Consider the following 144,179-nt stretch of genomic DNA (forward strand, 5'->3'; position numbering starts at 1 on the left):
TATCTAAGGTGCTTCCCTCACTATTGGTGAGCTCCTTCTCTCTAATTCTTCCCTGCGCTACTTCCTTCCCTTCTGGGACTCCATGATCTTTTCTCCTTTACTATAGTTTATGTGATGGGATCACACCATGACACTCTGCATCCTAAAGTCTAAATTATCTTCCTAAGTCGTCTTTCCCCAAAGTCACTTACACTTGCCCCAGACACCTAAATTATTAGTATTTAGTGTTAAAAGGCTCAGTGTTTCCCATTCAGAGTTTTGAGGACAGTGATAAAAGAGTCCTGACAGATGATGTATCTGAATGGCACAGTTCTAAGTCTCTGCCTGGGAAGAGAGAGTGCCCCTGGGCACTGTGAACAGAGTCAGAGCCAGAACATCCAAGTGGAGTGTGAGTGGGTTTATAACAACCTCTATTAACAGACAGCTCATTGACTCCCAAGGCAGCCCTTTTCGCAATTGGAAAACTAGAATTGTTAGGAAGAACTCCCTAATACTGAGCTGAAATTTTCTAGCCTAAAGTTCCTTCTACCCCTCACCCCCACCTCCAGTTGTCCTAATTCTGTTTTCTAGGGCCAACCAGGACAAATCTATCTCTGTTTCTCATGAGCTGTGATATTTCTATTTTCCTACTTTCGACCACAGAAAAGTTCTGCTATAAAGTCAGTCATAATAACACTTGATTAAATAGTATCTTTCATCTGAGGAATACAAAGCAGTTTGTAAACCCATTAATCTTCACCTTTAAGCCTCACCACAGTCCTAGAGGCAAAACAGGGAGGTAGTATTATTAACCTGATTTATGAGGCTATAATTTATTTGAATGCAATACAATTTTGTACTGTGTGACATTCTGTGGGTAAACTATTTCCCAGGATGTCTCCTGTGGTAAGAGGAAGTAACAGCAAGAGGAAAGAAGCAGGGGTTTAGATGGAGAAGAAAAGGAACTAATTTTTCAAAAGAGACAGTCCAAGGTGGAGAGAAAAGATGCCATGGAAGACAGGAATTTTTTTTTTTTCTTGCTTGCTTCATGTTTTAGAAAGAAAGGCTACTCCATCAAAACAGTCACAAAAGTGTGACTAAAGAGCATCAAAATGTGGAAGCTGGAAGAAACTTATGGGTGGGTGATTGCTAAAGGTACGACCTTTAAAAAAGGTTACCGATTTTATTTAATAATTCATTCAGAATCACAGAATCTCAGAGTTTAACAGGCATCTAATTCCTACTCCTACTAAAGAGAAATATTCTCAATGATTCCTAAAAATGGGTAGTCCAGCTTCTGATTGAAGATCTCCATTTAGGAGAAGTCTTTCTGACTTGGAGCTACACAATCCATTTTCAGATAGCTCTTATTTTTAGGATACTTTTTCTTACATAAAACCTGTATCCACTTATTCACAGCTTTCCTCCTTGCTCTTGATAAGTAAGTAAAACAAAATGTATTTATTATGTCAGGCTAGAGAAGGATTCTTTCTTACTTTTATCTAGGAATTCAGGATTACCACTAAGTGAACTGGAGCTTCCTTTTCTTCCAGGTGTACTCACTATTTGCCAGAGTGTTTCATCTCCTTAACGCTGTTCAAAGACAAGGCCCTCCCAACAATACCATCCCTTGGTTGCTCAAGTCCTCTCTGGAAGGAGTTACCAGGGTGGGGGTGGGTGGAGCAGTAAATCTACCAATTGAGGGAGACCTGAACTGTTTTCTCAGGATATTTAACTGAAGAGGATCTATGTCTTTCTGGAGCTTAAATGTAAGAAATCTTTGGAATGAAGAGCTCTGCCCCTTCCTAGAATGGAACTGATTATAGGAGGTGGTCCTAATCCAAGCTACCAGAGACATAATAATAAAATTGGGATTCTCAAGGACAAACCTTTTGTCCTGAACCAGGAAAAATGATATTCCTCAGGAGCCAGGGTGGTGGCTTTTTGAGCTGGCTAGCATAGGAGGAAGTGTGTTGGGGCTGAGATTAGAGATTCCAGTCTCTGGCAATTAGTAATCTATTCATGAAGGGCACTCACACTAGAGGTGAATACAATTCTGAATACTAGATGTCATTTCTATTTAACAGTGGAAGCCTCCTTATTAGAGGCTTTTTATCTTACCTAACCCATTATAGGAAACTTTGGAGGAATGATACTATGCAATCCTAGCAACTAGGATTCTGTAATGAGCAAACAATTTCTTTTCAGAAGTAGTATAGCAAGTGGTCACTTTGAGGAGATTTTAGCTCCAGAACTCTAATGATCACTTGGTCTGCCCAAATCTTGATGCCCAAGAAAGGTTTCACTCAGGTTGGTCTTTGTGGACAGAAACTTCTAAAAACATAGGCCCCGTTTTGTAATGAGTTTAGGGGCAGAGATGTCTAGATGGCCTGCTTTAGTTCTTTCAATGTTCTAACATATTCTGGGCCTCACTTGAAAGAAGTAGACTTATACAAGGCCAGTCTGGTAAATAGAGGTCAATGAGTTACTCAGGTAGGTCATATCCAAAACCTGAAGAGACAATAAGTTTCTGGGCTTCCTTTTTAGATTGTGGGAAAGCAAGTAGCTTTCAGACTGTGTCTGAAATCATCTGAGTTTTCTCCACATACCATATTCCCTAAAACTTGGCTGCGTTGGCTAGATGTTAGATTATTTTAGAGGCAGTTTTCCATCCCTTCCCCTCAAATGGATCACCATCCAATCTAGAACCTCTGTTGCCTAATCTGGCTTAATCAGTATTCTGTAATCATTGTAGTGTTGACGTATATCAGAAGTGTCAAATCCAAGCTGTGATATTCCAGAGTAGCCTGAACTAGATTAAAATGTAATTTGGAATTTAATGAAATAAAAAAATAGAGCATAGATGATGTTGATATGAAATTTTCTGAGTCAATATGCAGCTGGATTTGTATGGTTTAGTGGCCCAATTCTATTTTACACCACTAATAAACAATGCCTTAAAGAATGGAGGTCTGTTTCAGGTCTTTGCTCATCAGACTTTAGCAGTATGAAAGAATATTCATCACAGGGGAAAATGATGAAAGAAAGCTAGACTCCTGCCAAGGTGAAAGTGAATTGTTTCTGACTAGTGAGTATAAGTCACAATTCTAAAGAAAAAAGTACTAGTGAGGGAGATAACTCCATACATTCACACTGGGACTAGACTGTCTGGTTTACCAAAATGAAGAGGTCAGAAATAGTTGAAACTATTTTGCTCAGCTCCATTGGCTCCTATGAATTGTGAGATGCCATTTGCCATCATCATGGGCCACACAGAGTTCATAATACTAGAATTCTTAACCATTTTTGTATAGCATACATCTTTGGAGTCTGAGTAAGTCTATAAACCCTTCTCAGAATTATTTTTTAGGTGAATAAAATATACAAGATTACAAAGAAAACCAGATATATGGAAAAAATAGCTACCAATATATTTTTTAAAATATATTCATGGACTCCATATTAAGAATTTCTGTTGTAGGAGAACTGTTCGGTTCTGCAAATATGTATTGTATCTAGGATATACTGCAACATATTTAACATATATAGGACTGCTTGCCATCTTGGGGGGAGGGAGTGGGGGGGGAGTAGAAAAAACGAAACATAAGCGAGTGCAAGGGATAATGTTGTAAAAAAAATTACCCTGGCATGGATTCTGTCAATACAAAGTTATTATTAAATAAAATAAAATTTAAATTAAAAAAAAAGAATTTCTGTTTAAGGGGAGTTAGCATAATGAGGAACTCTAGATTTTTTTAGTTTTATATCTTTTATTTCTCAGGGGACCCCATATTATTTGGCATTAACATGTAATTAACATTAATATAATAATTTGTAATGATTTGGGCAACCCCAAGGGTTTCTATTTGACTGTACTCATGATAATTTGCATAGAGTTTAGTGAAAAAGCCATATAGCACTTCTCTCAAGATCTCATTAGGCTTCTTTTCCCAGTGATTTGCTCTCTAAACTCTTGGGGAAACGAGTATCAAACAGGTCTGTTGGGAGTCCCCACAGTATGGTAATAGTCCTGCTGTCCAAGAACACCTTATATTTAAATGGGACAAAATGATTTAGGAGAGATCTTAATCTTTTTTAGAGCTGAAGGACCCTTATTGATCAAACTTCTTAAGTCTTTCAAAGGTATTTTGTTTTATGGTGAAGTTATTGTATAAATTATTGTATTTATCATTTCATAAATTATTGTATATTATAAAAATTACTTTCCTGTTCACTTCACTTTATTACACTCTAATTACTCTTCTGTTCACTCTGAATCAATTTATATGTTTCAGTTTTTTCTGTCTTATAATAATATTCGATTACATTCATATACCAAAATTTATACAATGAATGGGCATCCTCTTAGTTTTCATTTCTTTCCTATAACAAAATTTACTTCTTTCAATATATGTGTATTTCTGAGTCCTTTTTTTTTTACCCCTTTGATTCTTTTGAGGGTATAGGCCCAGATCTGGTCTTGTTGGATCAAAAAGTATGCAAAATTTAAAGACTTTTGTCCAAACTGCTATCTGGAATGGCTAGACTAATTCATAACTTCACCAACAGTGCTTACTGTACATGTCATCATCTCTAATGATTATCATTTTCCATTTTGGTCATCTTTGCCAATCTGATGTATATAAGATAAGAGTCCCAGGCAAGGTCACTTCTGAAGCATAATGAGACATGGGAATAGAGTAAAAGGTTTGGGGAAGGCACTAAAGCATTTATTAAATCCTGATTTTTATTGTTCTCTAGTTGCTCCAGAAACAGTGAGGTAGTGCATTGCATAGAGTACCTAGTCTGGAATCAGGAAGACCTGAGTTCAAGTTCAGCCTCAGAACCTCAGTAGTTCAGCCTTACTAGCTGTATGATCTTGGGCAAGTCACTTAAATCTATTAGCCTCAGTTTCTTTATTTGTAAAATGAGTTGGAGAAGCAAATGGTGAATCATTCTTTGCCAAGAAAACCCCAAAACCCTGTCATGATGAAAGGTTAGATATTGTTGAGTTTGGGGAGGGGAATCCAAAAAGTCCCAGACTAGTGTTGCAAGGTGTCGCAAAAGAATTTGCAGGCTTGAACCCATCTCCTTCCTAGTCAAGGGACAAAGTTTATTAAAAGCAATGTGATGCTATTACTGAATGGACTGAATTCTAAGTAGAATCCAGTAAAGAAGCTACATCAAGTATACTTATACAACTTTCAATCATGGATATGTTAATTCTATTGATGACTAGGAAGTCATCTCCAAATGATCTCCTTTGCTTTTCTGGGCCCTATTTCTTCTGTAAAATGAAAGTTGGAATAGATCTTGGCTAGGTTTTGTTCAGCTCTAACATTTAGATGTAAAAAATTTTTTTCTCAGTTTTCTGCTTCCCTTTTAATTTTGTCAGACAGAATTTTTAACCCAAGTAAAACCAGTTGTGGGGGAAGGGAGCTACTTGGAAAGATGTAAATGCGAGCCTTTTGTGAGAGCTACAGAGCTTAGTTTTTAATACACAAGACAAAGTGGGAAATTATTTAAGTTTGTAATATAAAAGTGATTTATATGGATTTGTGATTTTTGAATATGAAAAATTTGAAGTTATACCTGGAATAATATGTATGAGAGTTACATCTTTGAACCAATTTGGTATCAGCAGTTTAAAAGTTTTTTTAAAAATCTGTTTTAGTTAAAAAATTTTATTTTTTTCTATTTTAGGAAATATGCAAGAGTAAGACAGTTTTTTCATATTATATATATTCACTATGTATAAAACTCCAGAATATGAATAGTTTCTTGATTTCATAAATGATTTTTACATAAAGATATGTTTAAACTAAAAAAGAAAAGTCAAATCATGAATGAATGCCTTTGGAAAGACCTTGTGTATATTTACCAAGGGCTGCAAAAACGTTCTATTTATTGAAACTTAAAATTGCAAAATGAAAAATAACTACATTCTGTTCTAAACCAGGCTTAAACCTGCTGTGTGAGATGGACTATTTTGGGGCTATAATATAATTTGATGTGAATTCATGCATAATTCTTTGCTTGTTAAACTGATACTCTACCATTCAAGGGAAATGACAAGAGCTGCTCAGAGATTGTTGAGAAGGTGATCTTTCAAAGGTACAGGTAAAATTTTAGCTCAATTTCTTTACTATGCTATTTCCATTCTGAATAGGAAAGCTTGTGATAATCTGGGGATACTGTGGAACTCTTGTTATGATTAGCTATTCCAAAGAAGGTATCTATATTTTATACATGATGTTAGCCATAGTCAAAGGACTTTTTTCATGATATAGTATACCAATATGAATTGTCTTGACTTGATGTTTTACAAACATATCCCTTATCCTCTTCTTTTTTTATTTTTATTTTTTTATTTATTTACTTTTTTTTATACAGCTTTTTATTTACAAGATATATGCATGGGTAATTTTTCAGCATTGACAATTGCAAAACCTTTTGTTCCAATTTTTCCCTCCTTCCCCTCACTCTCTCCCCCAGATGGTAGGTTGACCACTACATGTTAAAGTATATGTATATGTATAAGTTAAAGTACATGTTAAATACAATCTATGTATACATGTTCATACAGTTATTTTGCTGTACAAAAAGAATCAGACTTTGAAATAGTGTACAATTAATCTGTGAAGGAAATAAAAAATGCAGGTGGACAAAAATAGAGGGATTGGGAATTCTATGTAGTGGTTCATACTCATTTCCCAGAGTTCTTTCACTGGGTATAGCTGGTTCAATTCATTACTGCTCCATTGGAACTGATTTGGTTCATCTCATTGTTGAAGAGGATCACGCCCATCAGAATTGATCATCATATAGTATTGTTGTTGAATATATAATATCCTCCTCTTCTAATGAAATGCAAATATAGGGGATTTAATTGTTTTGATTTTTATTGTTCTGAATATCTGACCATTATTTGTTTCAAATTCCTAATTCAGGCAATTAAGGAAAACCAGTTCTTTTTTTAAAAATTACTAATTATATATATTTTTTTGTCTTAGTCATGTCCAAATGGCATAGCTCATTTAATGCTTTTCCATATGTTATCTCAATTTTTTTTTGCTTAATAATATTTTATTTTTTCCAATTACATATGATAGTTTTCAACATTCACCTTTGTAAGATTTTGAGCTCCAAATTTCTCGTTATGTCACAGTTCTCTTTTATTGTCCTGAGTCAATTTCCCTAATTATCCCGACCCAGTCCTGCCTCAGTTTCCCTAATTGTTCTGCTTCACTTTATAATTGTCTGCTCAGTCCTGGGAAACCACACCTCCCTCTTTATCAGACTATTTGTAAGAATAAAAGATCTTATGTTTTAGAATATCAGAATGCCTCTCCCCATCGCCAGGGTTCCTCCCCCCATTAGGTCATCCCATCGCCTATGTTATTCCATCTCTGGTGGCTCATCCCACCCTGTCAGAGTCCCATTCCAGCTCTCAGCACTCTCACTCTGTCCCTGCCTCAGTCTATCCCCTGATATATACGTCATTGGGAACTCACATTGTTTGCTGATTCTTGGAGACAATAGTCTCATTCAGCCCTGGGCCCAAACCATGGATCCATTTGGTTCCAGTAAATCTCTCCCTTTTAAAAAATTATTAAATACTCTCTAATCTCTATCTTGCCTCAGTTTCTCTGACATTACACACTCTCTCTTTCCTTTTTCATCATTCCCAAGACAGAAAGCAATTTGATATAGTTTATACGTGTACAATCATATTAAATAAACATAAGCAAAACTAGTTGTTAGGCTTGCCATCTCTTTGCTTCTTGGTTTAATTAGCTAAATATTCATGTATTAAGATTATGTGTAAGTATTACATCTTTCCTGAATGATAAGAATGAAATATATTTTTAAAAAGGAGAACAGAATAAAGATGTAAAAGTTTCAATTTTAATGGATTAGCAAACAAATTTGAAAAAAACTTTATATTTGTGTAAAGTTTATATATATGATTGACTACCAAATGTTTTCATTGGGTTAAAGAATATACTTAGATTCTTGGTAATCATGATTATATTAGAAGCCTTGAAAATGTTGCTATATAATAACAATGCAATAATAACAGACTAAATAAAAATAATGGTCCTAAATGAGATATTTTAAATTTGATTGTAAAGGTAATGGAGATTATAGTTGGAAATAGAAGAGCAAAGTAGGGAGTTTCCTTCAGGTTCATTTGAATATCCAGATAATCAGCTATACAAATGATTAAATACACTTTGAATGTGATTTAAATTGTCTATAAGGTCTCAGGTTGGATTAAGGCTCTTATCTATAGAATTGTTTTAATTAATTACACAAAAACCTTTTAAATCATGATTTTTTTTTTCCTGTTTGACAGAGAAAACCTTATTTTATTGCAGGTACTCAAATATTACAGATTTTTTTTTTTTGGATACTTCTAACTTATAGATAGCATTATCCATGCAAATAATAGGATTCAAACAAAAATAGAAAGTATAAATCACACATGAAAACTGAAACTTTTCAATTCCAGGTATATTATATATATTATATATTGCAGATATATTGTAGGTAGCTTAATTTGATATTCATCCTATAACCCTGATGTTTACTATTTACTAAAGGCTGATGTGATTAGATTTTATAATACCCTATTAAATTATTATAACAGATTTAAGCAATGTTATTTAGGAAATCTCCAAAGTGGATTGAACTTAGAACATCAATCTATTGGAACAAAAACCTATGGAAAATCTGCAGAAGCAAGGTAGAAGGCTCATTCCAGGTTTTGTTGCCAACTGACACCCTGTTAAAGACACTGAGATGCTGATTCAGCTCTGAGTTTGAGTGAACTAAGCAAGCCAATTTGTGGCTAGTAGTCTAGGACAGATCCATTTGACACAGAATTTTCAAGGGAAAAGCTTTCCCAGAAGTAGAGGACTAATAACAGTAGACTATTAAGTTTTGTTCTTAATTTATTATGTCAAATTTATTTTGTATACAAATTTTTGTATACAAATAATTGTCTCATGGTATTGTAAAGCTTTAGATGGCCTAGTGATTTAACATTTTTATTTTTTACTTTAGGATCAAAGGGAGAATTGTTGAAAGTGGATTTTTGGGAGTGGCCTAATTTCATTTTGTGCCATATTTGCTGTTATTGTATAAATGTACTGAATGTTTCCTTCAGAACCTTCTTTCCTCTAATCATTTAACGGCACAAAAGAAAATTCAAAGCACTTTGAATAGCTTCAAGAATTCACCTATTTTTCTATGTTATTAAGGCAAATAGTAGAAATTTAACAAATGGGATTGGTATAAATGGCTACAGGCTTTGGGAAAGTTGGACATTTATTCTTTTCTTTAAAAATATACTTTTTCCTGTCTAAATATCCTGGCAATCTTATCCAAAACTGCTTTGTAAGCTTGTCTAAGTGACCTATTTGATTTTACCCAAACTTTGGAGTCATGTGTTTCAGTAGAAGAGTGTGGCATTTAAAAAGCTTGAGACAATTTCTGGGTGATTAGTCATTTTATTAATAATGACAGCATTTTAATAAAAGCATTTAATAAAATAAAAAATTTTAATTTAAAAAATGTGGGAGACGTAAAAAGACCTTTGTCCAAAAATGACTACTCAGAGATAGTAGTTTCATTCATCATTGATCAGAACTGTTAAATTAGTTGAAGCCTTATGGCCTCAATTTCAGCTTCTCCAGAGTCTCGAGATTTTAGATAAGGCTTGGACTACATTCTATTGTCCAAATAAAGGGATTATAAAGGGATTTAGATCAATGATGAATATTAAAAGGAGCTGAACCTATTCTAATAACCTTTGATTATGTCATTTACTTCTAAGTTACCCCAAGTCTCCAGCAATCTGTTCAAAGAATTTATTCCCCACCATAACCTGAGCAAAAGGGAGTTTCATCTTAGATTAGAAGTTTGATCTAGTTGGGTGCAGAAGCAATACTGCTGAATGATAGTAGTTTCCATGAGTGCATGGAAAACAGAACTAATTTATTAGAATCAGGAGAAGGGGACCACCCTGTTCTGTGAGACGAAGCTCACAGCAGGAGGGCCACTCCCTTGAGAGTGGTCACAGTTTTTATACATTTTAGACAAAGAACCTCCAAAATCCCTCCCTCTATATGCTGTGATTGGTTACATAAGTCTCTATTCCCCTATTTGGTCAGTGGAATACAGTAGATAAGGTGTTGTATAGCTTCTTCTGCCACTATACTTTTTTAATCCCTTTATTTGGACAATGGAATGTAGTCCAGGCCTTATCTAAAATCACGAGACTCTGGAGAAGCTGAAATTGAGGCCATAAGGCTTCAACTAAATTAACAATTCTGATCAATATGTGCTTGATCTGTAAGTTCTTCACCTTTTCCACACAGAGGTCTGTGGTATCTTGAATGCCAAAGATAATTGTGGCTGTGGGTTCACAATTTATATGTCTTTGGGAAAGGGGTATTCTTCTTCTTTTTTTTTTTTAATTATTTCTTCTTTTTTTATTTACAAAATATATGCATAGATAATTTTCAACATTCACCCTTGCAAAACTTTATGTTCCAAATATTTTCCCTCCCTTTCCCCCACTTCCTCCCCTAGATGGCAAGTGATCCAATATTTATTAAACATGTGCATTTCTTCTATACATATTTCCAAAAATATCATGCAGTATGAGAACAATCAGATCAAAAAGAAAAAAATGAGAAAGAAAAAAAAAATGCAAGTAAACAACAAAAAAGAGTAAAAATGCTATATTGTGATCTACACTCAGTTCCTGCAGTCCTTTCTCTGAGCGTAGATGGGTCTTTTCATCACAAGACCACTGGAACGGTCCCAAATCATCTCATTGTTGAAGAGAACCATGTCCATCAAAATTGATCATCATAGAATCTTGCTGTTGCTGTGTATAATGATCTCCTGGTTCTATTCACTTCACTTAGGATCAGTTCATGTAAGTCCCTCCAGACCTCTCTATAATTGTGCTAATCAATTTTTATAGAACAATAATATTCCATAACATTTATATACCATAATTTATTCAGCCATTCTTCAACTGATGGGTACCCACTCAATTTCTAATTTCTTGTCATTATAAAAAGGGCTGCCACAAACATTTTTGCACATGTGGGTCCCGGGAAGGGGAATTCTGAGAGTGGAAATCAACTGATTGGCTAACAATTACTGAGATGATGAATATTAAAAGGAGGAGCTGAACCTATTCTAATAACCTTTGATTATGTCATTTACTTCTAAGTTACCCCAAGTCTCCAGCAATCTGTTCAAAGAATTTATTCCACCATAACCTGAGCAAAAGGGAGTTTCATCTTAGATTAGAAGTTTGATCTAGTTGGGTGTAGAAGCAATACTGCTGAATGAGAGTTATTTTATGTTCCATCAGACCTGTCCTTGAGAGACTGGATAGGGAAATAAGACAGAAAAAAAAAAGGCTTGGGTCTCCTTAATTTTAATAACTAAGAGAGAAATAATAATTTCTCTCAAGAGACTACATATATGTAATCTGTGGAACTGTGAGACATATATCTTTATCACCTACTGATAATTTATGTCACTTCCGGTGGATAAATCAGTGGGCAGTGGTATCATTGGTATCAACTATAATCCAAATCCCTCAGAAAGACATTTAATTCCACTGTTCTGCAACCTCATTTCAACCTCTTTTTGCAGGGTTAGCTACTACTATCTCTCAGACACATCTTGAATATGCATTTCTCTGCCTTAATTCAGATAGTCTCCCCACTTCTTGGCTTGCCCTACCTTCAGGGCCTAGCTCCCCCAGAGCTAATTCTCAGGAATCTTCCAAAATCTTCCAGTTCTAGTGCTCTCTTTCACCTGTGAAGTAAAGAACCTCAGGCATGGAAGTGAGTTCCTGGGATACCTATTCCATCTGATCTTCTCCTCTTTAATATCATTGATAAAATTCTCTGCTTAAACCTCTCCAAAGACATGTAAATAAGCATCTCTTGAGGCAGCTCACTACAGAGCTGGACAGCTCTCCTCCTTAAGATATTTATCCAATTTAGTTCTTCTCAGTGGGTCAGATATATAAAGCAATCCCAATAAACTTTGGACAGAAAATGCCACATGCATACAGTAAAAGATCTAAGGAGAGTGAATGTAAATCAACACATACTATGTTCATTTCTTTCTTTCTTTTAATCTCTCTTGTGGTTTTTCCCCTTTTGCTCTGATTTTTCTCTCCCAACATGATTCATAAAGTAATATGTATTAAAAATAAATAAATTTACCAGGAAAAAAAAAGATATTTTTCCTTAAATCAAGTGATTAACTTCCCCACTGTCCCTAGTTCAGGCCTCTGGGCCAAAAATAACCAATTGAATTCTTCCTCTATTTTGATAGCACTTAAAAAATAGGACATTGATTCTGAACCCAAGTCTTTTCTCCATCAAGTTAACTAATTCCAGTTCTCTCCAGTGAGCCTTCTCTGGCTTTTTCTGTATTCATCTTTGTCTCTTCCTTATGAATGTGCTTTAGTTTATGTGTTCTTTCTGAAATATGCAATCTAGAAGTAAACCCAAAACTCAGAAGTGTTTTAATCAGAGCAAAGAACAACAGAACTGTCTCTCATTTTCCTCATTCTAGAGTTTTAATAACAACCTAAAATGGAGTTGGCTCAATTTTAACTCAAGTTAAGTTTACAGTTTATTAAAACTTTAACTCTTTTTTTTGGGGGGGGGGATGTGGGCTGTTGTATAAATTCCATATCCAAATGTTTCCCCATTTGGCACTTAGCCTAGACTTTTGTTGCTGAATTGTTACTGACACTTGGTGACCCATTAGGGTTTTCTTGGCAAAGACAATGGAGTGATTTGCCATTTCTTTCTTCAATTCATATGACAGATAAGGAAACTGAGGCAAATGGATTAAATGACAAGTTCAGGGTCACATAGTTAAGATGTGGCTGAAGCCACAATTGAACTCAGATGTTCCAGAGTTCTGAGTCTCTCATGCAAATGAAGAGAGAAGGTGCTCTACCCAAGCCATCTAGCTCTCCTAGCCTAAACTATCAGATGTTTATTTATTAAATTACATTTTGTGTCATTCCCATGAGAAAAAAAGCAATTTTATAGCAGTGACCATGCTTTACAATTTCTGTGTATTTATTCTATTACCATAAATCTGTTAATGCTTTCTTATGCAAGACTCACAATTTATTAGACCTGTTGGAGAAAACAAATTGTAGATACTCAGTGTAGGTCAGTTTAAAGGCTGGAAGGCTTGCTGCTGGCTCCATAAGCAAAGTGGATCTAAGACTTGGGAAGAGAGGACTAAAATAGTTGATGTCTAGCAATGATTTTACCTCACTTATTGTTGCTATATAAGACTTTTGCAAAGTCCAAGTTGCCTGGAATATAGTAGGTAACTAATAAGTGCTTGTTGACTTATTGCTTTTTCTACTTGAATTTATTTGCATGAGAGACCCAGAGAATCTTGAAATGAGGGAAAACTGAAATGCCTCAGAAGCACACAATTCTAGTAGGTTTGAGAGTGTAGATGGTGGGATACAGTGTAAAGGGTCACAGTCAGTAGGGAAACTCTGGATAAGATATAAGATCCTTCAGTGCAGAGGGAACCTGCTAACAACGTCTGGTTCAGTTCTTCATCTTCTCCTAAGGGCTCTCCTTAGAAGGGCCTAAGGGCCTTCCTGAGAAGTCAGGGGGAGGTGGCCACCTGTGTTGTAATTGAAACAGAGTGATACCAGGTGGCAAACTACTACAATAGCAAGTTGTTAATGTGGTCCCACATGCACAGTGTTGTTTTTGTTACTTTATATAAAGGGGAAAGTCCTTGAAATAAACAGACTCCATTTTTCCATCATCTTCAGGAGTCCCACCTCATCACTTCTTCCCTAGGATGGAATATTTTAATCACCCCAACTTGGGGGCTCTAGAAAGCAGGACACAACAATATAGTATAACATCTGCAATGGATCTGATGACAAGTGATCTCCATTATGGGTTACAAGAGAATTATTGCCAATTTTTAACCCAAAGGGTATAGACCATGGGCCACACCTAGTCCATAAACTAATCATGGCCACAGACTTAGAACTGAGTCACAATTTCAGTTTAGCAATAGTGGATCAAAGACCAATTAAATACTTTGTGGCTCTACTTATCTAGCTAGCAGTATTTAGCTTCCAGGCCTTGGCCCCAGGGGCAAAGAATTTCCTCAGGGAGAAAAAGGTCACACCCAGTTAAACCTCAGGGAACTGGCCAAATACTTTTTTTTTTTTTTTAAAGCTTTTTATTTTTAAAACATATGCACAGATAATTTTTTAACACTGACCCTTGCATAGCCTTGAGTTTCAGATTTTCCCTCCTTCTCCAACCCCCTCCCCTAGATGGCAAGCAATATGTTATACGTGTTAAAATATATGTTAAATGCAATATGTGTAAACATATTTATACAATTCTCTTGTTGCACAAGAAAATCAGATCAAAAAGGAAAGAAAACAAAATACAAGTGAACAACATCAAAAAGAGTGAGAATGTTATGTTGTGATCCACATACAGTTCCCACATTCCTCTCTCTGGGTGTAGATGACTTTCTTCATTACAAGATCATTGAACTGGCCTCAATTATCTAATTGCTGGAAAGAATCGTGTCCATCAGAATTATTTGTCATACGATATTGATGTTGGCAGAGTACTTTTTACTACTTTTACTACTACTAACTAAAAAAGATCTGCAGCTCATGTGCTTTGGCTAAAAGTAAATGGTCACTCTTTTGAAAAGAGGTCTATATTTGAAAACAGCTGAAAGGCAGAGCTTTGTACAACCAGTGGGTCAAAAAGCACTTATGAAGTGCCTAGTCGGAGCCAGGCACTGTGCTCCACATACTTGGTAGAACAATGCTTAGCAGAACTAAAAGATTATATACTGTGCACAGAAGCTGCCAGGCTCTGAGACTAATGCAAACAGCATTGTCTAACCAGACAGCATTAGAAGCTTTGCAAGTGGCTTCTGCAAGTCAGGTACACCTTCCCACCGCTGTGGGTTATGAATAACAGTAGCATCTACATAACTCTTTAAGGTTTGCAATTAACTAATGCCCACAATCACTCAGTCCCCAAGCACTGATTGGGCTTCAGGCCCTGGCGCCAGTTACACAGTCTCAGGAAAGCAATTTTGTATAAACAAGATAGAAACAGTAGAAGTTGAAGATGATGTTCTGAGAGAAGGCATCCAGGTGTTATTATTTCTATTTTGGAGATAAGAAAACTGAGGCTATTTGACACAGTTACTCATTAGGTCACATTTTATTGTGTCTCTTTCAATTACACTATTTGTGTGATCTTAGGCATTACTTACTCTCTATGAGCCTTAGTTTCCTCACCCGAAAAATGAGGATATTGGACCTTTAAAAAATTTTCTGGCTCAAAATCTCTGATTCTATTTGAATAAATGCCTTTCCTTTCAACTATGCGTATGTTTCCCTCGATTTTTATTTTATTTATTTATTTTTTTAAAAGGGGAGCTCAAGAGCTATGGCTTTGAACGGAGCATAGTTTCTCGGTGTGAACAATGTCCTTAACTGCAGCCTGGCTCGGTGCTCAGATGGCTGGGCTTTGCAGGGAGAGGTCAGGAAGACTCGAGCGCCAGCCCCTTCGCGCATGCGCCAACCTGGTGGGTAAATGCTCCTAGGCAACTCTTCAGGGGACCATAACAAGCCAAGAAGGCACAGATTTGCAAGAGTGCGGGTAGTTTCTTATGCCAATGAAATCAGAGCTTCTGTCAAAAAAACAAAACGAAACCCTATATCGCACTACTTAAATCAGCATGCTAGGCTACCCAAATAAGAGGCAGGCTCTTTAGCTATAATGCCTTCAGGGAACCTCTATTTTGCTTGAAATCCTGACTCTATTTGGCACAATGCCCTACATAAACTACAAGCCCCACAGATCATTGAGACCGGCCAGCTCGCACCTTCCTCACCTGGCCCTAGGGATTGGCCCATGGCCTGCTGGGACTTGTAGTCTTTTGTTTTGGCCAGCCGAACGTGAGCTTCCCGCCTTACCTGGCACGAGGCCGGGGTCGGTAGCGAGACTGGCTGGGCCAATGGGAGCAGCTGGGTGGGGTGAGAGGGCGGGGGGTGCTGGCGTGTCCTTGCCCCACCCCTCCCCGCGCCCTACGTTGGTCGCTGCCGGGACATGGCGACTGCCGGCGCCGGATCCTCGAGCTGAGCGGCAGCCGCCAACCGCCCCGAGCCAACGGCTAACGTTCCACGGCTGCCGCCGTCGCCGGCGTGCGTGCGTACGTGGTGCGTGCGACGTGCGGGCCGCGAGCCTGCGAGGCCGGGCTGGGCCGGGCCGGGCCGCCGCGGAGGAGCCGGGAGGAGCCAGGAAACCCGCGACGGAGCGCAACGAGTCAGTGCCGGGCACATGGCGTCCATCTTACTGAGGAATTGCTGCGGACGTGGGGCCGTCCGCCTCGCCCAGCCCCATGCCGTCCCCGCCACCGCCACTGCTATCCCGAGGGGTAAGCGCCGGCCCGGCCGTCTGGGCCTGCCCTGTCGCCGAGGTCACCCGAGGGGAGTGACCTGAGGAGGCCTGTGACTACACGGGCGGCCTTCGAGATGCGGGCCGGGAATGGGGTGACCTTTGTGCCTGTGCCCCTGCCCTGCCTGGGAAGCCATCCCCTCCCTCGTCCCCCTATTCCTTCTAGTGCCCGGCCCCGGCGAGCCTCCTTCCATCCTCCCCCGGGCCCTCCTTCGTTGCCTCGTACATTCCCTTCTTTTTACTCCTCCAACCACTTCCTTTCCTTGTCTGCTCCCTCCCTTTCTTTCCCCCCCCCCTCTGTGTTCTTGCCCCTTTTCTCTCCCCTTATTCCCATGCTCCCCCTGTCTACCCTTTCCCTACTCTCCAGCCTCCTCTCTCTGTCCTTCCTATACTGCCCAGAATGAGAGGCTAACCATTACTCTTCCTCCTCATCCCCCCCATTGCCTTCTTTAAGTAGACTCTCCATTTTCTGCTACTTCCCTTTGGAAAAGCCTCCCTCTTGTCTGTTTCCTCTTGAGAATACTTTGTCTTCCCCCCATCCCATTCCAGGCCCATAGCTGTCATGAGTCCCGAGGTGGATGCTTGGCAGCACTTTATAACCATTAACTACTACTTGTCCTCTGCCCTCATTACTCTGCAGCCCGCTGCCTCTTGCTATGCCACACACGGTGCCACTTGTTCTGACTCTTGTTCCTGCCATCTGTTTGATTCCCTTTCCTCACTTTTCTTGCCTCACCTACAGGAAGTTTGATTTTGTCCCAACTTCTCCGGAGTCTCCTCCTTTTCCCTCAGTCACATCTTCAGTTGGAGACATTTTCATTTTTTTCCCCCTTTTATTTCACTGAAGTCAGAGGGTTGGTTTATTGACACTTTTATTGAATGGATCCTGAGATCTTTTGAAGTGAGGGGATTGTGAGATTTTTCTGTAGGCATTATTTCTTGGTGGTGTCTCAAAAGCATCAGAAGCCTAAATGTAGAACAGAAAGGGATTTTAGAGTTCATCCAACCCAACTTCCTCATGTTACAGGTGAGGAAATCTAGATACTGAGACGTGAAATGATTTCCCAAAGTCAAAAGTGGTTTCAAAGTCAAAAGTGAGTGGCAGAGCTCAGGTGGACTCCCAACCCTGGACTCTTTCCTCTTTGGAAAAGATGAGTCTTGTAAAGACATTCTTAATGTTAGTTTTCTGAATTTCAAAAGTAGTATCATTTCTCTCCATTTGCTGGTTATTAGATGTATAAAAAATTAGCAACATTTTAATAAAGATATATGTTGTCCAGAGTGTGCAACTCATTGTGGCTCTGTTTAGGATTTTCTTGGCAAAGATCCTGAAGCGGTTTGTTATTTCCTTCTCTAGTTTATTTTACAGATAAAGAAACTGAGGCAAACAAGGTTAAGTGACCTGCCCAAGATCACACAGTTGGGAAGTACCTGAGATAAGATGAATCTTCCTAATTCTAGGCCCAGCTCCTAATCCACTCTGATACCTAACTGCCTAAAGAGGGAAGTAAGAACAAAGAATATATAATAAAACTTCTTCCTTATACGTTTCTTAGAATGTTTTATCTGGCTCTTACCTTTCCTCCCATCATTTATAAAAGCACATTCTCCCACTAGATTGTAAGCTTGAGAAATGTAGCAGGCTGTAATTTTTTAACTCTTCATATTTCAGTGCTCAATAACTTTTTAAAAGATAGACAAAGTCAAGGAAGGAAAAATGGATGTCATATATATAACTCATTTTATAAACACTAAAATTTGACAATTAAATTTACAAAAGAGGTATAACAGAAACATAGCCCAAAACAAAACGAAATATATGTAACAAAAGAAAGACATAATAATAATAGGAGATAGCTACTCTCTATTATCTTGACTATGAAAATCTAATAAAAATGATTAACAGTGAATATTACTAAATATGCAGATCTTAATTGCATATTTAGTAAGTTAGAATTAATTGATATTGAAAATAAAAACTGCTCGTTAATTTAACACAGAAACATATGTAGTATGCTCCTTATAAATGTTTGTTAAAATGAAATTGTAATATTATCTGTATTCTCGTAAGAATAAGGGTGTAATATCCCCCTGTTAGGTTTGTTGTGAAGGTCAAATGAGAATGGGTGCTACATAAAAGTCAACTTGTTTTTCTCTTATATTTCAGAAATTGATATTTAGGGAGTTGTTATTGGGTTCACCAACTTCCTTGTTGATAATAGGAGAGTGTGATCTAACTCCTTTTATCCTTTATTACTCGTTGATAGAGGAAAGAACCCTGCACTTGCTTTTCAGAAGACCTGGGTTTTACACCTAGTGCTATCCTGTTAGTTGTATGATGGAAAGAACACTGAATTTGGAATCAGAAGACTTGGCATTACACCTAACTCTGTCACTTCACAGAATCATAGTAGTCTGTGTTTTCAGCTTTGTGATCTCAGGCAAGTCATTTGACTTCTCAGATCATCAACTTAACTGTCTGTGCAAATTAGAAATGTAATACTTGCATGAGAAAGGAATTTGTTAAGCCTAAAGTATTAGGAAACTGTGATTTATTTTTATATTGCATTTGATTTGATACAGGTTTGTTAAAACTGACTCAGCCACTTTGACTATCTTTCACATTATTCTGTTCCCTATCTTCAGTGCTGACCAAGGCAGATCACTGAATCCTGGGCAATCATTAGGCTAGTTTCAGCAGCCTTGTGTGAACTCAAACCTTCCTCCCCTCAGACCTGGTTGTTTCTGCCTGAATATGTTACAGCAATATGTGGTTGAGTAGTAGGTCTTCCAGATTCCCAAATCCCACAGTTGACAGGTCCACTGTGCCACCATTTTGTCTTAGTAACAGTGAATACCAGGAGATAGAATCTAGACCTAACTACATAGATATATAGCAAGGATGATATATGCAGATTCACATCGGGATCCTTTTTTAAGTACTGGTGTTAGATAAAGACTTTTATGGCCTTCTGTTTTGTTTTGTTTTGTTTTTGTTTTTGGGGTATGTGAGGCAATTGGGGGTTAAGTGACTTGACTAGAGTCACATAACTAGTAAGTGTTGTGTCTGAAGCTAGATTTGAATTCAGGTTCTCCTGATTCCAGGACTGTTGTTCTATTCACTGTAACATCTAGCTGCTCAGTGTTTTGTTTTTTTAATAAGGCTTTTACTATTTGACTATATTTTGAGGGAAATGATTGATTTGGGGGCTCTGTCAAAATCTGTAATTACAAATCATGCTATACCCAAATTGTGGAGTGATGTTCATATCTTGAACGTAGAGCCTCCTCTGATACACATTCTCTCAGGTTCTAGAGTTAACTGGGTTTATTAAAGACAGTACCCGTGGAGTGTGGCATGGGACTGGGCTTGCAGAGCTGCAGCAGTTGCTAATATGGATATGATTCTCTCTCTGTAGTTCATTGTCAGCCTAGCTGAATGCAGACAGACTCTTCACTGGATTGATTGCCTGCAGGAGTATGGATTTTTTTTTTTTTGGCCACAGTAATTTTCAAAAAACTTATCTATTAAGGCATAGAAAGATTCTGGTCTATATTAATGATTGAAGAATCCAAAGGGACAAAATTACAATCCCTTGATTACAATTTTTTTTCTATTAAGTAGTCACGAACAAAAATAAAAATGAACTCAGTTTTGTACAATCACAGAGTAAGGCCACTGAATTGACAAGCAAAAAATATGCATAAATGATTTTATTCTGCCTTCCTTTCCAGGTCTGTTTTTTTTAATAGTCGAAAATAATGTCTTTCTAGTTCTGGTTCTACTGATTGCACTTTCTGAAACTTTATCTAGGTTTTTCCAGAGCTTCTTGTATGTTTCATCTTTTTTTTTTTTTTTTTTAAATGTACTGAATTACTTCATAATGATAATATACCATAGTTGGACATATGTTATTAACAACTGTTTTTACTATTACAAATTGACTAACTAGATATTTTCAAATAAGTAGTTTGTTCTTTCTTTTTTTTTTATGTTGCTTTAGCACAAAGCCCTCACAAAAATCACTTGAGTTGAGAGGTTTGAAGATTGAATGCATTTTGTATACATAAAAGTGGGTGATTATTTTCCTGGTGAGACCATCATATAAATTTGAACCTTTGAACACAAAAAGAATCTTTTTTCTTATATACTCCATGGACATGATGTGCCCCCGTTAGAATGTAAGCTCCCTCAGAGCAGGGACTATCTCATTTTTGTCTTTGGATACTATAACAATATCTGATACTGAGTATGCATTTGATAATTTTTTGTTGATTGATAACAGCAAGGGCAAGGCTTCCTGCATGTTAAGTTTTTTTTTTTTTTAACATTTGCAGTTAAACTAAAGATACTTGATGTTTATGTAACACTTAATACGTGGTCTCATGTGAATCTCACAATCCTATGAGGAAAGTACCACTGAGAGCATTATTTTTGCTTTATATTAGGAAATTTAACTCAGAAGGATAGGATTCGAACCCAGATCTGTGCTGATCCCAAAGCAGTCAATATTCTTTTTACTATCTCATGCTGTTGGTTTAACTTTTAACATTGTCCATTCATTGTATGCACTTATATTTTATATTCAAGCCATACCTATTGGATTATGTAAATATTGATATGAGACTGATATGTATTTGTGGAGAATTTATCAACCCATTTAGATTTTTAAAAGACACATACTTTTTACACTTGATCTTAGCCAAAAGGCCGAGAAGCGACAAGACACATACTTTTTAAAAGCAGTAGTAGGCAATAGAAGATGAATCAAAAGTGTGATATGGTCCCTCACGAATAGTGTCAGGAATGTCAAATTGCTGTTCCTTCAAGGAGGGGAGATGGAGAGAATTTGGAAAAAAACTTTTAAAAACTAAAAAAATTGTTTTTTTACATGTAATTGGGAAAAAATAAATTCAGGAATGCTAAAGTTTGGGATGAGATGAGGTTGGTGAAGACAGTAAAGGTTTACAAATATGTTAAAAGGTAATAGATTATAATATTTAAAGGTCAAATTTTTACAAGCCATATAATAGACAAAGAGAAATTCTTGATTTTTAAAAACCATTAAAAAAAATATTTTGCAAACTATAGATTAGTGAGCTTCATTTTGATGCTTGGCAAAATTCTCAAATTTATTATTAAGGATCTGGTTAGTGAACATTTCAAAGGAATAGGTGATAACAGTGCCTTTTCAACACCATTAGTAAGCTGGCTTTAGATGTTGTTTCTGTATAGCTTATGACTTAGGAACTAATTGAATAGGTTGGACCCAAAGAAGAGTTATGAGTAGTTTAATGTTATTTTGGAAGAAAGTTTTCAGTTAAAGTCCTTAGTCATTTGTGTTTGGATCTGGGCTGCTTAATATTTTCATGACTTGCATAAAGGTAAAAATGGTTATTAAATTTGTAGATGACACAAAGCTAAGGAGAGATAGCTAATACCACTGGATGGCAAAGGCAGGATTCAGAAAGATTGTGATTACTAATTTTGTTAATTTATTTTTCTAATACATTTGTTAATTTTTAAAAATAATATTTTTTTCAGTTACATGTAAAAATAATTTTTAACTATGTTGGTTAATTTTACAAATTTTTTCTTTTTTTCACATTGCAATAGTATTTTATTTTTTCAAAAACATGTAAATACAGTTTTCAACATTCATTTTTTAGAACTTTGTGTTCTGAATTTTTCTCCGTCCCTTCCTTACTACTCCCTCCCCAAGACAGCAAACAATCTTATATAGATTAAATTACTTATGTAAATTAAATTAAATGCACATATTTAATCTATATATGTTCAATTCCTTTAAACATATTTCCAAGTTTGTCATGTTGTAAAGAAAATCCAAAATGGGGGGGAGGGGGGCAACAAGAAAGGGAAAAACAAAACCAGACATAGAAAAAGGTGAAAATACTGTGCTTTGCTACACATTCAGGTCTTCATAATTCTGTCTGGATGGCACTGAATCAAAACATTGTTGTGAAGAGCCAAGTCCAACACAGCTGATGATCACATAATCTGTGACAAGTAATTTTAAGTCAAGTCTAGTAAGACGAAATGTAATGGTGGTAAATGTGAAGTTTTGCATCTTAGTGTAGAAAAACAGCCTAGGTGAGGATATGGGAGATGAGATTAGAGAACAGTTTGAAAAAAATATGGAGTTAAATAGTGTGAAAAATATGATTTTTAATACTAAAAGATATAGAGTGTAGGGCATGTGATATTCTCACTGTACGTGCCCTTAATCATAGAATCATAAGACCTTAGCTTGAACACTTGTATCAGTTTCCAAGTATTAAGTTCCTTTTCAGTGCCAAGCCCTTTGCTAGTTGCTAGGAATACAGATCATGTTTTAAAAGAAGGCCAATGACATCAGGGGTGATGTCTTAACTTGCTCATGAATTCGATTTAAGTGAGACAGTTGCACAGTTATCAGCTTTGTTCTCTCTTCCTGAGTCATGAAGTCCAATGGGAGGACAAGAGTCAAGATGACTGATGTTGCGGTGATTTTGGTGTCTTCTATTTCTGACAACTCTATGTGTTCCACAGTGCCTGTTTCATCTGCCTTCATAGCTTTTAGAACCAATTGTTCCATTCTGCTGTGAGAAGTCTTCACATGCTTGATGACTTTGGGGCCTCTTGGTTATCCTCAGCCTGGCTTAACTTTGCTGAGATGGTTTACTGGGGTGTGGCCACTGCGCATGCTACAGTGTCTTAGAGCCACAAGTGGGAATTGAGTGAATAGATGGACAACTAATATGGATGAATAGCCCTGAGAAGGGCTTGCAAACCCTCACACTAGTGGTATTAGTTCTCCTCATCACCCCATATATCTCTTGGAAATAGCCCTTATTAGAAATTTGATGATCATTTAGTTCATCAGTTTACAGAGAAGGAAAGTGAAAACCTTTGCTCAGAAATGACCAAGTCATAGACAAAGAACTAGAGATTGGATTTGAACCAAGGTCCTAGCTTGTTAAATCCTGGATTCTTCACATAGCATAGTGAGAAATAGGATGCTGTGCTAATTTATTAGAATTGTTTAATGTCTATTTTGTAGATTTCAAATTCTTTGATGTGAAAAGTCTTGTATTCATTACTAGTAAAGATATTGTTTATTAACTTCATTGTGTCATAAATAATACATGAATTGTATTTTTTTTTTTGATTTGACTTCCTCTGACTTCACAGCCAGTATGTATAGTATCAGCAGTTCAACAAAAATCTGACTCAGATTATTAGTAATGTCAAGTAAGAAAGACCAGCTCATTAATTTATAATAGTTATGATTTTGGGAAAAGGTTAGGAATAGATGTGATCCAGTATAGTGATTTCATCCTAGCTGATATACAAATTGGCAGTTGATATCTAGTCTTAGAAAGTTGCATGAGGTAGAAAAGCTTCAGTTTCTCACCTGGTGATATCGGAAGTGGTTATTTGGCAGAGATAGTACTAGAATTCAGGAATTTTTGACTCTTAAGGCTTGCCCAACTTACAGGCAACATTTTTTCAAGTTTAGTGATACTGTTTCCCTTTGTCTTAGCTCAAGCTGGCAATATCTTTCTTGCTACTGTTTAACATAATGAAAGCAGTTTTTAAAAAAAATTTTTTTATCAAACCCTGTTACTTGTTTCCTGACATAACTATTAGAAATAGCTCATAGCAGATATATTTTCTCCTGTGACTTAAAAACCTCTTAGTTCTTTCATATTTGGGTATTTTTAAGGAATTCCTATGTACTCCTCTATACTCAGAAATATATTGACTTATTGATATTGGATCCCATTTAATTCCTTGGAATATGGCAGATAATTTTAGACACATTCTCTATTAAAATAGCTTTCATAGGTTGTCGATTAGTATTTATTTGTTAACTGTCTGCTACATATGAGGTGGTATACTCTGTGCTGGAGAGAAAGGTAAAAATAAAACAAAACCAAATAGTCCCTGCCCTCACGGAGCTCCTAGTCTAATGGGGAAGACTACAGGCAAATAGCAAGGTGGATCCAGGCTACACTGAAAGTCATCATCAAAAAGATGGAAAGGCTTTTTCTAGAAGGAAGGACTGGAGATGAGATTGAGGGAAGCTGGAAGGCAGAAATGCGGAGGCCTACAGGGACAGCCAGTGAGTATGTACCAAATTGGGAGTGGATTGTCAGATTTGGGGAGCAGCCTAAGAGTTCACTTTTACTGGATTATAGAAGCTCTAAGGAGGAGGCAAATGGAAAAGGAGGAAGGGAGAAAGCCATAAAGGTCTTGGAGAGCTATAGACAATCAGTAAATATTTATTAAGTATCTATTAAGTACTAGGCATTGTGTGCTGAACATTGGGAATATAAAAAGAGGCAAAAGACAGATTCTGTCTTAAAGAGCTTACAATCTAATGAGGGGAATATCATGCAAAAGCATATAAAAAGTATACTGCATGGAAATAATTGGAAGAGGTTAGGCATTGCAATTAAAAGGGATTAGAGAATACTTCCTGTAGAAAATGGGACTTTAGCTGGAACCAAAAAGAATCTAGGGAGGTCATGTAGTCTGAGCTGAGGAAAGAAAACATTTTTGGAGTGGGAGACAGCCAGAGCAAATAATTTTTTTTAGTTAGACCCTGGAGGTGATTAGGGAGCCATTGGAGTTGAATAAATAGAGGATGACAATCAGACCTTCCCTTTAGGAAAAACAGTACATAGAGAAAAAGAAACAGTATCATTAAAGACTTTAAGAAGGATGGGTGTTTTAATTTTGATTATGTGATGCCAATATTTTCTGTTGTATTTGATCAGAGTTTTGTTGCCTTTCAAGATAGTCTTTATTAGAGTCATTTTTTTTTTAAAGAACTTGTTAAATATCAGCAAAAAAGAAGGTTTCATTATCTTAATGAATAGAAAGAAAGTTGAACATGAAATTGTGAATTTCTGCTATCTGGTAGGTTAAGTGAATATTGATGAGAGGATGATTAGAACTTCACCCAGAGGATTGGGTAGTTTTACCATCACTTTCCTAGCAGCATATCTTTAATAGCTAACAGTGACTTCAAGGCTATACAAGGAATTCTAGCAAATTACTGAAGGGGAACTTTTTGAGTATCCCATGAATGGGACTGCCAAAAAAAAGTAGCTGTTGTTACTTCTTGACACATATGTTCTATAAACTATAAAGTCTACTTTTCCCTGAACTCTGAATATACTTGTGATAAAGTATGTCATAGACTTGTGGGGGCATGGTTTATACCAGCTATACTATATAATAAATATTATAAAAGCTAAACAAGGCTCATTGACTAATTGATGTCAACTATTGGGAGGAAGAGAATGGGAGGAGTGTACACAAGTGGGGAATCATAAACTCTAAATCATGTTTCTAAATCTATCCTAAAGAGAGGCAGAACATGGGACAGGTAGATGGCGCAGTGGATAGAGCGGTGATCCTGAAGTCAGGAGGACCTGAGTTCAAATTTGCCTCAGACAACACTTCATAGTTGTGTGACTCTGCAAGTCACTTAACCCCAATAACATCAGCAAGAAAAAAAACAAATAAATAAATAAAAGAGAGAAAGAGGAAGGGAGGGAAAAAGAGAGAGGGAGAAGGAGAGAGGGGCAGAACAGCCAAGCTCTGGGGACCTAACTCATCAATGTGAGTTTGGAGATTAAAAACCCTCAAAGTCTGTGTGCTGCTTATATGTATATAATTATTTACATATTGTTTCCTCTATTAGACTAACAGCTCCTTGAGGGCAAAGTGTTTTTACTTATATTTCTTAAGTGCTTAGCACAATAGCTGGTATATAGCAAGTGCTTAATAATTGCTTATTGACTGACTGAGGTATGATCTCAGGATTGTTTTAATTTTCATTTCATATGTTGTAATGGGCTGAAACTGAGCAGATGCACTGAAGTTCGAGTACTTAAGGCTAATTACCAATTGGACAGTGCTCCATTACTATATGCTTGGAGAAAGAATGGCCCTGCCCACTACTCTGTGCAAGTTTGATCTGTTGTATAGGTGATTGGATGGAGGATTTCGGGGGTGGAGTGAGAGAGCCAGAGGCATATTTGTGTTGTCATTGCTCTCACCCTTTCCGTTCACATCCACAAAGAATAAAAATCAAGGACTTTTGCTGATCCTGACTCCAGCTGACTCTAAAGTATCCTAGGTGATAATGTGGTCATCACAATAAGTGATTTGTAAATAATTTGTAAAAAATAAGTTATCTCGTGACAATTTGAATTTTTCTTTTGAAAACAAATTAGTATTCTTTAACCACTTGTCTTCTGAAGAATCAATAGCTCTTAGGAAGCATCTCTTATAAATATCTAATATGGAAAATTTCTAAGACTGTGCATTGTTTCCCTATACATAAGTGGTCAAAGAATATGTGCAAATTATATAAGTAGAAATTGAAACTATATCAACAATCAAATAAAAACATCCTAAATCACTAATAAAAGAAATACACATTAAGACAATACTGAAGTAACACTTCATATCCACCAAATTAAGCACATTTTTCTTTTAATGGAAAAACTTTTTTTTAGTCAATATGGGAAACTCTAAGTGAGGAACTCCTGCCCAGTGCCAGTCTGGCCCTTAGAACCTCAGAGAATTTACCTGGGATGAGGTCACATGGCCAATGGGTGATCAAAGCAGGACTTCAATGCAGATCTTCCTGACTTGGGCCATTTCTCTATCTGTTCTGCCATGCTGCTTTAGTCAGCATGATAAAAGATATCTAATTGGAGATGTGATGGAAGGACAGGCATAATGGCAGGTAGGATAGAGGAGGACAGTGGCAGGTAGGATAAAGGAGAGAATTTAACTCAAAATACAGAGGCCAGTATTGGCTCACAGGGGTGATATCCCAGAGTGTTGTCCTTGCTGTGAAGAAAGGAGAAGGAGGTGTATCACATCCCAGATCCAATGAAAGAGCTCTATGCTTAATTGGTTACTTCTTTGTTTTGTGGGAAGAAACCACATAACAAAATCAGTTTATAGGGAAGTGACTATCAGTTTTAAAAAATCAAGGGCTGGGATTCAAAGAAAGGTAAAAATAGCCCCAGCTTTCCAGGAGTTCATCTTGTTAATGAAAGTCTTTTCCTACTCATGGGGTGCTCAAGAAGTTCCGCTTAAGTATGGTATAGTTTCTTTTGGTTTCTTGAGAAATCTTGAAATCACTCCCCTTCCTTCCCCATTAAGGTTCCTTATACAGAGGCAGAGATGTTGATAGGACTAAGAAGGGGATCAGGGAAATCCAGATCCTTCGATCCTGTGTAAAGTTCAGGTCATTCTTTTGCCAAGGGAGAATAAAGGAATAAAGAGACTAAAATCAAAGTTCCTCCCCCCCAAAAAAAAAATTCTTCAGGGTGTTTAGCCAGAAAGCTTTCCTTTCTCTTTGGTTAGCAAATCTGATCTTATTAGCTTGATGGTTTTATAAATTCTATGGCGATATGATGGAATTTCTTGTCCAAACAGAACATACTAAGCCTTGCTCAAACTTTTTAAAAAATTTTACTGAAGCAATTGGGGTTAAGTGACTTGCCCAGGGTAACTCAGCTAGGAAGTGTTAAGTGTCTGAGATCTGATTTGAACTCAGGTCCTCCTGACTTCAGGGCCGGTGCTGTATCTACTGCGCCATGCAGCTGTCCCCCTTGTTCAAACTTAATTAAAAATTCAAATGTGTTTTCACCTGATATCTGTATTTGATTAAAGAACATTGGTGATTTTGATCTATTTTACATGCAGAGTGGAAGGGGAAAGGAAATAGCACCTTGAAGGGAGGAATGAGAAAGGTCTTATGCTCATCAAGTTAACTAAGATAGTAAAATTCATTGTGGCTGGTGCTCTATGAAGAATTTCACTGCTGGAAGAACTGCGAAAATAGTTCATCATTCAGTAAATCAATTAGACAACAAGCATTTATTACTACTTGTTAAATCCCTGCCCCAAGAAGCTCATATTCTAATGTAGCCAAATTTGTATGTGCAAATGCAGCATGTAGGTAGGTCCTAGAGTCAGGATGCTCCATCTTCCCCTTAGAGTTGTCTATTCTCTACTGGTCTTGATCATCCATCAGCTTATATCCTTTTCCTACACTTACTGTCATTGTTAGAAGCCAGTTACTAGCACCCCAGGAAGCTTTTTCAAAGGTATGCTTCCTTCACAGCTACAACATTTACACAGTACAGAATTTCTTCTAGTGCAATTACAGCTCCAGTCTCTGACTCTCATTGTTAACCTTTCATCTATATCTTCTGTTGCTTGACTCCCAAACAAGAATTCGACCTTCACTGAATTTTTTAATCTTATGTCCTTGGGTCTAGCCATTGGATAGGTTTTAATTTGCCTTTTAATTTAATTTAATTTAATCCATTTGTGAAAGATGGAGTTATTTCATTAGTACAAGGAATTTCCTCTATTATTGAAGGTCACCAAGCTTCTGTAATACTCTTGCATTACCTTAATCTCGCAGAGGTAAAATCTCCCATATTTGTTGTATATGGTCACCTAACTATTAGGCTGTCAAAAGCAGGCTGTTGACACTCAGAGGCCAATATTCTGTACCATTGATCCAAGTTGCCTTCTTAATATTTGTTGGATTGGATTAATAAAAAAAGTGAATTTTATGACATTTTAATGCTTTATTAAACTTTTTTGATCCTCATAATAGCCCTTTGAAGTAGGTATTATAGGAATTATTGCCATTTTACAAATGAGGAAAAAAACTCAGGGAACTTCAGTGATTGAGGCAATAACAAGCAGACTTTTGTAAGAGATTCAGTGGATCACATCTTTTTCTTCATAGTTGATTGAAGGATGTAGGGGATATAACAACCATTTATGCTTATTGTTTGTTTGCTGTTACAAGCATTAGAATAAAATGCAGTACTAAAATTTCTCTTCCAATTAAAAGTCTTAAACGTGCATGTATTAAAATCATAAAAAGTTTCTAATCACTACAAACAGATATTTAGATTATTGTCAGTTGAGGCAAATAAGGGAAATGTGTACTTGCCAAGGGTGTTCAGTACTGTCATGCAAAACAGTCTGTTCAAGTTGAAGGGTTCCTTAAAGATGATGAGGTCCTCTAGCTGGCTCTCATTTGTTGATAATGTGTTCTTTTGATTGCATCAATCCCTGAATATTAATAAGATGTCCAGATTTACTTAAAAAGAGGTTGGCTTAATAATCCACATAGGAGGGGCAGTTAGATAGTACAGTGGATAGAGCACCAGCCCTGAAGTCAGGAGGGCCTGAGTTCAAATCTGGTCTCAGACACTTAACACTTCCCAGCTGTGTGACGCTGGGCAAGTCACTTAACCCCAATTGCCTAAGCAAAAATAATAATAATAATCCACATAGGAAAAAATAAGTTAGGTGAAGAAGAGAGTAGTGAGTGTAATTTAGTCTATCAATGATCTAGTTTGGAAAATGGCACATCTATTGAATTAATACATCACCATATACATGTATATTGAAGGACATTGAAGTGGATCTCAATTTAAATGGGAAAAAGAGAATATATTAGCTTACATTTGGGAAATTGAAGAGTTTAACAACCCTAAAGAGCTCCCTTGATATGGAATACATTTTTAAAAATATAATAATAGCTTTTTATTTTTCAAAATACATATAAAAATAGTTTTCAACCCTTGCAAAACCTTATGTACCAAATTTTCCTCTCTCCCTTCTCACTTTGTGCCCCCCAGACAGCAAGTAATCCAATATGTTAAGCATGTACAATTCTTCTAAACATATTTCTACATTTCTCATGTTACACAAGAAAAATCAGATCTAAAATGGGAAAAAAAAATGAGAAAAAACACAAGCATGCAAACGACCACAACAAAAATAATGAAAATATTGTGTTGTGATCCACATTTAGTCCCCACAGTACTCTTTCTGGGTGCAGATGGCTCTTTCCATCACAAATCTATTGGAATTGGGCTGAATCACCTCATTGTTGAAAAGAGCCAAGTCCCTCAGAGTTGATCATCACATAATCTTGTTATTGCTATGCACAATGTTCTCTTAGTTCTACTCACTTCACTTAGTGTTATGGAATACATTTTTAAATAAATGTTTTCTCATTGTTGCTTTATGGTTGTAAATCTTGGAAGAATACAGTTTTGTTAGCTCAAAATTATAAGTGACAATGTAGAGAAGCATGGTGGACTAGGTGTGCAAATAGACTGTAATATATTTTTATCTGTAATCTGTGCAAGCGGTGTAAAGGAAAACAACTAGGAAACTGCAATTGGGATTAAGCTAAACAGAATAATTATTTTCAACATATAGTGATTTCTTTATAATAATTCGCTAAATATTTCTTTTAAAATTTTAAATTACTCTTTTTACAGGAAAACAAATTTGGAGTGGTTGGGATTTAATTTTTTTTGTTTGTTTTTGGTTTTAGGTAGTCTGGGAGACCGTGCTTGTCTAAGTTGTACATCTCTGAGTTTGATAAACCATACGTAAGTAAAAGTTAAACATGAAATCAAATTTTTTCATAATTCAGTTCCTGACAATTTAAGAAAAGTGTGAGAGAGGTTTCATTTTTTTCTTCATGGCTTTTAGAGAAATTTGGGGGAATTATTTCTTCCATTTAAAAAACAACAATAAACATTGTTTTTGTTTAACCTTTATTTTTTTCTTAATATCTGGAGATGTCATTACATGTTTTCTTGTCTTGCTGAGAATGTTATCAAATATTTATTTGGGTTTTCTCATTGTTGTGTATTTTCTTTTTTGCTGTATGTTTGTAAATTACTCATCATGGATAGTATATTTGTGACCAAATGAGCAAAGCCAGAACTGTGACCATTTCTAATGGATAATATCCTGGGAAGATGATAATAGTGGCTTGATGACAACATAATTTCTTAATGGTTTTTATTTGCCCAAATACATATATAAGGATAGTTTTTAACAGGTACCCTTGCAAAATTTTGCGTTCCAAATTTTTCTCTCTCTCTTCCTCAACCCCTTCCCATAGATAGGCAGCAATCCAATATAGGTTAAATGTGCATTTCTTCTATATTTGCAAGCTGCACAGATCAAAAGGTGAAAGAAAAAAAAACTCAAGCAAATCAACAACAACAACAGAAACTGAAAATACTATGTTTTAGCCCACATTGAGTCTCCAGAGTTCTCTGTCTGGGTGTGGATGTCTATTTCCATAACAAGTCTATTGGAATTGCTTGAATCACCTTATTTTTGAAAAGAGCCAAATCTCTCACAGTTGATCATCACATATTGTTGTGTTGTTGTGTACATTGTTCTCTTGGTTTTACTCACTTTACTTAAAATCAGTTCATGTAAGTCTTTCCTGGCTTCTCTGAAATCAGTTTGCTCATCATCTGATAGAACAACAATTATGCATTACATTCATCTACCATAACTTTCATTCAGGCATTCCCCAACTGATGGGTATCCATTCAGTTTCTAGTTCCTTGCCTCTTATCAAAAAGAGCTGCTGCAAATATTTTTTCACACGGGGGTCCCTTTCTCTTTTTTATGATCTCTTCAGGATACAGACTCCGCTGGATCAAGTGGTATACAGTTTGGTAGCCCTTAGGGCATAGTTCCAATTGCTCTTCAGAATGGTTGGATCAATTTATAATTCCATAAACAATGCATTAGTGTCACAGTTTTCCCACATTCCCTCCAACATTCATCATTATATTTTCCTGTCATCTTAGTCAATCTGAGAGATATGAAGTGGTACCTCAGAGTTGTCTTAATTTGCATTTCTCTAATTAGTAGTTATTTAGAGCATTTTTCTTTTAAAATTTTTATAAAGCTTTTTATTTTTAAAATACAGGCATAGTTTTTAGTATTCACCTTTGCAGAACCTTGTGTTCCAAATGTTTTTTCTCCTTCCTTTTCCTCACCCCCTGTCCCACACGGCAAGTAATCCAATATATGTTAAACATGTACAATTCTTTTATACATATTTTCATAATTATCATGTCAAAAAGGAAACAAAATTAGAAAGAAAACAAAATGCAAGCAAACAACAACAAAAAAGTAAAAATACAATGTTGTAATCCACATTCAGTCCCCACAGTCCTCTCTTTGGGTGCAAATGGCTCTCTTCATCACAAGACCATTAGAACTGGACTGAATCACCTCACTGTTGAAAAGAGCCATGTTCATCGCAGTTGGATCAAGACATAATCTTGTTATTGCTATGTACAATGTTCTCTTGGTTCTACTCACTTAGCATCAGCTCATGTAAATCTGTCTGGGCCTCTTTGAAATTATTCTGCTGATTGTTTCTTATAGAACAGTAATATTCCATAACATTCTTTTACCATATACATATACCATAAATAGTACCTTAGAGGTATATTAATTTGCATTTCCGTAATCAGTAGATTTAAAGAATTTTTTCAAATGATTAGAAATGATTTTAATTTCTTTCTTTCTCTCTCTCTCTCTCTCTCTCCCCCTTCCCCTCCACTCTCCTCTCCCTCTCTTTCCCTCCCTCTCCTTTCCCTCCTTTCCCCTCTCCTCTCCCTCCCTTCCCCTCCCCTCTTCTCTCTTTCTCTTCCCCTCCCTCTCCTCTCTCCCTCCTTTCCCCTCTCCTCTCCTCCCTTCCCCTCCCCTCCCTTCTCCTCCCTTCCTTTCTCCTCCCCTCCCTTTCCCTCTCCTCTCCCCTCTCCTCTCCCCTCTCCCTCTCCTCCCTGGCCCTCCTCCTCCCCCCCCAAGGCAATTGAGGTTTAGTGACTTGTCCAAGGTCACATAGCTAGGAAGTGTTAACTGAATGAGGTGGGATTTGAACTCAGATCCTCCTGACATCAGGGCTGGTGCCCTATCCACTGGGCTATTAAGCTGCTCCTGATTTAAATTTCTTCATGTGAAAATTGTCTATTCATATTCTTTGGTCATTTCTCAACTAGGGAATAGCTTATATTCTTATAAATTTGAGTGAATACTCTATATTTTAGAAATGAGGCCTTTAACACAAACATTGGCTGTAAAAATTTCTTCCCAGTTTTCTGCTTTCCTTCTAATCTTGGCTGTATTAGTTTTGTTTGCATAAAACCTTTTTAATTTAATATAATCAAAATTACTTATTTTGAATTTCACAATGTTCTCTGTTTCTTTGGTCATAAATTACTTCCTTCTCCAGAGATTTGAGAAGTAGACTGTAATGGGCCAGACCACTGGAGAAATATACTTGAGGCAAGGATTCTTACTACAAGCTGTTAACTTAGTGGAATTGATAAGACAATGGTTATGTACTTTGGCAGAGTGATTAATAGTTTTCTAGTTAAGTATGATTGATTTAATCTTACTACAAATAATGGTTCCCTAGTGATATAATGATTGGCTTATACTCACTATGATGAATTGATTTAATTATAAGAGAGTTTATACACTGGGGACAAACTCAGCCATGAGAGAAGACTTGACCAGCGTCATGGTGGTTCTCCTGCCTTCATCACTTCTCCACTAAGACCAAGGACTCGGGCTGATCCCGAGATCCTCCAGAGAGCTAATCTGGACACTATATTTTAATCCACCCCAGTGTGGGAGCTCTAAAAAGCAATGGTATGTTTTGTCACCCCAACTTGGGAGCTCTAGAAAGCAGGACCTTACATTTGGATGTGCATACTACTGACTGGCTGACTAGATAGGGACAGAGACTGATTGAGGCTGCTGGTGCAGACGGGGAGACAGAAGGAGACAATAAAGACTTTGGACTTTATCCCTGACTATTCTGGTGGTGATTATTCCTCTGAGACAAAGGCTGGTCCCAAAGCCCTCCAGAAAGCTAGTCAGAACGTTACAGTAGGCTATCCCTTATCTTCCTCATTTGCTTATAGTATCAATCTTTATGTCTAAATCTTGAACCCATTTCGACTTGATCTTGGTATATCTAGGGTATTAGGTGTTGGTCAATGCCTAGTTTCTAACATAATATTTTCTAGTTTTCCCAGCAATTTTTGTCAAATAGGGAATTCTTATCAAACATTAGATTACCATAGTCTTTGTTGTAAACCTAACCTATTTCATTGATCCACTACTATTTTTTAGGCAGTACCAAATGGTTTTGTTGACTGCTGCTTTATAATATAATTTTAGATCTGGTACAGCTAGACCACCTTCCTTTGCATTTTTTTTTCATTAATTCCCTTGAAATTCTTGATCTTTTGTTCTTGCAGATATTTGTTACTTTTTCTAATACTATAAAGTAATTTCTTGGTAGTTTGATTGGTATGGCACTGAATAAGTAGATCAAGTTAGGTAGAATTGTCATTTTTATTATATTAGCTCAGCCTACCCATGAGCACTTGATATTCTTCCAGTTGTTTAGATCCAACTTTATTTGTATGAAAAGTATTTTGTAATTGTGTATATATGGTTTCTGGCTTTGTCTTGGTGAGAAGACTTTCAAATATTTTACATTATCTGTAATTATTTTAAATGGAACTTCTCTTTCTATTTTGTTGCTGGACTTTACTGGTAACTTATAGAAATACCAGTGATTGATGTAGGCTTATTTTAATATCTTGCCACTTTGCTAAAGTTACTGTTTTTAGTAGTTTTTTAGTAGATTCTCTAAGTATGCCATCATATCAATGAATAATGTGTAACCCATGGCAAGTCACTTAACCCCAAAACAAACCTCAGCAAAACAAACCAAAAAAAAAAAAAAAACAAACAAAAAACCAATGAGGTGATTCTAGGTAATTCTAATAGACTTGTGATGGAAAGAGCCATCTACACCCAGAGAGAGGGCATGTGCAACATGATAAATGAACAATGAAAGATAATTTTGATTCCTCATTACCTACACTAATTCCTTCAATTTATTTTTCTTCCCTTATTGATAAAGCTAACATTTCTAGTACATATTGAGTAATAGTGCTGATAATGGACAATCTTGTTTTCTCTTTCATCTTTTTGGGAATGCTTCTGGTTTACTCCTGTTACATATACTACTTGCTGATAGTTTTAGGTAGATGCTACTTATCACTTTAAGGAAAATGCTTTCTGGTGTTCTTAATAGGAATGGATGTTTTATTTTGTCAAAACCTTTTTCTCTATCAATTAAGATAATCATATGATTCTGTTAGTGATCAATTATGCTCATTGTTTTTCTGTTATTGAACCAGCTTCGCATTCCTGGTATAAATCCTACTTGGTCATATCCTGGAGATAAATTGCTGTAATCTCTTTGCTAATATTTTATTTAAGATTTTTGCATAATATTCATTAGAGAAATTAATCTATAATTTTCTTTCTCTGTTTTGGCCCTTTTTGGTTTAGGTATCGGCACCATGTCTGTGTCATAAAAGGAATGTGGTAGAACTTCTTCTTCCTCTCCTTTTCCAGATAATTTATATAGTATTGGAATTAATTGTTCTTTAAATATTTGGTAGAATTCACTTCTAAATCCATTTGGCCCTGGATTTTTCTTAGGGAGTTGATTAATGGATTGTTCAATTTCTTTTTTCTAAAATGGGACTATTTTAATTTATTTATTTCCTCATCTTCTAATTTGGTCTATATATGTAATTTAAATAATAGCTTTTTATTTTCAAGATATATGGAAAGATAGTTTTCATCATTCATCCTTGCAAAACCTTATGTTTCAAATTTTCTCTTTCTCTTCTCCTCACCTTCCTCCCTTAGATGGCAAGTAATCCAATATATTAAATGTGCAATTCTCCTCTGCATGTTTCCACATTTATCATGATGCACATGCCCTCTCTCTGGGTGTAGATGGCTCTTTCCATCACAAGTCTATTGGAATTAACCTAGAATCACCTCATTGTTTTTTTTTTTTTTTTTTGGTTTGTTTTGCTGAGGCAATTGGGGTTAAATAACTTGCTCAGGGTTACACAACTAGGAAGTATTAAGTGTCTGAGGTCAGATTTGAATTCAGGTTCTCCTGACTTCAGGGCTGGTGCTCTATCCCCTGCGCCACTTAGCTGCCCCAAATCACCTAATTGTTGAAAAGAGTCAAGTCCATCAGTGTTAATCATCACATAATCTTGTTGCCAGTGTGTACAATGTTCTCTTGTTCTACTTAGCATCAATTTAGGTCTCTCCAGGCCTCTCTAAAATCATCCTGCTGATCATTTCTTATACAGCAACAATATTACATAACTTTCATATACCATAACATATTTAGCCATTTGCCATTCCCCAGCTGATGGGCATCCACTATTTCTAGTTCTATAGCACTTACAAAAAGAGCTGCTACAAACAGGCAGTGTATATTTTTATAAATGTTCATCCATTTCATTTAGATTATCAGATTTATTAGCATACGGTTTGGTAAAATAACTTCTAATTATTGCTTTAATTTCCTTTTCATTGGTGGCAAGTTCATCCTTTTCATTTTTGCTACTGGTTGCTTGGTTTTCTTCTTTTCCTTTTTCTAGTCAAATTACCCAAAAGTTTATCTATTTTGTTAGTTTTTTAAAATAAAACCAACTCTTATAGTTTTATATGTTAGTTCAATAGTTTTCATACTTTTTCAATTTTATTAATCTCTCCTTTGATTTCCCAACTTCGAACTTGGTATTTAATTGGGGTTTTAAATTTTTTTCCCTAGCTTTTTTAGTTTCATGCCCAATTCATTGATCGTTTCTGTTTTATTCATGTAAACAATTAGTGATATAAAATTTCTCCTAAGAATTATGTTGGCTGCCTCCATAAGTTTGGGTATGTTATCTCATTGTTGTCATTCTCTTGCATGAAATTATCATTTGTTTCTATGATTTGTTGTTTGACCCACTCATTCTTTAGGAATAGATTATTTAGTTTCCAGTTACTTTTTGGCCTATTTTTCCATGGTCTTTTATTACATGTAATTTTTATTGAGTCATGTTTTGAAAAGGATGCATTTACTATTTCTGCTTTTCTGCATGTAATTGTGATGTAAATGGTCAATTTTTGTTTATGTTCTGTGTACTGTTTGAGAAACAGATATATTCCTTTCTATCCCCATTCAGTTTTCTCCAAAGGTCTATCATATCTAACTTCTCTAAAATTCTATTCATCACCTTAATTTCTTTCTTCTTTATTTTCTAGTTAGAAGAGGGAGGTTAAGATCCCTCACTAGTGTAGTTTTGCTGTCTATTTCTTGTAACTCACAAGTTCTCCATATGTTTAGTTATTAATAGTTCCTCATTATCTACGGTACCCTTTAGCAAGATAATCCTTCATCACTTTTAATTAGATATATTTTTATTTTTGCTTGATCTGAGATCAGGATTGCTACCCCTGATTTTTTTATTTCAACTGGAAGCATAATATTTTCTATTCCAGCCTTTTACCTTTACTCTGTATGTATCTCTGCTTCAAATGTGTTTCTTGTAAACAGCATATTATAGGATTCTAGCTTTTTAATCCATTTGCTATCTGCTTCTGTTTTATAGAGAGTTCATCCTATTCGCATTCATAGTTAAGATTACTAATTCTGTAATTCCTGCCATCATATTTTTCCCCAAGTTATACTTTTCTCTCTCTTTTTATCCTTTCCCTCCTTGACAGTGTATTGCTTACGACAACAACTTCCCTCAATTTGTCTTCCCTTTTTTCAATCTCAATCCCTTTTCCCTTTTACTTCTGCACCCTTTTGTATTAATTTCCCCCTTACCTTTCCTCTTTCTCCTTTTACTACCCTCTAGGATGAGACAAATTTCTCTACCAAACTAAATGCACATGTTATCCCCTCTATGAGCCAAATCTGATGAGATTCAGGTTCAAATAATGCTCATTCCCTTTCCTTTTTTCCCTCAAGTATAATATCTTTTGTGCCTCTACATGTGGCTTATTTACCCAATCTTACCTCCAATATCCTCTTAGTAAAATCTCGTCTACCCCTATTTTCTTTTTTATATCATCACATTAAAATCAACTTATTTAAGTATTAATTATACCTCTTCTAACTATCCTACAAAGATACAGTTCTCAAGAGTTACACATTTCTTCTGGGTGTAAACATTTTAACCTTAAAAAAAATTTTTTTTCATTTACCTTTTTTCTTCTCTTTAGTCTTGTATTTGGAAATCAAATTTTCTGTTCCGCTCTGGTATTTTCATTAAAATCATTAAAAATATCCTATTTCCTTGAATGTCCATATTTCCCCCTGAAATATATAATACTTAATTTTGCTGGGTAGTTGATTTTTGGTTGTAGTCCAAGCTTCTTTGCCTTCCAGAATATCATATTCCAGATCTTCTGATCCTTTAATGTGGAAATAGCTAGGTTTTGGGTAATCTTGATTGTGGTTCCTTGGTAATTGAATTGTTTCTTTCTGTCTGCTTGCAGTATTTTCTCCTTAATTTGATAATCTTAGAATTTAGCTGCAATATTCCTTAGGATCTCTTTCAGGAGATGATTAGTAGATTCTTTCAGTGACTATTTTACCCCCTGAGTCTAAGATATCAGGGCAGTTTTCCTTGATGATTTCTTCAAAGATATTGTCTATGTTCTTTTTTTCGTCCTCGTTTTCAGATAGTCCGGTCATTCTTAGATTGTGTTTCTTGGATCTGTTTTCCAGCTTAGGTGTTGTACGTTTTCTTCTATTTTTTCAGTTTTTTGATTTTGTTTGTTTATTTCTTATTGAGTCATTCATTTCCATTTGTCCAATTCTGATTTTTAGTGAATTATTTTCTTCAGTTAGCTTTTTTACCTTTTTTTGTATTTGGCTAATTGTACTTTTAAAGGACTTGTTTTGTATAATGGATGCTTTTTTCCATTTTGCCAATTCCATTTTTTAAGGAGTTGTTTTCTTCATTATATTTTTTCTATTACATCAAACTAATTTTTAAATGAGCTGCTTTCTGCAGTCAATTTCTGTATTTCCTTTTCTAAAGTATTGGTTTTTCTTTCCCAGTTTTCAAATTCTCCTGCAATGCTCTCATTTCTTTTCCCCATTTTTCTTCTTTCTCTCTTTTTAGATCCTTCTTGAACTCTTCCAAGAAGGCCTTTTGAATTGGAGATTAGTTCCTATCTTCCTTTGAGGCTTCATCTGTAGGCATTTTGCATTTTTTGTCCTGGGCTGTGTTTGTGTTCTGGTCTTCCCTGATATTTCTCCATAGTAACTTTTTGTGGTCAGAACTCTATTTTTAAAGGTTGAAGTCTGCTCTTAGGGCACAGAAAAGATTGTCTTGATCTTCCTCTACAGGGCACCAGGGGTTTCTCACTCACAGTACTGGTGCTGCAGGCTTCCTTACTGCCCCAGTGGGCTGCCCAAGTCCTACCTATTATGTTGGAGTACAGAGGTTCACAATTTGCTTTCTGTAGGTGCATTGTAGGTCTCACAGCTATTCTGCTGATCTGGCCTTCTGAACTAGGACAGAGAAACCAATGCTGCTGTAGTTGGCTAAGAGCCTCTTGCTAAATTCCCTGTGCTAGGCCTCTGTGTACTGGGCTTGCCCACTCTGCACTTCCCTGTACCATGCCTTCTATGGACTGCATTCCCCCCTGCCCAGTTGAAACACTTTTTTTTAACCTGAAAAATTATTACACTCTGAATGTTTGTAGGTTCTGTCACTCTTAAATCTGTTCAGTGGCTTGGTCTAGTGTTGATAGAAAAATCAGAAAGATCTCAGGCAATATCTTGTTTATTCTTTGCCATCTTGGCTCTTCCCATTGACAAAACAAAATTCCAAGAGAGAAAATTTATTTAAAAAAGTATTTTTGACATGCTTTAAAAATATGTGTGTGTGTGTGTATGTGTGTGTGAAGTCATACCAAATGTATTTCCCATATTAGCCATATCACAAACAAAAGAAAAAAAAAGAAAATAAGACAATTATACTAAAGTTGGCACTTACGAGTTCATTGTTTTTCTCTAGAGATCTCTTTAATTTCTTTGGGATTACACCTGGAAGTATTGCTGGATAAAAGGATATGCAGTTTTTTAGTTCTTTGCATATAGTTCCAGATTATTCTCTAGAAGTTGGACCAGTTCACTGCTCTACCAACAGTTCATTAATGCATCTTATTTTTCCTCATCCCTCCATTATTTGTCATTTTTGATATGTATAAGGTCTGTTTTTTTGTTGTGATTGTTGAGGCAATTGGGGTTAAGTGATTTGCCCAGGGTCACACAGTCAGGAAATGTTAAGTGTCTGAGACCAGATTTGAACTCGGGTCCTCCTGACTTAAAGGGTGGTGCTCTATCCACTGTGCCACCTAACTACCCCAAGATGTTTTTTTTTTTTTTTTAATTAGACTCCATCCCCTATATGTTCTTAGTGTAGGAATTCTTTCCACCAATTCATGAGATAGAGATCTTGCTTAGAAGTCAGGAGGACGGTTCAGGCACCACCTCTCTGACCTTTGGGCAAGTCACTTACATTTGCTGGGACTCGGGCTGCTTCATGTAGAATGATGGGGCTGGATTGGGTGACAACAGGAGTCTAAAGATTCTGGAGAACTGCCAGTGGTCACAGACACAGTAAGTGTCAAAGGCCTCATCATTTGAACTCAGGGCTTTCTGATGCCAAGCACTTAATAGTCTGTGTGCCTGCTCAGTGTCTGGTTTAGTATTAATGTATTTCTCTGCTTATGGGAAACTCTAAAGAATGTCAGTTGTGTATGCTTACTTACTAGGAACAATAAATGAACAAGACCTAGAAATTTTAAGGCTGTTGATCTCTGCTGACAACAGATAGGATGTAATTTTCACTTCTATGAAAGATGTAAGAGCCTTGACCTACCTTGCACATACCTGAGGTATTTCTAATATCTTATAAAAAACCAGGGTGAGACAGAAGAGTTAGTGTGCATTTTGAACTAATTCCTCTGTTACACGCTCTGATTCTCTGAAGGCTATGATGGGAAAACAGTATCTGTCACACAGTTTCAGATTGATTTTCCTACCTAGGTCTGGGATGGCCTGCTAAGGTGTTTATGCTGTAGTTGCAGTAATTAAGGAATTCATGAGACTGGGCCATGTTTTATTTTTACTTAGTAAAATTTTTTAATAGTATGATAATTTTATAGGCATTTAAAAATATTCCAAAGAATACATTTTTAAATTACCTGTGAACATAAAATTGGCAATTATCCTATGCATTCCTTAAAGAAGGGCTGTTAAAGATTTCCCTTCATTTATTTTTAATATTTTTTAAAATATATTCACTAGACTGAATAAAACAATTCTTTTAAAAAGTCACTTATTTAGAATGACCTTTGTTATAATTAGATTGAATTAGTAAAACTTTGACTGCAACTTCTCAGGCTTTCTTTCTTCAACAAAAATGCTTTTGCTGTTCTTTATCTTTCCTAGTTGAATAATTAATAGATGTTTTCTAAAATCAAAGCTCTTTGATTAAAATATTGATACTGTGATCAGTTATTATGAAACTTTTAATGAAACTTCAGTGATAAGAATTCTAATAATGATTTGTTATAAAGGGACATTTAGTTTTCCCCAACCTCAAGTATCTTAAAAAATAAAATTTTTAAAGAGATATATAATGAGACTTGATTGTTAACTTTTAATATAGTTGGTTGCTCAGTTCCCTGTGTGACCCTAATAGATGTATTATCAGGTTATCGTAGAGAAGATGAAGTCTAAATTTATTTTTCTTTAGATTTCACTTTTAGTTTAAAAAAATTATCTGAAGTAGCCTTTGATATTTTTAAATTTATTTCCTCTTATCTCCTTCAAGTTAGTATTATGGTAGGTAGCATAAAATGTGACCATTAAAATGAGTGAAAAATGACTATAATCATGATTCTTGCAAAATACATTAAATTGAATCTTTTTGCAGGCCTTCATCTACAGTACTTCATGATCCATGTTGCATAGCAGTCTCATTTTTTGATTGAACAATTTACATTGAAATGCTGAATTCTGAATCTGTGGCTTAGAGATAAGATTAATTAAAAATTAATTTCATTTTAAGGTTTCTGTTGCATTGTAGGGCAGTGGCAGGGAACAAATTTTAATATTACTTAATCATTATAAAGCCTAAGGTTCTCTAAATGTTCTCAACTTTTTAAAGAAATTCATAGCATCTGATGAAAAAAGTACCACATTCTTTGAAATTTAAATATTTTACTCTTATAAAAACCAATTTATAGTGTTTTAAATAGAAATTTTAATAAAAATATAAGAAAAAATTATGGCTAGCTTATTATTTTTTTAACAGGTAATAGAGATTCAGCAAATATTGAGTATACACATTCAAATAGGTACCCTGAATAACAAAAATCATGACAGTCACTTGACAATCACTAGTTAAATTTATGTGAAGTTTATAAAAGCTGTTCCTCAGATCAATCCCTGAATTAGTGGAAGCCGATATTTCAAAGAAGTAAAAAGGAAAAAAGGCCTCTTGTGTTTCAAAATAATTTTATCAGCATTTTTGTAGTAAGAAAAAAGAAAAACAAAATGGGCATCCATTAATGCATATCCATTTATGCATATATACATTCATATACATACACACATCCCTGTTCCTGATGTGAATAGGTTTTTAGAACTTTGAGCCCTCTCCTGTCTAAATCCCTCTGTGTCTATTCTTCCTCTGTACGTCATTTGTATGATGTAATTACTATTTTTAATTTAACTCTGCCTCAGTCTTTCTTTTGTTGATGTCAACCTTAAATATGTATTTCATTGTGTGCATTTTGTTAAAAAAACAAAACAAAACAAAACAATTTGTCCATATTGAGTTCCTTGAAATTAGTCTTTGGTATTGATATATTGATATACGTTAAATTTTCTACTAAATTCAGGTTTAGTAAAAAGTTCTGAAAATCTGCAAGTTAATTGAATGTCATTTCTTCTTGTTTAATATTATAGATAATTTTGCTGAATATGATATTTTTGGCTGCAGGCCTAGTTCTTTTGATTGTTGGTAGATATAATTCCAAGATCTGTGGTATATTATTGTGCCTGCTGATAAGTTCTGTGGAATTCTAATTGTAGCTCCAATGTATTTGAATTGTTTCTTGCAAAATTTTCTCTTTGATCTGGGGATTTTGAAATTTGGCAATATTTCTAGGTGTTTTCCACAAAGGATCTTGTTGAGGTGCTGATCAGTAGTTTTTTTTCATTCCTACTTTTCCCTCATGTTCTAGAACTCCAAGACAATTTTCTTGGATTATTTCTTGCATTATTGTTTTTTGGTTATAACTTTCAGGCAATCCAATTATTCTTATAATTTTCTCTTCTTGATCTGTTCTCGAGATATGTCATTTTTTATGTTTCACATTCTGTTCTGTTTTCTCATTCTTTAGAATCTGTTTTGTTATTTTGTGGTCTTATAGCTTCATTGGCCTCCCCTACTCTATTCTAATTTTCAGAGTTATTTTCATCTTTGAGACTCTGTATTTCCTTTTCTTAATTGATTAACTTCTTTTTTCATAATCCTGTTTTTCTTGGATGGTTTTTATTTTTATCTTTTATTTTTTCTTGAATGTGTCTCATTTGATTTTTAAATTCTTTTTTTGAATTCCATAAACTCTCTCTGGACAAGGACCCATTTCAGGTTATTCTTTCGGGTGGAAGTTTTTTTTTTTTTTTTTTAATTTGTCTTCTGAAGATGAACCCTGGTCTTCCTTGTTCCCATAGTAACTTTCTATGGTTGGGTTCTTTTTTTTTTTTTTTTTTTTTTTTTTAAATAAAGAGATATTAGTGTAAGCAACTCTGATGGGGGGAGGGAGAGGAAGAGAAAGGGGACCTCAAGCTTTTCTCCAGCTCTCCACTCTGATCAGGAATCCCAAACGAAGAGCTTCACTCTTCTGCAAGTGCCCACAGCTAGCAGCATCTCTGCCCCATGGCTTCTACACTCACTAGCTGCTGGTTCCTTCTCACTCAGTATGTTCCCAATCAGCTGAGGTTCACTCAGTTTTCCTGGACTCTGTTCTACAGACAATACCCGGGAGGTGAATATCTCTTTGATTTCTGCTGAGGCTCCACTCACATCTTGCCTCAGGGCTCCCCATGAGACTTTTCTGAGGAACGGGCCTGGAGATGTTTGCATTTTATTCAGGTTAATTCTGGGCCTGAGGTCTTCCTGTTCTGCCCCAAATCTTGTGGATTTTTCACCAGTTCTTTGTTCACCTGAGGTGCAGATTTGTTCTATTTGTGTGTAAAATCTGGAGAGCTTGAAATTTACCAACCTATTCCACCATCTTCCCAGAATCCTCTGATGAGGAAAAGACTTAAAGCATTGTAAATGTTAATATGCTATAGATGTGAAACTTATGGGTGTGTGTGTATGTATTTTAAACACGTTTTTGGTCTTTTATTCTTTGCTTTTGAACATAATTTTTCCATTTTTATTTATCAATAACTTGTGACAAATTTTGCATGGAGGTCAGGTATCAAAGTACTAATTGATTTTACTTGAAAGGTTTAGAAAGTGTGGTAAGATCTGTAGGCAATGTATTTGGATGTGTCAAAAACTGCCACAGTTAGCAGGTAAGAGAGCCTGGATTGATGAGAGTGGGATGGAGTTGGGAAGTGGTGGTTTATGATACTAACTGATGAGAAGTTGAGGAACATGAGACTGAACCATTTATACTTAACTGATTTATGCTTAACAAAGTATACTATACTTTGAATATAATTCCTATCTGTTCTCAGCAGAGATCAACAGCCTTAAAATTTCTGGGTCTTGTTCATTTATGGGCTTATCAGTTGTGTATGCTGATATTCTTTAGAGTTTCCCATAAGCAGACAAATACATTAATACTAAACCAGACACTGAGCAGGCACACAGACTATTAAGTGCTTGGCATCAGAAAGCCCTGAGTTCAAATGATGAGGCCTTTGACACTTACTGTGTCTGTGACCACTGGCAGTTCTCCAGAATCTTTAGGCTCCTGTTGTCACCCAATCTAGCCCCATCATTCTACATGATTCTACATCATTCTACCTGAAGCAGCCTGAGTCCCAGCAAATGTAAATATGGAATTTCAAACAGGAATTTTATCTTTTTTTCCAAATTATGGAAGGAAAAGTCTCCCCTCAACTCCCCCCACCCCCCCTTTTTTTTTTTTTTTTTAAGAATTGAGTTAGGAAGATATTTTGGAGGCTAAAAGGTTCATAAGAATCAGACATTTAGTCTTTACTTAATTGACTGTAAAATTTGTACTTTTGGGGGTTGAAGTTTAGGAGAAAGAGGAAAATCTCTTATTTAAATGTAGCTCAATCCCACAATCCTGTCTTCCTTGGTATCTTATCTTAACCAGCCAACCAGACCACTTCTGTCTATTTTCTTCTAGCTTTGTAGAACTAGCAATTAAAATATTTATAAACAGGTCACCTTGGAGGATAAACACTATAAAATATCTTTTTAATATTATTGATAGAGTTTTATGGTAATAGAAAATGATTTATTTCTTGATTCAAGAAGGGATTTTCAGTTTAACTTGAAATATTTAGTATTTAGTTAGTTGTTTTCTTAAACTGATTTTTTAACATTATTTGTTTAGAGCCACTTTATGTAGGTATTTTTTTTAAGAAAAATATCAGAAAACATTTTGCTTACATATCAAAAACTGATGAAAGAAAATTCAAATATTTCCCAATTATAAAACATCCACATTAATTGGACACCAAGTAGCGAATTTAAAGAATCCAGTCTTAGGTGGCATCTAGGTAGTGTAGTGGATAGAGCACCAACCCTGAAGTCAGGAGGACCTGAGTTCAAATGTGGCCTTGGACACTTAATATTTCCTATCTGTGTGACCCTGGGCAAGTCACTTAACTCTAAATACTTTAACATAAAGCAACTCCCCAAGGAAACAACACAATATGAAATGGATTTACAAGTGAATTCTTATCAAACATTGAAAGAATGAATCTTTCCAGTATCACAAACTGTTATAATAAGAAGAAATATAATAAGAGAAAGAAGAGAGCCTACTAAGATAATTTGTGTGTTGAGTAAGTTTCCCAGTGCTTGTCAGGGAGAGAAAAAACAGGAAAAGAAAACTAGTTCACTACCTTTAAAGAATATCAGTAAATCTGGGGACAGCTAGGTGATACAGTGGATAGAGCACCAGCCCTCAACTCAGGAGGACCTGAGTTCAAATTTGGCCTCAGACACTTAACACTCCTAGCTGTGTGACTCTGGGCAAGTCAGTTAATCCCGATTGCCTCAGTTTAAAAAAAAAAAAAAAAAAACTATCAATAAATCTGAAGAAATGTGTGGGTTATACTAGATAACCTTTAGGTTTCTAGCTCTAAATCTTATATGGTTGTTGTATAAATCTTTTTTTAGGCTATAATATGTCATGGTATAGAGACATATTTTAACCAAGTAATGGTGAAATACATTTCAATTCATAGAACGTAGTTAGTTTTTAGATCATAAATTAAATTCCTTGATTGCTCACTGTTTTCTTTCTCTCTTTTTTAAAGGAATATTAAGTTTGGTTGTTGCACTCATGTCCACCCTGTTTACATTTCCTTCAAAAGTAATCACTTAAGTTGTTGGACTAAAAGACCTGAACAGGCATATATGGTAATAAGATCTTCTGAATCATGGACGCCTCTTTCCAGTTTGCACTCTCTGGAACCTCCACACATTTCTGTGCGGTGCTTGCATTCTTCTTGTCCCCTTCAAGATGACTCGGTAGTGGAAAAGTCCCTGAAGACTATTAAGGATAAAAATAAGAAGCTCGAAGAAGGTGGACCAGTCTACAGTCCCACTGTAGAGGTGCCTGTGAAGAAATCAATTGTTCAAAAGGTTGTGGATGAGTTGAAGCACTATTATCATGGCTTTCGGTTGTTGTGGATTGATACAAAGATTGCTGCACGGACACTTTGGCGAATTCTCCATGGTAGCACCTTATCTCGGAGGGAGCGGAGACAGGTAACAGGGAGTGAAGATCTTTGATTACCCCTTCTTTGGTTTTGCTTGATTTTTTTGCTTTAAACATTTTTAAATTTGTGAATTAGGAACAGAGAAGTTATCATCCCTTATGAGGACTAATTTATGGTTTTCTTTGCATGGAAAAAATTTCCTACTCTCCTGTTCTCTTCCCCTCTTTCTTTTTAAGTATAAAGTTTTTTTTTTTTTTTTTGGCTGAGGCAGTTGGAGTTAAGTGACTTGCCCAAAGTCACACAGCTAGGCAGTGTCAGTGTCTGAGAATCAGATTTGAACTCAAATCCTCCTGACTTCAGGATTGTTGATCTATCTACTGTGCCACCTACCTGCCTGTTAAGTATAAAGATTAACCTTTTGAGAGTTAATTCAAGGTAATTAGTAGGCTAGGGACCTTTCTAGATTATTGGGCTAGATGGTGGAAGATAGATCTCTTGCTTGAGTATCTTGGAACTAAAAGTTCCATTGCTCTCTTCTCCACTTGAAGAAAATACGTTTATTTTCTCAGCCTATTTATTGTGCAGGAATGTTTAAGGAGATTTGCTGAATGTATTTTGTTAATGCTCTTGAAATTGTACAAAATATATGTAGAATTGTGAATAGTTATCATTGTTAGTACTTACAAAGAGAGCAAAATTAAGACACATTTAATGTCCCTAAGTTTAATTTTAGATATATTTTAAACTAATGATATATAATAATGATAGTAATAGTTACATGTTTAATACTCTAGACAAAAGCATTAATAGAATATGCTATATTGTCATAACATTTTCATTGAATGCTATAAAAGGATTTATCTGACAAATATATTGGATTTTTACCAATAGTTTTTATATCTTATTAAACTTTTATATTAAATTTTATATTAAAATTTTATATCTTATTATTTCTTCTACAAATAATTTTCTGATCTGTGAGAACTACTTAGATTGTGATCTTGTTCTTGAAAATAATGTAACAGTAGGAGACATAGGACAGATGAACTTTGTGTACTCCCAAAATAATAGAGTTGAGACTTTTGTGCAGAAGAGGCAGGATATGCAGATTTGTACTTTATTACATATAAGTCTTGGACTACTCAGTTCTAAGAGTATTTGTTAATTTGTTGATTACTTGAAATCTAATGAAACATTATCTTCATTTGGGTATTTGGAATAAAAAAGAAAAGCTTTATGAATTCCAAATTCTTTCTATAACTGTATGTGCACAAGCACAATTTTTGAAAAGAAAATAATAGAATGCTTTGTTCAAATAACATGTTTAAAATATTTAATGGACATTGTTCGTTATAAGTTTTACATTTTTTATTATGCCTTGTTAAAAAAAGAGTAGAGCATTTGCTTATTGTGTATAAAAATGTGACTTCTAATTTTGCTTTTCAGATTTTAATAGGTTTTTTTATTTGTATGATTTTTTTTTTCAAACAGCTTTTATGGAAGATCAATGCAAACTATCCAAATGACAGATTTTAGGTAGAAAATTTAGTTTTGAATGATTTAATAGTAGGCCTTTTTTTTTTTTTTAGGTATAATTCATACCATTGAATAGTTGGGCATATCAGAATTATAATATTGAGCATTTATTTTTGTCACTATAGGTTTTTTTTAGCATCAGTACTGGAAATTATATTTGTATTTCATAATTGCTGACTGGAATAACATATAAGACTAGTCAATCTCAATAGATGCCTGCTTTATTGAAGAATTCAAAATTGATATTTTAATGTTGGGTGCATAAATGAAAACTTTTAAGAATATATAGTGTATTTTTTACTATTTTTCTACTTTGATTACTTTAAAAAAAAAGTCTAGAAATATGATGTTTTTCTTGAAGTATTTCAGTTGGAAACTTTTAAATAGTAAAGATCAAAGTAGTGGCATCCTTAGGACAATTCAAAGTAGCAGCAGGAAACTCTGACACAATGAACTCTTAGAATTTAAGAATCTGGAGAGTCAGACAGATTGACAGCAAATTAGTGTGTAATGTCTCCAGGGTTTTTTTTTTTTTGTTTTTGTTTTTTAGATCAATGAAGTAACTAATTAGTCTTAGCATTTAGAGTATTCCAGTTCACTTAATTCACGTCTGAATAAATGAATTTTTTCATTTATTTCTGTGCAAGTGTAGTCAATAGCATAGGCTTTGAGAATGGTGAGGAGCTGCTGCCTGGAATTTTTCTCCTCACTTTAAGATTGTATATTCATTGTAAGTCGAGATTGGATGCATGATCAGAAATCACCTCTGAAGGGAAAATGTATCTAGAAAAGAGTAACATTAAAATAATTGTAATTGTGCATTGCAGACCATATGGTGTTTCTTGTCTTTTTTCTGGGAAGTAACTGGCAGCTCATTATATTGTCAGCCAGCCTTTTGTCTCCATTTTCAGAGGCGTTCCTCTGCTAATGGGAAGTGTCCTAATGATGGTCCTGGCTGGAGTGAAAGTGGGAAAATGTTGTTAATATATGTTAGATACTTAATATCAAATGATAAATTCATAATTCAGAAAATAATGGCAAAGAATTTTTTGTGAGTCTTGACATTAAAAATATTTTTATCACTGTAAGAAATTTTATTTTCTAAATGGAGAGTCTCTCAGAACCCAAGTTTTAAGAAAGGAGACATTGTTAGAAATCTATTTTTTTAAATTAAGTATTCTTTTCAGAAGACCATAAATAATTGTCAGTGTATATGGAAAACTTTAGAATTAAAATAAATCTGAGAGACAATAGTGCAAGTTTTTTTCTTCCAGTTTTATATATGAAATAACAGAGACTCCAGAGAGATGAAATGATTTGCCCATAGTTACTTCTTTGAGGATCTTTGATTCTACCTCTGCTTCTTAAGGTGTACTTGTAGCTCAAAAAGAATCATGAATTGACCACAAGATGACTTGGGAAATTCCATTGTTTTGTTCTCTTCTGCTTGAGATAGAAAACGATGGTAGCATAGAAGATGAGAAAGTAAAAACCTGGATAACATATCTGTCCTGGAGCCATTGTCTGCTAACTAGGTTTTTTTTCTTAGGTAAGGAAGCGAATGCAGCGTGTATGAAACCCATCTGCCATCTGTTGTTAAGTGACAGACATTTTGGAATGTAACTGTCTCAACAGTTTGAATAATATCTAATGGTTTGGCATAGTGATATGGATACTATAAAAAGTAAGAAAAGAGTTTGAACAAAATGTCAATAATTGTAATACTTGTAGAAAAAGTTATCTTTCAGTGTCTTATTGTGGTGCAGTGCAAAATCCTTGGCAGGTTTTGTAAAACTGAAAAGGCTTTCAAGTAGGTCAAGTGATAGATTATACTTATGGATTATATTATCTGAAGACCAGTCTGGCTAAATTTGAACAAATGCATTAAATGCAGGACCATAGAGTAGTGTAGTAATTTAATGTTTGTAGTATGATGGTTGCTTTCAGCCATGGCACCTGATGAAAATTATCAATTAAGGTCAGAGAAAACTTTCAGTCTTTGTAGAGATAATATCTATCCTGATGAAATCGGAGGTGCTTAAAAGAACAAAATTAAGAGAAAAATCATGTAAAAATTATTATGTGCTAAAGTTCATATGATGAAAAGCAGGTTTTTTTTTTTCTTGTGCTTCATGATGAAAAGATTTTTTTTTTTGAGTAATAGCTTTTTATTTTCAAAATTCATGCAAAAATAGTTTTCAGCATTTACCCTTGTAAAACCTTACATTCCAAATTATTCTCCCTCCCTACCCTCTGCTTCTTCCCCTTAGATAGCAAGTAATCCAATGTATATTAAACATGTGCAATTCTTCTTCTTCTTCTTCTTCTTCTTCTTCTTTTTTAAACAATTATAACTTTTTATTGACAGAACCCATGCCTGGGTAATTTTATACAACATTATCCTTGCACTCACTTCTTTTCCGACTTTTCCCCTCCCTTCCTTCACTCCCTCCCCAGATGGCAAGCAGTCAAGACATGTTAAATATGTCACAGTGTGTCCTAGATACAATATATGTGTGCAGAACTGAACAGTTCTCTTGTTGCACAGGAAGAATTGGATTCAGAAGGTAAAAATAACCTGGAAAGAAAAACAAAAATGCAAACAGTTTACATTTATTTCCCAGTGTTCTTTCTTTGGGTGTAGCTCCTTCTGTCCATCATTGATCAATTGTAACTAAGTTAGGTCTTCTCTTTGTCAAAGAAAACCACTTCCATCAGAATACATCCTCAAACAGTATCGTTGTCGAAGTGTATATTGATCTCCTGGTTCTGCTCATTTCACTTAGCATCAGTTCATGTAAGTCTCTCCAGGCTTCTCTGAAATCATCCTGCTGGTCATTTCTTACAGAACAATAATATTCCATAACATTCATATACCACAATTTACCCACCCATTCATATACCTTAACTTAATAAGTCATTCTCCAACGGATAGGATCCACAAAACTGAGATTTATTTAAAGAAGTCCCACAGAAGAATGCTGCCAAATGACATCTTAAATATAAATTGCTTGGATAATCTGAAAGCATTATATAAATATAATTATATATTATACAGATAAGCCTAAATGTTATATAAATACAATTATATATAACTATTGTTACTTAGAATGTTAATATGACCATTATTTTAAAAAAAAGGCTGTGGAAATTTTATTTGTATTGAGCATAATAAGAAAGAGGTAAGTATTATTTTTGCAGTTATATATACATAGAATGAGGCTTTTCTGGAAAGTTCTTAAAATTTCTTTTCCTTTTGACTTCTCTAAAACATTTCTGGGCTTAATCTGGAGAATAATAAAGTTTCACTTAAAGAATAAGGCAAGAAATTGTTTTTAATGAATTTTGGAAAATCAAAAGTAGTTCTTAACATGTCACAAAGTAATATTGAAACTGATACACAACAGTTGTAGTCAGTATGGGAAGTATTATTATAGACAGAAATAGCAGTAGTTAACCTTAATGGCTTCCTGATTTAACTTTGTCTCTGTATTGCTGCAGTGGTCAGTACTTCTAATTTTTACCTACAGATCTCTAGGATCTGTTTTCTCCCATCCTTGTTTTTGATTGTTATTTTCCATACATCTTTGATTTTGTAACCTTGAGATCTGTTTCTTGGTATTTTTGGTGAGATTAAATGCCAATCCCTGATTATTGGATAATTATAATTATTATTATTATGTCCTAGTTCACATCAAGCAGGAGATGTGTACTGGAAGAGAGAGGCTTTGTTACCTTACTGGCTTCCTGAGATCTCAGTTATGATCTTTTATTTTTTTCTTAAGATAAAATATTTTCAGTTGTGCTGGGGAACATCCTGAATTCTATCTTCATCTTAATTTCTTTGGCCTCTTATTTTTTCTTAGATTTTAGCTATTGAAGAGAGTTTTATTCCTCAGCTAGAGCTTTAGCTGTTTTAAACAAAGACTTAAATTAGATTTGACTAAAGATAATATTTGTCATGACAGACGTGAGATTCTTGTCAGCTTTGGCAATTTCCTTGAATTTTAGACATTCATTTCTTCTTATTTTAATAGTATTTTATTTTTCCAAATATACACAAAGATAGTTTTCAACATTCACCTTTGCAAAGCCTTGTGTTCCACAATTTTCTCATTCCTTCTCTCTTTTCTGTCTCTCGAAGACAGCAAGCAATCTGATCTAAGTTAAACCTGTGCAATTCTTCTAGAGGTGAAAATACTAGCTTTGATTTGTATCCTGTCTTCATAGTTCTCTCACTGGTTGTGGATGACACTTTTTGTATGATGGGTTTTAATGAAAAGGAAAATATTTTGCATATTGGCTTGTTTTATTTCAAGGGATAACAGAATAGTAATCTGCTTGACTTGGTGGTTTTTTGAGTGAACTCTAGATATTCATTCAACTGATACCTACTATGTGCCTGCTAGCTATTGTTTTAAACACTAAGACGCACAGAGACAAAAATGAAATAGTCCTTAGCTTACGTTTCATTGGCTATTCCAGTGTGACACACATTTCTTGTTTTTAGTTGTTTGGAAAAGGACAACATAGATTTGCAAAGCCTTGGTTAGTTCCTTAAAGTTAAAAATTTTCTGTTTTAGTTTCTTTCTGAGTAGCTTGTATGTTGGGAACTAGTGTTGCTTTAAAGACTTCCATAGGTAAAATTAAAATTTTAAATGTGGATTAATATATGGTTTTAAGTATTAAGTTTTTCTGTCTTTTGAAATTTGTTTAACTTAAAATATAGCTAACTATAATTTTAGTTTGTAGCAAATGATCACAGATTACCTAATCATTCATAAGATGCTTATTATGTAAAAAAAAAAAAAAGATAATGTGATCAAACTGATTTTTCTCTTCTGATGTAGACTAATACACCGTCAAATGACAAAATAAATATTTATAAACTAATATTTTGTGTCTGGAAGTTAATTACATTGTTAAATTGTTCTCATCTGAAAATTACTTGTGACAAAGTATATGGTCTCTTTTCAGTTCTGAGGCACTTTAAACTTCCATTAATAAACCAAACCCTCAGGTTTCTGGAATGGGTAGAAAAGGAGCCTAGTCTTTGGCTACAAACAGCTCTTTATGATCCAGCAACAAAGGAATTTGTTAGAGCAGAGCTGAAGCTCACACCTGTTAATACTGTGCTGGAAGTTTTGCTCTGTAGAATAAAAGCACTTTCTGTGTGATAATGATGTGAAAGAAATGCTGGAGTCTTTTGGGATAAGCAATAAGGTTTAAAAGAGCTAAGAAAAAAGAGACAAATAAATGGGGGTGAGCAGGAACACCTGGAGGAGCTTTGACATTGGAAGAGGAGGAAGATAGACCCTTATAAAATAGTAGAGACAAAGCTTCGTGGGGTGAAATAGCCACCTGTGCTACCCCTCAAAGGACTTTGAAGGAATAAGATATCTCTTCCTGCCTTTGATAAAAGCCCTGTGACTGCTGTGAAAGACATGAAATATTTCCCTGTGTGACTGGAAGTGATACTAGAAATCATCTATCCTGTGCCTCTTTGACCCCCAGAAGGTGTTGATGTACATGATTTCATCAGTGTGAGAGGGAGTACCGTGTGCAAATGTCTTGAGTATGGTGACAGTCCTGGAAACTACAAAATGCTTGGTAGATTTGTGTAGTTGGGAAGACACCCCATAAATACAAATAGCTCAACAGAAACTCCCTAGACTTGACTCTTCTATGTATCTTTCTGTGTTCATTCATTCTTTTTTCCTTCCCTTTCATTCCATAGGATATGGTCCTCTGTCTCTTAGCTCCTTCCTCTGGCCTATAAAATATATTCATGTCTTCCCTATCTCCCCAATCCCAACCCCAAATATCTCTGAACTCTGTTCCCAGTTCAAGGGATCATCCTACCTCTCTCCACCAAATTTCTAAAAAAGAGTTGTTTCTACTTTCTGTTTATACTTTATCTCCCAATTCTTCAGCTCCTGGAAAAAGGTAAGTTGGAGCTAAGTGACAAAGAAATTCAAAAACTAAGCAGAGGAGCTTATACTTGATTTTGGAGTCAATAGGAAGCCACTAGAGTTTATTGTTTATGGTTAGGACACTGCTGTTTATAAGGTTAACTTTGGAAGCCATATGGAGCATATATTGGAACATAATAGCAGAGAAATTAGTCTTGGAGAATTTCAGATGAGAAGTGATAAAGGTTTGTAGTAAGGTGGTAGCCATGTGAATAGAGAGGAGATGGATATGAGAAAGGAGAAAAGTTGTGGAGGATAGAAATATTTAGGAAATGATTGGCTCTAAGAAGAACGAGGAGTCAAGGATAACATTGAGGTTAGAAGTGTTGCTTGTACTCTCAGTAGAAATAGGCAAATTCTGAAGAAATAGACAAATCAATAAACTTGATGGGAAAATAATATGGCTGTTTTGTACATGCTGAGCTTTAGTTACCTATGAGACATCATTTTGAAGTTATCATTAGGGAGTTGGAGATTTGAGACAAACTTAGGAGACAAGCAGCCGATAGGGCTGGGCATATATGGATCTAGGAGTTATCTGAATAGAAATGATCATCAAGCATATCAAGCACTGCTAGCTGATGAAGTCACAAAGTGAGAAAGTGTAGAGGGCCCCAGGATGTGTCCCTGAAGTAGATCCTCAGTTAAGGGGCATTATATTGTTGTATAATGTAGTCAGGAGTAGAACCAAGGGAAAAAGCAAGGCCAGGAAAACTTTAAGAGGAGAGAATATCCAGGAAGTACTGGTTGACAATATTGAAAATTGGAGCAGTTGAGAAGGATGAGGATTGAAAAAAGGCCACTAGATTTAACATTTAAGAGTTATGTGTAACTTTGGTGTTTGTTGAGTGCTTAGGTTAGAAGCCAGATTACAAAAAGTTGAAAAGTGAAAAGAGAGGAAATGGAAAAAATGAGTAAATTGGTAATTGTCCCTCCAAGGAATTGTCTATGAAGAGAGTGTATGTGTGTGTATGTGTGTGTGAAAGAGAGAGAAGAGAAAAAAAGAAGAGAAGAGAAGAGAATATAGAGAGAGAAAAAGAAAGAAAGGAGGTGCTAGAACATTAACGATGACAATTAAAATTTTTTTTATTTAATATTTTATTTTTGCCTAGTTAGATATAAAACAATTTTTTGCATGTTTTTAAAACTTTGAGCTCCAGATTCTCTCTCTTAACTTTTAACCTCCCCCCATTGAGAAAGCATATGTGAAGTTATGTAAAACATTTATGTAAAAGTCAAGTTGTAAAAGAGAACATAGATTCCTCCCCCCTAAACCTCCCCCAAACCCAAGAAAAATAAAGTTTTAAAAAATATGCTTCAACTTGTATCCAGACACATTCAATTCTTTATTTTATTTTATTTTTTATAATAACTTTTTATTGACAGAACCCATGCCAGGGTAATTTTTTTTACATTATCCCTTGCACTTGCTTCTGTTCCGCTTTTTCCCCTCCCTCCCTCTACCCCCTCCCCAGATGGCAAGCAGTCCTTTACATGTTAAATAGGCTGCAGTATATCCTAGATATAATATATGTGTGCAGAACCGAACAGTTCTCTTGTTGCACAGGGAGAATTGGATTCAGAAGGTAAAAATAACCTGGGAAGAAAAACAAAAATGCAAATAGTTTACATTCATTTCCCAGTGTTCTTTCTTTGGGTGTAGCTGCTTCTGTCCATCATTTATCAATTGAAAAGGAGTTAGGTCTCTTTGTCAAAGAAATCCACTTCCATCAGAATACATCCTCAAACAATATTGTTGTCGAAGTGTATAATGATCTCCTGGTTCTGCTCATTTCACTCAGCATCAGTTCATGTAAGTCTCTCCAAGCTTCTTGTATTCATCCTGCTGGTCATTTCTTACAGAACAATAATATTCCATAACGTTCATATACCACAATTTACCCAGCCATTCTCCAATTGATGGGCATCCATTCATTTTCCAGTTTCTAGCCACTACAAACAGGGCTGCCACAAACATTTTGGCACATACAGGTCCCTTTCCCTTTTTAGTACCTCTTTGGGATATAAACTTAGTAGGTAACACTGCTGGATCAAAGGGTATGCACAGTTTGATAACTTTTTGGGCATAATTCCAGATTGCTCTCCAGAATGGTTGGATTTGTTCACGACTCCACCAACAATATATCAGTGTCCCTGTTTTCCCGCATCCCCTCTAACATTCATCATTATTTTTTCCTGTCATCTTAGCCGATCTGACAGGTGTGTAGTGGTATCTCAGAGTTGTCTTAATCTGCATTTCTCTGATCAATAGTGATTTGGAACACTCTTTCATGTGAGTGGTAATAGTTTCAATTTCATCATCTGAAAATTGTTCATATCCTTTGACCATTTATCAATTGGAGAATGGCTTGATTTCTTATAAATATATATTATAAATATATTCTTATAAGTATATAATATAACAAATATATTATACATATAATATATAATAAATACATAAATATATAATAAATATATTCTTATAAATATTAATCTTGCAGTTAATATCCAGTTAATATTATAATGAACAATAGAAAGCTATCTTTATTCCAGATATCATATTTCTATGTTTGGAAAATTTCTTAATTTTTTCTTTTTCTTTAACATTAATTTTTACTTTTTTTTTTTTCAGTTATCAGGGAGTTATTACTGTTCAAAGAATTTATAAAATATTTTGCTTACCTAAAAAAAGATATACTTTTGGAAACCCCCCCCCCCCCCAAGTCCAACAGCTGTCACCTGAGTTTTAACACTGTTTTAGGTTGTGAATTCTTTATTTCATAATGGATACTGGGGAAAAGACGACAAATGTATTTAAAGACATGGTCATATTCCCAAAGTAAAATAAGTAGTAATTTCATTCTTCAAGGAGAACTTCATCTCAGAAAGTCATATCCTTATTTTCTCAGGACTTTTCTTCCTCTTGAATTTCTGAGATTCTGCTTGGATTTAAGAATTTCATTGACAATATTTAAATTTTGATATATTGACTCTGGAAAGCAAATTATTTTTTGAACTGCATGCATTGTTCATGGCAGGCTAGAAATTTTGTAAGACAATTGTTCTGTTTGATTACCATCAGATTGGCACTTTTACCAGATTGCAGAGGCTTGTTGCAAGCTTAGCCTGTGGTATATTTATTTCCTTCTTCAAGTTTTGTAAGTTTAATTTGCTGCCATCATAGTCTACTCAGGCGTAAACTCAAGATTCTAGTCTACATGTACCATTAATTCGGGGTTCTCATAGATGCTTTCTGTTTATCATTTATACTTCTAATACCTACTCAAGTATTCTCATTTCTGCCTGTATTTCAGAGAGGTTGAATCTCATTAATCTTTCTTCTTGGCTTAGAATTTTCTTCTTAAAATGTTTCATAGCTTATTGCAGAAACTGAAAATACTTATTTCTCAAGGATTCCCCTTGAGTAACAAATTCTTTGTCGTGTTTATTTGAGAAATAACAGAAACACTTGAATCAAGATCATTTAATGTTGCAACAAGAAACTTAATGTCTCAGAGTTCTAATGATGTGAGGAAAAGAAAGATAAGCTCTGTGTGATAGCAACCTCTGGAAGCATGTGTACATAGTAGGTAGTAAACCTCACTTCAGTCAATCAACCATGTTCCAAGTCTCCAGCACCAGTTGAGTTTTAGAAATCAAATCTAGAAATGGAAATTGTGGAATCTAGATCATATTTTACAACTTTAGGTGTTGGGTAATTATCTTCAAGGCCTATTCTTTCGTTCTTTCCTTTTCCCTTCCTTCCCTTCATAACTTGACTTGAGACAATTGGAGATAAAGGTCATGCATTAAGTGTCTGAAACTGGATTTCAACTGGGTCTTCCTGATTCCAGGGCCTGTTCCTCTATCTTCTGCATCATCTAACTGCCCCAAGGGTCTTGGTTTTCAAAAACCCTTGAAAAGAAAATGGATTAGTCTTATTTAGATCTTTAGGATTGTCTACCTTATTGGTGAGTTCTGAGAGGCTGGTGTAAGATATCCCCTCCTAGCCTCATATCTACTGTGCACATAATTGGATCTCTATTACCTAGGCAGCCAGACTATTTAAATAGCTCACCTTCACTCAACTCACTTGGGATTGGGCCCCCTTTCCTTCTAAAATGGGAAGTGTGAGCTGCCTACTTTAGATAATTTTGTAAGAAGGTTAAACTTTCTGTGCTTTGTCATCCATAATACATAGCCATGAATATAAGATGAGAATATGTTAGAATGAATATACTATATGATTAACATGGCTTAAAGAAAGGTTTTATGTAGTTTAGTTTTACTTTTAAAAATTATATCAAAATTTATAGATTATATATTAAAACTCATAGATTCAGAATCTTAGATTTTAAAGGAATTCAATATAGAACTAGCTGGAATCCCCCCAGTCTAACCCTTATTTGAAGCTAGAAACCTTGTACATCTGTGGCAAGTGGTGATCCAGTCCTGCTTCAAGATCTGTGGGATAGAAAGACTTGATACTTGCCAGCTCTTCTTTGTAATATATTGTAGTTGTTAATGATTTTTACGCAGGAAAAAAAATCTTCCTTTGTAAAAATAATTCTTTTTAGTTATCCACTAATATTTTTCTTTTCCCTAGTTTCTTCGGATATGTGCTGATCTCTTTCGCCTGGTCCCTTTCTTAGTCTTTATTGTGGTTCCATTTATGGAGTTCCTGCTTCCAATTGCTGTTAAGCTCTTCCCAAATATGTTACCATCAACATTTGAGACACAATCCATAAAGGTAACAGTAAATGTGGGTCAAAATGAACTAACTTATGAATGATTTTTGATTTTGCTTAACATAGTTTTGCACTTCATTGCCAAATTTTAGATGTTAGCCATAGTTGTCAGTTTGGAAACTTTGTGTTAACATTATATTGCAGTACTGTAATTTTTAGCAGACCTACAGATTTCCTGATTATGCTATTTTATTTTAAGTAAAATAACACTTTTTTTTGGTCTTCCGTATTCCAAAGTGAAATAATAGGGAAGCTGTTTTGTTCCTGTGGCTGAGTCAGTCAGCCATAACAAAGTAGTCCATTTCTGCTGCTGAGATGGCAGTTCCCCTGTTTCTACAGAATCAAAATGGCCATCCTCCAGGGAGGACACATGAATGTGATAGTTACTCTTGAGTGAGGTATAGGAGGGCAAGTTTCAGAATTAATACATATTTCTGGGAGAGGACTGTGAGCCAAAGCTTCCTTTTTTTTTTTTAAACCCTTTTTATAGGAAGAGAGACTGAAGAAAGAATTGAGAGTAAAACTTGAAGTGGCTAAGTTTCTTCAAGACACAATTGAGGAAATGGCCTTAAAAAATAAAGCTGCTAAAGGAAATGCTACGGAAGACTTCTCGAAATTTTTCCAAAAGGTGAATATGTTTTCTCACGTATTTAACTTGTTTTGTTTTAGAATATTTGTCTGACTTGCATTTGAAACTGTTTACATAAGGAATTTAACAGTTGTGAATTTTGAGATTGTTATCCAAAAATCTATCGTTTTGATAGGACTACTTGATAGTAAGAGAAGAGGCATAAAAATGACAGCGTGTTCACAGAATAGAAGTCAGTCTACCATAATAACTATTAAATAAAAACATATAATTTTAGAGCTTAATGGGACTCATTTTCCAGATATGAATATAAATGTCCAGAAAAAATGAAGTCATTTGTTGAAATTCAGAAAGCTAGCTGGTAATAAAGTTGGAACCAGAATCCCAGGTTGTTTTCCCAGTTATGTGCAAGGTACGGTGCTAGAGGTTGGAGACTTCACACCCTGTGCAAAGGAATTGGACCTGGGAGAAGGAATTCCAAGTGTGGGTATGAGAAGTCAGATGTAAATGAACCATAATGTGTGAAGAGGAACAATAGAGTCACTGAGGAAGAGATATGGAGCAAGGGAATAACATGATCAGATATGGTTATTGGTGCTCATTCATAATGATCTTGTGTTGTCAAGGAATGGTTAGATTCATTATACTGTTTACTAAAACGGAAGCAAGTGCCATATAATTTGACACTTGTTTTTCTTCAGGATAAATTCAGAATAAGTAATGAATGTGAATATTCAGTGCACTCGTGTTCATTGATCCATTGTTAGATTTGCTTTAGAAGTGTTTGCCTGAGTTTTGATGCCAGATAATCAACTTGTAATTCATAAAAAAATAAAAAGGTCTTTTAAAGATAGGTAACTTGAGAGGGTTTGAACTTTGAAGTGCTATTCTTGTCAAATATTTGAAGGGTGGTTTTATGGAATAATGATTCGACTCTGTTATTTTGGTCCCAGAGAACAACAGTAGGAGTTAGGAAGGAAAAAATGGAAGGATGTTAGAGAGAGATGTTTTTGGTCTAATAAGAGAAATAAATAACATGTAGGTTAGTTAAAAATGGAATAGTTTGGAGATAAAAGAGTAAGGGTGGTTCCCATTCAGATTTTGGTTGAATGAGATGCCTTGAGACTTCTTTCTTGGAGATGCTTTGTCCTGCCTGCCCGTTCTGTACCATGAGGCTTCAGGTCTTAGAATTGAGGGAGTAATGGGGTTCCTCTTGTGTCTTGAGGCCTATTGCTGATTTGTCTGAAACCCATTGGAGAGTCTTTGTTTCCTGTTTGATTTGCAGATCCGAGAGACAGGAGAGAGACCCACTAATGAGGAAATCTTACGCTTTTCCAAACTGTTTGAAGATGAACTGACTCTGGATAACCTGACTAGACCCCAGCTGGTGGCCCTCTGTAGACTGCTGGAGCTGCAGTCAATAGGGACAAACAACTTTTTGCGTTTTCAGTTGATCATGAGACTGCGGTCAATGAAAGCAGATGACAAGGTAGGTGGACATGAGAGCAGAGTGAGCAGCTAGTAAACTAACAGAGGCACTCTCTGAAATTTTCAGGGGCATTATTAGCAGAGTTTTTGGTTAGAATTCTTGCACTTCTCTGCTGATTTATAAAAGGGGAAAGAGGGAGGGAGTTCTGGGGGTGTGAATTTTCTTCTTTTTCAAGAAAAAAGTTGAAACATACAGGATTTTCCAAAAGTCTTTGTGCAATTTTGAACTTTAGTAATTTCAGAAATAATGCATGATAAAGCATTACCCCAAAATACTTAAAAATTTTAAGTATTCAGATTTAGTTTATATTTATTAATTTTGTGAACTCTGAGTAGCAAATTTTTAATTTTAATGAAGGAACATACTTTATCATTACATGTTCCATGTGTGAATTTCTGGATGATACTTTCTCAGACTAGGAGATTATTTGAGTAAGTTCACTTCCTTTGTCATCTCAGTCATCTGATATATCTCCATTACTCTTTTCCTTATGGAATTACATCACAACTGAAAACATGTCAGTTGTGCATTAAAACTACATTCTTTGAAAAAATATTATGACTAAAATTAGAAATGCATTTCCTTTTTGCACTGAGCCACAGTTCCTGAAGGCTTTTTTTTTTTTTTTTTTTTTTTTTTTTTGCTGAGGCAATTGGGATTAAGTGACTTTCCCAGGGTCACACACCAGGAGGTGTTAAGTGTCTGAGGTCAAATTTGAACTCAGCTCCTCCTGACTTCAGGTCTGGTGCACTATCCACTCACCATCTAGCTGACCTCCTGAAGGTTTTTTTTTTTTTTAAACAAAATTTGAAAATTAAATATTTGAAAATTTGATTTTTTTTTTTTTTGAGAATTGATAGATATACAGCACAAGATGATGGTGATTTTGAATTTTAGCAAAATGTATCAATAGTTAACATTTTTAATAATTAGCCTTTTAAATGTTGTTTTTTGTAAGTTTGTGGTACTTAATACTTCAGAAGTTGCTTATGCTTAAAACCATACTGAGATTTTTGGAACACCCTATATTTTGTTTCTGGAATCTACCAAAGTATCTTTTCTCTAATTTTTCATATCTGCACTTATAAATTAAAACTAATATATTTAGAAATGAGATTGAGTAGCTCTGTTGCTCAGATTATTTCAAAAGGCTTAGGACTGAAATAGCCATTTGCAAGTCAGAAGCAGAAGGCACTCATATAACCTTTTTCAGAACTGCTGTGACATCTGCTTGTTAAGTATGTCTTCTCACCCAAACACTGCTCATTTTCTGTTCTGTCTGCCTCAGTGCAGACTTCATTGTTTCTTGAATGTAGGTAGAATATCGTGAGTTTTCTAAATCTAAAAATCTTTGTTTTGGAAATGGAGCTCCTAAAAGAGAGTCATGAGGAAAGATATTTTTATATGATCAATTAAGAAAATTGCTGGTTTCTACTATTGTTTCCATATTAATAGTTCTCTGTATCGGAGATTCTTAACCTAGGACTGTTGAATTTTTTTTTAATATCTTGATAACTGTATCAATTAAATGAGTTTCCTTTGTAATTCTCTGTATCTTATTTATGCCCTTACTCTGAGAAGGTGTCTCTAGATTATACTAGATTGGCACTGGCCCTAGGTTCTGAGCCTGGGTGCTGCTTTTGTGGCCTTTTTCCAAGTCCTTTCACTTCTTATTACCTTGTGTTCATTTTCAGATGATATTTAAGGACCCTTCTACCCAAGATCTTGTGACTTGCCTTAAAATGCTGGAGCTTGGCCTATTGGACTCATCATATGTTTCATTAAACCTTCTTGAAATGTAGAAAATGAACATGCCTAAAACCTCCCCTGCCCTTTTATAAATTAGCAGAAAAGTGTTAACTACCAAAAAGGTTACAATTTCCCAATAGTCCTGTTATGTCACAGTATTGAAAGACTTGTTCTAATGGATTCTTAAAACTTTCCTCTATTGTGGCTATTGAACTTACAGTTCAGTAAGTGTGAAGAACTAGAATGCTAGACTTAGGATTAGGGGACACTCACTTAGATTCTGCTTTTAGGGCTTGCCCCTATTATGACGACTGTGGATAATTATTCAACCTCCCTCAGGTTCTATTTCCTCATTTGTAAAAAACAGGGGTATTGATACCTGTACTTCCCACCTTACAGGACTTTTATCAGGATCATTTGAGACAATGTAAAGTGCTTTGCACAGTGAAATGCACTATATAAATGTTCATTATTCATAGGTGTTTAATTCATATTGTGTCACTATGGGGAGTTGGTCTAGATCAAAGCTGTCAAACAGATTAGAATGTAATTGGGAAATAATGTTAACATGTGCTTTTCTAAAGTTCAATATGTTCCTTACATACTTGTCAGGGATCTTTCAGTGGTCTTACTTTATTGGGCTACATTGTTTTTGCAGTTTTACTATTTTTGTTTATTTGCTATTTTGAAAGGGAAATCCTTCTACTGCAGCTTTCTTCTGTGCCTGTTATGTTTATGGAAGCAAGCTAGGCCTATGCAAGGCCTAGCCAGGTCCTACCAATAGAAGAAGGCTTAAGTGGATGAATTGTGTCCATGTACTCGTGGATACTCACATGTGCACCCACACCCAACTTTTTAACTATAAATTCAGTCTGTAAGTTAAATTTTTCATGCATTTTTATAAATCTTTTTTCCAGACAGTAAATATTTTGACATGATAGCAGCCCCTAGTGGCTATTATTTAAATAAAGGAAAATAGGAAAGCTAGAACTTTTAGCCACTGTTGGTTTTTTGTTGTTGATACTTTATTCTAAAAGGCAATACATATAAAAAAAATTTATATGGACTTCCTTCCCAGTGGGCTGCTGCTACTAATATTTGTTTACATTTTTGTAATGCTTTGCAATATATTCTTCTTAGAACAACTCTAGGTTGTGCCATGATTTGGGGAAGAAAGTTAGCCTTCTAAGTAGTATAGAATATTTGAGATCCATTCAATTTAGAGTGGATCTCATTAGAATTTAAATTTTTTCCTGTTCATTTTTTCAAGGTTTTTGCTCATTTTTTCAAGGTCTTGTCTCATTCCTAAAATCTATGGGTTTGTATCTCTTTGGCTTCCATAGCAAAGTAGTGCACTTGCCTTGTCTGCTTACTTTTCTGGTAATTCCTCTCTATCAGCCAACTTCGCTTCTTCCTTGTGTCTCCTGTAGCTTTCATCACCTTTCTCAGTGATCAGTCCTGGGCCCTGTATTCTCTGTATTTTTCCCTTTGCTTATTTTATTCTTTTATTTTCTCTATTCCCCACCTCCTGAAGATTATGGATACTTTTTACTAAACATGTTAAAAAATGTAGAACTATATTTTGCAGCTGTCTCTTAAAAAGTTTGGACAAACCTTGATATGAGAGAACTAGTTTATAAACTAGAGCTTATTAATCTGTTGTTTTAATCATGACTTCACAAAACCTTTAGTGGTTAAAAAAAACCCCACGTTTTTGAGATGATTATATTTTATTTAATTCTTAAAGTTTTAAAATTTATTTTAAACTTAAAAATAAGAAAAGGGAAAAAAACCCCCAAAACATTGTCATGTACACAGCAGATCCTAAGACAGGATTCAATATAAAACAAATTTCCATTTCCTTTTTTTTTTCCTTCCTTGTAGGTTTTCTTTTGTTCTTTGCTTTGTACTTTTTACTATATTCCTCTTTTCCCCAAAAAGCTATCTTTAAGCATGGATACATACACACATAATCTATACATGGATATCTATGAACATACATGTATATTTTATACATGCATACTATGTATATGTGTGTGTGTACCTATATACACACATATATATGACTATATTAGTAATCTATTGATGTAATTCTGAATGATTGTTTATGAAATTTTCCCCCCCAATTTTCTGCATTTCTTTTATTCTTGGTTGTATAGGTTTTATTTATATAGGAAAATTTAATTTTCTTGTAATTACCTTATACTTTATAAAGTCTGATACTATTAAATCTGTTCCCATTAGAACTTTTTTCCCTTGTATTTTCTGTCCTTTTGTTCTTCCAAATGCACTATAACAATTATAATTTTTAAATAATTTAATTGGGATGGCATTATATAAATAATTAGGTAAAATTGTTATTAAAATTTTTATGTTGATTTTACCTACTCATGAGCAAGTCTTCAATTATTTAGATATAACTTTATTTGGGTGAAAATATATATGTTTATGTTTTTATAGTTTCTGTATCTGTTTTGGCAGGTATGCTCTTAAGTATTTTATACTGTCTAGTTATTTTAAATGGTCTAAAACAGTATTTAATAATATGGCTGACAAATTTCATTTTATTTTACAGCTCATTGCTGAGGAAGGAGTAGATACTCTGAATGTCAAGGAATTACAGGCTGCTTGTAGGGCACGAGGTATGAGGGCATTGGGAGTTACAGAGGAACGTCTCAGGGAACAACTTCAACAGGTAAATAACAGAATGAGGAATTGCTAAATTTTATGCAAATAAAATTGTGGATGTAGTAGATAATGTGTGGGCTATTCTTGAGAGTCACAAAGTGACTGAAAAATCACAAATGCATTTTGACTTGATAGCTGTTCTCAGCCTTGTGATTTTTTACAGATCTATCAGTTATGCCTGGTGCAGAGTGGATTGGGATAATTACTGTTTTGAGATGCTCCTTTAAAACGCACTGTTTTAGTGATGCATTTTCATTGTCCCTTTTAGCACTTCTCAAACTAATTTTGGAACTCATAATTGGTTCTCAGAATTCTGAGGGTATGTAGTAAAGGAGGGGAATAAAGGAAAATTTAGACTGTAAAACAGTTTTTTCTAAGTTATCCTGAAAAATTCACTTGTGAAAACTATTTTTGTTTTATATTTTATATTTTAAAGGGAATAATGTTGTTAGCTAATTTCCCCTGAAATTTTCTTTTGTCATCATATGACTTAAGATTCTTTGGAATACAATTTCAGCATGATGAAAATTCTATTCTTTAGGCCAGAAGAAACAAAAATGAACCAAATCAGTAGAAAATTTCTGAACCTCAAATTGGCCTTACTATATGACTTCCTTGGTAATAAATAAAATGAAATTGTTTTCATCATGGGCCTTCTAAATGAGTACTAATAAGCAGAAGCAAAGTATCTATGTATTTCAAAGATACTATAATAAACTGCCAAGTAATCAGGAATTGATTTTATTTTTCCTGGAAAGGAGTGAAGTAATCTTTTGACTTAGACTAGAAGCTTTATCCCTGTTCTATAAGTCCAGAAATAGGGATTGGGACATTTTCTTTAATGGGGTTATTTGCAGGTAATGAATTGTGTGATTTTCTTAACATGCTGATTTTTCCTTGAGTAATTCTATGTTCTGAGTCCATGTTAGTATTCCTTAGATCATAACTGCAAATATCAGTAAAAGACCTGCATACTTGGGTTTTAGAAACTAACCAAAGGAGTTCAGGTAACTTCTGCGACTGACTAATTCAGAATCAGAAGGGACTCAAAAAATTTGGTTCAATCTTTTGTTCAGATGGCTTTGATAGATCACTTAGCTTACCTGACTGTTGTTTTTTACGTACACTACCATAATCATTTAGCTAATATGGACCAGGACATTATCAAGAATCTGAGATATAAATTATGAAATTATCAATGGTGAGAAGTTGGGAATTGAACTACAATGTCAAACAATTTGTATAAATATACAAATGTCAAACAGTGTCAAAGAAAAAAAGTGTGAGTTTAGGACAGAGATGATTACTTGTTGCAGAAAGGCTGGTAAGTTGGGACAATTGGCATGAGGAAAAAACAGTGCATCCTGAGCTCAACAAGTCAGCATTGAAGAATTCCTCATTCTGTTTCCCTGATGTTTTAGCTATATAAATACACCCAAGGGAAGGAGATGGAGTAATGTTGAAAGCACCTTGAAATCCCTAGAAACATCATCGTTTGGAGAAAGAAAATTAGAAACGTTGGTTTCCTTATCATCACCTAAGTAAATCAGTTACAGGTTATATAGGATCAAATTGAAATGGGGGCCTCTCTTTCTTTGAACTCTAAATGAATGAGGAAATACAAAGCCTTATTTGTTAGAGAGAGAGAGAGAGAGAGAGAGAGAGTGTGGGTGGGTGTGGGTGGGTGTAGGCCAGCCATCCTTACAACTGATAAGAAACTTATCATTTTGGTTCAACCCCAATGTGGGCTGTCTAGGCTTTGGTAACAGCTTGGTCCCTGCCGCATATTATTTAATAAATGTAAAAACACTGCTGGTCCAAGGGAATGCACATTTTGATAGCCCTTTGATAATTCCAAATTGCTCTCCAGAATGGTTGGATCAGTTCACAAGTCCACCAACAATGTACCAGTGTCCCAGTTTTCCCACATTCCCTCTAACATTCATCATTATCTTTTCCTGTCATCCTAGCCAATCTGAGAGGTGTGTCTTAATTTGCATTTCTCTAAACAGTAGTGATTTAGAACATCTTATCATATGGCTAGAAATGGTTTCAATTTCTTTATTTGAAAATTGTCAGTTCATATCCTTTGACCGTTTATCAATTGAAGAGTGTCTTGAATTCTTACAAGTTTGAGTCAATTTTCTATTTATTTTAGAAATAAGGCCTTTATCAGAACTCTTGAATGGAAAATTTTTTCCCAGTGTATTGCTTCCCTTCTAATCTTGTCTGCACTGGTTTTGTTTGTACAAAAAGTTTTTAACTTGATATAATCAAAATTACCTATTTTATGTTCAGTAATGAACTCCAGTTCTTCTTTGGCCACAAATTCCTTCCTTCTCCACAGATTTGAGAGGTAAATTATCTTTTTTTCTTCTAATTTGCTTAAAATGTCACTCTTTATGTCTAAATCATGAATTCATTTGGACCTTATCTTGGTATATAGTGTTAGGTATGGGTCAATGCCTAGTTTCTGCCATATTTATTTCCAATTTTCCCAGCAGTTTTTGTTTAATAGGGAGGTCTTATCCCAGAAACTGGGATTTTGGGGGCTTATCAAACTCTAGATTTCTATAGTCATTGACTTTTGTTTCTTGTGAACCTAACCTATTCTACTGATCAACTACTCTATTTCTTAGCCAGTACCAAATGGTGTGATGACTGCTGCTTTATAACTTAGTTTTAGGTCTGGGCTTATATCATAAAGGAGGGAAAAGGACACACATGTGCAAAAATGTTTGTGGCAGTCCTTTTTGTAGTGGCAAAAAACTGGAAACTGAGTGGATGCCCATCAATTGGAGAGTGGCTGGATAAGTTATAGTATATGAATGTTATGGAATGTTATTGTTCTATAAGACACAATCAGCAGGATGATTTCAGAGAGGCCTAGAGAAACAATATTATACGATGATCAATTCTGATGGATGTGGCTCTCTTCAGCAATGAGATAGATCAGGCCAGTTCCAATGCTCTTGTGTTGAAGAGAGCCATCTACACTCAGAGAGAGGACTGTGGGAACTGAGTGTGAATCACAACATAGCATTTTCATTTTTTTCCTTTTTGATCTGGTTTTTTTCTTGTGTAGCAAGATAATTATATAAATATGTATACATATATTGCATTTAACATTTATTTTTAACATGTTTAACATATATAGGATTAGTTACCATCTAGGGGAGGGAGTGGGGGAAATTTGAAATGCAAGGTTCTGCAAGGATCAATGTTGAAAATGTATCCATGCATATGTTTTGAAAATAAAGAAGCTTAATTTAAAATAAATAAATAGACATCTTATTCCAATACCCATTCCTATTAAAAAACTAGAGCGCATAGGAGTAAATGAAGCTTTCCTTAAAATAAGTAGCATCTATCTAAAACCATCAGCCAAGCACTATATGTAATTGTGATAAACTAGAACTATCCCCACTAACATCAGGGGGGAAACAATGTTGCCCACTATCAACATCACTACTCAGTATTGTACTAGAAATGTTAGATTTAGCAATAACAAAAAGAAATTGAAGGAATTAGAGTAGGTAATGAGGAAACAAAATTATCACTCTTTGCAGTTATATGATGGTATACTTAGAGAATCACCTAAAAACTACTAGAAATAATGTCAACAATGTTTAGGATGTAAAATAAACCCACATAAATAATTGGCATTTCTGTATGTTACCAACAAAGTCCAGTAGTAAAAGATAAAGAAATCCCATTTAAAATAACTACAGATAATATAAAATATTTGGGAGTCTACTTGCCAAGACAAAATCGGGAATTATGTGAACACAGTTACAAAACACTTTTCACACAAATAAAGTTGGACATAAACAATTGGAAGAATTCCAAGTGCTCATGGGGAGGCTGAGCTAATATAAAAACAACAATTCTATCTAAATTAATAACAAACTTCACCTTCAAGAACAAAATGTCAAGAATGTCAAGGGAATTAATAAAAAAAAAATGCAAAGGAAAATGGCCTATCTGAATCAGACCTAAAACTATATTATAAAGCAGCAGTCATAACCATTTGGTACTTACTAAAAAATAGAGTAATGGATCAGCGGGATAGATTAGGTTCACAAGACACAATAGTTAATGAGTGTACTAATCTAGTGTTTGATAAACCCAAAAGACCCCAGTTTCTAGGATAAAACCTCCCTATTTGACAAAAAATGCTAGGAAAACTGGAAAATATTATGGCAGATATTAGGCAGTGATCAGCACCTAACACCCTATACCAACATAAGGTTGAAATAGGCTCATGTTTTATACATAAAGGGTGATACTATAAGCAAATTAGGAGAACAAGAGAAAGACTATCCCTCTGATCGGTGGAGAAGGAAGTAATTTATGGCCAAAGAAACATAAGTGAACATTATGAAATTCAAAATAGATAATTTTGATTATATTAAATTAAAAAGGTTTTGTACAAACAAAACCATTGCAATAAATGTCTTGTTGCCCATTGAGGAACAGAGACCAAATATAAACCAATTAAAATCTACAGTAATCACTGGGGAAAAAATTAGAAAATAGATATTCTCCTTCCATTTAATTGGAGCAATGTATAGTGTTCTGGGTCTAACATCAGAAAGATCCTTCCCCCCTCCCCACCGTCCACCCCCTCTTTTTCTATTCCTTTCCTCCTCCCCTGTCTTCCTCTATAAATGAAGGACAGCAAAACGTTAATCATCACATTTTAGAATGCTATTACTCTATCTAATAGTCTGTAGAATTTCTAGCTGCTGTACTAATTAGCTTAAGCCTTTATTTATTTGCAACTTAAATGTTTATGTCTATGTATGTATGTATTCTGTATATGTAGAAGTCTAATATAGTTTAAGATGTACATGTATATATTTGAATTGGCCACAAATGGAACCCAGTTCAAGCCTCAGCCGTTGTTTGGATTGTGATGACTGAGAGTGAGTATACAAGGCAATTGTTTCTATTTTGACCAGAAACCCTGAGGGTCTTTACCTCTCAGATTGATTTTATTTTATTTTTTTGACTAGAGGAGATGGAAGGATCTAATGAAGATAGTTTTAAGAATGTAAGAGACTTGGGCAGCAGGAGAGGAACAGAGAAGGAAAACCAGAAAAATTACCAGAAGGCTGAGAGGAGAGGGGAAGGTGATGACTAAGCAGGCAATCTGCTGGAGAAAATGGGAAATGAACTACATACACAGAACTGTTAAATATCAATACAGATCTGTAACTGCTCTGTGAATTTAGTTTTAGTGAGCTGCTTAGGACATCAGAAGAAGATGACTTGCTCAGTCTATGTTTATAAGAGGTGCACATATTGACTTCTAGACTAGCTTTCCATCTCTCCTGTATTCTTTTGCCGGTCATGGATGTGGAAGTTTGTGCATGTGTCTGCATTCACAGATACACTAAGAATAGTATCAAGTAACACAATGTAACAACTCAAAGAGATTGTCCCAAGGCTACTAAAGGAATAAGTTTGGATCTGGACTCAAGACTCTTTAATTTCAAATCTAATATTTTTTTTCCCTTTCATCTCTCATGGAGACTTCTGGCTTCTAGACTGATGTTTCTCATTGGCAGCTCTTCAGCTTAGGAGCAGAAATCCCAAACCCATCCAAGCTCAAGTTCTTGACTGTTACAACCTTCTTTTTCTATTCCCTACTAATGAACGCAAGACTTCAGAGAAATGTAGAGTAGCCTCTTAAAAAAAAGTTTGGGGAACTTTCTTTCTCAAAGATATAGAGTAAGGAAGATGATGTGATAACTTCTCTGCTCTTCTACAGTGATCAGATCTCATCTAGAATATTAAGTCCATTTCTGGATTCTACGTTTAAGAAAAGACATTGATAACTACAATTTGCCTAGAGTAGAGTAGCAGAAGAGGTGAGAACTTGAAACTGTCATAAAACCTTCTTTTGAAAGAATTTGGGGCTGTGCTTATTTTGCCAACAGAAGACTTTTGTGGAAGGAGGACATTATTGCTCTCTCCAAGTATTTGTTGTATTTAAAGATATAAGGGTCCTTAGAGATCATTTAATCCAACTCCCTCCTTTTAAGTAGATGAGGAAACATGACTCAGAAAGGTTTAAATGATTTGCCTTACATAGAGAGTAATTGATGGGTTTGAATCTGATTCCAAAATCCAGCACCTTGCCTAGTACATAACACTGCATCTTCAAAAAAGTATCTGAGAGATCTGTAAAAAATTAAAAAAAAAAAAAAAAACAACTTGAGAAAGTTATTTCATCTGATCCTGAATCTGATGGGGTCTTACTAGAGTATCTTTGTATATTATGTATACGAGTAAATTGAAAAACAAAACATATTTTATAAAATCTGTTATCTCTTTTGAATTGTAGTGGTTAGACCTACATCTGAACCAAGAAATTCCTACTTCATTACTTCTCTTATCCAGAGCTATGTATCTTCCTGACACCCTTTCTCCAGCTGATCAACTCAAAACAACATTACAAACTCTTCCAGAGAGTGCAGTAAGTATGGCATATTTAAATGCATTTTTCTTTTCATACAGAGAATACATTTTAATTTTAGTCTTTTTTTCCTGAGTCTATAAATAGAAATTTCTATAAATCATTGCATCATTATGATGACATCTTTTAGATTGCCACCCTAATACAAATAATAACTTGTTCCTCAACAGTACCCTCTCCTTATTAATAGCAGTAGGCATTTGGGAGCTTCACTTTTCTGGGAAAACCATGAGGCCAAAGGAAGCAGAAAGGTCTAAATCAAATCCTGTTTCAAAGGACTTACTATCTGACTGATAAGATAATATTACTAGGAGAAATGCTTAATGAAGTTGCAAGATAGAATATGTGAAAATAAAATGGTACTAGCAGCAAAGAGCTTTCTTGGAGGGTTGCTGATCAAAGAAGGACCATCTAAGGAAGGGATACCTGGGCTAGGCCTTGGGCAGAGCTCTCATGGAGAGAAACACAGGAGTAATTACTTCCCATAATATTATTATTTCTGTAGCATTCCAGAATTTACAAGTGCTGTCCTCATGATAATCCTGTGAAGAAGAATGCAACTCTTTTTATCCCCATTTTATAGATGAAGAAACTGAGATATAGAAGTGTTATAGTTTGCCTTAAGAACCTTTAATAAATGTTGGGAAGCTGGGACTTGATTGGGTCTTCAACCTCCAGTACTGATTGGTAATTTTCCCATTACACCAGTCAGAAATGTTAGAGATGAAGATGGCAAAAGATCTCTACCACTGGAGAGATAAGGAAAATGACTTAATATTGTACTTTCATGATCTCTATTTTGAAGATCTTCGTGTAACCACAGGAACAGGATAAAAATGGGATATCTCTCTCAGTGCTAAAACACTGGAAAATATATATGTCATTCATTCACTGGCTAGTTAAGTTATTTCTTCTTTTTTGGACTAGATCTCAGGTTGGTAGACCCCAACCTCACATACCCGAACAATTAGTAACATAGATGTAGTTATTCCACAGTGGCCATTGCTACTACTATATTACTTGTAGTCCTGGGCAAGATCTGTAGAATTTAATCATTTATTGAGGGTGAAAAATAGGATTTCGTGGTTGACCACAAAGTTTTGGCACTGTGAATCCTACACGTTCCTCTACTAGTTTTCTGGAGTAGGCCTTGCGTGCGTGTCATCTTCCTATGGTCATTTTTGTCTTTTTTTCCCCCAATACCAAGGCCAATTTTTTTTTTGGGGGCCGAAAAAACAGATGCCAAATCAGATTTAAGTAATTCAGGCGGCTCGATTTTGTCAGTATAATTCCGGCTACCATAAGCAAAGGTCCTGTACCTTTGTTATTGTAATTTCTCAAAATAACTTAAAAAATGTAATGCTTGCATCCCTAGTCCATAAAATCAACCAATTTTGTTGCCCTTAGCTTCCCTTGATAGTCTCTCCCAACACTCCTTAATACTTCAGGATGTGTTCTTATATTTATCCTTCGTTACTAGCCTGACTTTTCTCTTTTGTACATTTCTTTTTAAAATTCAATGTGGTTGGTTGTGTGTATCTTATTGGCCGTTTTTACAAATCTCATATTTTCTTTCTCATTGAAACTATTTCCCTTCATGTCTTTAGAATTTTGTTTTCAGTGCTATTCCTCTTGGGCTGATTTCCCTTGTAGAATCAGTCGATCAGATTCTTTTTTCTGAAGTTTTGGAAAAAATTTCCCTCCCAAGTGTTTGGTGTTTTTTAGAGTATATTCGAAGTTCTTCTTTTCTGTCACAAATTTTTGGAGGGATTAGGTTCCTCTCTCCTATCCCCTGATAGGAATCCTAATATTTCAATTCCTTAAACACCCTTATTAATGAGAATCAGATACAAAATAGATTTTTTTCCTTATTGGTGCTTCTAAATATTGGGCATCATTGCCAGACACTTTTCTGCCCCTCTGCAATCCTGTTTTTTTTTTTTTTTTTTTAACTGAGGCAATTGGGATTAAGTGACTTGCCCAGGGTCACACAGCTAGGAAGTGTTAAGTGTCTGAGACCAGATTTGAATTCAGGTCCCCCTGAATTCAGAGCTGGTGCTCTATCCATTGCGCCACCTAGCTGCCTCTGTGTAATCCTTATGTATAGAAAGGCTTGAAATAATATCAAATGTTCTATGATATTGCCTTGCAAGGTTTTGACTCTTTAGAATTCATACACCTGGATTTTTATATTTCCTTTGCATAGCTGCAGAAGGAAAGAAAATGTAGCAATTTTAAACATTAGCATGTGGTGTTGCAGGGTAGGTTTCCTCCAATTTAAATAGTTACAAATATCCTTTTTAGACTATTCAGAAGTGCCACCACTTCCTTTAGGACATAGATTACAGTGTTGGATTTTTTTTTTTTAATAGGCCAAAGAAGCCAAAGTCAAAGCTGCTGAGGTTGAAGGTGAGAAAGTAGACAATAAAGCTAAGCTGGAAGCCACTCTGATGGAAGAAGCAGCCATTAGACAGGAAAATAAAGAGAAGGAAGAGCAGGAGAGGCTGACTGAAGCTGCTGAGAAGGCCCGAGAAGTTCTGCAGGAGGAAGCAGCTGGAAAGGTAGTTTTCTCTATGCAATTATGATGGGAATGGTTATGTTTTCTTGGGTGTTTAGATCTTTAACTTGTGTCTATTTATTTAAACTGGAGATTCTTTGTTCTAAATATATAAATAAATTCTCTGCATTCATATATATTTGGAAAATATGAATGGAAATGGTGGTATTTGGGGATAAATAAAACCAAATTTTCAGCAATTTTTATAAGTTCCATTATTTTCCTTTCTCACTCTCAAATCTTCCCACAACATTTGTTCAAAAAGCTATTTTGTTTTTACTTTATCTTAATTTTTGTCCCTTAATTGTGACCTATCTGACATCTTGATCATTTGCTTTTCTTCATCGTCTTTGCTGTGACTTTATTTGTCTATGTAGCCATTCATGAACTCATAAACTTTAACGATTCATTAGTCCCATCACCCTACTAGAATCTCTTAACTTGTGACCTCTGTGTTATTTCCATCCCCCTAATCTTAATCCCTGAATTGTTCTTCTCATATGCTTACTCTGTTTATAGTTAAGAACTTTTGAACATTACTGGAGAAAGTCAGGAAATAAAACTTTATCTCTCATGTATTATCTGTTACAAATTGACAATGACAATGACCTTACCTTGGTCCCCAGTCTCATTTAGTAATATAACAGTCCATTTACTGTTCTTTCATTGCCTATAGCACCTGTCTTTTCTGAGCAGATAGAGGCAGATAACAGTGATGATAATTCAAAATAGTAAGCTAATCTAAAAATTTATTTCTGTTTCATTTGGAGATGAGTATTTTTGTACGTAGGCATGCATACATATATCTACCCAGACATACATGTTTATTTGTAGCACATATTTTATGTTTGGGAACAATTTTCCAAAGAATGTTAACCCTTATGTTAGAATTTAACTTCCTTAGAGAAGTAATAAACCTTTCCTCCTACTTAATGCCCTTTCCCTTCCAAGTTGGGAAAGGACTGTCTCATCTGTTAGTTAGACATAAATCAGCAGCCTAAGGCAGAGGCTGCCTTTTCCTTAAGGTATTGGATCACATTTCCCATGGAAGAGGAAAGTAAGCGGGTATAGCCTGCCTTTTCTGGAGTGATAAATATTTTGACCTTGAAAACTGCGTTTACAGAATCACAGGTTTTTAGAGTTGGGAAGGGATATCAACTTAGTTGATGACTACTTATATTCCAATCCCTACGTGGGAGGGGGGGTGGGGGGGGGGAAGAAATCCCTGCTCTGATGTACCTGGCAGGTACCAGTTTGCTTGAAGAGCTTTGCTGAGGAAAGCAGCCTGTTTAACTATTACAGATAACTTCAGTTGTAATATTTCCTGAGATAAAACCTAAACTTGTTTCTTCATGATTTCTATCCATTGCTCTTAATTCTAAAGTCAAATAGAATAAATTAAATCCTTCCATATGATTGCCAGCTTTCTAATTGTTGGTAGAAAACTTTTATGTTCCCCCAAAATCTTTTTTTTTTTTTTTTTAAATATTCCTAGTTCCCTCAAAGCCTTCTCATCTGGCATAAACTTTAAGACCCTACAACATTCTGGTTGCCTTTCTTTGAATGCTTTGCATCTTATTAATATTCTATTAGTGCTATTCTGCAATGAAATGAGAACTCCATATATAGTCTGATCCCCAAAGTGGGATTATTACTTCTTTAAATCTTGGACATTTAATGCAGCACAACTTGGTGTTACTATTAGATCACATTCTTGACTCATCGAATTTATAATCCACTAAAACCCCTGAATTGTTCCTGACACACTCCTGTCCAACCTTGCCTCCTCATCCTATATCTGTGAAGTTTAAAAATTTTTTTTAAATCCAAGTTTATATTTTAAACCCAATATATAGGTTTAAATTTACATATTAATTAGAGACAGTCTACTGTACACATAATTTAAGCAATATGGGTAACTCAGCATCTTTAAGCTAAGTTTGTCTAGGAGTAATTGAAAATTAATTTATTTCAGTGTAAATGTAAAAATTACATATAAATTATATATCCATTATAGTCATTTTATGTGATCTTCTTTACTCATTATTTTACTTTCCCATTTCCCCATCTCCCCACAACCCAAATAGGAACATGATTTCATAATTTGCAAAGTATTTTTAAAAATTGTTTTGCATGTTTATCTTATTTATATATGTGCTTTTGAAAATTTATATGTAAGTAGAATTTTTCTAATTGAAACTTTATTTTTCATATATTATCTAAAGGAATCCAATCAAGGATTCTTTTGTAAATTAAAGAATCAATCTGTTATTCATATTTTGCAAATCTAAATGTTTATATTATGTTTATTTAAGATGGGAACTTAAATGATGTAACTTGTAGCTGATTCATTGATTTATTGACTATAACCCTGAAAATGTACTACCTACTATTGTGGAGTTATTTTTGATTTCTGTGTGGTCTTCAATTCAGAAAGAAGCTGAGTTGGGTCCAGAAGTCCTTCGGCAGGGAAAAACAATCCCTACATCCCTAGATTTGGAGCCAGAGCTCACCAAGGTGCCATTGAAATCAGAGACTCTGATTGATACTGCCCCAGTCCTAGAAGGCCTGAAGGTAACTACTATGCAAAACAGAGTGTTTGGAATGTTTTTTCGGTGTCAGGTAGGAATTGTGGGAAAATGTTTCAATAGAACCAGATCAGTAAAAACCTGTTGGTAGGCAGGATTTGAAAAATTTTGCTTAACTCAAGTTTGTCTGAGGTGACAAAAGCAATAATTTATCTTATTTTATAAAATCAAAATAAAGCAGATTTGATGATAAATAAGGGGCTAGAAGGAACTATGAAGCAAATGATTAGAAATATTTGAGGCAGTGAGAAGAGAGATTGTATTTTTATGTAACCTTCATTCTTAGTATTTGATTCTCCATTTGTTAACCCCATAGAAGGTGTAGTTGTTTTATACCCTTTGCTCCCCCCCAAAAAAAATTTTGCTTAAGAATATTAAAATATATTTGTCAGTCCTATATATAAATAAAATTGTTAGGATTGTTTTAAGTCATCTAAATTGGAAAATAACGTTTCTAAGCAAGGACATATGCAAAAAAGTAACCTGTAAAACTAGTGTTAGGAAGGCTAAATAAAGCCCAAGATGACTCGAGTGTTGCAGAAAGTGTAAAAAGAACAGAAGGGATTCTAAAAAAAATGAATGTTGTAAGTAAAACCGAAGAGAGAACTAGGTGTCCTGCTTTGGAGGGGAAGTATTGTCAGGTGACAGGATACAGTAGCACTTCTTTTCTCCAGCATGAAAAGTGGTCTTCTAAGGGAAAAGGGTAGAGCATACTGTGAAAAGAATCCGTCTCTAGCTTGGGCTAATCCAGAGGGAGGAAAAAAGCACCCAGTCTTGCTAAGTGAATCTTCTTGGTTAACTTTGTTCACTTGGTTAACCTTTAAGATAAAATTGTGATTCTTCAGCCTAGTCTTCCATGCTTTTCTAGCCTTATTTTCCATGACTCATTACACTACCCTGTGCTCCAACCAAAGAAATGGAACTTTCCTTCTCTGGGGCTCTCCACATTCCTTTAGTTTGTCTGCTCAGCCTAGAGTACACTTATTCTCCTTTCCTGCCAGAACTCATCTTTCACAAAACTTTTACTGATCTCAATTGTCAGACATCTCTCCTTGATTGATTGCCTTTCACTATACATATTTTATTCCTCCAGTAAGAAAGCCTATCCTCCTTCTCTTGTGCCTAACAATAAATAAAACAATAAATTTTATTGTGGGCATTATATAGAATGGAGAAAGTAACAGAAAGCTAAAGATGAACAATTATTATCCTAGTAAGAGAAAGTGGATTTCCAAACTTGCAGACTCATCAGTTTAAAACAGCTTTTGAATATTTAAAAAAAACATGTACTGATGACTAGCATCTGACCAGTGTGGGTTCATTAAGAATCAGATTGAATTACCCTGGCATGCGTTCTATCAATAAAAAGTTATTTAAAAAAAAAAAAAAAAGAATCAGATTGACCCTATTTCCCTTTTTGCAAACAGATAACGAGGTTGATAAGTGAGAACACCACTAGTATATAAGTGATTCTTTTCAGGAAAACTTTTCATGATATTCCATGATATCCTTATATGTGAAACAAGAAAATGTGCAATGGAGTGTCTTATTGCTGGGCAGACAGGGAGCTAGTTTAAGAAGAAGAATGTCCACAATTTATGCAGCAATTTAAGACTTGCAAAGTGCTAGGCACATGAGGATCTCATTTGATCCTCATGATAGTCCTATGAGGTAGATACCTCATAGGTTGATTGATTCAGTCAGTCAATCATTTATTAAGTATTCACTCTATGCCAGACATTGTGTTAAGTGTTAGAGCTACAAATAAAAAGGTAAAAAGTTTGTGCTGTCAGGGAACTTAACATTCTAATTATTTTCTTGCAACTGGAAGAGGTTAATGGACTTATCCAGGGTCATGCTGACTCCAAGCCCAGTATTAGCAATAGAAGTCAATTATTGACAGGGGAGTAATTTCAACAGGGATGAGACATTAATAGCTCTGGTTTCTGGAAAGGGGAAGAAGCAGGCAGCCCAGAATGGCTCTCAACAGCCCCTTTTGCAGCCCCTTGTTATTCCTGATGACCTAATTTGCTCTGCTGAAATCTCCCCAACCTGGACAGTGGCATTCACTGCATATAATGTGACCTCAACATTGCTAGCAGAGGATAATGATAAGGCTGTAAGGATCAGGGCAGTGATAGCTAGAAGTTTTGGATTCCAGTTTTGCCTCTGAGTAGTTAATGACCTTGAATAAACTTTTTACTTTCTGGGCTTAACTTCCTTTAATGTAGACATGGAGGCTGAACTAGAAGATGCTTCTCTAAATCTTGTATAAAGAAGATGTACCAGCAGTAGTAGGTAGTAGTGGTGTAGTTGTAGTTGTAAAAATAATTTAATTTATATAGCACCTATTAGGCGCCAAGACACTGTGCTAAGCACTTAAAATTATTATCTCATTTGATCATCACAACAACCCTCATAGGTAGTTGCTATTATTATTTCTGTTTTACAGGTGAGGAAACTGAGGCAAACAAGGTTAAGTATCTTGCCCAGGTTCATACAACTAATAAGTGTTTCAAACTGGATTTGAACTGAAATCTAAGTGAGTCAAACTTGGTGTGGTAGCTTTAAGATGTCAGAGATGTAGAAAGACTTTGCATTAAAAAGAAAAGGTTAAAGTAAAATCCTCATTTATTTGGGAAACAAGTTTTACTGTATCATTTTTATTGTAGCAGTTAGCTTTTAATTTATTAAGGTCTGGATACATTCTCATAGATTGAGAGTCCTGTCAATTTTTCTAATATGTTATTTTGCTTATAAAGCTGAACTTTTAAATGTATCCTATGGAGTGGTTATACTTCAAGGACTTAGTTTTCCCATTATTTGCTTAAAATTGTATAAATTTCAACATTGCAAACAAAATTTCAGTAGGTTACATGGTACTCTAGTAACATCAGGAGACTTGGCTCCTCTATTCTATGCTATTAGTGTGTATTGTCCCAATCTGTCCCTGAGAAATCAGTGATACTAAATTGCTTCTCATTCCCACTTAGTGTTTTATATAAAGACAATAAAGCTGAGGCCTAGTATTCTGTTGGGGTTTTCTACTGGGATGTTAAAGAACTGTGAAACAGAGCTTCTTCCATGACTCCCTTAATCAGTGAGTTATAAAATTAGTTCCTCCCACAGGTAATGGATTTGGTTCTTAAGAAACTTAAAGATTGAATTTAACTTAATGGGAAACATCCTTTTTCCATAGTAATAAATAACAAGGAGACATGCTTTTGACTCAGCAAAGGGAGAAGATATTAAAATGTCCAGAAAAGTTGCATGACCCATGCAGAGTTAATGGTTTTTTAGAATTTTTTTTAACCTATTTTATTCTTTATGGGTTTTCATTATGCCCTTTATTGTAAGGATATTTTCTGGGTTGTAGAATAGGAGAAACACCACCAGTGTCATAAGGAAAGATGATGTAAAAAACAAAAATATCACTAAAAATGCCTTTTTAACACAAGGTTAGTTAGAGGCAGGATACTAGACAAAGAAGTGCTGGATTGAGGGCCAATAGAGTCATATTTGATGCTGCCTAGACACTAACTTCCCCTCTCTGTATCACATGATGGTAGTCTAGTTCTCTAAGGATTCCTTTCCTTTTTTTTTTTTTTTTTTTTTTTGCACATCCTATAAGCTCTATTTGAATATCTTATGCATATTCCAAGGGATCATCATCTCAGTACCATTTATGATCTTGTTAACTTGTATCTGATTCCCTTTGTACCTCCATCCTTAAACATTTAATTTTGGTTTTTTAAAATTGATAACATGGTAGCTAGACCAGCTCCATGGATATATAATAGGAATATATGGTGGTATTTGGAAAGTTTGGGAGCTTGTGAAATTATTCAGGAACAAAGTTCAGACATTTTTGTTTGTTATTTGGGGCTCTTCTTTTTGTCCAGGGTGAAGAAATAACCAAGGAAGAAATTGACCTGCTTAGTGATGCTTGCACTAAACTGAAGGAACAGAAGAAGTCGTTAACCAAAGAGAAGGAGGAGCTCAAGTTGCTGAAAGATGATGTTCAGGAATATAAAGAGGTATGCGGGATCAGTGGGAGAACAGGCACCTTGATGATGAGTGTTTTCCACTAGAGCTTCAAGCCATCTTTGTTGGCTTATTATTTTCATGATGGATAATTTTTTTTATATTACTGTTCTGTCTCCCAGAGTCCTCCAGGAAGCATTGACTTAATCGATTTCAGTCCTGACACATTGTGCACTTGCAATCTGTCATCCTGGATAACTTGCTTCCCCTTTCTACATCTATTCTGTAAAATGGCAACATAGTTGCTTGGTTTCCTTCCCTCTTAGCTTTTTTGTAAGGAAAGTGCTAAAAGTTAAAAGTGCAATAGAAATGAGGGATGTTTGGTCTCAGTTATTCCTGGACCCCTGTGGGAGTGACTGCAAGAAAAGATGCCTAACACCCACTGAGAATGGGCTTGCTACTAGCTGCTTCTGTCTCATTTTCTGAGCAGTATTCTTGACTGCTCCCAAGGGATGGAGGTTAGGTTTGCTTTGAGGTAGGAAAGGAAAAGATGGAGAATTGTGTTCTCGGTCCATTATTACCTACTGTATGCCTTGTTTGATGTGGATTGACAGCTTCGGCAGCCTGATAGAGCAGAAAGAAGGGGCATGAGTACTTTCTTTCTCATAGTAAATTTCCATTTGATGGTGGTTTGCAAATTAAAGTCTGTAATGTGGGAGTGAATTTTATATGGGCTATATCAGCTGCCATTATAACAAAATCCCTTCATTGTTGTCCTGTCTAATACATGAGTATATGAAAGAAGATGTAGTCATGGTTTTTGTTTTTTTTTTTTTTTTGCTTAAATGAATAGAATAACTGCAGAAATGGAAGTGATTTATAGAGAAAATGAAGATGAATTTTCAAAACTGTCTTCAGAAATGATTATGAGAAAAATTCTTCTATTAAATTGGTTTATGATGTCTGTTGCTGAAATTAAGATTGGAGTAAAAAGTAAAATTATAGTTCCCATTTCTCTTAAATGCATGCAGTTAATAGTTGCTGCATTACATCACATAAATTAAATATTTTCAGAGAAGATGAAATAATAAATCAACTTTAATTTATTTCCTTTGACATTCTGGCATCATCTTTTTTGCTTGAAATTAAATTTGAATTCTAGTAGCACATACCTGATGTGTACTATTGTTTAATTGCTCAATTAATATATAATGTGACTAACAGGTCACAAACACAGAGCAGAACGTAAGGACATTCATCTCTTTTGCTGCATAATCAGAGTGGTCTTCATTTCTCAAATGTAAGGAGACAAAAATGTTTTGTATTGTTACTTTAAAAAGAAGTGTTTATTTTTAATTTATCATTCAAAGAATTGAAATTTTACCCTGTTTATGTATTGGCTTGAAGAGGGAGTGTGTTTTAGATCTGCTAATATTAGGGTTTTTTTTTTTTCCAATAAAGCATTATAGCTTCATAGAGGTTGGGTGGGGGTAGAATAAGCTTCAATTTTTTGCTTTATTATAATGTTCGTTTGCTATTTAGATTAATAGCCTAAAATCAGACAGTCACTCATATTCCTAAAATTTGGCTTTAGAAGGAGGAAGGATTCAAATCCAAACATATTTCCTTTCTCTGCCACTGAATACAATTTTTGGTGATTAGAGATTATTGAAAACTCAATTGTACATTGGTCACAAGCAAAAAAAAGATGTGCAAATGTGTATGTACGTATATAGTATATAGTGTGTGAATAGTTTTATGTAGATATAAATATCTAGAGAGCAATTTTTGTGATTAATAACAGTGGAAACTCTTAAGTGCATAATGTATCATTTTATATCTTTTTACTGCTAATACTCTTGAATTTTATAACTTCCTTGATATTAAGCTGTATTTGAACTTTGAACATATCTCATGAAGATTTAATGTGTCCTTTTTTAAACCTTCATCAGGATTTGCAAGAGATCAAAAAGGAGCTTTCCAAGACTGGTCAAGAACAGATTATAGAAGAATCAAAAGCAAGCAAGAGATTGTCTAAGAGGGTGAACCAGATGATTGGACAGATAGGAAAAATACTTCATGAATTAGAGAAAGATCAAAAACCAGAAGTAGGAAAATTGGACAGTAGTAGTGTTGTTGCTACTGGGTAAGTGTTGATAAATTAATTTGGATTTAATTTTATATAGTAGTTTGACTAAATACAGTTTTATTTTTAGATATTGAGGAGAGATTATTTTTGAAATTAGTTTTTACTTTATGAATATCTTGCTTTGATCAGCTGTTTTTTTAAAAAAAATAAGTTCAAGTATCAGAAAGAAATAATGTTTATTCTTTCCCTTTCCCCACCAAACTCTTCGTACTCCATGTAGTTTCAGTCTTGAGGTAATTTATTATAATTTCTAATGACTTCTGTGACATAATTGGGGGCTCAGTAAATATAGATGATGAAGAGCCACCATTTACCTAAATCCTAATCTTTTCCTGGAACTATAAATGTTGCTTGCATACAGAAGTTAATCAGTGACAAGACATTATCTTTGCTTTAATAGTATGTAAATGGTAATATAGAAACATTCACAGAGTCTAGAAATAAGAAATTGAAGAACAGACTTTATATCTTCTAGAATTGTGGTCAAATACCATAAAAATGCTTTGTGTAGTTTGTTATTCTGAATCTTTGTTTTTTCCTTGTAATGAGTTTGTAAGGAAGTTCTGATTTGATGAGAAAGATGACAGACGAGCAAGGGGAAGCGCAAGGATTTTGATGCATGAGATACTACTTCATCTAATTTGGTATTAATGTTTATGTAGAAATTGTTTCTTTTTTCTCTTTAATTTTAAGTTTATTGTAAACCTGTGTTCAAGTAACCATATCCCTAGGAATAAAAAAACTTAGACCCTTTTCTGGAACTGGAGTAGGAATCCTACGTGTTGTATTTTAAAGAATCCTTAGTATAATAATGGGATAACAAGGTTTTATCAGATCCCAGTCTCATAGTAACTGTACCTAAGAGTACAAACCAAAAAGTACACTACTGCTTATACTTTATCAAGTATTTTAGAGGAAAGAGCCAAAAGAGACCTGGTGGTTAGATGGTGGGTTTAAGGTAAAGGAGGGGTAGGGAGGGGATGGGATTTGAGTCAGTTTGGTTCCGAAAAGAGAAAGAGGTGCCAGGTTCAGAGTCTGTTCAGTAGAGAGGAAAGAATGAATCAGGGTGTGCAAGTTTAAATTCATGGGTACAGAACAGACAGAAGATTTTAATGGAAAGAGTCAACTATCCAGTGATGTCTTAGGTTTTGAGAACTTTGCTTGTTTAAGGACTCCAGAAATGAGGACTAGAGATCCAAATTGCATATATTCTCCATAGGAAAAAGCTGTCTGGGAGTGGGGGAAGTGGGAGATGGGTTTTCCATCTGACGTGAATCTTTTGAAGAGAATGTTGTGTCAAGGTCCAGTCTCACTCCCTCTCTCACTTTTTTTTTTTTTTTTTTTGGCTGAGACAATTGGGGTTAAATGACTTGCCCAGGGTCACACAGCCAGGAAGTATTAAGTGTCTGAGACCAGATTTGAATTCAGGTCCTCTTAACTTCAGGGCTGGTGCTCTATCCACTGCGCCACCTAGCTAGCCCGGGGTCCAGTGTCTTAAAGGAAATTTATGGGAGCTGAAAACTGCTATAGGAGAAAGTGGTAACTAATTCAGATGTAATGTATACATGTTCTAAAAGCTCATTTTTTGGGGCAGAAGTGTAGCTACAGTGACTCCTAACCAAGTTCCCAAAGGAGACAACATCCTGAGCACTTGCTACTTTTTCCTGGTAGCACATTTCTGGTTCAGGTAGTCATTCAGGTAGAAGCACTAATGTATTTCACTATTTTAAAAAGGAAAAGGATCCTTAATTTCTTCCTTAGAATTTTAATATTTCCCTCACCTCTTAAGTGGAGAAGATGTTGGGACCAAGGGATTGTGTAGTTAGGGTTGAATGTTTTATCCTGAATATTAAACATTAATGTGGATAGGACTTTGAACAGCAGGAGTCTATAAAGAGGTCTATAAAGAGTGTTAACACCGGCAGAGATATTTGAGTTTAGAGGGTACTCATTAGTGGGAGATGATGATGTTCTTCTACTCCTTGCATATTTCTTTCTAGTTCTTCTGTTTATAGTAACTGTTTGCCATATACAGATTGGGTTTCCCCCTTAGGGAAAATGTCATCACCATCGGTGAGCTCATAAATGTGATGAAACAACTTGAACAAATTCCAGAGAGCAAATTGATGAAGTTGGCTTCTGCCCTGGATGAAAACAAGGATGGCAGGATTAATATAGATGATGTTGCCAAGGTAAGTGTCAAGTGAGATTTAATGGTGACAGAAGGGGTGCAGAGCTTTGTAGAATTTTAACCAAAGTTGAATTAACATAGTTCCAGTTAACATCTTTATTTCTGCAAAATGTGTATCTTGGGATATAGTCTGTACTTCCATTCACTGAAGGAGTCCCAGAACCATCCTTAGAATTTGGAATATTTCTGTGTGGCTTGGGCTTGCCTTCTATAGCGTAGTTGAAATCAGCAAGACAAGCCATTCAAACATACTGAAAAAGCTTTCATTGTTCAGGTTTCAGTTAGAAAATTTAAGAATGGATTTTAGTTAAAAATTTTTTGTCTATTTTCAATATTTTTGTAATCTAAATGGCTAGATTATTTTAGGTTCTCTTTGAAGTTATGCCATAAATTGGAGGGGAAAATTTTTTCAAATCCATAACTTAGTAGTATGTTTGTCTAGTAAACAAAAGATGAAATTTTGACAGAAGCCTTTAGTTCGTTAAGGAATATTCGATGTTATCCTAATTGTTTTGTTGTTGAATTTTTATATTTTGTTACTTTTTGCTTAAGTTATATTGAGTAGATCCTCGAATGGGATCATACTTTAATTTCTTTGCATTTTTTCCTTATTAGTTTTTAGCACTTGATTATTTACCTGTCTGCTCCTTCTTTCCCTTTTCTTTCACAAATTTTCCTGAAATAAAAATTTCAAGGGAAAATTTTGACTGGCTTTATAAATCAAATGGAATGTCCTTTAAATTTAAAATTATTCACCAGAATATTAAGGTGTTTCCAGGGTGAGGGTAGCATAGTATGTCAAATGTATGTCCCATAATTTCATCCTGTTCACTTACTTTTTAATATGTTTCTTGTTTTTCAGGCATTTAAGAGAAATTTAATTACCTGTAGGTCACCAATGCTTATAAAGAACCTTTGAGCATCTTTCTCAGTCAGTAGTTTTTATGGGTCATATTTTTGTAGCCAGATATCTTCATTATCCTTTTGAGGAGCAGAGTCCATCATCATACATCATCATACACCCTTTTGTATTTTTATTTTGTTCTTCTTCATTGGTTAGAATATAATTTCTTTTTATCTTTCTGTTTTTGATATTGGCCCACTGGAGATAGTTTTAAAGTGTGCATCCCTCTGGAGAGAATTTGGAACAATGTGAGTTGAGAGAGTATGAGCTAGTAGTGGAATATTTGTAATGGAGAATTAGGTTATCGTGGGGCCACTCTTTGACTTTTAGATATATAGATAGATAGATAGGTAGATAGATGTGTCTGTCTTCTATCTATCTTATCTGTCTAGTTATAGTGAAAGTCACATTAAAGGGCAGAGGTGAGCATAAATAAACACAATTCCTAGAAGTCTCTACTTGAATCAAGCAAATTCTGTTCGCAAATGCTTACACATGTAAACTTTACATTGTCTATACTATAGATCCTAGATTTAACACTGGAAAGACCCTTAGAGGTGATGTAGTCCACTTTCTTTGGTTTGGAGATAAGCAAACTGAGACCCAGAGAAGTGAATCATATTGCCTAGGACTCAGGGAGCCTCAAACTACAGCCCACGGGCCAGATGCAGCAGCTGAGAACGATTGTCCCCCTCACCCAGGGCTATGAAGTTTCTTTATTTAAAGGCCCACAAAACAAAGTTTTTGTTTTTACTATAGTCCGGCCCTCCAACAGCCTGAGGGACAGTGAACTGGCCCCCTATTTAAAAAGTCAACCTCTGGCCTAGGTTGACTGAGCCAGGCTTTAATTCACAGCCTGCAATTTTAAATTCAGTGTTCTTTCTGATCTCTCCATAGGATTGACACCACAATTATGAACCTCTTGTGGTTAAGGTTTCAACCATCACTTGATTGATCAAACAATCTGTTTTAACCCTTTAGCATTTTTCTGTAAGAGGATTTAAAATGCTAGCAAGTGAAAAGAAGTCATTTCATTTCTCTAGATCTCGGTTTTCTTTCTAGGGTTAAAAGTGTTGGACTAGGTTTCTTCTGAGAACTTTTCTAGCTCGAAATCAGTGGTCCTAAATTAGGAGCATCCCTGTTTTGGAAGGATAAGCTGAATATTTTTGTAGCTCTTTTTGTGGCTAAATCAGATTTAAGAAAGCTTATTTAGGAATAGAATTATATACTTTAATTAGAGTTATTATACTTTATTATGTTTTTTAATATACTATCTCCTACTAGTACCTAACTTAGATGAAATAAAAAAAGAATTGGAGAATAATAATACCAGCTAAGAAAATGAAATTATAGCTATCAGGATGCTTAGCCATTTTTTTTTTTTAAATACCACAGAAGCATGGGGCCTTTGAGTACTCAAAGTTACAGAAGTCTTAAAAAATTTTTTTATTGATGATTATGAATGCACAGTAAGAAACTCTTATTCTGGACAAATTGAATTGACAGAAATCTGAAGGACAGGAATTTAATTTAGCAAAAATTTATTAAGCATTTGCTGTGCAAATGCTGTTTTTAGCATTTTGCAAATGCTGTGCAAACTGTTTTTAGGTCCTAGTGTGGGAAAAGGGCACAAAATTCTTAGGTAATATATGGTCTTAAATGGTCTTTGCATTTTTGGAATGGCTTCTATAGTTGAGGAGAAGATACATATGCAGATAACTGTTAGACAATATTATCTGATAAACAGATGACAGGTTCTAAATCAGGTGCTTGGTTAGATTAAAAGGAAAAATTGGGAAAGACTTCTTTAAGTAAGGGAGGAGGTAGCATCTGAGCTGGACTTTAAAGAGGGAATAAGAATTCACCTGGTAATAAAGACAGACAAGGTTGACAATTCAGACAGAGGGAAGAACCATGATGAGCTTTGGCACATAGTCTTTGGTCATCCATTATAGGATGGTGTAGCAGAGAATGCATTGGACTTACCAGACTTGAATCCCCTTTGAATCTCTGTGGATTTTGGCAAGTCATTTTATGGCCCTGAAACTCATTTTTCTCATCTGTCAAATGTATGATAATATATTATAACATATTGAGTTTTACAGGGATGTTTGGAGTGAGGACCAAATGAGGGCAATGTGCATATCTTTACCGGAAAGCAGGATATAAATATGTCCCATTAGTTACCAAGTACTTGCACACCCATTATCTCATTTTTTCCTTGTAATATTGTCTTATAGGACTGGCAGAACACTTGGTGGTGTTCCCATTTTACAGAGGAAGAAACTGATATTCAGAGATAAGTGACTTGACTAAGGTTATACAGGTAGTAAGAGACAGAGCCAGATGGGAAACCAGGGCCTCTGGTTCTGAGTCCAGTGTTCATTCAGATCCAGTGTAACCTGGAACTCTGGTCCCCTTGCCTTGGCCCCAAAACAGAGGGATGAGTCCTGAAGCAAGCAGGGACCTGTTGTCTGACCTTTGATTTCAGATGGCCATCTTGGGTTTCCTTTGCTTCTCCCTTCCTACAGCCCGTGTTTCCCTTTGATTTTCTCCCTTGTGCCTCCTCCTTGACCAGATTTCTTCTCCGTGCTTACTTTTGTTAGTGCTGCTCTTGGGGGTATTACCCTGCTTGTCATTCCTCATAGATGGATGTGCAGGCTGTGCAGAGGGCTCAGCTTTGTGGACTGTGGTGGGCCTGGCGAGCCCTGGCATCCTCGGTCACTTATCCGGCTCCTGGGCTTGCAGCCCCAGGGCTAGGAGGGCCAAGAGAAATTTCACCTTTATGGTGCTGCAGTAGATGCAATCATTGTTATCTTTACTTAAAGGTTCATAGGATCCTAGGCAGACACTTGCTCCGAAGACTTTTAGTATCCAGCCCCTCATTTTACAGATGAAAAAGCAGAGTCTCAAAGTGGCAAAGGAACGCAGGTAGTAAATAGCTGAGTCAGGATTCAAACACAGTCCTCAGACTTGAAATGCAGCATATTTCCACATGAGTGAGCTTGGGAATAAGTTAAGTGGTGTTTCCATTGGAAAGTTGTCCTTGTATGACTTTGCTATGTTCTGCTTGGGTTCCTCTAGGTTATCGAATTGATTGACAAAGAAGACATCGACATCTCCACGGCACAGGTCAGCGAGATTGTAGCATTGCTGCACAAAGAAGAGAAGGTGGAAGAGAAGGAGAAGGCAAAGGAGAAGGCTGAGAAAGAAGCTGCAGAAATAAAAATATAAAACTCAGCCTGTGATGCCGCTGGAGCTTTGGAAAGGCAGCTTGTGCGCTGGGCAGCACATGACAAATGCCTCCTCCTCATGCTTGAGCCTCTGTGGTGGTGAGAAATGGTGATCTTGCTTTGAGGTGATGCTAGTGGCAAAGCAGCTATTTTTCTGGAATAAAGCAGACACTTCCATGATCAAATAAGTAATTTTCTATCATTCCATGAAGATGAGAGCAATTTGGACCCTCTTCCCCTTACTCTTTCCGTGAAATCATGTATTTGTCCATGTATTGATCGTGATTCCATCAGCTAGCTTATCTATGGACTACAAAACCATGCCCCCGGTAGTAAACACACCATGTACACTTACAGTTAGGTGTACCATAAATTGCCGAGTAATAATGATTGATTTAAAAGGAGGGAAGATGGGGCAGAAAGTATCTGGTCCTACTTTTCCTACTTTGTTTAAAAGATTTCAGGTGTTTTTTTTTCCTTGCATCTAAATGATACTTTCCTATAAATGAGTTAGAATCACTCCTTTCTCCCAGGTGATCTCTTTCAAATACTTAATTTTTAAATATTTAAAAACAAAGGTAAATTCATTCAAATTCCCACCCTTCAGATGGAAGGGCATGGGTAGTGTTTCACCTCTTATTCGGTCAGTTTTGAAGTTTGGATTTGTTTTTGAAGTTGTTTGAGATAGTTAATTTTTACCCCCTTTCTGTTGATCTGTTTTGGTTGCTATTGGACAGGCATATTTCTAGGGATTATATTCACATTCATTTGAATGAAAACTTTTTTTTTAAAAGGAGATTTAAACAAATGTATGAATGTATACCCCAGAAATAAAATATAATACAAATTTATCAGAATAGACTTTTCACCAGCATTAAACTGTAACTAATTATTAAGGAAATGTTTATTTTCTTTAATTAATGTATGGAATAATAATGATATCATCTGACCACTTAAAATTTTTTTTTTAATGCATGCACATTGTGTGTCAGGGAATGATTTCTTTTGGGAGAATGGGGAGTGGTTTTCATCTACTGATTAACTTCCTGATTAGACAACTGGCAAATGTGTTTTCTTACGTGTCCCTAACCTTGCATATCTGTTTTAAAATTAGCTTGTGTCAGTTATACTTTGGAAAAAAATTAAGTGGGTGAATGTTGGCAACTAGTGTGTCTGAATTTACTGTACCAAATCATTTTATTCTCTGAAGTGTTTTGATATTTAAGTAAATAATTGCTTTTGGGAGTTTTTGAATAAGTAGATTTTCTCAGTTGTCCTCATTTTTAAATTTTAGCTTAGTAGAACAGGATGTCTTTCAATATGTTAAAAAAACATATGTAATAACATTGTATAACATTTTTCATGAATTTGGGATTGTCCTCTTTACAACTAATATTTTTGAGCCCCATGATTCATATTTTTTTTCAGTTACCATCCACCAAGCATTTCTTATTTCAGCAACACTTACATAAAAATATCTAAGCACTCCCCTTGGATTGGTTAATGTTTCAGTTTTTAATCCCAAACTCACTTAAAAATAGTGATTTATTAGACAAAATTTAAATACTTAAAATGAATTATTAGAAGAGCTGGTGGTCTAGAGTTCAGTTTGATGATCACCACTTACATGATGGACCACAATAGCAAGTCAGATGCTTAGTTGGCTACCACTGGGCATTTTTCTTTTGTTGAGGGTTTTTTAAAAATTATTTTAAGAATCATTTGTCATGAGTAGTATGAAATGTTAAATATCTTGAGAGTGACGAAAGCTGTAACTATTTGTAAATTTTGTGTATTCGGCAGATGATAAAGAATTTTAGAATGTTCTTTAAAATATTTGTACTGTATTTTGAAACTGGGCATTTTCAAACTGCTATATTGGTAAGGGTGAGTTATAGTTCCCTTGATAAACGTAGGTGGTCTAGTTGTTTGATTTGGCTATATTTCATATAAACTTGCCGTCCAGTACTGAAAGCAAGAATATTTTCTAAAATCTATATTAAAACAAAACTTTAGGGCAGTGTTTTTTGTGTATTAAAATATGAGTTGGAAAATTTAACCTTTTTTCCACATTTATATCACCCCCAAAGCAGCTTTTATTTAATAATAATAATAGACGTGCCAAATTCTCATTTGGCCCATAATTAAGGTATTTGGGTGGTGTATATTTTGGGCAAAAGTCTTAACCTTCAATGGGTTGTCTTTCATATGTCATCTAAATATAGGATTATAAAAATACAGGAATAAAATAACTCCTGTGCTAAATATAGACAGTGAGGAAAGAGGAGAATTGGATGAATAGGTTCTAAATTGCTTTCAGTGTTTTACTTAGTGATTATATGGGAGCTTAAATGCAGTAATAGGATTGTATGTTCTACAAGGGACACCTTGATGAGAAAATAGTTGCATACAAAAGTTTTCATTTTTTCTATCTGAAATGGCAAGATTAGATACTTTTATATTTATGAATCATTTTAGATTGGTTATTTTAACCTTATTTTCAGTGGTAAAAGACTGTACTACCTTACGATTGCCAAATGTATCATCATTAATCTTGGAGTTTTCATTTGTGAGAGCCATTTCCTTGTATGGGATATAGATTAAAAGTGAGTGAAATCCACCCATGTTGGCTCAATATTACTCATGTCAGGAAAGGGAGCCCCTGACTGAACAAGCAAAATGGCTACACTTTATGGGGCTGTGACAGGTAGGCCATGAGAGCACTTACTTGGAATTCAAGTGACTTTTTAAAAAGCAATTATTTTAAAGACAGATGAGCCTGTTAATTGCATATAAAATCTGAACACCCCTACTTGGTTAAATTTGCTTAGGAGAACTGCTCTCTCTGTAAGAGGTATGTAATTTAAAAATTTTTTTTTTACTGCAGTCTTCCAATTTTGCACCCTGACCTTGATTGAAAAAAGGGGGGCATGATAGAGAAACAGAGCAGACTAGTTCTATATAAGGAACCATAGATTGTAAAGATTTAAGAATACATTGCCATCCATCTGACCAAGTCCCTCATCTTACAGATGAATAAACAAGGCTCAGAAAAGGGGAGGAAGGGATCTGCCCAAGGCTCCAAGAGGAGCCTTGTCCGGGAGAGCTGAGAGGAGCACCTAGATCTCAGCTTCCACTCAGGTTAATTGGTTAGAATTCCCTTTTCTTCCTTTCTTCTTTTCTCCCTCCTTTTTATGCCTCCTGGTATTTTACATATTGGACCATAGGATTCTCTCTTGCAGCTACCTGTCTTTCACTTTGTTAGAGCATCAGATATGTAGGAAAGACTTTTGAGCTTACTGAAAGTTTCTTATCCCTATTTTACCTTGCCCTTTGTCAAGTATTGTTCCATTTTTTGTATGAGCCTTGGTTGTTGGGCTCCAGTTTGTAAATCTCATCCTCTAATATGAGATGGTGAGTGACAAACTTGGAACAAGATAATAAAGTTAGATGGGTGTTTAACCTGCTGTGAGTGTTCCTCTCTCCTCTCTCCTCCCTCCCCCCCATTTAAGATCCTGGGGTTTTAAAAATTTATAAAAATGCCAATTTTAGTAAATTTGTATTGGTTTGACATCAGGTCTATTGGTTATTTTTATTTTGTGTGCAAATGTGTGTTGGGGGAGGGAGGGAATCTATATTGAATTTTATTTATTGCTGCTTAACTATATCACCAGGCACAATTCAGAGATATGGTGGATCCAAGAATACAAGGTTTCTGTGCTGAGGTAACAAAAGGGATGAGTTTTGATATAACTTTGTAATATTTTTAACTTAAAAAGTAATTGAGTGTCACACATTTACATTTTCAGAATTTGCCATGTTTTGGGGAGTTTGTACAAGTTGTTCAAGCTTGTACAAAGCTGAATTCCTAAGGAGAACTTGAATGGATGTTTTTAAGCTGATGTGAACTGAGTACTTTTCCTTTTTCCCCATTGCTCAATCTAAAAATCTTAAAAATTGGCATGGTTCCAAGTGCTATTTTGGAAATCCAACTCCAGATGCTGCTTTTGGGATGGGAAAGTTACCTGGCTATTTTTTTTAATAGTCCATAGGTAGATGTAAGCATTTTAGAAAAGTTTTTTTTAAAATTAATTAGCATATTTATGTTAATGTCTCAACTTAAAATGACTGGCTTCTGAACTTTAATCCAGTAAAAGGAAATATATCAGTGATTTAAAATATCTGCCTTCATAGTTCAGAGCTTGTGTGTATGTATGTGTTTTTCAAAATGGAAATAAGTTGTCTTAAGTACTGAAATAATTACGTAAAATGGCCTTGGGGTTTTGAGGTTTTTTTGTTTTTGTTTTTGTTTTTTTAAACTATCCCTGAAGAAGGGAATGAATTAGTTGAATTAAGGACATACTTACAGCCTTAACTACATTTCTAGTGCCTAGCAGCCTCTGCATACAAATAGGCACTCAGTAAATGTTTATCAAATTGAATTTCTTGGCATTTATCAGTAAGACAACTGTTTTTATTTGATATGTATGAGTGACTTATTTTTCACAAGCATGACTAAAATCAAAGTAACCAGAGCCCTGGACTTTTGAAATTCCTCCCTCTCTTAAACCTAATTTATTTCAGAGTTCAGATACCTTTGGATCCACCACTATCTTACTGATAGAAATGCACTGATAATGTAAAACATAATTTAAGTGATATAATGTCATACATTTTTACTGTGTATTTTAAAGAAATATCGATAGTCGAGTTTCTTTGTATGACTTTCAGAAGAAACAAGCTTTTCTGGACACATTAAATTTGATGTAAGGAAAAGAATTATATATATACATATATAATAAAGGGATGTCAATGACTTTTTTTATTTTGTGTTTTTTTCCCCCCTTCCCTATTAGTGTAAAGATAAAACTGACAGTTCGTCTGCCTTCTTTGACAAAAAAATCTCAATATGAAAGCTGTAGAGGATCTTTGTCATGCTACATTGTATATTGTCATCCCTTCCTGCTTCTTGTACTAATTATTCATATTTCCTAACACTCTTAAAGTTTTATGAATTTGGAAAAGATTTTCCAGTTGACCAGATCAGCTGGGTAATTGGTTATGACTGTGACTAACATGATGGAATGATAGTTTTCAAAGTGGATCCCTCAGAAGGGTGTATCCTTATTCTTTGGATGCTCAACTATTGAATGCATGAAATCTGTGATTCCTCTGGGGGAATAGCCTTCGTAGTTTGTGGCATGTTATCTTTGTCCTTGAGGATGGATTTGACTTTGGGAAACTCAATAAACATAAAGCCCTGACTCAGGCCTTCAAAAAACTTTGTCTTCAACCTATCTGTCCAATTTTATCTTGTACAAATTACCTAAAATATTCATTCTTTTTGGTCAGACTGGAATATCTTCCATCTCTGATCTTATTTGGCCATTCATAAAGGATTCTCATCCCTGGTATTCCCCTTTGTATTTATCCATCCATATCTTCACAACTAACAATGCTTCCCACAAATTCAGCACTTAATGTTTAACATTTGTTGTTGATTTGAAAGTTAAACCTTGTTTCAGAGACATTTAGTGATAAATGAGTGATTAAACATTGTAATTGATCAGCAATAAGAAATATTTATTAAACACCAACTGTGTGCCAGCTCCTGTTAGGCACTAAAGATCCAAAAGGAATGATTCCTAACCATAAGGATCTTAGCATTTTGTTGAGGGCAGTAATATTTGTGGAATAAATGCAAAGTATCGTTGAGTTAGAGAGTCTTGTCAACCGAGAGGACCAGGAAAAACTTTCTGTATAAGGTGGCACTTAGCCTGAGTTGAAGATTAAGATGCTGAAGTTAGAAAGGAGTGGTGCGTATTCTAGTGGTATATATGAGGGGAAGCCTCTGCACATTAAAGGACCTAATACTGACAAATTAGTCAGAGACAAAGTGACTAGGAGTTAAGGAGATCAAGATAGGTATTTCTAGTATGGCTCTTTGTCATTCCCAAAGAAAAAGCGTAGACATATTTAAATGATAGAGTTTTCAGAAGTTACTACTTGGAAGGATCAAATTGACTTGAATGTATAAAATCTGGTTTTTAAAAAAAATGATCACCACATTGTGCCTTACTCTTATAACGTCCTTGTCACAATCCCTGACCTCTTTAGGCCAGGAACTATCGTCAAAATCTTGGCAGTGAAAGGGATACTAGAGTTCATCAAGTAGAATGATGCCTGAACAGGAGTCCCCTTTACAGATTATAAATAGTGGTCTTCTGACCTTTACCTGAAGACCTCCAATGATGGGAAACATATTCTGTCAAAAGGCAGTCTGCCCCTCAGCAGCAGTACTCCACCAGCCTTGCTCTTCTTTCTGTCTATAATGATGAGAAGCTCCCAATGAGATGGCCAGAGAAAAGGTGTTACCCTATCTTACTGTTTTGTTCATTACATCAATTTGCCGCTATCTCCTAGAAAACCTTCCCTAATCAAACTTTCTCAATGAAGACTTTCCCCCCACCCCGATACAAGTACCTATTTGATCCGATAGTTTTTTGGGGTGCCTCATTGAAATAAACTTAAGTTCCTTGAGGGCAGGGACGAGGTCACACCTAAAGATTATACTTTTACCAATATCTGAGCACATACGATACTATGGTAGTTCATATTTCTGTAGCATTCTAAGGGTGACAAAAGCACTTTCTTCACAGCCTTCTACAGTCAAGTGGCCTAAGTGTTATCACCATCTTACAGATGAGGCTCTCTTAAGAGAAATTAAGGAACTTGCCCAGGGTTACAAGTAAATTGCATAAGGGATTTGAACCATATGGCTCACACAGTAAATGTTTAACAGAGATTTGAAGCAAGATTTGCATGAACTAGTGCAGACGGAAATGGGCAAACCCAAGAGAACTTGAACTTCACTTTGATTACCACAGTATAAAAGAAAAAAATCACTAAAAGGAAGTTGAATTATGAATAATGGAAAAGCCAGCGAAGACATTTAAAGGGGAGATTAACGAAGCAGTCTTTCTTCAGGCTGAGAGGGGAGAGAAAGCTAGACAATCTCTGAGAATCCTGCAATCTCTCAGACTTGCTATCACTATGAGACATTATCCCTAACCTTTTTCTCTTGCCACATGGGGGGAGGGATCATTCTTAAGAAGTAAATGGTAAGGAACTGTGATATAAAGATAAAAGGTCTCAATAAATTGTATGAAAATAGCACATGTTTGTTAGATCTTTTCCTATCCCTCTGAAGTTCAACTCAAATGTCTTTTCCTTTGGATGATTACTACTTTTCTAATGGAGTCTAGTAGCAATGGGTTGGACAATCAGTCACCTGTTTTCTTCATCCTCCCTTCTAGAGCAGAAGTCCAAGGCCTGTCACACTCTTTCTGCATCCATCTGTAGTGGGTGCTTCTTAATAAGCTGACATTTTTTTAAGACTTGAAAGTTAGCAAAGAGTTTTGCATCTGTAAGCTCATCTGAACCATAGCACTGTAAAAGGGGTGATGCAGATTAGAGTTACCTGTATTTTATAGATAAGGAAACAGGCTGAGGACTTTGACTTGTTCAGGATCTATTATTGGAAACAGGATTTGGACCCAGCTCTCTCCTGAACTTTCAGAATATTCTTGGCGGGGCCTTTAGTTTTCTTTCTGCCCAAATTCAGCTTTTCAATAAGAAAATGGGGCTAGGTAGACCTCACAATACAACACTGCTGCTCTTAATCAGCTGTTTAGTTAAGTGTAGACAGCTATTCTGTAAGGGGTAAAGAGTGGCCTTCTACATAAATGGCTACAGTACTTCCATAGGGTAATGTAGTGAGTGATAAGTGTATGAAAAAAGAGGCGCAACTGTCCTAGAAAATTGGGGGGAAAATTGATTTTAAAAAAAGGGGGGGACCAAAATGCTGAGATTGTCTTTGTTGCCTTCATAAACTTTATTGCCTCCTGTGCTATTTTTCCTTGAGCCTCTTGCTTTCCTCTTCACTTTCTAGTGTTTCCCCTTCCTACGTTTGGCATTTGGTATCGTCCATTTTTATATATGAATGTTATTGTGGTGTTACCATCTACTATTTATGCAGTGCTCTAGGGTTTATAGTGGTTGGAGCAGTGCCAAAATCATTCTCCCTCCTCTACAGATAAGGAAATGGAGGCCCAGATATGGAAAGTGATTTTCTCAGCATTGTGTCAGAGTTGTGCTCAACTCCAGGTATTCTGACTCAGAAATCCTGTCCTGAATCCTGGTTACAGAGATATTTTAAGTCAAGAAGCTCTTGCTGGGGGGTTGTATGCTAAAAATCATCTGATCCTATTGAGGAGAGGTTTTATTTCAGGGCTTTTGATTCTCTAATCATTTCCTGGCCTGTCTTAGGAATTTGTTATATTGGCCAGTTTTCATAGTGGCCAATTGGCTTTCCTTGGGTGTATAGCCACAGACTGAATCCCAAATCTCAACCAAACATCTCAATCCCAGGAAATAATTTAAGAGAATGTGGGTGGTTTGATGAAACCCATATCCGTCACTGGAAGGAACAGCAAAGGAAGTGGGAATTGAGCAAGTCCAATACTTCAGTGATGTCTTACTAATAGGAAAACTGTCAATAATGAATGACTTGAAATTTAAGAACTAGTATCATACAGAGGATTGGAATAGTGTTGGAGGTGATTAGAAATACAGGAATGTTAATACATTGTTGGTAGAGATGAAGATTACTACAAGCATTACTGAAAGCAGTTTGGAATTATGTAAATAAAAATGGCCAAAGTGCCCAGAAGTTTCCCTGCTTGGCATGTATCCTGATGAAATTATTGACAGAAAGGATAGACTCTGTATACCAAATGCCAAAACATAGCAGTCCTGTTGTGGTAGCAAAGAACTGGCAACAAAGATGCCCATTGACTGAGGAAGAACAAAGCGAATTGTGGCACATGAATATAACAGTATTGCTGTCGTGTCAAGTTATGATAATAAAGAATTCAGAAGAGCATGGAAAGATATAAACTGATACAGAATGAAATAAGCAGAATCAGGAAAACACTATACATAGTGACTATGACAATATAAACAAAAAACACAACTACCACAAAACATAAGTAAAAGGAAACTATTGAACAAGTTTGTCCTTGAAGAGATTCAAGAAGAAATCTTCTGTCTTGCAGAGGTTAGGACTCCATAGGCTTAGAGTGCTGTGTATAATGTCAGCTTTTTATTCTCTTTTGGTTAATTTTGTGGAGTTTTCTCATTTTTTTTAATGCTGTCTTCCTAATAGATCAATGGTCAAAGGATATGAACAGGCAGTTTTTAAAGGAAGAACTCAAATTATTAACAATCATGAAAAAAGCATTCTGAATAATAATTAGAGGAAATGCAAACAAATTAAACTCACACTTATGAGACTTGCAAAGAGGACAAAAGAAAAGGAAGGGCAAAGGGACATCAGTGATGGTGTCAGTCATTCTGAAAAACAATTTGAGACTATGCCAGAAGTTACTAAACTCTCTGCCTTTTGGCCCTGCTATATCACCATCAATCCTATACCACCCCTACTCTACTTTCCAAAGAGGTGGAAAAATGTGTACAAAATGTTTATAACACTTATAACCATGGTAGCCTAATTGGAAGCCAAGAGACTGAGCTTGTGAAGAATGCTTATGGAAATTGGAGTGTCTGAATATAATGAAATAATGTACTGTAAGAAATGATGAAATAGACAATTTTAGAGGAAAGTGGGAAGACTTGTAGGAAGTGATGCAGAGCAAAGTGAGCAGAACTAGATCAATTTGTACAATTATATAGAGAAAACAATTTTGATAAACTTTTGAACTATTTTTGATGCAACCATAAATCTATGAATTCAAAAGATAAAACTCCATTTGTCTCCTGGCAGAGGGACAATGAACTTAAAATTTGGAAAAAGACTTTTTGATACACAGGTAATAGAGAAATTTTCTTTCATCATATGGATATGTATTAGAGAATTTCTTTCTTTTGTTGGGGGGGGGGACCTAAGAAAATGGACCTATAGTGGGGGGAATGTGTAAAGAAACAAATTAACTGTTTTATTTTTTAAATACTTAATACTTGAGAAAAAATTGTTCAAATTAAAATTATCATTCAAAAGATGGTTTATAAATAGAGGCACATTAATGCATTGTTAGTAGAGCTGCAAATTAGTCCCATCATTCTAGGAAAGCAGTTTAGAATTGTGTAAATAAAATTATTAAAATATCTATTTCCTCTGATTCCCAAATCTCACTGTTAGTCATGTACCTCAAGAAAGTAACAACCAGAAAGGCTCCATAAAAAAGAAAGGCAACAAAACATAATAGAACTTTTTATAGTAGCAGAGGACTGGAAATGCAGTAGATGTCAGTTTGAAGAATAGCTAAATAAACTTTGATATGAATATAAGGGAACATTACTATGCTGAAGGAAATCGTGAATATATTGAATACAGAGAAGCATGAGAAGACATGATGCAAAATGAAGTAAGTAGAAACAGCACAATGACTACAACCATCTAAATGGAAAGAACAACAAAAACTAAAAATGGAATGACTATGAAATTATGACTTAAGCTTGGCTTGAAGATAAAGGAAAGTGGCTACATACATCCCTCTTTGCAGAGAAAAAGATTAATTAATGTGAACTTTAGACTTTTTCAATATGCTGGCTTATTTTTGTTGAACAATTTTTTCCCTTTTAGAAATTGTTCTGGCTCTCTGAACTAGTGATGGAATAAACACATATTGGTAACATGGATGATATATATAAAATGATCAAAACCTTTTTTTGAAAGGAACAATTATCACTCATAATCGGGGCGGAACAAAGGACCAAGAATCGGATGCTTGGGGAAAAAAGATTTTGCATCAAAAGGGATTTTTAAAATAAATCTTGACTCACAATGAAATAGGCTGCCTAGAAACAGTGAGTCCCCAGTTATTGAAGGTGTCTAAGTTAAGTTGAAGAGAGGATTAAGATGCTGAGTAGGAATTTGGAATAGAAATCTTGATCACTCAGCACTGAGAAATCAGAAATAAGAAGTTCACTTGACTTGGTCTAAAAATCCCAGTTTTGACTATGTCCTTGGATAAGTTAGCATAAAGTAGGGCAAAAGGGGCTAAGTAAAAGCCAGAAGATAGGCCTTCCTCGTTATCACTTGCAAAACTGACATTAGGACAAGTAGCTCCTCAATTGTAAAATGAGGGCATTGTATTAGATGGTCTCTGATAGATTGATAAAAGCTTCTTCCATTCACAGCTGTTGTTTCCTCATTTTTAAAAGAGGGAAAATGCAGAGTAAATGCAGCTCCTTCACAGAGTAGGTATGAGGAAAGCACTTTGGAAATGTGAGCTTATATTTTTGTAGGATTCTTTGGATCTACAATTCCAGGGCCTGCCCTTTTGTTTATTTCTTTCTGCACATTTCTGAAGAGTTGCCTATGTGGACAGATTGATCTTATTTGGGCATCTGGATACTCCAATCTATTATAGATCTCAGATTTAGACAGAGATCTTGAATTAGTAATTACAAGCCTACAAGGAAAAAAATTGGTTAGCCTGGAAAAGAGTTAAATTAGGACAAGGATAATAAGTTTTTGGGATTTTTTTGGATTGGGGGGGGGGGGGATAAGGTTAGACTTGTTCTTTTGTCCATAGCAGTGGTCGGAAGTTGAAAAGATACATATTTAGAATTGATGTCAAGAAGAACTGTTCAAAAGAATCCCAAAGAGCTGTCTCATGATAGTGAGTTCTGTGATATCAAAGGCCTTGAAGTAAAGATTGGATAGCCTCTTAAGAATATTAGATATATTATTAAATATTAAAAACATTCTTTGTCAGATTCAGTTCGGATGTAACTTGGCCATTGTTTTAGCTCTTCCTACTAAACTTTTTTGGGGGGAGAAAGAGGTAAGTTTGGACACTTGGGCAACTGCACTCTGACCCACAAGGGTTCATCCCCAGGCTAGAGCATCGAAAGAAATTCCTTGATCAGTCAAAAAATAATAAATGCCTACTATGTGCCAGATGCTGTGGTTGCAAAGAAAGTTCTATCTCTGCATAGAATAACAGATTATTGGAACTTCTGAAAGTTATTTAATAAGAGTGTATTCCTCATAGAACCACAGGGTTGCAAAGAAACCTTGGAACCAGGTTGGATATCTAGCAAAACGCATGGACTCCTTTGGATCCTATGAAGTCCTCCTCTGTGTGATGTTTTTGAATGTATAAAATAAAATAAGTTACAAAGAAAACCAATTTTGTTGAAATAAAGTTTTTTTCCTATCCAAGTCCATAGAATCCCCATCCCCCTGAAATCTATCCACGTACTTGTAAAGGATCTGTGGACATCAGGCTAACCACCAATCAACTCCTTCCTTCAATCCCCTTACATCAAAAATGGTCACCCAGCCTTTGTTTGGAGCTCCCACTAGCAATGACCTCTGGAGGCAGCTCATTCCACTTCTGAATAGCACAAGTGCTGACTGTTGGGCCCAAGAGAACAGGTAGGGTTCTTTAGGTGCTTGAAGCGGCAGTCATTGCCACTGTGTTCTCTTCTTTCAGGTGGTCTTCTAATGATACAGCTTGTAGTTCCCTTGCCCTCTTGTAATTACAAGCCTACAAGGAAAAACATTGGTTAGCCTGGAAAACCCATGGTCCTTGACAAGGAGCTGCTGCAAAAGGTTTGGGGGAGATGGTCTGAGATGCGGTAAAGGATTACCTCACAGGGAACATTTTTGCTCTTTCAAACATAGTTCCTACCTTAATCTCAGAATGATTAACTAATTTTGTTGACCTACAGCTCAGCAGAAGAGTGATCATTCCCATACATGGAAGTTTATGAATTGTGAAGCATTTTTCTTAAATTGAAATGGCTGCGGGATTATCAGAAATCCCTGCTTCTGAATCGCCGTATGACCAAGCTTGGGCCGTTCCCTTCCTTCGTGTTCCCAGCTCTGACACTGGATATCTGAGGCCCCTTACGGGCTGACATTCTATGTTTCATGTTTCCTGGCTAAGGTCTCTTCCGGTGCTGACGTTTCTTACTCTAAAGTCTGATGTCCTGTTGCTAAGCTCCTTTCCATCGCTGACATCCTATATTTCCCCTCCTAGTAGTCGCTCTGAAATTCTATTCAGCCACCTGGAAGTATTCAGTACCGAATTCTGGGACCCCGTGGGCTGTGTGATGTATGATACTGAGTCGGGTCACCAGGTGGCGCTTCAGCACCGTGCAGAGCCAGGGGTTTGTATTCCGTGTCCTGGGAACTGGCGAGGAGGTCATTCAGCATCTGTACCAGGGACCCTGACGCGTCTCCCCAACACTCCCAGCTGCCCTCGTTGCTGACCAGAAGAGGACGAGGAGGAGGAGGAGGGCCCCAAGCAGATGGCAGGCTTGTGGAGCAGCAAGGGCTGACACGGCCCTCTCGGCATCGGGACCCCCTCCTGCCACCCTAGAATCCTGGACCCTCACAGCCAAAAGGGCCCCCGCGGGTATTCGCACCCACCAGCACCTGAAAGGCGTTCCCTTGGCCATGTCCTAGACAAGTGGCCATTCCGCCCTCACTCAAAGAGGTGACAGGGAACTTCAGTGTCGATGAACGCGGGCGCTGGCAGGCCGGGCAGTCTTGGAGGGGTGGGCTGCAAGCAACCTCCGCCAGGAAGGGCCAAGTCCTGTCTCTCAACGATGGCTGGGGAGAGGCTGGGCAAGTCACTATCAAATGCTGCCAAAGAGCCCTCTTAACTTTGTTAGAAAATCCCAAGGAGGGATAATTTAAGAATCAAAACTACCTGAGAGCCATGAACAACCACCAAAAATAGCCTAGATAATATTTAAAAATATTTCAAGAAACTTTTGGCATAAGGTTTAGAGGAAGTTCCTCTACATCAATAAAGGGCGTGTCACTGGGAGTTCTCCATATTGATGCAGTCACAGATCTGATCAAGTGATAATAGAAGCCTGGGAGTTAGATAACAGATTTGGGGGGCTCGGGAAATTCATCTAATTGCCTCCTGCTTTTTACTGGAATACTTGAGACTAGGCTATAACAAATCACATTCTCGAAGGACTTTAAGGCCCACAAAGTACTTTGCTTATATTTATCCTATGAAGGCAGATATTATATTATTTTAGTCTTTGCTAGGGAAATCACAATGAAATCTGATGATCTTATGATACTTTAATAAAATAGTGATGTCAAACATGACAGGACTGAGAGGGATTAGTTCCCCTGGTTCATTTTACAAATTGGTGAATTGAGGCACACAGAAGATACTGACTTGTTCCAAATTACGCATTCAGTCAATGGTAAAGATCTAAAGCAGGGGCCCTCAAACTACAGCCCGCAGGCCAGATGCGGCAGCTGAGACATTTATCCCCCTCACCCAGGGCTATGAAGTTTATTTAAAGGCCCACAAAACAAAGTTGTTGTTTTTACTATAGTCCGGCCCTCCAACAGTCTGAGGGACAGAGAACTGGCCCCCTATTTAAAAAGTTTGAGGACCCCTGATCTAAACCAAACCCCACCCCCCTCATTTGATGGAACTCCCTCCACCCCAACTAGAAAAAGGAGATCATTACTCAGAAGTCAGAAAACCTGGGTTCATTGTTAACTCTGACCCTGTCACCAAGTTAAGTAATTTTGACAGCTATTTTCTTTCTGTGGACCTCAGTTTCCCCATTTGTGAAATGGGGATAATAATCTCTGTCTACTTCCCAAGTCTAAGTGAGAATATGATGAGAGAATGGGTGAGAAAATATCTTGAAAAGTTTAGCCTGGAGTGGTAAGAAGAGGGAAGAGGGCAAAAAGAAAGGGCAGATCCCCAAGAACCACAGAAATTGCTGTTCCGCCTTCCTTCCTATCCCCATTCTCTGTTTTTTCCTCATTTAGTACTCTTCCTGGCATCTTCCTCTATATTGGCAACTCCGCTTTTGGCCAAAACATTCCAGGTACCAGAGTTCTCCAGGTACCTGGAGAACAGGTCAGTAGAAATGGTACCTCCAATGACAGTCCCCCCGTGCCCAGCAACCAGGCTAGTCTTTCCTTATTATTCTGGCTCCTAATATCCTTCCCAGTGGAGGCCACCTTCTCTATTCAAACCAATATTATATTATTCCTTTCCTGTCAGCTTGTACAGCTCTGTATCCTTGGATCCTACCTTTTCCCTCTCCTAACTCCATTTGAGTTTTAGGAGAAAAAGCACTAGATTGTGAATCTAAGGACATGAATTTGAATCCCAGCTCTATTGCTTTTATCTCTGTGACCTCGGGACAGTTACTTAACCCCTCATGGCCTCCTTTTCATGTGTCAATTGAAAATAGCTGAGCCTAAGGCCTTTTTTATCCTAAAAAATACGGTTCTGTAATCTTTTATTCATATCATTCTTTCCTTATAGTCCCACAGAATCTCAGAAGTATGGAAAGGACTTCAGAATCCATATAATCTTATCCCTAATGATTTGACCTCTGCTTAGAGATTCCAATGATCAACAATTCACCTTGGAAGGTGGAATCAAGGTAGAAGAATTTGAGTCGCCCAGGTCTTCTAACACACTTCCATCACAACAACCTAGAAAACATACCAGACTAAATTCTGATCAGAAAGTTTAAAAAAAGTGACAGTCATTTTTTTCAACTGGGGCAGCTTAGGCAGATAGATCTTTGGACCCTGTGGGGAGACTGGTTATAAGTATGGCTTGATAGCCGTGGCACAGTAGTGGGACAGAATGGAAACCAAAATAGAGGCTCAGGACGGAAGGCAGAAAGAAATCCCAGAACACCCTTGAATTGGCTTTAAGGGCAAGAATGAGGGCCATCTGGCAACTAGGTCATCTATTATCCAATTTTATGTCACAGATCCAGGTATGAGAGAAGCAGCTAAAACTAAATATGGGGCTGTGGCTGAGTACCGAGCACGAAACAAATTCCAGAAACTTAGCTGTGTGGTCCTAAGTCCAGGAGCAGAACAGTGATTTAGTTCTAGCTTTTAGCCCAACACATAAGTCTGTAATGGAAAATCCAGGCCAGGAGACCCCAGAGTAAAGGGGAGCCAATGATTTAATCACACTGAACCCTTAGAACCTCCTAGTGGTCTAAGAGTGAGTGAGTCCAGCAACAGTCAACTGAAACTCAATTATATACGAGACAACATCCTAACCCAGGCCAGCAGCTTGCAGAACTCAGACTAGGAGGGCTGTGAACAGATCTGTGAACAGATGACACCGTTTTGATAGCACTGAAAACTTGTAGGTCTCAGGGTGAACTGTGAAAGCAGCAGGACATAAAAATATAGACAATCAGTCCAGAAATGAGCAGAGCCCAATACTAACATAAAGCAAAAAAAATCAAGAGATAGGCTAAAAGAATGAGCAAACAAAAAAAGAGAACCTAATCATAAAAACCACTATGGTGATAGGAGAGCTCAAGACACAAAGAAGACAATGACTTTTAAACACATATAAGCAAAGCTTGAGAGAATATGCAAACTGAATGTAATCCCAACAAAAATACCTAGAAGAATAAAAGCAAAAACTAAAGAGGTTTTTGTTAAAGAGCAACAAAACAAAACAAAACAAAAAAAAACAATAACAAAAACAATCCAAAAAGTAGTTGAGAAAAAAATGGAAAAGTTAATGAGAACTGGCCAATAAAGTCATGAAAAGAGAATTAATAATTTGGTAAAAGAAATACAAATCTTTTATCTTTATTTTTTTAATTTTTAAAAGCTTTTTATTTTCAAAACATATGCATGGATAATTTTTCAATATTGACCCTTGCATAGTCTTGTGTTTCAGATTTTCCCCTCCTTCCCCCTACCCCTACCCCTAGATGGCAAGCAATCCAATATATGTTATACATGTTAAAATATATGTTAAATCCAATATGGGTAAACATTTATACAATTCTCTTGCTGCACAAGAAAAATCAGATCAAAAATGAAAGAAAATCAATAAGAAACCAAAATGCAAGCGAACAACAACAAAAAGAGTGAGAGTGTTATGTTGTGACTCACATTCAGTCCCCACAGTCCTCTCTCTGGGTATAGATGGCTCTCTTCATCACAAGCTCATTGGAACTGGCATCAATCATCTCATTGTTGGAAAGAGTCATGTTCATCAGAATCGATCGTCCTATAATATTGATGTTGCCATGTACAATGATTTCCTGGTTCTGCTCAAGGAAGTATAAATCTTACTGAAGAAAATAACTAAAGAAGTAGAGTTAGCCAAATCAAAGCTAATGACTCCATGAGAATTCAAGAAATAATAAAAATAATTAAAAAAAAAAAATAAGGTCAAAAGACTGAAATATAAAAGAAAATATGAAATGTTTGATAGGGAAAACAACTGACTTAGAAAACAGATCAAGGTATCAAACTGCATATCCTTTGATCCAGCAGTGTTCCTACTGGATCTATATCCCAAAGAGATTATTATAAAAAAGGGGAACAGAAAATGCTGTTGACATGAGAGTAACTAGCAGTGGAATAACTGGGCCTTCTCCTTAAAAAAAAAAAAAATCCAGTCAGTTTCCAGTTCCTTGCCATCACAAAAAGGCTGCTACAAACATTTTTGCAGCAAAAACCCCTGTTTTAAGGAGAAGGCCCAGTTATTCCACTGCTAGTTACTCTCATGTCAACAGCATTTTCTCTACTATGACCCAAGGGGATATTATCGTTCTATAAGAAATGACAAGCAAGCTGATTTCAGAAAGGCCTGGAGAGACTTATATGAACTAACACTAAGTGAAGTTAATAGGACCAATGCCAATAGACTTGTGATGGAGAGAGCCATCTGCATCCAGTGAGGACTAAGGGGACTGAATGTGGATCACAACATAATGTTCTCACCTTTTTTTGTTGTTTGTTTGCTTTTTTCTTTCTCTGTTTTTTCTTTTTGATCCGATTTGTCTTGTGCAGCATGATAAATGTGGAAATAATGTTTAGAAGAAGTGCGCATGTTTAAACTATATCGAATTATTTGCTATCCAGAAGAGGGGAGATGGAAGGAAAGGAAGGAAAAAAAATTGGAACATAAGGTTTTGCAAAGGTGAATGTTGAAAACTACCTTTGCATGTGTTCTGAAAATAAAAAGTTATTTTAAAAAGAACTTAAATGCTTTTTCATTCACTCAAAAAAAGAAAAAAAGAAAACAGATCAAGGACAGATAATTTAAGAATCATTGTAGAACCTGAAAGTTGTGAACAAAAAAAAAAAAAAAAAGAGCAAGGAAAACTGCCTAGATGTCTTAGAATTAGGGAAAGTAAAAATTAAAAGAGACCACTTCTCTCTTGAAAGAAACCTCAACATGAAAACTCTCAAGAACATTGTAGCCAAAATTCAGAACTTTCCGGTCAAGAAGGGGGTATTTGTAAGCAATAAGAAAGATAGAATTCAAGTTCTATGGAACTACAGTCAGAGTTATACAAGATTTAGCAGCCGTCACATAGAGGAGTGGAAGGATTGGAATATGATATTCCAGAAGACAAAGGATCTCAGGTTAAAACCAAGAATACCCTGTACAGTAAAACTTGAGTATGAGCCTATGGGGTGTGTGTATGTATAGGGAGGATGGATATTTAATGACATAGAGAATTTGCAAGCATTCTTTATGAAAAGACCAGAGCTAAATAGAAAACTACATTCATAATCATAAAACTCAAGATCAAGACAAATGATCAAGAGAATCAAAAAGGTAAATATAATTGAAAAATTAGAAGGGATTGAAAAAAGGTTAAACTATTTACATCATCATATGAGAAGATAAACATAATCCGCTCAGAACTTTTTCATTATCAGGACATGTAATAAAATTGCCTTGCATTTCCTAATACCTAATAACCTAATGGTTATGTATACACAAATATATGTATGTATACACACATGTATAGACACACATATAATATGATATATAATGTATACATATATGTATTTGTGTGTTTAATTCCAATACATAATAAATGTATATTGGTCTAGTGTATTTACCTTGTGATCATAAAGAAGGATTTTTTTAGTTAGTGATTGAAAAGGAACCAAGAGGCACACAAAAGACTCCCATGGTACAACTCAATCCTTTCCTGCCTGGATGATTCAAATGAGGAAGATATGATATAAGCTTCCAAGTGAGGACTGTGTGGATGCGTATTTGTATAGTTTCACAATAATCTGGAATTTGTGTATATATTTACCATTCAAATACACATTCTTCAGTTCCTATCAAAGAACATAGTTCCCTGGAAACTGTGAAGAATGAGGTACTCACATTCACACCCTGTGTAAATTCTTGGTATTCAAAGTTTCCCACAATCTAGCCCCATACGATCTCTGTCCCACCCCCACTTTTCAGATTCTCAACCCCATCAGTGTTGGGATTCTCTTATCTTCTTGTTTCCACCTTCCTGCCTGGGCTTCCCCCATACCCACCCACTTCCCGCTCTACTTGCTCAAACCTGACTCATCCTTCAAGACCCACTTCCAAATCCCAGCCTTTCTAGGATGCCTGGGATCTTGATTTCTGCTGGTCTGCTCCCAGAATCTCTCTTTTAAAGCTAAGGTCAGTTATGATAGTATTCTTCTCTAGGTTATGTTCTTGACTCATCTCCTATGCTATTGGCCAAAAATACCAAACAAATGGCCCCAGGATCACTTGGCCCAGATATGGCTCAAACCATATTAAAATGTAGTCTCTGATTTTAGTGGGTTGATATATTAATAACAAAGGAAATATATAAATGTATAGTTTTCTAAGTTAATATGTGGCCTTCAGGGATTCTTATGTACAATTTAGTGCCCCCCCAATTTCTATTTTGAGTTTGGCATTAGTATCATATACAACTCCTTTGTTTTGTTTTGTTTTATTTTATTTTTTTATTATAGCTTTTTATTGACAAAACATATGCATGGAAAATTTTCAACACTGACCCTTGCAAAACCTTCTGTTCCAACTTTTCCCCTTCTTCCCCCACCCCCCATCCCCTCCCTTAGATGGCAGGCAGTTCAATACATGTACAATTCCTTAGATTGGAAACTCACTTCACCCTGAACTACCTCCCATAGTTGGACTTACTCTCTGCCCTGATGGCCTCCCTCTGCTTGGCTGGTCCCTCCCAGAACCCCTGTCTTAAGGAGGGGGCCCAATTATTTCACTGCTGGTTACTCTCATGCTTTCTCTACCATGACCCAATGACAAGCACCTTCTTTCTCCCTCTTTTTGGAGCCCTTTTATGTGTTGTCTTAATTCATTAGAATACAAGCTCTTTGAGGACAAGGTTTTCTGCTTTAATTTTTCTTCCTAGCACTTAGCACAGTACTTGGTCCAGAGTAATTGCTTAATAAGTACTTGCTGATGACTGATGCCTTCTTTGCCTGCCCTAGCTCATGGAGATCTCTTCTACCCGCTACGACTGGACTGCCTATGATGCTTATTGGGCTGTCATACTAGGTTTGGAGTAAATATTGCCTCCATAATTAGACCAGGACTTTCCTCTCTCTTTTCCTTTCAGTTATCAGTTCACTAATAACTTAGGGAACTAAGATCAGGAAACTTGGAAATGATCAAGTCCAGACTTCTCATTTTATAGATGTAGAAACTGAGGTGACAGTGATTTGTCCATATAGATAGAAAATGTCTCCTGATTCCAGATTCAAGGTTTGTTTTTTTTTTTCCTGAATGAGTTAACGAACAAATGAGTAAAGGATTAATAAATTAGATCTCTCTAACTTTCAGGTTAATGCTGTGCTTCCTTCATTAACAACCCTGAGAGATGATATAAAGATTCTTGCCTCTATTTTGCAGATGATGGAAATGAGATTTCAAAACTAGCCTTCTATTCCTTTCCCAATCCCCACACTACTTTTCAATGCAGGATTGTCTCAACATTGTGAGGCTGCTGGTTGTTCCAGCCTTACTACAGGGATGATTGGATGGGGCTGGGTTCTGCCTCCCTGATTCCATCTCTGGCCTCTATTTCTACTCCCACTGATTCTCCAGAAACAACCCGACAGGGAATGACTCACTTGGGCACTTCCTGTAGCTCTGAAGAACTTCAAGAAACCACCTGCCTCGTGTTAAGTACTTAATTCTGAGAGTCACAGCTTCCCAGAAGTCGAGTCACATTCTCCTCCCATCTGGCCCAGGGCTGAGAGGGAGTGACCCAGCTTAATTCCTCCCTACCCAGCCTTATACTCTTGTCCTCTCTCTACTCCAGATAGGCAGGAAAGCACTTTCCAAGGATGCATATGTGGCGAGGGATTTCATACATGATCACTGGACAAAGTGTAGAATTATAAAGCTAGGGATCTCAGAGCTTAGAACATAAAATATAAAATGCCATTTCTGGAAGGGTTCTTAGTACATGGTTCCACAAAATGGAAGAACAGAGCAATTTTAGAACTTAGAACCTAGAATGTTAATGCTAGGAGGAACATACAACATAGGACATTAGAACTGAGAGTGCTTTTAGAACATCAATTATCAGGTGAGAGGAGAATCCTAGAATAAAGAAAGTAGAATGTAAGAGCTGGATGGGATCTCAAAAAGTGAAATGTGGAAGGGACCTTAGAACATAGAAAGTAGAATTTGAGAGCTGGGTGGGGCCTTAGAACACGCAACATAGGATATTAGAACTGAGGGTAAGGTTAGAACATAGAACTATCATGTACTATTAGCTGCGAGGAGAACCTTTGGACATACAATGTAGAATATCAGGGCTGGATGGGACCTTACATGATCAGAACATAGAATGTAGAACGTCAGAGCTGGGAGGAAAGGGATCTTAGGACATACAACATAGAACATTAGGCCTGAGAGTGGTGTTGGAACATAGAACTGTCATGGGCTATTGGGGGGAGGAGAATCTTAGAACATAGAATAGAGAATGTCAGAGCTGGATGGGACCTTACATGATCAGATGGAACCTTAGAACATAGAATGTAGAACGTCAGAGCTGGGAAGAGCTTTTGTTCATGGAACATGGAAGAGATGGTAGAAAGTAGCACTTCAAAGATCTTTGACCCTTGTATTGCCTGATCTGCATTCTTGCTTCCAGATTTTATGGAAGACCATAGAAATATGAGGGCTCTTTTTTCTCCTGTTGCTCATTTTGCTTTCCCATTCATGGAGGCCGGCACGTGAGAAGCAGTGCACTCCTAGCTGCTCCGGGCAGGAAGGGCGACCAGCTGTCCCTGAACTCGCACAGTGGAATGGTTGGCCTGAATAAATCAATGTGAATTCCCAGGATTATCACAATTACAACCTGTTTATATCAAATTACATCATAGCTGACAGCTTTAGCCTCCCCTCCCTCCCTTCCAGCCCCCCCAGGGCCTGACCAGCTGTAGCAAGTGGAAGTCCTCCACATCAAGCATTCCTCAGAAGGCCTGCTTGTAAGGTACGTGGAGATTCTTGGAAGGCCTCGAGAAGTGACGAGACCTTCAATGAGCACTGCTTGGTCTGGAGGAGACTGGGGCAGAGGCAGGCAGAGTCCCACCCCCCGGCCGCGGTCCCAGGCAGGTCAAAGGGGGCACAGGCGGGCAGAGTCCCAGGCAGGTCAAAAGGGGCACAGGCGGGCAGAGTCCCACCTCCCGGCCGCGGTCCCAGGCAGGTCAAAGGGGGCACAGGCGGGCAGAGTCCCACCCCCGGCCGCGGTCCCAGGGAGGTCAAAGGGGCTTTGGGGCCTGGTCGTGCTGCGGGGTGAAAGCAGAATCAGACCTGGCGCTCCCCTCCAAAAGCCTTCCTGTTGCTATTATGCTTTTAGCACACATCTAAGATGGGGAAGACATTGTTTGCAATTTGTCTGAAAGAGTTCTGGGGTCTTGGTAGACTGCAAACTCTATAGGAGTCATCATAGTGAAGTAGTAACTGAAAAAAGGTAATCTTGGGCTACTTCCATGTCAGAGAGGGCGGTCACCTAGTCTTCCCCATACCCCAAAAGGATGCGTCCCCACTACAGCATGTCCCATGCACCCAACCTTTGGTCATATGGCCTCCCCTTAAGGACCTCCAAAGAATGGAAATCCAAATGCTCCATTTTTGCTTCCCCCAAATTGTCCTTTGCAATTTCTACTGGTTCTGAACTATGGGCCAAATAAAAATAAGATAGCTATTACCCCACCAGACCCCCGGCTCTTCTCTAGGTTAAATGTACCCACTTCTTTCAATCTATTACTCTGTGGCATATGGGCCAGGCTATTTATTATCCTGGTCACTCTCCTCTAAAGGGTGTCCACTTTATCAATGTCCTTTCTAAATGGTGGAACCCAGAGCTGACTGTCGTCTCCCGGACATTGTCTCTGACAGCAGCCTAGAGCAGAAGGACTAACAACCACCTTATTTCTAAGAAACAGCTCAAGCTCCCACAGCGCATGAGCTCTCCAAATCCTTCAGGACTTATCCCTTTCATCCTTTCTTATAGCACAATGATATTCTATTTCATTCATAAACCGTACTCTGTTTGGCCAGTCTCCAGCGGATGGGCTAGGACTTAAATGGGCAGAGAAGGTTGGGGACAGGATGAGCGAGGGAATAGAAAAGGTAACAGACAGTGAGAGAGGGATGAGGTCACAGGAGGTGAGGGCACTAGGCCTGGAGTCACAATAGAACTAAGTACACCCAGTCTCAGTTACTCACAAGCTCTATGATCCTGGACAACTTAACCTCTGCCTGCATCAGTTTCCTCATTTGTAAATGGGGATAATAATAGTAGCTTCCTTTCAGTATTATTATATTTTATTATTTTACCTATTTAAATATAATATAGTTATATGTTATAGTAATGAGAATAATAATAGTTATCTTCTTTTTAGGAATATTATATTTTATTATTTTACCTATTTAAATATAATATAGTTATATGTCATAGTAATAATAATAATAATAATATCTTCTTTTTAGGAATATTATATTTTATTATTTTACCTATTTAAATATAATATAGTTATATGTCATAGTAATGAGAATAACAATAGTATCTTCTTTTTAGGAATATTATATTTTATTATTTTACCTATTTAAATATAATATAGTTATATGTCATAGTAATGAGAATAATAATAATATCTTCTTTTTAGGAATATTATATTTTATTATTTTACCTATTTAAATATAATATAGTTATATGTTATAGTAATGAGAATAATAATAGTATCTTCTTTTTAGGAATATTATATTTTATTATTTTACCTATTTAAATATAATATAGTTATATGTCATAGTAATGAGAATAATAATAGTATCTTCTTTTTAGGAATATTATATTTTATTATTTTACCTATTTAAATATAATATAGTTATATGTCATAGTAATGAGAATAACAATAGTATCTTCTTTTTAGGAATATTATATTTTATTATTTTACCTATTTAAATATAATATAGTTATATGTCATAGTAATGAGAATAATAATAGTATCTTCTTTTTAGGAATATTATATTTTATTATTTTACCTATTTAAATATAATATGGTTATATGTTATAGTTTTTTTTTTAATTTAATTTTATTTAATAATAACTTTGTATTGACAGAATCCATGCCAGGATAATTTTTACACATCATTATCCCTTGCAATCACTTATGTTTCGTTTTTTCCCCTCCCTCCCTCCCCCCCCCCCCAAGATGGCAAGCAGTCCTATATATGTTAAATATGTTGCAGCATATCCTAGATACAATACATATTTGCAGAACCGAACAGTTCTCCCGCTGCACAGGGAGAATTGGATTCAGAAGGTAAAAATAACTCGGGAAGAAAATCAAAAATCAAATAGTTCACATTCATTTCCCAGTATTCCTTCTTTGGGTGTAGCTGTTTCTGTCCATCATTTATCCAATGAAACTCAGTTAAGTCTCTTTGTCATAGAGATCCACTTCCATCAGAATACATCCTCATACAATATCGTTGTCGAAGTGTATAATGATCTCCTGGTTCTGCTCATCTCACTTAGCATCAGTCCATGTAGGTCTCTCCAAGCCTCTCTGTATTCATTCCTTACAGAACAATAATATGCCATAACATTCATATACCACAATTTACCCAACCATTCTCCAATTGATGGGCATCCATTCATTTTCCAGTTTCTAGCCACTACAAACAGGGCTGCTACAAACATTTTGGCACATACAGGTCCCTTTCCCTTTTTTAGTATCTCTTTGGGGTATAAGCCCAATAGAAACACTGCTGGATCAAAGGGTATGCACAGTTTGATAACTTTTTGGGCATAATTCCAGATTGCTCTCCAGAATGGCTGGATTCGTTCACAACTCCACCAACAATGCATCAGTGTCCCCGTTTTCCTGCATCCCTTCCAACATTCATCATTATTTTTTCCTGTCATCTTAGCCAATCTGACAGGTGTGTAGTGATATCTCAGAGTTGTCTTAATTTGCATTTCTCTGATCAATAGTGATTTGGAACACTCTTTCATGTGAGTGGTAATAGTTTCAATTTCTTCATCTGAAAATTGTCTGTTCATATCCTTTGACCATTTATCAATTGGAGAATGGCTTGATTTTTTATAAATTTGAGTCAGTTCTCTATATATTTTGGAAATGAGGCCTTTATCAGAACCTTTAATTGTAAAGATGTTTTCCCAGTTTGTTGCTTCCCTACTAATCTTGTTTGCATTCGTTCTGTTTGTACAAAGGCTTTTTAATTTGATATAATCAAAATTTTCTATTTTGTGATCGGTAATGGTCTCTAGTTCATCTTTGGTCAGGTTACATGTTATAGTAATGAGGATAATAATAGTATCTTCCTTTCAGGAATATTATATTTTATTATTTTACCTACTTTAATATATATGTTATAGTCATATAAATATATTTTATCAGAGTAAAAGGGGATAATATCTACAAAGCATTTCTACAAACCTTAAAATATCATAAAATTCTGACTCTTATTATTTTTGTTACTATACATCCTGAAAAGGCAAGCATGCTGAATGTGGAAGATTATCTTAGGAGAGTTGGTAGGGTGAATTATACAGCAACTTATCCTTCCCAAACCTCAGTCTCCTTATCTGTCAAATGGATATATTTATAATAAGGAGGTATCTATAGTATAGCAGCAAGAATATTTGTCATGCAGTTGAAAGACTTCCAGTTCTTTTCTGCCACTTATTGTTTGTATGAATCCACTTCTGAGTGTCTCAGTTTTCTCATCTATAAAATGGAGTTAATAATTCTAGTATTTTAAGTCTGCGGTCAAAGGAGATCATAAATAAGGGGAAAGGGAAAAATATTTGTAACACCTTTTCTATGGTAGCAAAGGATTGGAAACTGAGGGGATGCTCATTAATTGGGGAATGGCTGAACAAATTGTGGTATATGAATGTAATGGAATACTATTGTTCTATAAAAAATGATGAGCAGATTTATTTCAGAAAAACCTGGAAAGACTTACATGTACTGATTCTGAGTGAAGTGAGCAAAACTAACAGCAAGATTATGTCATAGCATAGCTGATAGACTTAGCTCTTCTCATCAGTTCAGTGATCCAAGACAATTCCAAGGTGCTCATATACAGAGAAAGAACTATGGAGTTTGAATGCAGATTGAAGCATACTATTTTCACTTTTTTGTTTTGTTTTGTTTTGTTTATTTCTTATGGTTTTCCCCTTTTATTCTGTATCAACTTTCATAGCATGACTAATGTGGAAATATGTTTAACATGATTGTACATGTATAACCTATATCAGATTACTTGCTGTCTTGGGGAGGAGGAAGGGAAGGGAGAAAAATTTGGAGTTCAAAATCTTACAAAGATGAATGTTGAAAACTATCTTTATGTGTAATTGAAAAAATACTATTAAGTAAAAAAAATCCTAGTATTTTTATTTAATTTAATAAAATATTTAATTTAATTAAAAAGTGCTTTTTTTAAGGGAGATTGAGCTTTGAGACTCCTATCACCAGATGTGTCCTTTATCATACAATGAGAGAGTATAAAAAAATACAGTTTTTAAAAAAAGTCTGGTTCATACAGTGAGATCCCAAATATTCACATAGATGAGTGAACCCTGAGAACAAATGTATTGGAAGCAGTGCCATCATCAACCCTGACAGTTTCAAATTTTCCTCTTTTCTGCCCAATTTAACCATGGTTCCCTTGAAGTGCTGGTAATCCTGGGCAGAGCTAAAATAGTTTGCTCAGGAAAGTCAGTTGGTCAAACTCAGGGGTGTCTTGGGGAAAGGATTTTTTTTTAAATCAACTATAAAGCTCCTTTATGATGATGACTTTCCCTCCCTTGTATGGCAGTTAAGAGGAGAGTACTTTGTAAACTACTAATATGATGGTTACATTACTGTAATTCAGTACAATACAATACAACACAGCAAATACAATTCAAAACAATACAAATTGTAATATGGAAATTCTACAGAAGAGTGGGAGATTCTCTGACCATAAGGTTTTGGCTGTCATTTCAGGGCTGATGTCTTTGGGCCATTCCCTTCAGAAGCCCAGAAAATAACTATGTCTTGATAGTCAATTAAGAGAATGGCTTCTTCCCCATTACATAGATGTATGCAGTGGAAACTTAAAGTTTCCAGAAGGTTTTCACATTCATTTCCCTGTTTAATCCTCACAACAGGAAGAAAGGACGAGGATTAATCCCATTTTACTGATGAAAAGCATTTGAAGCAACTTGTTTGTTGTACCTTAGCAAGTAAGTGACCAAATGGGATTGCTTCCCACATGTCCTGATAGCCCATGCTGATTTTCAATTTAAATCAATTCAACAAATGTGCATTAGGTCAAAGCTTCTTAAAGTGTGGGTTGTGACCCCATATGGGGTCGCATAAGTGGATGTGGAGATTGTGAAAAATTTGACACCGGTAAAAGGTTTCTGAATGCAACAACCAAAACTTAATCCCAAATCAAACTCCTAACAAATCCGATGGGTTTCTAGCAATGTTTGTCCATGTTTCTCTGTGCAACTTTCACTGCAGCCTTGGTTCTGAATACACAACACGAACACTTTGCATCAAGCATGCAAGGGTGCTGCTGGAAATAACTCAGCTAGATTTGAGAAGGGGTTGTATAAAAGTTTCTCATGAAAAAGGAGTTGCGAGTAGAAAAAGTTTGAGAAACCCTGTATTACATTTCTGTTATATGCCAGTGAGAGTTCTGATTCTGGAAAAATAAAGACCAAAATAAAACAATCCTTACCTGTAAGAAGTTTATATTCCACTTGGGGAAACAAACTATACCCCAATAATAAAATTAAATATATGCAAAATAAATATGAAGTCATTCTGATCAACCTTCCCTTAGAATCTCCCTGAGAGCAAGTACTAGTTTTGCATTTCTTTTTGTTTCCAGCTTCTAAGCAGTTCCTGGAACAGAATGGAAGAGGGAGAAGGGGAGGGAGAGGGAGGAGAGGGAAACAGACAGAGATATAGACACAAAGAGGGGGAGAGACAGAAAGACAGAAAGAGGAAGAGAGAGAGAGAGAGAGAGAGAGAGAGAGAGAGAGAGAGAGAAATACACACAGAGAGACAGAGACAATAACAGAGAAGTAGAGAGATAGAGATATGTCGAGAGCAAGATAGAGAGAGATGGAAAGAAAAAGAAGGAGAGAGTGAGGGAGAGAGAAAGAAAGGGAAAATATGAGGAAGAAGGAGGAGGAGGAGGAGGAGGAGGAGGAGGAAAGGAAAGAGGAGTGAGAGTGGGAGGGGGAGGAGGAAAAAGAAAGAAGGAAGGAGCAAAGGAAGAAAAAGAAGGAAGAAAAAAAGCAAAAAAGAAAGGAAGAATGAATAACAATTTAGCAGCTAGGATGGAAGCATGGAATGCAGAAGGAAGAAATTGGACACAAGCAGATCCATTAGATGACTTGTGCAAAAGCTTAGGCAAGAGGTAATAAATAAGTGCCTAAATGAAAATGGTGACAATGGCAGGAAAGGGAAGGGAACAGGTGTGAGGCATTTGGCAACTGATTGGATGTGAGTGCTGAGGGAGAGTCAGGTCAGGGATGAGTTCAAGCTTCTCATCCTGGGAGACTGGAACATGGTGATGCCCTTGATAGGAACAGGAAAATTAGGAGGAGAGGTGGGTTTAGAAAGATGGTGAACTCAGCTCAGCCCATTCTGAGTTGGATATCTTTATGAGACATTGGGGAAGGGATCTCTTACTGCCGTTGGCGACGTAGACTGGAGGAGCTCTGGAGGGACACTAGGGCTGGATATCTAAGTGTGGGAGTCGTCAGCATAGAAAAAATCATTGACATCATGGAAGCCAAGGAGATCAATCCTCAGAAGAGAATGTCGGGAGAGAAGAGGAGGCCCAGGACTGAGCTCTGAGCTTACCCCCACCCAAGGGATATGGGACACGCAGGTGATGATCCTTCAAAGCAGACTGATTCATGGATCTTTGGGAAATTGAGGAATATCAGAATTCAAGGTTCCAGGAAGTCTTTGTCCATGAGCTTCCCTAACTTTCAGATTTCACAAGATTCTTCACATCTCTTTTTGTCTTTATGTAATTTAGTTCATCATCTATATCCGCAATAGGTGATACTACATAGTGCATAGAAAGGGCTTGGCTTTAGAGCCAATTAGATCTCACTAGCCGCATTATCCTGGACAAGGGACCTAACGTCTCTATTTTAGGCAATTTCCTGTGACTACAAATTGCAGAAAAAGGTAATGATCTGCATTGGTAGAGGATGTTCCTCATTGGCTCTCCCCCATACCTGGAACACTCTTCTCCATCTCCACCTTCTGCCTTCCCTGGCTTCCCTCCCTTCCTTCTAGGAAGCCTTTCCCAATTCCCCTTTATCTTAGATTCTGAGATCCCCTTTAAGACTATCTCCAATTTACTCTTTTTAAGAAAAAAAATTCAATCATTTAATTTTTGGCATAAAACAGCAATTCTTAGTATAATAAACCATTTATCATGTAGCTGAACTCCCAGCAACTTTTTCCAGATCCAAGAAGTTTCCAGATCATACATAAGTTGCTCTGAACCAAAATCCAATTGACTTTTTTTTTAAATAACTTTTTATTGACATTGACAGAATCCATGCCAGGGTAATTTTTTACAGCATTATCCCTTGCACTCACTTCTGTTCTGATTTTTCCCCTCCCTCAGATGGCAAGCAGTCCTTTACATGTTAAATATGTTGCAGTATATCCTAGATACAATATATGTGTGCAGAACAAAACAGTTCTCTTGTTGCACGGGGAGAATTGGATTCAGAAGGTAAAAATAACCCGGGAAGAAAAACAAAAATGCAAGCAGTTTATATTCATTTCCCAGTGTTCTTTCTTTGGGTGTAGCTGCTTCTGTCCATCCTTGATCACCAATTGACTCTTTTATAACTGGTCTGGACAGAGTCATTTAATATTGTCTCTCTTATTAGACAATGAGTTTCTCAAGAACAGGGATTGTCTTTTGTCTTTCTCTGTATCTCCTTGTCTAGCCCGGTGCTGGCACACAATAAGTGTTTAACAAATATTAGTAGATCGTCTCCCTGACTGACTCTGTATGCCATTGAGGTCACAAGTCCAGTCTCCATCCCCATTGTTCTCCCTACCCTGCTTGAGCATCTCCAGTAATGAGGAGCTCGCTATCTATGTATGTTATATGAGATTCAAGGACAGCGGTGAGACCCAGGATCAGAGAGAGGAGACAAGGAGACTCTGAGGTCAAGATTGTACGACATCAGACAATACTCGGAGGGACGGCAAGCTTTGGTCCAATGTCTGAGTATCAGATTCTGCATATCTCATCTGACATTTGGAGATTTGGGAATCTCAGGCTGATGGATTGAGATTTTTATTATTATCTATTCGTGGGAAATATATTCCTTGGATGGAAATAGGAAAGTCTACGGATGAAGAATGAATCCTTCCATTATAGAACATCACAATTGAAAATTGACTTAATGATCCTTAAAGATCATTAAATCCAGACTCTCCCCATTTTACGAAGGAGGAAACTGAGAGGCTCAGGTAAGGAGGGATCTACTCAAAATTATCCAGCACTAGTGATTAGTAAAGTAAGGACAAGGACCAAGATCTTCTAAGAGCATTGTGGGGAACACAGGACATTAGAACAGCACCCCTGCTTTCCTCTAAGCATAATCTGTAGCCAGGGCATGTGAGACTCAGCCTGGAGCCAAGGAATAGAAGGAAGCCCAACAAGTCATCTAGAACGCAGCCCATTCCATCACTGGCCACCTCTGATCATTAGAAGGTTCTTTCTTATGAGGGACTTTCACTCCTCTGCATCTTCCCTCAGGCAGAGGTGAAAGAAGGAAAGTATTGATTGAAACCTTGGAGTTTTTCCTTCGCCCCCGGGAAAAGTAGCTTGGATTCCACAAGTCAGTGTGACAGCTCTGAAGTTAATGATGTTCTCAGGGTCTGGGCAATTCTCCAGCTGGGCCAGGAGTCGAGAGTCCCTAGAACAGGTGCCGCAGCCTCAAACATCAGCACCAGGTGCTTGGGCCTGGAGAGAGAGGAGGAAAGGGGAGGAGAGGCAGGCAGTGGGCCTTCTCTGGGCCGCCTGCTTCCCCCAAATATTTCCGGAACCATCTCCCCAGACAAACAGCTGGCCAGCTGGGCTGTCAGCAGCTGGGGAGGGGGCTGGGAAACATTTAGTCAGTCCCCAGAGAGACGCCGAGTCCTACCTCTGCTTCCTGCCTGTGGAGAGTGGAGAAAAGCAGCAAGAAGCCTGGCCAGGGAAACCCAGGGAACCTGGCTTTTGGACGACTTGCTGCACGAACTTAGCTCGGTGTTTTCCCTCTCAGGGTTTCGGTTTTCTCTTCTGTAGAAAGGGGAAAGGAGCAGGGAGGAGTTCGATTCGATGATCTTTAAGGTCCCCTCCAATTCTGACGCTCTAAGTTCTAAGCACCCCTTCAGCTTCGACATCCTCAGATCCATCTGAGCTCTGACTCTACTTGCTAATCTTTGCTTGGTACAAAGGAAAGAGGGTAGGATTTGGAGTTGAAGGAGAGGGTTTCGAATTTCAGGTCTACTGAGTCTCAGCATCTCAGTTTGTAAAATGAGAAGCTTGGACTAAATGAAATCTCAGGGTTATTTTGATTCTTTTTGTGAGTTCTTGGGCATTGGGCTGGAACTTCTGTCCCTTCAGGTGTTGTCTGATGTCATACAGCACTGACCTCCGAACCAATCTTCTTTCCTCTTTGTGGCCCTGGGTCGCATCACTGCCCCTGCCTCTGCTCCTGCTCCTGAATGTCATGTAACGCGCAGGGATAAGGATAGGAATAAAGACAGTGATTTCAGTGGTGTACAGTCAGTCAGATAGACAATCTACTAGTGTTTATTAAATACCTACTGTATGCCAGCAGTGTGCTAGAGGAGAAGTAAAAGATAAAGAAAGGAGAAATTTTGAAAACAAAAGATAAACAACAAATCAATCTCTCTCTCTCTCTCTCTCTCTCTCTCTCTCTCTCTCTCTCTCTCTCTCTCTCTCTCTCTTTGTATATATATTCACATGCACACATTGTATCTATCCATCTTAAGCCTGTTTGCCTCAGTTTATTCCTTTGTAAAATGAGCTGTTTGACTCTTCCCATTCTGAAAAGATAGAAAGGAACCAGAATGTGAAAAACTTTAAATACCAGGTTAGCATTTCCTGGCAAATAGTGTTATTCAATCATATCTGACTCTTTGTGACCCCATTTTGAGAATTTTCTTGGGAAAAATACTGGAGAGATTTAAAAATTTCCTCCTCCAGCACATTTTACAGATATAGAAATTGAGGCAAACAGGCTGAGGGTAGCTGACAGACCTCAAACTGTCCAGTGAGTTAGGGGGGTGTCTACCCCAAGCTTGTGAAGACTTCCCCTGGTAAATGGGTGGATGAGAGCAATGTGTTCCAATGGCTGTGAAGGTGGCTGAAGTGGATGTCGGGGAGCATTTAGAGCTTGGTCAGACATCAAGGATTCCAAGGTCATCCACTGCTTCCCAAGCCATTCTTGACTTTTGTCCTGCCATTGAACTTCAATGACTGGGGAAGTGAGAGGGAGGCTATTTACTGTCTCATTTAAATCTAATTCACCTGTCATCCACTATTTGATCTCAACATCATGATGTTGTTGGTTCTTTTTGAAAACAAAGGATGAACATATATAGATATAGATATATAAAATCTATCTTCATCTGTTTCTTTATCTGTAAAATGAGCTAATTAACTCTTCCCACTCTGAAAAGCTAGGAACCAGACTATGAACAGCTTTAAATGCCAGGTTAGCAGTTTATCTTTGTGGCTTTGTTTTCCAAGAGAACCAATGATATCCCAGGCTGACATTGGAGTAAGTTTAAGTAGAATTGCACAAAGCCATCACTTTCTCTTCCAGTGCCATTGAAGTTCAGTGATAGGACAAAAATTGGGAAGAGTGATGATGGCTCAGGATGCAATGGATGACCTTGGCCAAGCTCCACCGCACCTGCTTTGGCTGCCTTCATGACCTTTGGTACAAATTGTTCTCATCTGCTTCTCCCACCGAGGAAGCCTTCACGTGCTTGGACTAGACACTCCCTAACTTACTGACAAGTGTGAGATCTGTTCGTACTCTCAGTTTGGCCCATCAGTTTAGACATTTGCCTAAGTGTGGCAGCTGTACATTGTATGGCTTCTTGGAGCTACAGGGGAGATTTCCAGATGGACATCAAAGGCGAATGAGCAACCCCAAAAAAGGCTAGTCTTCCTTGAATACCCCATATACTCCAGCACTTTATCTTAGAAGCAATAGGGAGCCACTGAAGCTTTTCAGCATGTGGTCCTTCCTGGGGTTTGAGACCAAGTGCTTAATTTGGACCAAATTCTTCCTAACATTCCCCTTTCCCTTTAGCCATGTTACCCCTCTCTGTCTAACCTCCTACACTCTAAGCTTATTTCCAATTCTGCTTTTTTTTTTTTTTTGCTGGCTGATACCCACCTCCTTCTCCTTGAATGTATTCTCTCCTCTCTCCATCCGAAACTTTGAGATCAAGTTCAAATCCTTCTTTTCCCAGGAAACCTTTCCTAACTAATCCTAGACTTCAGTGAATTGTCCTTTCTCTGTCTTCCTATAGCCTTTACAGTCTAACCATCCACTTGCCCATTTGTTCCTGTCCCATGACCTAAAACCATCAGAATCAACTCATTTTCATTGATCCCGTGGCAGAGCGATGCCTTAGACCACAGGATGCTGATCAAATAAAATGAGAGTCAGGAACAAAGAGCATAGAACGTCAGACCTGGAAGAGCTCTTGGACCTAAACCAAAGAGGGCCATTAGAACAAGGAATGCCAGAACTGACAACCTAGTTCAATACTTGCTGAAAGTCCCATGTCACAGAGCGAGCTAGCAGCCGGGGCAGAAGCAGAGCCTCAGGTTTCCTAAATTCTAACTCTGCACCCTTTTTACTACATTGTCATGTCTCCTACCGGTCCCTAGCTCATTTTTCTCCTTGAAATCAGTTGGGCTTCCTCCTGTTCAAGTCATAGTGGAGACTGAGACAGGGTCCAGTTGGATCTCGTGGGTGGCTGGGTGATTGTGCAATCCAGGCAAGGCCAAATGAGCACAGGGACAGAGTGATCTGCATATCTAGGCGTCTGTTTCTATCTTGAGGTTGGGAGTGAGGGCTGAGTGTGTGTGTGTGTGTGTGTGTGGGGGGGGGACTGTGGTCTGGGAAAATGATCTGGAAAAAAAAGAGAAATATCCTCTGACTGCCGAAAAAAAGCACGGCCAAGGGGAATAGGCTTTGTCAGCGAAATAGAAAAAAAAATTGGTGTTATTTGTTATAAAGGTCCCAAGAAAGCTCCGACAGCAGCACAGCTGTGTCGGGATCCTGTCATTATCCGCCATATTGATCTGAGCATTAGCTGCGTTCTTCCCCCAAATCTGGCTTGTATAAAACTTGAATGCAGCCTATAATCAGAGTGATTTCTAAATGATACCTACGGAATATTTATTTCTCTTCAAAGAAATCTCCCGTATATAGGGCTGGCCCCTATTCAGACCCCTACAGTATGCATGTTTTGTATTTACTACTGGTGGTGTGATGTGGTGGATATGGAGTCAGAAGACTTCAGTTCAAATCCTGACTCCCTCATTTATTAGCTGTGTGATCTTGGCGATCTCCTTCTCATCTCTGGTTCTCAGTCTGCTCTTCTGTGAAATGGACACGTTGAATTTCTAGATATTTTAGGAATTGTGCCTGTTTAGCCTGGAGAAGAGGGGTGTGATAGACTGTTTTCAGGTCTTTGTAGGGTTATCAGATGGAAGATGGATCAGATTCGTTGTGTCTGATCCCAGAGGACAAGATCAGCAACCAAGGGTGGCGGCTGCAGATAGGTCCGTTGAGGCTGGATATCAAGAAAACCTTCATAATTAGAGTTGCCCCGCAGTAAAATTGGCCGCCTTAAGAGTCATGATGTCTTTGGATGTCTTCAGACACAAGTTGGATGACTATTTGGGTGAGTCATCAATCAATCAATGAATCAGTAATCGATAAATATTTATTAAGTGATTGCTCTGTGCCAGGCGCTGTGCTAAAGTCTGGTAGGATAGGCAGATGGATTAGACGTTAAATTCCAATCCCTCTCTCAGAGCCCGTGATTCTAAGGTCCCTCGAAGCTCTAAACGGGCACGATCCACAACAGAGAGATAGATGTAATCTGTTCCAAGATAAACGAATGAGATATGGAAATAATGTGAGGGTGAAAGCTGTTGTTGATAGTAAAGAATCGGGGAAGGTTTCCTGGAGGTTAATTAGGCTTTCAAAAAAAAAAAAAAAAAAAAAAAAGGCTTGATGGGTGAAAGGGGAACGGAAAGATGTTCCAAGCACAGGAGACTGCCTGAGCAAAGGTGTGTAGGCAAGAAAATTCAGTCCCTGTACTCTGAGGGCAGAGAGAAGATTATTCAAGTTGCCTGAGGCATTGAGTGTGGAGAAAGGAAATTAGAGCTAATGCTGCAATGTGGGCGAACCCCGTCACCTTTAAAGCCAGATGAAATCCTTTGAACTTTCCTGGAGAGGCAAAGGGAGGCTAGATAGTGCAGTGGATAGAGCACAGGACTTGCTGAATTAGAATTTAGACTCAGACACTTCCTAGATGTGTGATGCTGGCCAAGTCACTTAACTGTATTTGCCTCAGTTTCCTCATCTGTAAAATGATCTGGAGAAGGAAATGGCAAAAAGCTCCAGTATCTTTGCCAAGAAAAAATTTGACAAAATGAAAGGATTAAACATCAACAGAATCAAAAGGGAGTTCCTGCAGATTTTTGAGGAGGGAAATAACCTGACTGTGCAATCAATCATCAAGCATTTAGTAAGTGCTTACTATGTGCCAGACACTGTTCTAGGTCCTTGCTCTCAAGAAGCTTATATTTTATCAGTATCAACATCTCCATACATAAACATATATAACAACATGTAAAATAGAGTGGAGGTAATGAGGGAGGGGTACTAGCAGCTGGAGGCATCAGGAAACACTTCAAACATCAGAAAGATCATTTTCTTAAAAAGGAAAAATAATATACTTTATTCTGAACTTAACAATAGAAAGGAAAAAAGATTATATATGAACTCGGAGGTCTCTATTATGCCCAATTTGCTTTTGTTTTCAAATATGAAGCATGATCAGCCTTAGAGAAAACTCATTTTCAGTGCAATAGGAAAAAAAGATTGGATAATGGGGACGGTGGGGGAGAAGAGCTGGGAGGTGGCTAGTGAGAAAGCCCAGGCAGGTGGTAAGGAGGGCTTGGCCCACAGTGGTGGCAAGGGAAAGGAAGAGGAGAGAACATATAGGCTATTATGGGGGTAGGATCACCTGGGAATCAGAGAAAGCTAAAGGCCATGTACTTACTTCTTGCTAAGTCTAGCAGGTGCTTTCCAGCTCCTCCTCAGGACTCCCCTTCTTGCCATAAAGAGTTCTAGGCCCACCTCCTTCAAGTAACCTTTCCTGATTGGTGCCTTGACACTTGAACATAGCAATAGTGGTCTAATCATTATTTTTGGGAGGCAACAGGTATAGTGGGAAAAACTCTGAACTTGAACCCAGGAGACTGGACCATTTCTTTAGCATTTAGTAAATACCTACTGTATGAATGGACAGAGGAAGTGGTATAATGAATAGAAGGCTGTTCCTAGAGCCAAGGAAATATGGGTTCAAGCTTTACATTTAACTCATGTTGTCTGTGTGCCCCTAGGCAGATTTCCTTTAACTTATCAGTACCTGAGATGGCAACTCTCCAAGACTGTAAAGTGATGGAGAAGTTGTCCATCTCTATTGGAGGGAATTTACACACTTGGAATATGTGACAGACCAATGAAGGAGTGAATGAATGAATGAATGAATGAGTGAGTGAGTGCGTGCTCTGGCTCCAAATGGGTTTTGCCTCTCGATTTGGAATAGCATCTGGCATGTTAACAAAGTTCACAAGTTCCCTACTCTTGGGAAGGGTTTGACCACCAATGATTAGACCATTAATTCTCTGGCCAGGAGAACAGCTGGTGGGGAAAGAGTCTCCACAGACCTACGAGAGTGTGGATAACTCTGGAATCATCTCTGCTAACTCACTTAAGGTCATTTTACAGGGAAACATGGGCTGCATCACCGGGAACAAGCTGGACCTGTAAAATAAGTTCTATCAGCAACAGTTCTCTGTCCTCTCCCCTCTCTCCATCCTCCCTCCCACCTCCCCCTCCCATGGGAGGTGGAACCTGGCATGGGGACCCAGGTCAACATGATCAATAAGCTATGGGAGATGGTAGAAGGTCCTGGATGGAATCCTAAGCTATGACCCACTAGCTGGATGATGGTAGACGAATCACTTTTTGTTGCTTACAAGTCAGGATCGAGGAAGAGAATGGTACAGGTGAGAGCTGAACTCCAGAGAGGAGCAAGTAGAGGCAGGAGTGCAGTCAGTACCACCCAGGAGCCTTTTGAAATTGTGGTATCCCAGGTACTCGTTTGCCAATCAGGGGAGGATATTAGACAGCAGAATATCAGAAGCAGGAAACACTGGCTACAAGGCAAAGCTTTTTAGAAGCGAAGACTATATGAAACAGCCTGAAATCTGACTGTCAAAGTAGTATCTCTTTGGTCAAGAGCACTGAGTTGGGGAGGGTCCCTATCTGCTCAATTTTTGTTGCTTCAAGAAAAAGGTCCAAGGACAGGTTTATAAGGGACACAGAAAGGGGGGTGCCCAAGCAGAGGGACAGGAGTTCTGAATGGAGGTACAGGAAAGGAAGCAATTATATAGACTGCATGAACTTTATTGCTTTGTATGTTCTTCCCCATAGTCTTAAGTCAGGCAGGCTTCAGATGTCTTCCTCAATCCCTTTCCGTTTCTGTAGGACATTGAAAGGCACAAAGTACTTTCACACTCTTCCAGCTCTGTTCCCAGCAGTAGAAATGACTGAAACCATGTAGTGGGGATAATATGGTCAGGTCAGTGAGGGTAGGGATGTCTGGGATGAATAATTCCTGCTAGTGGTTCCTAGTGGTTAGCTCTGCTACAATCTTTATTCAGAGGAAGGTTACTTTTGTATATTTTTCCACCCAGGGGGCCACCTTTCTTCTTTTAAAAATATTTTTATCTTGAATACTCCCTCATGTTCTTCAGGGCACTTGACAATGTTCTGTTCTGTTCTGTTTTCCTTTTCTTTTTTTTCTATTCTGTTCTTTTTTAATAAATTAAATTTAAAAAAGAAAAAATATTAAATCAGTGATTAACTGTGAATGATTTGGCTATTCCCAGAAATACATTGATCCAAGAAACTCTGAAGGATTTATTATGAAAAATGCTATTCATATCCAGAGAAAGAACCGATTGTTGTCTGAATACAGATTGAAGCATTCTTTTTAACTTTATTTTTCTTGCAGTTTTTTTTTTTTGGGGGGGTGATGTCTGTTTTATTTCACAGTATGACTTTTAGGGACATATTTTGCATGATTTCACATGTGCCTTCTCAATGGTTGAGGAGGAAGGTAGGAGAGGAAAGAAGGGAGAGAATCTAGAACTCAAAGTTTTAAAAACAAATGTTAAAAATTGTTTTATATGTAACTCAAGAAAAACAAAATACCAAAAAAAGAAAGAAAGAATATTTTATCAAGAATTTTTTTTACTTTTCACTAAATATCATTTCTCATTCTTATCTCTCCCTCGCTGGCTCCCTGCCCCCCAATTAAGGACCTTTCCTTGTAACAAATAAGTATAAACATGCAAAACAAATCATCACAATAGCCATGTCTGAAGTCTATGTCTCTTTATTTACCTATAGCATACCACCTCTCTTCAGATAAGCAAGAAATACCCTTCCTTATCAATCCTCCAAAGTCACATCCAATCCCTGCATTGATAGAGGTTCTGCAGTCTTGAAGGATTGTCTTCCTATCTATGATTGTGGTCATTATGTAAATTATTCTCCTGGCTCTGTTTACTTCTCTCTGTAGTTGATTACAAGTTATCACAGGTTTCTCTGAATTCTTCAAATTCATCATTTCTTGTGGAATAACAACATTCCATTTCATTTATATACATCAATTTTTTACAGCCATTCCTTGATCAGTGGGCTCCCATTTCCTTTCCAGTTCTTTGTCCTAATAAACTTTTGAAGCCCTCAATGATCTGGTTCCAGTCTCCCTTTCCAGGTTTATTACAAATTACTTACTTTCATACACTCTGTCATCCAGTCAAACCAGTGCTATTTCTAAAACACTGCGTCCCATCTCCTTTGTCCATGACTTTGTATAGACTATCTCCTATATCCAGAATGCTTTCCCATTCACCCTCTGAGACTCTTAGAATCCCTGGCTTCCCTAGCCTGTAAGCTGCAGCTTAAGTTCCACTTTCCCCAGGAAATGGCCTTTCTTGGGCTCAAAAGCCATAGTTTAAGTAACCTTTAAAGTTACATTTACCTATGCTGCATTTAGTCTTATGTGTTTTGATACGTCTGTGTCTATGACTGGGTCTACATATTTTAACATATGGATCTAATTTCTCTTTCTCTAGTCTATTATCTATCTTTGCTCATACACTCATTCATTTATCCATCTAATTTATTTATCTATTTCTATGTTTCAATCTCTATCTTGAATGTTCTGGTATCAGAAATACCAAATACAGATTAGACAGAGTAAGTTCCTACTAAATGTTTTTTGACACAAAAAATACTACTATAAATATTTATGTATATAATGGATTTCCCACCCCTCCCACCCCCCAATTTTGGCATCCATGGACTCTGAGACATACAAAAATATTTATAGCACCACCTTTCTGTGTTGACAAACATTTACTAAGTGCTTTTTCTACTACCATTTTAATTATCCTAACCTAAGAACCCTTTTCTGATCTCCTGCCCCTGAGAGAGCAAAAAAAAAAAAAAAACAAAAAAAAAACCATTTTGTTTTTCTTATTATTTATTGCAATTTTCAGCAAAATTTGGTGATTCTGCTCTGCTTGCTTTGAAAGTGATAGAATAAATATCACATGTGGAAAGTACTCTGGGGGGGAGGCATCTATGGATAGTCAAACTCTAGTACTCCTAACACCATTGTTCAGGATCTTATCCTAGTTTCTACTTTATATATATATATATATATATATATATATATATATATATATATATATATTTATATATATATATATATATATATATAAAATCTGAGTTGATGAGCTGTTTGTGTAACTATATCAGTCTCTTTTAAAAAATACAAAAAAATACATTTTTATTGATTTCTTCTGTTTTTTACATTATCATAGTTTCTCCTAGTATCTCCCCCTTCTTGCAGAAAGTCATTCCATATAACACAGAATTTTTTTAAAAAGAGAAAGAAAGAAGGCAGAGAAATGAACACAACAGATCACTCCATTGGAAACTTTGAAAATGTGCAATGTGTAACATCTGTGAACTTTCCACTTCTGCAAAGGGTTGGGGTGGGAACATTCTCTCATATTTCTTCTTTCAAGTCATCCTTGTTCTTTGTAATTTTATAAAAGCTACACTTTTGAGTTTTGTATATGTGGTCATTCTTTCCATTTACATTGCTGTATCATTGGATATATGTTGCTTTCTTGGCTCTCCTTGCATCACTCTGCATCATTTTAGGCGAGTCTTATGTTGCCTCTCTGCCTTCATCATATTCATCATTTCTGATAGGATAGTAATATTCATGTATCACAGTTTGTTTAGCCATTCCCTTCCCCCATTGATGATCTGCTTTGTTTCCAATTCTTTGCTATCACAAAAAAATGCTAGTATGGTATTTGGTTGTATATGGGAATTCCTATATACAATGACTCCTTGGGATTTAAGCCCATTAATAGAATTCTTGGGTCAAAGAGTATGGACATTTTATTCATTTTATTTTCTTAATTCCAAATTGCTTTTCAAAATAGTGGTACCCAGAACCAAGAGAACATTATACACAGCAGCAGCAAGATTATATGATGATCAACTATGATGGATTTGTTTCTTTTTAACAATGTGGTGATTCAAGACAATTCCAATAAACTTGTGATGGACAGAGCCATCCACATTCAGAGAGAGAAGTTTGGAGACTGAATATGGATCAAAGCATAGGATTTTCACCTTTTTAAAATAGTGATTTAAGGTCTGCAAAGCACTTTACATAGATTGCATATCTTTTTGTTGTTAGGAAGACTCTTTCACCAAACTTTACTTTGAATTGGTAGAGTTAGCCTTTCTAGGCCTTTGAAGTCCCATTGTGCAGGCTTTGCATTGTGGGCCACTGTGGGTACAAATTACCCATCAAGAACTCGCCTCCTGCTCTGCCCTACTCTAAGCTTGCCTTGCAGCCTGGAAGAAATAAATGGAACTTGGGGAGAAAGCTGTTTTTTTTTTTTTTTTTGTTTTGTTTTTTTAAAGAAGAAAAATGTGCTAAATAAACAGTAAAGAAAAAAACAATCCACAAAGTGGCCATGACCAAAAATGGGTGTCTCTGCCCTTTGAACCATCATGTCTCTTCAGGAGGTTAGTAACAGACTTTATTAAAGGTCCTCTGGTCACATATGTGGTTGTTGCATTGATCAGAGTTCTGAAGTCTTTTAAAGTTGTTTGTCTTTCCAATGTGGTTGTTATTGGATAAATTGTTCTCTTGGATCTACTCTGTTCATCCTACCCAGGATTCTCTGAAATCTTCCCTTTGAAATCACCTCTTTCATCATTTTTATAGTGCAGTTATATTCCATTATGTTTTTATACCACATTTTGCTCAGCTATTCTTCAACTGTCCAAGATGTAATCTAAGGCAGACTCTTAGATCTTAGTTCTTTTCTTTGTCCCTTTTTTAATTTCCCTCTTCAGAATTGAGGAGTTTGTTTTGCTTATTTGACTTTTCTTGAGAAAGTTCTATAGAAAAGGGAGAAATTTTCTTCTTCCTATAATAGATGCTCTGTGGGGGGATGGGGATGAAGGTGAGGAGAGGAGAGGGAGAAGAAGAGGAGGGAAGGAAAATAAAGATAAAGAAGGGAAAGGGGGAGAAGGGGAGGAAATAAAAGGAAGGGGAAGGAAAGGAGATTAGAGGAAAAGGAGGTGGAAATGGAGGAGGAGGAGGAGGAGGAGGAAATTGGAGACAAAGGAAGAAGAGGAAAGGAGAGAGAAGCATGAGGAAAAAAGCTTACCTCTGTTTTAGCTGGGAGATGACTAAGATTTCAGTGTGGGGAAATTCTTGGGTCTGCACAGCTCACCCCCACAGTGGTGTCCTCCAAGAGGCCACACAGAAGGCAGAGGCCCCACAGCCTGACTGAGAGATTTAAAGGGTTTCCCTGTTAGGAGTTGGGCTGTCTCCAGGGCTGGGCTGGTACTCAGATCCTGGAAACCGAAGCCAGGGGCTGCTGGAACGGCCAAAGAACCAAAGAAAGCCATCCTCTATGTGCCCAGCAAGGGGCCAAGTCTACAACTTCCCACGGCCCAGCCAGGGCAGGGCAGGGCAGTCAGTGGCCAGTAGTCCCACTGCCCACAGCAACAGACCTAACGTTCTGGTCATCTTCATCCCAACCCAGGGGGTCATGGGTCCTGCCATCATTAAGTGCTAGTCTACAGGGTCTGGTGACTTTTCCTATGATTATCTTATATTTCCCTTGTGAATCCCTTTCCTTCCCCAGACTATGAGCTCACTAAGGGGAGGGCCCCAAGTCTGCTCCTCTTGACTCCCCTAAAACAAGAGGGGATTTCAAAGGGAAGATTTCAGAGACTTTTGGATAGAATGAACTGAGTAGAAGAAGGACAAGAGTTTATCCAATAACAACCACTTTGGAAAGAGAAATGACTTGAAGTCTTGTAGCTCGCCTATCCAGAGAAGCTTTTATTAGCTCTGAGATGAAATACAAATTAATCTGTGTGTCACTTAAAACACATCATGGTCTGTTTCCAACCTATCTTTCCAGACATAATCTCATGGCCCCCTCCCTATGAGCTTCTTGCTATCTCTCATTGGTACCTGACATCTCATCTCTCACCTCCACCTGGAACGATCTCCCTTCCTCACCCCTTCCTGGAATCCATCACTCCAGTCATGGCTCCAGCCAAGTGCTCCTTCCTAAATAAAGGCTTTTGCCTTTTCTAATCATCTTCCACATGCCCCAGATTAGTAAATTTACATTATTTATTCACTTACTATCTTTTTTTCCTCCCCCAAAGAAAATGTGAGCTTTAGCTATAATAAAAAATAAAAAAAAATGTGAGCTTCTTGAGGGCAGACTTTTTTACCTGTGTGAGATTATATTCCAGGTCCTAGGAGAGTATCTGGCAAGTATCACAAACACTGGTTGACATTCAGTTGAATTGAAACTAGAGGCCAGGCCCCTGTTTTATCCTTCTTCAGGATCAGTCTGGCTCAACCTTTTAATGGATCTATGATCTCATTCGCCAACAATGAGGTCTCAGAACAGATCTCCTCTACTTATCTGTGCTCACCCACCCATTCTATATGAATCTTATCCAGGTTCTCTCACTGGAAGTTTTCTTACCAGTCACACCACTTCCCCATTTCTCTAGATATCTTGGATAAGAATGGGATACACAGGATACCCATTGGCCAGCCCTCTCCCTCCTCACATGACCCATTTCACTCAATATTGTCCCATTAAACTGAATTTTAGCAGACAACTTGATAGGAATGCTGGACAATTGGACACAGGAGAATCCAACCAGCCAACCATCATGACTAGATTGACGAATGTTTTCTTGAATGCAAGGGACAGAATTGAGGCTGAGGATAAACTCTAGGGAAATGTCTACAGTGATAGGGCTTCTGCCTCTCCTTCCTACTCTACAACAAGGATTAATTTTTCCTAAATGACAACGATGAGGACGTTCTGTCCTCAGAACCTGATTGGTGTCTGATAAGAAGATAAGAAAGTGCAACGAACATGGAGGTGGGTTCCCTCTGACTTGGCGGACGTCTGAAGTTCACCATACCCTGCCTGCTTAACCAGAGCTTTCATTTCCATCGAGAGATTAATGGGAATGATAGAAGTGTTCAGAAGGGAAGGACAACTGTATCTTTGTTGCATAATCTTCCTGCATCAGGGCTAAATAAATCTCCTTCTGCAAACTATTAAATGATTTTCATTCTAAAATTGAATCTGAACTAACAAGGTCTCAGCATTAAGAATGCTATTTCTGAACCTACATTTAGGAATACAGAGGGAAGAGTTGTCAGGGGGATATCCATTGGTCTTGCCAAGGAAGATGAGTAACAAGGATAAGTTGGGGTAAGTGGTACCCAATGCTAGGATGCCTGAGTTCATGTCTGGTCTCAGATTTGGGTGACCATGGACGAGTCACAATTCTGTTTGCCTCAGTTCCTCTTTCTGTAAAATGAGCTTGTAAAATGAGTCAAGAAAATATCAAATGGAGTCATGAAGAGTTGGGCAAGACTGAAAACACTGGGATAATTCCAGGAAGAAGAGGACTTAGTTTTGGCTCAAGATTTGGTTTTTAGCAGATCATGGATGGTCTCAGAAAGAATTGTTTCAATAGTACAGTGAGGATGATAAGGAAGTCAAATTGGAGGAAGCTAAGGAAGGAATAAGCCATGAGATAGTAAATGTGTTAAGGATATGGCCTTAGATATGGCACTAATTCATTGGGTGATCTTTTGGCTTCAGTTTGCTCTTGCAAAATGAGACAGGACAAGGAGAAGATTCTAAAGATCTGGCATTTGTGAATTTATTTCCTTAATATTTAGATGCCTATTTAGGTATCTACATTTATATATATATTTTTATCTATCTACATTTATATCTATGTTTATATAGCTATTTATATATACATATATATTTAATATTTAGGATTCAAGTATGCTGTCAACAACTAAATCTCCAACAAAACAAAACAAAACTGGAAAAGCAATCTATGTGTTTTAATCTGCCTTGTTAACATTTTCTCTAACATTTTTAGAAATCATTAATAAATCAGGCCAATTTATAGTGTTTGCTGATTTCTAAGGTGTAAATGCTCACATTTAAAATTTAACAATCAACCCTCACAAGCAGGTTTAGTTGATTCTCATACTCCACAGCCTGTATTTCAAAATAATTGTTTTTTTTTTTTGTAAACCTATGTATTTTATGCATTTAAAAACATGGTTCTGAGAAGTGATGCATAGACCTCAACAGATTGCCCAAGAGAAATGGTTAAAAACCCTTGAGGGAGAAAGAAGACTGTGGGAACTGAGTGTGGATTACAACATAGTATTTTCACTCTTTTTGTGGTTGTTTGCTTGCTTTTTGTTTTCTTTCTCCTTTTTTTTAATCTAATTTTTCTTGTGCAACAAGATATATGTGGAAATATATAGAGAGGAATTGCACATATTTAACATATATTAGATTACTTGCTGTCTAGTGGAGGGGGAGGGGAGGGGGGAAATTTGGAACACAAGGTTTTACAAGGGTGAATGTTGAAAATTATCCATGCATATATTTTGAAAATAAAAAGTTTTAATTTAAAAAAATCCTCGGGGGTTTCCGCCAGGTCTCTCATTAAATGATATTTGTGCAGAATTCCCCATCACTGGGAGTCCTCAAAGAAAAGGCTGGAGGAACTGGAGTGAGGATTCTCATTCAGGTAAGTTGGGCTAAATAAATCCCTTCTGATGATCCTGCCAACTGAGGGTCCATTAGTGACTTAAGTAACAACTAGCATTTCTCCCCTGCCCCTATTACCAAATCCTAACAATTCCTAGCTCTGCCTTAGAATCAGGTAGAGTAGAGGGAGCTGAGTGATATAGTGGATGAAGTAGATAACCTGGAGTCAGGAAGACCCACCTCAGACACTTCCTAGCCTTACTTTCCCATCTGTAAAATGGGGACAAGAAAACCTACCTCAGAGCCATGGGGAGTCTTAAATGACATTCCCATATGTACATATGTGTATATAGATCCCTTATATGTCAAGTGCTATTTAAATAGTATCTATTATTGGGTGCTACATAAATGATAACTACTATAGAGTTCTACTGCAAATAACACCCTTGAAACGGATTTATTTATGAATAGGAAGGAAGATTGGGCCAGCACACGATGAGAAGTGTGTGTGTGTGTGTGTGTGTGTGTGTGTGTGTATGAAGTCACCAGATTTGGAATAAAGAGCCTTGGAATCTAGGGTCTTTTCTGACTGCACCATACCTTATGGCCCTAATCTGCACTTAGGCTCCATGATGACCAAAGGCAAAACCCCCCACCTTTTTCTGCTTGGACCCAAAAATAACACAAGAGAAAGAAAATGAAGCTTAAAAAACACAAGAGAAAGAAAATGAAGCTTAAACCAATTTTTATTTTATTTTTTGGTAAAAGTTAAAGTTTGCCAGGTTAAGAAAAGCAGAGTCTGCTGTGTTTAGTGTTCTGATGCTTCCGACAGCAGCCACCGATGGGTGCTGCTTGTCTAAAATAAACGTGGAATTGCCTACGGAGAGTAAGCCATCCCAAATCTGCCAACTATATAACAGTGTAGAAATTGATTTACGGCACTTGTCTCCCAAACTTTTTAAAGGTAACAGTCCCGGCTATAAAACTATATAAGCATTGCATAAGAAATGTTAAGTCTACAGTAACAAATACAATCTTGTAAAAACTCAATAAATTATATATATATATTTATAATATCTAATAACATTTGAAACCATGCGCACGATTGTACATTCTCCTCTGGTGCTGGACGTCACACTCTGTCCGTCTGTGGAATGTACGTGATTAGAAGACATTTGTAGGAAAATACCGTGTTTTTTTTTTTTCTCTCCCATTTAAAGTTCCCCGAACAAAACCAAACCAAAGGTTTCCCTATAGAAATCTACTTCCTCTGCAAAACAGACCCAAAATTTAAAAAAAAAAAAAGAAATGAAACCTTTTTCCTGACATCATCTTGAAGCTATAAATTATTATTATATATATTTTTTCGATTTTAGTTTCCAGGAAATTCTGAAAAGGAGGGAAAGAATACATAGTCACAGACTAAGACTCTTGTTTCCTATGCTTCATCATGAAGGAACGAGTTGGGTAGAGAGGGAGGAAATTACAGAACACACTCAGAAATCCTTCTTCTATCATTCAAAGGGCTTAAAAAAAAAGTCAGGTTCCCAACAGTGACAAGGGTGTCTGTCTCCTAAGTGAGTGTGTAGTTGCTGAGGGCAGGGGCACTCTCTGGCTACCTCCCTGGACACAGTGGGATGCTATGGGCACATGCGACATGCAGACCATCCAGGGATGCTCGGAGGGCTAAGCCTGCTAAGCTGTGGCTTTGGTATGAGGGGATTCCCGCATGCTTTGGGCTTTCTGGAGGGTGCGCTTAAAGACAACAATGATGAATCCCTTTATCTGGAAAGAGGACTCATGACCTTCCCACCCTCAAAGAGATGGCACAGAGAAAGCCCTGCCCAGCTGAGGCACATCAAGCCGCAGGGAATCCCCCGCCAGCCTCAGTTTCCTCAGACAAGATTTAGGTACAACCTCCCTCCTGAAGGCTGGCTCTGGGGGCTCTTGCTTAACTGTGTTGCAAAAATAAACCAAAAACAGCTCACTGCAATTCAGAGAAAAGCTAGAATATGAAATAACAACACAGACAGTCTCATGACATCTGTTCAGGACTGTGCGCGCCATACATTCGCTCGATGGTTCCCGTAAACATGGAAACAAAGGCATATACTTACTTTTTCGCAGCTGTTAATAAGTTAAAACTCTTAAAACTCTGGGAAATTAGGTTGACAGCAATGCTACGCTATTTCAAACAAAGCAGATGGAGTCCCTTCAGCAGACTATAAATAACTTTACAAATATACAGGTTAAAATACAATTTTTAAAACAAAACTGTGACAATATAGAACAATAACAACACCGACCAAAAAAATGCAGTTTCTTTTTTTTTTCCTTTCTTCTTCTTTGTTGTTCTTTTTTCCCCCAAAGGTCCGATATTTGATATTGTGATGTTTGCTTCTGAGGGCCTTCCATCCATCTTGTTTAAGCTGGATCACTATTGTACACTCTCCATATATATATTTTATACTCTCTCTCTCTCTCTCTCTCTCTCTCTCTCTCTCACACACGCACGCACGCACGCACACACACACACACACACACACAATATCTATTTATATGTATTTACACAATTGTCTGGAATAAACCTTTTTTGATATAAATTAAAGGCTCCTGCCTTCAGGTACCCGTAATTTCAAATCTTCATGGGATGGGGGAAGGAGATAGGGACAGCTGACACTGTGATGCTTCTCTTTAACACAGAAGACAAAAAGCCCCAGCTCCAAACCAACCAACCTACCAACCAACCAACCAGTTACACTCCTGAGGCAGGAATCCTAGTTCCCCCCAAAGCAACTCTGAACAGAACAAGAGGCCCAGAAAGAGAAAGTGACTTAGAGATTCGTGGGATTTAGAGTCAGAAGGTATCTGAGAGATTGCTGACTCGGCCATTTTACGGGGAGAAGGAACTTACTCAAGAGTAAGATCACTGTCTCTTTCCACAATACTACCCTACCTCTCTTGACTTTGTCTCCATCACTGAGGAAATATGGTGCTTGACCCTTTCTCCACTTCCAACACTCCTGACACTTACTCCAACACAAAACTCTTGCCCTAGTCCCCTGCTCCTGCTTCAGACCTAGTTACTCCCTTTACAATGCCTGAAATTGTTTCTGCTTTTGCCGTCATTGGCCAGTGCCAGAGCATGGAGTTGGGAGGACCGAAGCAAGACATAGATGCCCTTTGCTTCTAGCTGCCCCTCAATCCAAGTAGGGCCGCTGATCCCTTCCTGCTCCATACTGCCCAGACATTTGTTAACAGGGAGAAGGCCATGAGCATCATAGCCGGTAGCTCCTGAGGGCAAGACTGTCCCTTCAAGGCCAGAGCCTCTTTCGCCCTCCAACTCTGTACATAATTCTTTCTCTCAACCCAGAGTCACCATCCAGTAGGTGGGACACACCTGTACCCAGTCCCCTGAGAGAACATGGAATCTGCTCCCTTTCAGATGGTCCCCAGGTAGACCGCATAAAGGCAATCTCTCTATATTCATTATGAAAAGAAAAAAAATCCCCAATAACTACGACCCTACCCCACCTTCCTTCCTCTTCTAACCTTTCTCTAGATCACAGGAAATGACCTCATCCAACCTCCTCAGTTTTCAGTGGAGAAAAAAGGTCCAGAGAGGTAGTGATTTGTCCAGGATGGCTCAGGAAGTACAGTAGTAGAGATGGGGATCGAACCCAGGTTCTCCGACCACTATACCACACTGCCTTTCCTCTCTTTCCCCCACATATCTCCCTATCCTAGAATCCTCAAAGTCTATTCCACATCATAGCACAGAACGGCGACTTCATGTCTAAGCCTTTTCTTTTGGGGGGAGGGATGAGAGCTAGACGAACATTCTATTTTCCAATATATATATATATATGTAATGTATATATCAAATATATATATATATATAATCATATAATTATCTTGGCAAAAGATTTTTCTTCCTTCAGGCCATACAGTGCTTCTTGGCTTCTTTCTACAGCAAAAATGATTGGGGGGAAAACAAAGTTTCAGCGGGCCAGGAGGTTCTCCTCAGCCTGGGCCCAGATCTCATCCTCCCGGATGTTCTGTCCCCTCTGGTTCCAGGCTTCTGGACGAGCTCAGCTCCCCACAGGCCCCGGGGCCAGGTCGCTGAGGCTATCACGTCCTGAGGGCGCCGTTACACTTCGGGGCTTTGGGGAGGCAGGGCTCTTCAGGGAGCAGGTCGTGGGCAAACACCGAGTCATCTCCGGAGGAGCAGGTGCTGTGGCTGTCCTGGCAGGTTGGGGAGTATTGTTCAAAGGGTACAGACAGGTCCAGGTACTCCTGTTGGGGAAGGGAGAGAAGAAACAGAAATTAAGCATCCCCAGGGACCCAAGAGACGATCTTACAGCAGAGCTGAGATTAGAATGGAAGACCTCCAAGAACTGGAAAATGAGTGGATGCCCATCAGTTGGGGAATAGCTGAAAACATTATGGCATATGACAGTAATGGAATATTATTGTTCTATAAAAATGATGAACAAGCTGATTTCAGAAAAGCCTGGAAAAATTTACAAGAACTGATGCTGAGTGAAAGAAGCAGAACCAGGAATAGATTGTACACAGTAACAGCAAGATTATGTGATGATCAACTATGAAAGGCTTGGTTCTTCTCAGTGATTCATGGTTAATTATCCAAGTTAATTTCAACAAACTTTGGATGGAAAATGCCATCTGCATCCAGAAAGACATTTTCTGTTTTATTTTTCTCTCTCATGGTTTTTCCTTTTTGTTTGGATTTTTCTCTTCCACTATGATTCATAAGGAAATATGTATTTAAAAAATATACATATATAATCAGAAAAAAAGAAAATAAAAAAGGGGAAAAAAGAATATAGGACCTCTACTCTGCAAATGGCAGAAAGCCACTCCTTGTCCATTTGTTGCTCCTACTTTTAAAAATAATTGGAAGGATTTGGAGGAAGAAGGCCTTAGCTGATGTAGCTACAACTTTATATTGTTATCATTGTTTGCCCTTCACTTTTGAAGAGGACAAATGACATCTCGGGGGGATGTCTTGACTCATGAGAGAATTTAAGTGAGGCAGAGTTACACAAAGTTACTAGTCATCCTCCTTCTCTCTTCCAGAGTCGTCCAAGAGCAGTAGAAGGGCAAAAGTCAAGACAACTGGCCATGGCCAGGGATGTTTATATACAGATATGAAAACTGAAGCCCAGATGGGGAAGTAAGTAAATAGAGTTGGAAATTCAGAATCAGATCTGCAGACTCCAAATCCAGTGCTCCTCCCATAAATTAATTCATCTTATTAAATATATGAATGTATACAAGGCATTGGGTTTGATGCTAGTGATAGGGAACCTGATCTTGAAAACCTCAATCTAGTAGAAAGATGAAAGGGAACACAGTCATGATGATAAAAGATAGAAAATGAAGGTGCAAGGTGTTGATCCAAATGACCTACTCAATGATCCAGGGATGGAAGGCTCATGACTCTTTGAAGGTGTGGGGAAGGAGAGGGGAAAAGTTCATAAATCGTGGAAGGTGACTGCAGGAGAGGACAGGACCCCAGGTTGGGCCAGGAAGGAAGATTTTAATAGAATAGGGAGAGGATATCAGTTTATGTAACACCCCAATATGGAGATGGGCGGCTTAGTGGTCTTGGCTTATTTGAATAGGCTAATGGGCCCTCCTTCCTCCTCTGGTTGTCTAAGCAGGGTGTTCTGAATCTTTTTTTGTATCTGCCACAGGGCCCTTTGGTAATCTAGGGAAGCCCACGCACCCCTTCTAAGTGTGATGCTTTTAAATGCATAAAATAAAATACATTACAAGAGAAGCCAGTTCTAACAAAAATACGTGGCTTGATTTCACAAGTATAATGCTGGCCTTCTCAATGGATGAAAGAGGATTTGGAAAAAGGGGAAGAATTTGGAGCTCAAAATTAAAAAAAAAGAATGTTAAAAAACAAAGGAAGATAATTCTATTGACATAGAGTTGTTATTCCTCTTCATCCCTACTCAAATCATGGACATCATAGGGATAAAGTCCTGATTTAAGCTCTCCTCTCCCGATGCTTCAGAGCCCAGCATGGCTTTCACTTTCTCTGGGAAGCCTACCCAACCACCCAGGCTGTGATGTCTCTCCCTCCTCTGAGTTCCTCAGGACCTCTGTAGTATTTAGCATTTTCCTGTCCTTTTCCATATGGGCCCTGCTTCCAGGCTGGTCATGGGAGATGCTCAATGGGAGCTTCTTCTAGAATAATGAAAATGAGCATCCACTTCTCTTTCATTTAAAGATTTCTAAGTGATAAGAAACTCACTCCTTCCTGAGGTGGATCAGATGTTTGGGGCTAGAAGAACAATGAAGAGGATGGCCAAAGAACCTCAAAATTCAACTCACTGAACCCCCAAACTCAAAACAGACCTTGGGCAGGGGGAGAAGGTAAGGACCTCCCCCATCCCCAAGACCCTCAAGAACTCTTGGCCACTTACATCTGTGGATGTGACTGTGAGAACTCGATCTAAGTCTTCAACCAGCTGCTTGAAGGTGGGTCTCTGAGATGGGACCGCGTGCCAGCACTCTCGCATGATCATGTACCTGGGGAAACAGGACGGGAAGAAGAGTGAGTGAGAAACAGTGGAGGCTCGGAGGTGCCATACATGCTCAGTCTAGCACACTGGGGAGGGATCTAGGAGACAATCTATTATACCTGCCTCATCTTACAGAAGAGCAATTGCTAAATCCCAACCCCAGATCCATGTTGCTGGGAACATGGGAGACACACATCAATGGCAGCCCTGTTATTTCTACCGAGCCAGCAAAGTACCATGGACAGTGATCTGGGGGCTCCTTTTTGGATACGATAGTTACTGGATAATATCACTTACACCATTGGCTCTGGATTTAAATTCTCTGATATTTAATGACTCATGTGACTTTGAATGATGTATCGACCTGATTCCTTCTTCTATAAAATCAAATAGCATCTGAACTCCTCTCTAGTTTGAGAGCTATGATTCTCCTGCTCAATTATGCAATCAAAAGGTATTTAGAAGGGGGCAGCTAGTTGGCACAGTGAATAGAGTACCAGCTCTGAAGTCAGGAGGATCTGAGTTCAAATCTGGCCTCAGTCACTTAACACTACCTGGCTGTGTGACCCTGGGCAAGTCAACTTAACCCCAATTGCCTCAGCAAAAAAAAAAAAAAAAGACATTTAGTTATGTGTTTACTGTACACGGGTGATATTGTAAGTGCTGAAGATACAAGGAAAGGCAAAAACAGTTCCTGCTCTCATGTTCTAAGGGATCTTCTCCCATTGCTTTGTGGGCCATATTTAATTTGGATACCTCACAGACTAAACCACATCATGATTCTGAATCACATAAAAATCACTGGAAGAGCAAAGTCATTCCAGCCTAACTATAGAGGGCTGATAATGACATATTTCTCTCTTGTTTCAGCAAGAGGTAGTAGATTGAAGACTATTCTGTTTCACATTTTGTTTAGCTTAAATATATTTCGTTCCCTCTCCCACTTAATAGCATTTTATTTTTTTCCAATTACATTTAAAGATAGCTTTCAATTCATTTCAATTAATTTTTAAAAGATTTTGAGTTCCAAATTTTTTCCTATCTCCCTAAATATATTTCTTTTTACAAGGGAAAGTTTTACTCTGTGTGTGTGTGTGTACATGTATGTTTGTGGGTGAGGGTACACATGGGTATGTATACACATGTGTATCTGAATGTATGAGAGAGGGAAGATGTCAGAGAGCAGTAGAGACACATATACAGATCAGAAAGTGACAGCAATATATTTTAAAAAAAGATATTGATAAAAACATTTCACATAAAAAAAATTAATAGTTTTTTTTAAAGGCTTTTGTTCCAGTTCATTTTGGAACTCTTTAAAGTGCTCTCTCTTCTCCTCCTGCTCACAGACACTGTCCATCTGTCCAGAGCTGGCCAAGCTGCAAAGAGTCAGATGGTGTCCAGCATCTGGCCCAGGAAAGTTATAAAGCAGCTTGTATCCCAGATTGGCAATGGGACTCTGGGAAGCTGGGACAGGACTCTGTACTAAACTGAAGATTGGTTAGAGGTGTGGCAATTTAA

The 144,179-nt window shown here is 36.8% G+C and overlaps 2 protein-coding genes across 11 annotated transcripts in view; one reads left to right on the forward strand and one right to left on the reverse strand.

The window, feature by feature from the left end:
• The first annotated feature begins 16,225 nt into the window (after window positions 1-16,225).
• On the forward strand, window positions 16,226-94,958 carry LETM1 (leucine zipper and EF-hand containing transmembrane protein 1). Of its 3 annotated transcripts, none has more exons than XM_051966386.1 (14): window positions 16,226-16,500; window positions 30,932-30,989; window positions 46,877-47,330; window positions 59,396-59,539; window positions 60,028-60,165; window positions 61,412-61,615; window positions 65,940-66,059; window positions 72,405-72,536; window positions 74,909-75,097; window positions 77,527-77,667; window positions 81,584-81,718; window positions 83,618-83,811; window positions 85,850-86,006; window positions 89,994-94,958. In XM_051966386.1, exons 1-14 carry the CDS (start codon window positions 16,404-16,406, stop codon window positions 90,141-90,143), a joined length of 2,313 nt encoding a protein of 770 aa, XP_051822346.1. In that variant the 5' UTR covers window positions 16,226-16,403; the 3' UTR covers window positions 90,144-94,958. The 3 variants fall into 3 exon arrangements, with proteins under 3 accessions (XP_051822346.1, XP_051822344.1, XP_051822345.1); XM_051966384.1 differs by lacking the exon at window positions 16,226-16,500 and adding an exon at window positions 18,844-18,965 and having other exon boundaries at window positions 30,936-30,989; XM_051966385.1 differs by lacking the exon at window positions 16,226-16,500 and adding an exon at window positions 18,844-18,965 and having other exon boundaries at window positions 30,936-30,989; window positions 85,868-86,006.
• A 41,868-nt stretch (window positions 94,959-136,826) lies between these two features.
• FGFR3 (fibroblast growth factor receptor 3) overlaps window positions 136,827-144,179 on the reverse strand; it is a 97,824-nt gene continuing 90,471 nt past the window's right edge. For all 8 annotated transcript variants that reach the window (XM_051966201.1, XM_051966208.1, XM_051966205.1 and 5 more), the window contains 2 exons: window positions 142,560-142,665; window positions 136,827-140,394 (listed from right to left, as the gene is read on the reverse strand). In XM_051966201.1, coding sequence (XP_051822161.1) covers window positions 140,230-140,394; window positions 142,560-142,665 — 271 coding nt within the window. In that variant the 3' untranslated portion in view covers window positions 136,827-140,229. The remainder of the gene's footprint in view (window positions 140,395-142,559; window positions 142,666-144,179) is intronic.

The sequence above is a fragment of the Antechinus flavipes genome, chromosome 6, assembly GCF_016432865.1.
Source record: "Antechinus flavipes isolate AdamAnt ecotype Samford, QLD, Australia chromosome 6, AdamAnt_v2, whole genome shotgun sequence".
In the NCBI taxonomy this organism is placed as follows: Eukaryota; Metazoa; Chordata; class Mammalia; order Dasyuromorphia; family Dasyuridae; genus Antechinus; species Antechinus flavipes.

Excerpts from the sequence above, each read along its gene's own strand:
- LETM1 (XM_051966384.1), top strand. The coding sequence starts at position 18,856 with ATGATGGAAAGAACACTGAATTTGGAATCAGAAGACTTGGCATTACAC. Across the intron at positions 59,540-60,027 it reads TTGAGACACAATCCATAAAG|GAAGAGAGACTGAAGAAAGA; the intron begins GTAACAGTAAAT and ends CCCTTTTTATAG. Across the intron at positions 83,812-85,849 it reads AGTAGTGTTGTTGCTACTGG|ATTGGGTTTCCCCCTTAGGG; the intron begins GTAAGTGTTGAT and ends TGCCATATACAG.